Source organism: Squalius cephalus, assembly GCF_949319135.1.
Source record: "Squalius cephalus genome assembly, chromosome: 9".
In the NCBI taxonomy this organism is placed as follows: Eukaryota; Metazoa; Chordata; class Actinopteri; order Cypriniformes; family Leuciscidae; genus Squalius; species Squalius cephalus.
The window spans coordinates 23,007,675-23,151,853 of NC_137130.1; the positions used below are offsets into that span (position 1 = coordinate 23,007,675).

General features: G+C 37.0%; 7 protein-coding genes across 11 annotated transcripts; 2 read left to right on the forward strand and 5 right to left on the reverse strand.

The window, feature by feature from the left end:
- Nucleotides 1-28,843: 28,843 nt before the first annotated feature.
- Nucleotides 28,844-31,560, forward strand: cdk5r2b (cyclin dependent kinase 5, regulatory subunit 2b (p39)). The gene has a single exon (XM_079882399.1). The coding sequence runs from the start codon at nt 29,060-29,062 to the stop codon at nt 29,972-29,974; it is 915 nt and encodes a 304-aa protein (XP_079738525.1). The 5' UTR covers nt 28,844-29,059; the 3' UTR covers nt 29,975-31,560.
- A 10,346-nt stretch (nt 31,561-41,906) lies between these two features.
- fev (FEV transcription factor, ETS family member) lies at nt 41,907-46,637 on the reverse strand. Of its 3 annotated transcripts, none has more exons than XM_079881816.1 (3): nt 44,603-44,669; nt 43,844-43,915; nt 41,907-43,217 (listed from the first exon to the last, which is right to left on the reverse strand). In XM_079881816.1, exon 3 carries the CDS (start codon nt 43,156-43,158, stop codon nt 42,670-42,672), a length of 489 nt encoding a protein of 162 aa, XP_079737942.1. In that variant the 5' UTR covers nt 43,159-43,217; nt 43,844-43,915; nt 44,603-44,669; the 3' UTR covers nt 41,907-42,669. The 3 variants fall into 3 exon arrangements, with proteins under 3 accessions (XP_079737942.1, XP_079737943.1, XP_079737944.1); XM_079881817.1 differs by lacking the exon at nt 44,603-44,669 and adding an exon at nt 46,574-46,637 and having other exon boundaries at nt 41,908-43,217; XM_079881818.1 differs by lacking the exon at nt 44,603-44,669 and adding an exon at nt 45,305-45,327 and having other exon boundaries at nt 41,908-43,217.
- Nucleotides 46,638-48,077: 1,440 nt separating this feature from the next.
- On the reverse strand, nt 48,078-52,182 carry cryba2b (crystallin, beta A2b). Its single transcript, XM_079881155.1, has 6 exons — nt 52,054-52,182; nt 51,026-51,416; nt 50,579-50,763; nt 49,260-49,401; nt 48,959-49,101; nt 48,078-48,227 (listed from the first exon to the last, which is right to left on the reverse strand). Exons 3-6 carry the CDS (start codon nt 50,737-50,739, stop codon nt 48,080-48,082), a joined length of 594 nt encoding a protein of 197 aa, XP_079737281.1. The 5' UTR covers nt 50,740-50,763; nt 51,026-51,416; nt 52,054-52,182; the 3' UTR covers nt 48,078-48,079.
- Nucleotides 52,183-56,860: 4,678 nt separating this feature from the next.
- Nucleotides 56,861-62,782, reverse strand: umps (uridine monophosphate synthetase). The gene is made up of 6 exons (XM_079882087.1): nt 62,496-62,782; nt 62,151-62,304; nt 60,319-60,990; nt 58,335-58,510; nt 57,470-57,584; nt 56,861-57,303 (listed from the first exon to the last, which is right to left on the reverse strand). Exons 1-6 carry the CDS (start codon nt 62,661-62,663, stop codon nt 57,128-57,130), a joined length of 1,461 nt encoding a protein of 486 aa, XP_079738213.1. The 5' UTR covers nt 62,664-62,782; the 3' UTR covers nt 56,861-57,127.
- LOC307164885 (alpha-aspartyl dipeptidase) lies at nt 62,175-67,012 on the forward strand. 2 transcript variants are annotated; one of them, XM_079882095.1, is made up of 9 exons: nt 62,175-62,393; nt 63,718-63,834; nt 64,147-64,235; nt 64,342-64,416; nt 65,609-65,688; nt 65,766-65,939; nt 66,042-66,101; nt 66,686-66,768; nt 66,870-67,012. In XM_079882095.1, the coding sequence occupies exons 2-9, from the start codon at nt 63,740-63,742 to the stop codon at nt 66,934-66,936; spliced, it is 723 nt and encodes a 240-aa protein (XP_079738221.1). In that variant the 5' UTR covers nt 62,175-62,393; nt 63,718-63,739; the 3' UTR covers nt 66,937-67,012. The 2 variants fall into 2 exon arrangements, with proteins under 2 accessions (XP_079738221.1, XP_079738220.1); XM_079882094.1 differs by lacking the exon at nt 62,175-62,393 and adding an exon at nt 63,320-63,603.
- A 248-nt stretch (nt 67,013-67,260) lies between these two features.
- itgav (integrin, alpha V) lies at nt 67,261-95,224 on the reverse strand. Of its 2 annotated transcripts, none has more exons than XM_079882082.1 (30): nt 94,760-95,224; nt 94,263-94,399; nt 91,590-91,681; nt 88,047-88,161; nt 87,650-87,711; nt 87,257-87,299; nt 84,560-84,682; nt 84,289-84,333; nt 83,890-83,933; nt 83,734-83,790; nt 83,248-83,300; nt 81,606-81,811; nt 81,141-81,332; nt 80,946-80,991; nt 80,005-80,112; nt 79,558-79,613; nt 76,651-76,805; nt 75,919-76,056; nt 74,651-74,718; nt 74,400-74,547; nt 73,308-73,400; nt 73,096-73,175; nt 72,514-72,594; nt 72,151-72,256; nt 71,883-72,041; nt 71,286-71,411; nt 70,395-70,508; nt 70,176-70,283; nt 69,977-70,096; nt 67,261-68,823 (listed from the first exon to the last, which is right to left on the reverse strand). In XM_079882082.1, the coding sequence occupies exons 1-30, from the start codon at nt 94,924-94,926 to the stop codon at nt 68,725-68,727; spliced, it is 3,141 nt and encodes a 1,046-aa protein (XP_079738208.1). In that variant the 5' UTR covers nt 94,927-95,224; the 3' UTR covers nt 67,261-68,724. The 2 variants fall into 2 exon arrangements, with proteins under 2 accessions (XP_079738208.1, XP_079738207.1); XM_079882081.1 differs by having other exon boundaries at nt 87,257-87,302.
- A 10,860-nt stretch (nt 95,225-106,084) lies between these two features.
- zc3h15 (zinc finger CCCH-type containing 15) lies at nt 106,085-116,849 on the reverse strand. The gene is made up of 10 exons (XM_079881617.1): nt 116,574-116,849; nt 115,841-115,942; nt 115,640-115,748; nt 110,247-110,399; nt 109,857-109,948; nt 109,530-109,715; nt 109,256-109,402; nt 108,855-108,974; nt 108,524-108,656; nt 106,085-107,115 (listed from the first exon to the last, which is right to left on the reverse strand). The coding sequence occupies exons 1-10, from the start codon at nt 116,811-116,813 to the stop codon at nt 106,922-106,924; spliced, it is 1,476 nt and encodes a 491-aa protein (XP_079737743.1). The 5' UTR covers nt 116,814-116,849; the 3' UTR covers nt 106,085-106,921.
- Nucleotides 116,850-144,179: the final 27,330 nt, after the last annotated feature.

Genomic DNA, 144,179 nt, shown 5'->3' on the forward strand with positions numbered 1-144,179 from the left:
CAGAAACAGTGTCTGCCATGTGCGTTCTTATACTGTCTGGCATCTGTTGGAGAAGTTTCACTAAAGAGGTCCGTTTAAACTTCTAAACCACTGAGAATCTTTTGTTCCTGAGGTCAAAGGTCATTTGAAACTTTATAGTATTCATCTGTCGCTTTTCAGTATGGCTAATACAATATTGGACCTGTGCAGTAATTTTAATACATTTCAGTGTTTAATTCTAGATAATTTTGTTTACTTGTATGAAACATCAATTTTGGTTTACACAAACCAGGGAGTGCTGATAATGCACGTAGCAGTTTTTTTGGTTTCACAATTGTTCTCCTAAACAAAGCGCTCAGCATGTTTATGTGTTATGACTCTCTCTCTCTCTCTCTCTCTCTCTCTCTCTCTCTCTCTCTCTCTCTCTCTCTCTCTCTCTCTCTCTCTCTCTCTCTCTCTCTCTCTCTCTCTCTCTCTCTCTCTCTCTCTCTCTCTCTCTCTCTCTCTCTCTCTCTCTCTCTCTCTCTCTCTCTCTCTCTCTCTCTCTCTCTCTCTCTCTCTCTCTCTCTCTCTCTCTCTGTTAGATTCTTATCAATATGGCTCGAGGTGGTTGGTGACTCAAGGATGTCCCCATCTGACCAAGTGCAGACATCTGTGTGGTTACGACAATGGCTTAAAGTAAAAGTGACTTATGGCCAAGATTTAATTTATGACTTTCAGTGCTGGGTAGATTACTTACAAATTGTAATCGGTTACTGATTCCAAATTACATGACTAAAAATTGTAGTTACTAATCCATTGCATTACACATTTAAGATAATACAATCTAAGGTAATTAGATTACTTTATCACATTGATTTGAACAGGATACTATTGTACCATATTGATATAAAATTAAGAGAAAGAAAATATGTTCCATTCTTTGTTATCAACAACATGAAGTGCAATAGATACATTATGTCAAGGTTTCTCTAGGATTTGTGATGGAATAGCAGAGGATTAATAAATTAAAATAAACCATTTTAAAATAAACAAAATAATCATAATTAAAACCTTTAATTAGAAAAAATATTAAATATTTTATTTGGTTACCTGCATGTCATGTGACCATTAAAGGACAAGTTCGGTATTTTACACTTAAAGCCCTGTTTACAGATCGTTTCTGATGAAATAGAACGGTTAAGATTAAAATTTGGACAAATGCTGCTGTCCCGAGAATTTTAGGTTTCTTTCGCTTCTCCCTAAAATTCTCGGGACAGCAGCATGTGTCCAGATTTTAATCTTAACCGTTCTATTTCATCAGACACGATCTGTAAACAGGCCTTTAAGTGTAAAATACCGAACTTGTCCTTTAACTGACACAAGAGAACTGTGAATTTGTATTTATTTATTTATTTATTATTAGTAGTAGTAGTATTAATAAAAGTTATAGTTAATAATTAATAAAAAAGCATTATAGGTCAAAGAGGTTTAGCTGACAAAAAAAGTTGGGGAATCCCTGCATGTAAATATGAAATTACATGAATTTGTACATTTTAATGTGTTTGAAAGACAAAAGCCTTCCAAAGACATGGTTAAATGATTCACTGAGTGTTAATTCAAATAATAATTAACGTGTTCAACAGGAGTTGATTAGATATGCAATGTTGAGAAAACACATCTTACACAAAGTGAAATGATTTGTGTAGTCTCAGTTTTCAGTGACAGGCACATGACTATGCCGGTCTGTGTGTGCAATTACAAAAAACTGAAAGACCTTCTAAACGTATATAAACTGTAGGCTTTTTTAGAAAGGAAAACTTACAAAAGATTATGAATAATTTACTGCCGTTGTGAGAATAACATGTAATCGTGTAATCAATAGAAGAGTAACTGCAGTCTGATTACAAGTATTTTAAAATGTAATATAATCTAATTACAAGTTCTTCATTTTTGGAATTTGATTACGTAATCCAGATTACTACCCAGCACTGCGTACATTACACATTAAAATGTGATCACTCAATGCTTCCAGTTCCACTAATCATAAGTGTCCACTAAACTCACGTTAACTGATATTTTCAGGAAACTGAAATCACACTTAGATGAGTTGCTTGATAAAGTTTTTTTTATTATTTTTTTATTATTATTATTTGAATCTTACGATTTTCAAAGAAATGTGACATTTGGCAAATACTTAAAAACTTTAGCAAAAATACTAAGAAGATTGATGTCTACCTAAAACATGAATGAGGGAGAGGGGAGTGAATGACATCCCGGGTCGGAAAAGACCCGAGGTATGCGGGCAGTTAGTATAGACTTTGCTGACAAGATTATTTGCACAATGTAAATAGACACTTTGTTAATTCTATGTCCCAATTACTTTGATGTTTACTAGACAGGTTTTCACTGTTCGATTGGCTAGCTTGCTACATTAGTCAGTTCACTTTATCAGCTATCTCATCACTTTCAACACACTTTTCAACAAGTAAAAAAAGGAATCATTGGTGAAGTTAGGTTTGCTTGGTTTATGACTTTGACATATGGCTATGACATCATAACATTATGTAGTTCATTTATAATGTGTGAACAAAGATTACATACGATTTGACTCCAAAAGTTTGGACATGAGACTTTTTCACATCTTGAAGCCATGTCTAACCATCATCGATCTTAAAGCATGCGCCAAATCATGTGATCAGGTTCAGGATGTATGCAGACTCAGTAGCTACTGTATCCTAGATTCACACAGGTCTAAATAAAGCAATAAAAGCCTGGTTACAGATGCTCTCATCAATATGGGTGACCACAGCTGGGCTGCCGGCACATCTGCTCTTGAGGTCACCCATCCCTCCACATTATGAGAGTGCATGATGATGAATGTACAGGCCTCTGAGAGAGCGCTGTGGTCCCTATGTGGTCTTACTCACATTCAGCCAGGTTTAGACTCACTCCGCTCAGAGCCAATTAGCGAGCAGCACATGTTCTGATGTGCATTTGAAGATATGGTTGAGGTAAATGCTAATTTAAAAGTTAAAATGACACAATTAATGACTTGTCGAGCGATCTCTCAGTGCTATTAACCTGTGAAGATCATACGGATTAATATCTGAATGCATATGGTTCATATGTTTTAAATGGTACAGGAACAGTGTGTGATCCTTTGTCTAAATCCAAATGTAAACTTTAGAATCTCTTCTTATAGACTTTTTATGTAAATCTAATATCCTAACGTACTATGCTGAAGTCAGGCCAGTGTTATCCGATATGATGTGTTTTAGCCTGATGTGGCAAAAACAAACCAATTCAACACAGTTAGTAAGTTGCAACAGAATAAAGACTTATTGATGTAAACTTTATGGGTGCTTTCACACTAGAGTTTGTGGTGCAGATCCAGTCCATCTGACGTCAGAGTTTGGTTCATTTGGTTGGTGTGAAAGCTGTTTTCCGAACTCGGGTGCACACACCAGCGAACCACACCCATCAGCTTGAAAAGGTGGTCTAGGGTTCGGTTCATGTGAATTCTGGTACATTAGGGATGTGTCCGAAGCCAAATACCTCTTTGGGAAATCCCCAAATAATGAGTTCAAAATGAATAACATTTTCAGTAATAGTATAATAGATATTTGTTACATTACACATATTTAGCAAGGACGCATTAAATTGATCAAAAGTGACAGTAAAGACATTGCTATTTCAAATAAATGCTGTTCTTTTGAACTTTATATTCATTAAAACATCCTGAAAAAATATGTATCATAGTTTTCATAAAAATACATTGATACTTGTTACTTGTGCACCAAATCAGCATATTAGAATGAGTTCTGAAGGATCATGTGACACTGAAGACTGGAGTAATGATGCTGAAAATGCAGTTTGCCATCACAGGAATAAATCACATTTTAAAATATATTAAAATAGCGTTATTTTAAATTGTAGAAATAATTCTAAATATTACCGCTTTTACTGTATTTTTTGATCAAATAAATGCATCCTTGGTGAGAATAAGAGATTTTAAAAAATGTTTCCTATGTTAATGTTTTAAACCTTTAGAGCAAGATATACCATAACATGCTACTGCGGTTGTCATATTTATGATTCAATCTTAACCTTTTTTAATCTCTTTGTGCTTTATTTTACATAAAATGTTGTAAATGAAAAGGATTTCTGACAGACTTTCAGTTTTAGCCCCGCCTATTTCTGATAAACCAGGTCCAGACCAAGTAGAACCATGTGTGAAATCTGTGTTCTGAAGTTGGGTGGAAATGGTACTTTTTCATATCTTGAAACACTCAAAAATGAAAGCTCTGTCATCATTTACTCGCCCTCATGTCAATACAAAGCTGTATGCCTTTCATTTTTCTGTAGAACATAAAAGAAGATATTTTGAAAAATGTCTGAAAAGTGTCCATAATCAATGGGGTCCAATGTTGTTTTGAGAATATAGATGACAGTTTTTGTTTTTGAGTGAACTATCCCTTTAATTATAATTATATTTTACTGAAGTATACTGTAAAGATTAGATTATGCTATCAATAAGGTTGTGTTGCATAGTTGGTAAAGATATTCAAAATGACCAATTCCCGCATGGGTAACACTTTGTGCAATGTAAATATCTTTGTATAAAGGCACTGATCATCACAAATGCAAATGCGTGGCACATTAAGGGACAAAAAAAAAATTGTTGTTGAGTTTGTTTACAGCAGAATTATACAGGTCTGTCCACATAAAATATCTCCACCCTGAAGAAAAGTCATGGTCTGACTGCAGTTACAAAGACATAATCTTTATATGAGCAAGCACAGGTCAGTAGACAGTGAGAGACAATCAGACCACACAATCTGAACAATCATCGTCTCACTAAGCTTTAATGGGCCTGCGTCTATCACATGCTTCCTCTAAAATTTCTGACCTGAATTAAAAGAGTGCTTTGAGAGAAATAAACTGAAAAGGCTGAAAATTACTAGTCTGAGACTTCCAGAGGTAAGATGTCAAACACTTGACTAAAGAGGATCAATTGTTCGCAATAGCCTAAGCCTTTGATTATAAAGCGAGACGATTACCACAACCCTCATTAGATAAAACAGAGGTTGGGTTTCGAGAGAGCCAATTTGCTTGTCTAAATGTCTGGGTACAAGTGAATAAATAGTTTTCAAACTAGCGTAGCAGGGGAAGATGAGTGGCTAAATGACTCATGTTGGTGGAGGTCATGATGAAAAAATCTGCGTTCTGACTCTGAGATGAAGTCATGCCTACAAAAACTTGAGCTCAGGTGAGACTCTGAACCACAGGACAGCAAAGAGTGATGCTATATGATTACATGATATTTAACTGAAATCTCTCCAAGCAAAATAAAAATGAAACAGATTATTTCGGATTTGTCAAGTCATTAAAGATTGAAATAACAGGGTGGTTCTTACTGTAGCACATTTGGTTTGAAAAGTTATTATTATTGTTGTAATTTTTTTTTTAAATTGATGACGAGTCAGAGTTTCTCAGAAAGTAACCATTTCTCAGCTAAACTAAACAAAGGCGTTTAACCAGATCAAAAGGGAATTAAATATTCAATAAATTTAACAAACTCAATTCATTTGATGACATGCCCAAAGGAATATCCCAGGTTCAGTACAAATTAAGTCTATTTAACAGTGCTTGTGGCATAATGTTGTTTACCAACCCAAATTAAAAAAAAATAAATAAATAAATAAAATAATGTGTGTGAGTGCTTCATCTTAATCTTGATTTTTAAAGTAAAAAAAATCAGGGGACATGGAACTATCTGTAATTTTTCTAGTAATCAATATTATGCCACACCTGCTATGAACAAGCCTACATTTTCATCTTTTTTTTACAGCAGCATATCGGTCCTTTCGCTGTCTTATAGATTTGTCATATATTTGTAAATATTATCTTCCGTAATTGTGTGATTCCAGCTGCCATCCGTCTGCAGCTCAGCTTTCAATCACTGTCCAAACATAATTAGAGCTGAATGACTTCCCTCTTTTCAATTATCTGGAGTGGATTTTACGGTAACCGCCCGTGTGAATTATTTAGTCATTTCGCGACCGACCAACAGGCGAACCGGAGGTCAGGAGGGGTCGCGTCACAGGCTCACGCTGCAGACCCGTTTTCCCACTGAACCGCATCTTGTGTGGCTTCGCAATCTCGCCCTCTCGTGTGCACGGGTGGACGAGGGCCATTCTCCAACCGTTATCAGCTGGATGTTTAGCTGTGCCCACACTCACAGACAGCAGAAAGCTGTAATGACAGAATTGTATCCAGATGATAAGCCGAGGTCTTTTATAACTCATCAGCCAGCGCCACGCTCCACGTGTGCTTCGGTGCCAATTTATGAGGCCGGCATGTGAACCTGCTGTTGTTGCTGCCGCTTTGGACCACATCACTTAGATCTGAATCACTAAAGCCAGCCTTTCATCTGAGCTCCTGGACGGCAGCTGGGGTGGAGGGAGAGAGCGAGGGAGGTGTGTCCTCTCCTCCTCACACTAATTACAACCATACAGCTCCTTTGTCATGTCTGAAGTGGAGAAAGATCAAATGAAGGCAGCGCTTTGTGCTAGGAGCAGGACATTAAGGGCAGACCTGTTCGCATGGGGGAAAGTCTCAGATCAAGAAGGGACGGGAGCATACAATGGCAGCGCCTCAGCTTTACGTCTGAGGTTTTCTTCTATTTAACTTATCGACGGTCCCGTTAACGTTAATTAAATTTTAATTTACAGTTAGGTTTCCTGTCTCATCGCTGGCAGCTCGCCACGCAGAAGGAGAGTTGAGAAGTTTCTGGAGAGTCATTGTGTCTGACTACACAGAGCACACCTGTGTGTTATTGTCTCATAAAATACCTATTAACACTTAGCTGGACTGAGCTGGTAATATTTTACTTTAATTATTAGCTACAAATCTGCCACAACTGTTTTAAAAACAATGATATTGTTCTTATAGAGTTCAAGAGAGGTTCATCATTCTTCTGCAGTTCATTTAACTGACACACACACACACACACACACACACACACACACACACACACACACACACACACACACACACACACACACACACACACACACACACACACACACACACACACATTGTGTTTTATGGGGACTTTCCATTGACATAATGATTTTTACTGTACAATCTTTATATTATATCCACTTACACTAAACCTACTCATCACAGAAAACCTTCTTCATTTTTACTTTTTCAAAAAACATAATTTTGTCTTATTTAGAAGTTGTTTTGCTCATGGGGATCAAAAAATGTTTTGACATTTTGTCCCATTTTTGTGAATCCGTAGGATTTACGTCCATAGTTCATTGATATTATGTTGTATATAATAATATATTACAAATGGCATTATATATATATATATATATATATATAGGCTATATATATATATATATATATATTTATTTATTTTTTATTTTTATTTTTTTTACATTTCTTTCACTTGATAAACTGTTAATTAATTAATAAATGAATAATAATAATAATAATAATAACACTAGCCTATTATATTTAAAAAATCATTATTTTAATTATCATCAAATATTTGGACATTTCACACTTGATTAAAGATTATTGTGAATACACGTTAGGGCAAGTGCAAATGCATGTAAGTAAGCTAAATAAACTAAGGTTTCAGGTTAATTTGGTATGAATAGTATACAATGCTATTGTACATAAGCTAACTAATAAAAACATTCAAAAAGCATTTATCATAAAATGCTTTTGTAGGAATTGTAATCCGGCGCTAAAGAGAGTACCTAAGTCAGGGATGGGCAACTTCGGTCCTGGAGGGCCACTGTCCTACAGAGTTTAGCTTCAACCCTAATCAAACACACCTGAACAAGCTAATCAAGGTCCTCAGGATTACTAGAAAATTACAGGTAGGTGATTTTTTCAGGGTTGGAGCTAAACTCTGTAGGACAGTGGCCCTCCAGGACCGAAGTTGCCCATCCCTGACCTAAGTAATTTGAGCCAATGGGATCACTTGGGGTCCTAAAAGAGACCCGATTTCGAGGAGAACCTGGGGCACGTTCAAGTTCAAAACGGTGCGCAATGTTTTGCTACAGTTTCCGGGTTGAACGTCATGTTTTCTGGAAACGGCGTGCACCGGTGTGCAACGGGGTTTGAGATACGTTTTCTCTTGTTTGGTGGGTGTGTCAGAACTGCAGTCCAATCAGCATCAACATGTATATAAAGCACGCGGTATTAAAGTGAACTCGCACAATGGGTTCAAGGAAAGTAATTTACAAATGTGTTCGATGCAGCTCGGTATGCGCAACAACTGAGGATATTAGAAGACATGTTTATCGTAGGTTTTATTGTAAAAATATAGGATATCAACATAATGATGTAGTTGTTTATATTTTTAGCTTCATTGCAAGTGTATGACATTTGATATAGAAATAAACAATGGTAATTAAGTGCTTTTCCTAAAAATGAGAAAGAAAATACAGGGTATTAAAACAGTATGAACTACAAATAAAGTCAGTATGTGAGGCTAAATAGATGTGTTTTAGTGTGAATTAGGTAAGATGTGTGCTTACATTTCAGTTTCAGCAATCCCTTCACTCGACTGGGATGTTCTCTTTTGTTCTGGGCGGCAAGTGCAGTAACTGTAACATCGGGCATATTTTGTAGTATTAAAAACATATTTATACCGACTTCATCAGGCTCAGATAATTCTTCACAAAGAACACAAAGAATGGCCTTCTCAGCTGCCATAGTTGCAACTCTTGCATCATCAGAACAGTGTGTTCAACGCATCACCATTTCTGTTTAAAAAACGTTGTGCAACGTTTTGTCGGGGCTGAACGCAGCCCTGATTTGTCAACAAACCGGAGCAACTTTTCTCTATTTACGGATATGACGAGACACATAAAGGCGATTGACGTATGTGTGCAATTTCCCATGAAAACCATCCCACCTGGTCTAATATAAACACTTATAATAGGCTTTAGCAGTAAACACACTGTTAAGATAATGCTGTCTCATTTCTTCCCCTTATATATTTTAATATAAAATTTCAGTTTTCACCCTTTATTTAGCCTTGCTGAGACAAACCTTTGGTTATACCTGTAGGCATAAAGGTTGCTCCACTTTGCTGCTTATTCTGGCTCAGTACCCAGACTACCTATTATACTGATAAGAGGCCCACAGTCTATTTCTAAGATTGCATAGTCCTAAAAGTATGGGATAATGTGCGGTCAACTGGACATTATCGCAAAACAAACCCAGGCAGACCGGAGCGTTTAGGACCCCAATTGTGGGGGGTCTTTCATCACTCTCTTGTGATACATTGCTTTAGATTCTTTAATTAATAGACAGTTCAAAAGAACAGCATTTTTTTTTTAAAACATAGATATACTTTGAAACAAATGTCTTTACTGTAACTTTTTATCATTTAATATATCCTTGATGAATAAAAGTACTAAATTCTTAAAAGAAACACACAAAAAAAAACAGTTGAAAAAAACTATTTGACTGCCTCAACTGACCAATCAGAGTCAAGCATTCTACTATCAAGCCACGCAATAAGCAAAAGTATCATCAGATTGCTGAATGCCTTTCAGATCTGCTGTTCTGAAGATGTGCGCTCTCTCACATCATAACACTTCTAAACATAGTGATTCAGGATCTGTCTTTTACTATCACCCGTGGAATTTGGCGACAAGATGGAGGTCTACTCTCCCATACTGTGGTGGCTCTTCCTAACTCAGTGCTAGACGGCATCTCAGTTTGTTGCCATGCTTTCACCGACTGAGTAGACTGCATGCTAGTGCAGCTCTACGCACGCAACTTCCTACGACAGCAGGTTGTAGTTCTGTTTGGGTCTGAATACTGCCTCTGGTCTTTAGCTGGGTGGGGCATCCAGCATTCAGATGTGTGTGTGTCAGGGGAATGTAGGCAGGCTGTACTGGGCCAGGACTGATGTGGTAACACAATGCTTCACACACACGTCCTTGGGCAGAGAGTGTGTGTGAATGACTCGGTGGGAACGCGAGGGGCCGGTGCACACACTCATCAGTGTGAGATGCTCTGTGGTCTGTAGGCAATGATTCACTTCCCACTCAGCCTGTGTGCAGACGACCAAGCTTCCTTCACTAACCTCTTCATTTACAGAGTTATTATAGTAACAAGTGGGTCAGTGACAAATGAGAGTGTCCATGATAAAGAGACAAAAAAGGAAAAATCTTTTAAAAATCTAGCACTTTTTTTTTTTTTTTCAAAAGCACATGTGCCAAGTTCTTAGAAATGTACTCTTTGTATTGATGTAGGTTTGTTGGAAGTGTAAATGAAAAAAAAAAAAGAGTAATGTGGTGCGACCATCAATTTTAAAACATGTAAAAATGAAACAAAATTAAATTTTAATTCAAAAATTTAAAACGGTGTATTTAAGTCCCTGGATGTATGAACTACATGTTTAATGTTTTATTTTTATTTTTTATAAATTAATAGATCCAGACTTAAACAAACGAGCATTGATTTAATATAGAAATATAATTATTTCTTGCTATTTACGATCGGCTGTAGCTCTATTATATTGCCGTCAAACGTAGCTTTTCTCAAAATAATTTAAGCCTACTTTTGTTTCCTAAATCTCTTTAATTCATTCCATAGTTGTTTTGCTTCTTGTGCAGGCTGTCTTAATTTCAGTGGAGCATTGTGTGCCGTTTTCTTTTTTTTCCAGTGTGTCACACACATTTCATTATTAAAAAAGGACCCTGTGTTTGTCATCTGGATAATTAGAGCAAATTTCAAATATGATAAAGACAAACTGAAATACTGTTTGTTGTTGATAAAGAAAGCTGAAAGGAAAAACAGGAAAATGGATCAAATCCAATCATGTGTTTGCTTGAGGCTAATAGGGAGATGGCGAGAAAAGCATTTTGTTTGTCCCGCAGGGCAGAAAACATCAGCAATCCAATCAGCCTCTGTGGATCTTTGGGCTTCCCATAGATGTGATGTTCCTAATTGCTGCTGGCAAGAGACTGACCATGTTAAAAATAACTGTATAAGTACTGTGGTATCATATATCTGTTACACAACACTGCTCTCAGTAAATTGTGGCTATGACACATGTCGAGAATCTGGCGTGGTTCTGGCAGCGGTGGCCCGCGAGCAGCTGGGCCGTTCCGCTGCTGCTGACGGAACCGTAACGTTTCCAGCAGGCGACCCGGAGCATTTGAACTCGGAAGGCAGAGGGAAGTTCAGCTTTACCAGGGATCAAACGGCCTATAGGCTCCAGCCACCACAGCTGGCCACCGATCCGGGGGGAACACCCTCGCTGTGGCTTTCTCGACAAATATTAAAGACCGTTCCTTTCGTAGGGACAGGGCTGCTCTTTCTAGCCCTGCCAGTTTGTGGTTGTGTAAATAAAAACTGCCATGGACTCATTCATTTAAGCGTTTAATATCTGAGAATCTAGTGAAATCTCAAAATACACAAGAAAACATGCACGTGTTCTGTTTACCAGCTGCAGAAATACTTTCGCTGGCCACACTCTGCTTTGCTTTTCCATTTTTCCCTTCTTTTGACTCACAACAAAAATGTGTATTAGCATACTTGTTCATATGGTGTGTAAAACGGATGTGCTAAAAGTATGCCATGCTGACTAACGTATCTCAATACCGATATGCTCGGCACAAAAAACAAAAAAACATGGAACATGTTTGTGTAACCAATTCATGTATTGATGTACCATCTCTGTTGTGAATCAGGAAGAATTATACTTGGCTCCCTTGATTTTGGCTTCCAAATTGTAAGTGAGTTACAGGACGCTAATACAGAAAGTTAAGCGAACTTTAAGTGACTTCATAAAACAGGTAATCAACTTAGTATTATGTTTGGCATTTTTCCTTGACAGTAAGCAAGCAATTATAGTCTAGTGTAAACGCTCTGAGGATTACTCTGCCTCTTTTCCAAGTCGCTGTACTGCGTGCTGCTTCCATTCCATCCAGGACAATTACTCTGAGCCTGTGCTTATACTTCAACCAGCTACAACAAAACAGTTTTTCACCTGTACAAGCCAGACAGTAGCTGGGGTTTCCGCTGTCCTACATATTCTGGCATCACCTCTTAAAGGTGCACTCACTATTTTTTCCTCATTAAAAAGAAAAAAAGAAACTTTACACATAATGAACATAACTTTCAAAATGATGTACACTCACATGAGATGAAGAATCTAGTCATTTCCGTAGTCTAGTAAAAGCTGTTTTACTTTACATGGAGCTGGTTGCCTCATGGGGGCAGCCATTTTGAAATCACATGACCTGCTGAATACTGATCGCTTTATTTTAGTAATCCACCTGTTTTGGAATATTTTCACTAGTGGAATAAATAATGAATTGGCTGATTGCAAAAAGTACATTTTCTACGTAACAAAAAATTTGCTTTAACGTGATGCTGCATCCACACAAGAAGGGTGTCAGTATAAGCCTAAGACAACCACCATATCAGCCAACAACTTAAAGAGATAGTTCACCTTTTATTCACCTTCATGTCATTCAAAATCAATGCACATACATATGCGCATCAAATATGGCAAATGGAAGCTCACACGTGTGTATGTAACGCATAATAACCCATGAGGTTTGTTATCGCACATCTTGCACATACATTTGCACTTCCATTGACCATATTTGATGTGCTTTAGGTATGCGCGCTGATGAATGTTTATTATATGTTTATCATATAAAGAAGTCTTTCTTCAGAAGATGCTTGATGAAAGGAATAAAAAACACTCAATAAATGAAAGTCTTTAAACTTATGGAACGTTGTGAGGATGAGAAATTTATGAGAAAATACTGATTAAAAAAAGTGCATATTTAAGAAAATAATATTAATATCTGGACCACCTCCAAATTAATGTGAGGTATGATTTTAAACAAAGCGACTTAAAAATCCAACAGAAATATATTGCAGATATTATACACACCTGGATCTCCATGACAACCACAATAATCACAGCATACAGCTAGTCATAAGTATGTGCCAAAAGATATATAAGTGTCCTTATAACTTTTAGGTGTGTGAATGTAAGTGTGGAGAGTTTTATATACCATAACCATGTAACCTCAGCAAGGTGACGTATTCGGGATTCCCCAAAGCCGTCCTGTCATCAGGTGTAATTTCCCTCACCTCACCTCGCCTCACCTTCTTCAAGGTTAATACACTATTGTAAACATATACCAGGGTAAGAGAAATACCATCAGCGGTTAGGGCAGAAAGAGAATACAAAAACATAAGTTCTATGAATCACGGAGGACAAGCACAATGACATCTGGCAGGCAGGTGGGTTTCAGCATCACTGGAGGGCTCTCACAGCAGAGCTTTAGGATGTGCTCCCTCTACAGGACATAATGAACATTACATCTCTAAAACTTTTCCTTATCTGTGCACTGGAAACAGTTGGCCTAGTAGAAGAAACTGCATCTCTAGCTGACTGTCCATAAATAGTGGAGTAAAAATGAACATATTAAGCAGTCTGAATGTTACGTGCTCTACCTACGTTACACATAAACTAATACATAAACTATACACAATTTGTATTTTGCACAATAACAAGAGCTTCACAGAAACCCTAGAGGCACAAAGCATGCTACTGATATCGTGCCAAAGATTGGCAACGTTTTTGCATTCTGGTGCCTTAAGAAACCGCAAAAACAAACTATTTAAGCTCATCACCTCTGATTGGTCCAATTTTCTGCAGCAGAATCTAATGATATGCGTGTCTCTGTGCTATTTTATGCAGCTGTATTTTCCCTCTCGGCATCTCCAATTATTGCTGCTTCATAATGATAGTATTGGCTGCCAACCAAGCATGGCATAAGATGGCATGGAGTTTTGAAAATACGGAAAACACTCAAATAATGTGAAAGAGTCAAGTAATTCTCAGTGGGGCAAAATGCTGCATTACCCTTGACCCATTTTTCATAGCTCAGTCCAGCACAAAAATAATCAACATCTGGAGCATCTGCGTGTATTTTAACGACATGTATCATTCCAAATTTTTGGTCTGGAACAGATAGGCTTGGTAACTCATTGGAAAGTTTAATGTAAGCATAAACACATGAAACCATATGGCCCAACGAGGTACCTAACCCTCTCCGTAGTCCAAAAGGTTACCTTTGTTCCCGTCAGCAACGGCAACCATCCCAACGGCAACACTCTCCCAAATAAATGTCCATTTTCCCAGTGCCCACCAGAGAGCATGTCCTCTGCTTGGTTCTCCCAGGACAGATTTATGTTCTCCTACAGTGCTCTCAGCAGCTGTGGGAGTGTAGCACTCTTGGCTAAAGCAGGTTGTGTTAATGATTAGTATGTTTATGGGGCTATAGGCAGACTCTCCCAGAGACGGTGACACCAGATGCAGCTCCAGCCAGCAGGCAGACAATGCTGCCGGACAGAGATGGATGAGTCTAGCAGACTCTCGCTGAGATGCTCTTATTGCCTTACAGCGACCAGAGGCCTCACTGGTAGCCATTTTATGGGCTAACACTGGCACATACTGCTGCCCTCCAAAGACTGCAACAATGTCTTATAGAGTCGTTTCGGTGTCATCGTAATCACAGGAATGTCGACTTTAAGGAGCTGACAGAACATGGCCAAAAGTAAAGGCATTGACAATTTTTGTGTTTCGCAAAGTTTGCTGCTTTAGTTTTTGTGCCGTTGATTCACATAGTTTCTAGATTATTGAGCAGAGTGCTCAGATGCACTTTTAATAAATGCAAAAAGCTTTATTGGCCAAAAAATTAACCCAAATGGCCCTGACACAAACATCTTTTCACTAATCATATCATCAGCACATGTGTGAACTAGTACTGTGAAATCACTCGATCATTCTGATGGGATTATAAGAGCAGACCAACTGCTATAAAAGGAGGAAAGAAGTGCTTTCAGTCATTATGTTTTTGTGTTAGCAATGGTTACCTCCAAAGAAAGATGTGCAGCCATCATGGCATTGCATCAAAATGGCCTCACATGCAAGGAAATGGCTGCAAAGAATATTGCACCTAATAACCATTTACCGGATCATCAAGAACTTCAAGGAAAGAGGTTCAACTGCAGTGAAGAAAGCTTCAGGACAGCCCAGTGTCCAGCAAGCACCAGAACCATCATTGTTTTCCACTATACTATAGAAACATTGTGAAATGCTTATCATTGTTTTTCAATATACCACACATGGGACAATCAGTTTGGATTGATGTAATTTATACATTTTTAACAGTGGTTATAATTTTTGAGACACTTTATTTATCTTAATTTGCCCTTAATTTAGGGCTTTTTCAGAAGTGTATGATACAGATCTAAATCCTGCTCCTTGCTTAACAATTCTTGACAAGCCACACGTGTTGCAGCGCATACTGGACAACTTTAGCAAAAAAGTTTACTTTAAAGTTGTCAGGCCTTATACAGGACTCCTTGCTGCATTTCTGTCTAGTCCAGACACAATTAAGTAGCCGAAGAACAGCTCCTGTCTAATATTTGTAATGAGCTTAGGCAACGTTTGGCCCAAAGATGAACCAGGATCATCCCCCCATGACAATTTGGCTTTTGACATTTCTGTCTCTCAATATCAAGTGGTTGAGTCCACAGAGACATCTGCCCACCACCGAGGAGAGCACGTCTGACCACAGGGAAATCTGTTTCATATGACTGAGATAAAGCCTCTTGGGCCGCATTTACATTACATGGTTCAAGTGACCCAATTCCATTTTCTCCAATATGGCACAGATCGGATATGACACACAGACATATAAGCAGGGGAAAAAAAACACATGTATTCCGATATTCTCAGATCGGTTTCAGGCCTCATTGATTTGTAAAAATAAATCTGATATGAATCGGATATGCCATGTAAACGGACAGATCGGATATTCCCCTGTCAATGGGAATCATACATCATTGAAAAAGCAGCGGTGGCGAATCAACTCAGGTGGACACCAACCATGATCACATGACTCTTTTCAATGTCCAGGCTGCAACCAAGGGCTCTCTTCTTTTTTTCTTCACCTTAAGAGACCAATGCTTAAGAGAGCTTTAATGATAGTATGGAAAGCAAAAGCTTGTATCATTTCGCCTGCGTCCACTGCAAATCACACCGTTTTTACTTCCTTTTCAGCCTAAGCTTTTCCGGGTCACTACATCTTGGGTTGTTTCGACAAGTGTATGGTGTAAATGCCAATGTAAGATATGGGTCACTTTTAAAAGAAGATGTAAGCTGGTCGTTTTTATTTTAATTTGAGTAATTTTGTCAGGTGCTTTTGGCATTTTTATTAATTTAATTTTATTTTCAGTTTTAGTTCAACTTAAACTTCTTTTATTTCAGTTAGTTGCCAAAGCAACACTTCTATTTTTTTTGTCTTCTGTTTTTTTTTATTTAACTTTTTTCCATCTAATTTTGTTATTTTATTTTATTTCAGCTTTATTTAAATTAACCAAAATTATTTTTAATACTCTATAGTTGTAGTTTTGGTTAACAATGATTAAATCATGTTTTTGTCATCTATAGAAATCACAAGGCAGTCTTCTCTTTCAAATTTGACATTTCTGAGGAAAGATGGGGCTGTTTTTCAACTACTGCCAAGATACAAAAGGTTAAAGGTTTTAGAACACATCTCCATTAATGATGTTTTGCTTTGAAATGCGTGTGGAGACATTTCACGATCACTTTGTTCTTGCCCTTTTTTTCTGATTTAATAATAAACCTTCCCTAATTACATTATCATACATTCGAATAAGCACCTCAATATGGACCAAAACGCATCAAAGAAAGAGTATAAGTCTTTTGCAGCGCTTCATCAGCAAACACACATATTATTTATCTCACAAAACCATCATTAGATGTTATTATGCTCTCAGCCAAAGCATTTTTAGACTTCAGCATGAGAAGCAGTGAACCAAACAATGCTAAGTCAAGACTGTTTACTATCTCTTTGCGTGTTGGAATTATAACTATGCATTTTCAAGTTAAATTGGCTTGATTGCAGTTTCTGATAGCAATCAGGTCTGCCATACCACTTGCTGCATGTCTGGTATTTGTTTTATTGTGTTTGAAGTCTGATGAGCTCCCAAATAGAGAGAAAACGACCAGCGAAGGGCTCGAACTGGACACACACTCACGCCCGTTGCACACTGAGACCCATCCCAGGTGTGGATGCTGGGACCGCTCTCAAACATTCAAACCAGTGTCAAAAACCAGACCTTTATTTATCCATAGAAGCTCCCAGCTGGAACAGTCACTGTGTTTTTTCTCTAAACAAATATATTTGGAAATGTTCTGTCACTGTTTATGGGAATGTGTGCGCGAGGCGAATGTTTGAACCGATACCGTGGAAACAGGCGATGTTTAGAGCTGATAGTCTCTCCCCTTTAATTGCGGGAAATTGGTTTCAGATGTGCGTCGCCCGCTGATCACTTTCGGCCCGGGCTCCCTCGTCATGTCTTATAAAACCACTTCAAGGAGTGCCTGATGGGGGGATGATACCAGGGCTGGGACGGAGGCCTCAGCAGCTGCCTAAATACTCCTCTGGGTCCCACAGAAATAACAACAGCCACATTAGCAGTAGCTGAGAGCTCCATCACCACATTTTTCAAATTTGAAAACAATTACTCTTCATTTACACATAATGAGAACAGATGCTGACATTATTGGCTTTATTCGATATTGTACACTTGACATGGATTAAATTTTGGCATATTGAGCTGCTATTCATGCAACTTGTATGAATCAATCTTGTGGGCAGAAGAGTGATGGCTAAATTAAGAAATGTCATTTTATGTGAGTACAGAGACTCAATTATAGGGTTATGAAGCAGGTTTATGCCCGTGTTGTATGTACATCCTTTTGATATGGGAGCCTGTGTTGCCCTCTGTTGGAGAATCAAGAATGCTAACTATGCTAATAGCCGCAACAGTGCTAAGAGCGAGTGTTTTTTGTCAATACACAAGCTGTTTTTAGTATTTACTTTTCAGAGCCTTATTTCATACACTATACAGACTGTTTTATGACCATATTGTGTAGCTGCTCCGTCGTGAAAGTTTATTCTAATTCTAGCTGCTTTAAGGATGCTTAATGAAAATGTTTACAAGGTTGCAATTTCTCTGCTTTAGTGCACTTTATAAATTGTAAAACGATACATAAACAGTACAAAGAGCCTCTATTCTTAGCTTTTAGAGAGGAGAGCGTTTGCCTCTTTCTCGTAAACCGAAGTCGCATGCGAGTTAGGGGCTGTTTTTAATGCTCTCTAACGATTTCTCTTTGTTTATCACGCCATTAAAGCTTGGCAGCAGGTGGATTCTGGAAACTGGCCTCCTGACACACAATCTCCATTTCCCAGAAGGAAAGCAGAAAAAGGTCTAGTCGCTTCCAAGGGGTACACATCTCTGTGGTTTTCTCTCTTTAATTTGACAAGTCATAGTGTTGCAGTATGGCAGGCTCAGGTGACATCATCACCCAGCGTGCAACAGGCCGCTGTTAGTGCTTTTCAACATGTGCTGTTGATTTTGGACCAGGTGTATGAAGTACTTTGCAGTCCAGGGAACGAGCCTGCCCTCTGTGGCAGTGAGAGAGCCCAGCGTGAGGCCAGAAGCGAATCAGGGGTCGGTTCCCCCACCTGACTACAGGAATGCAGGGATCTTGTTGATCTGAAGAAATGATAAGTGGTGTACTCACTGTATTTTAAGACTGGACTGGTGTCTTGATGGGTAACACTTTACAGTAAGATTCATTTTGTAAATTTTGGAATAATTTACTCACACTCATGTTGTCCCAGACCTGTACTACTTTCGTTCTTCTGTAGAAAAGATATTGCGAAAAACATTTAAACTGTTTGAGTCTATGGGGTCCAAAACAGCACTGGGGTCTAATGGGGTCCAAAATAGCACTGGACTGTATAATGTAAATTATTTAGTATATGTATAAATTAACATTAACCTAAATGCAATTTAAAAAAATTATTATAGTTTACATTTATATTAAATGCAATTAGCCTAACTTTAGAGTGCTGTTTTGATTTACTTACATAGGACTTAATAACATATGTAAATTCATAATTACTTCTATATTGTCTTTGCTGCTGAATATACTGACAAGCATTTATGGAAAACCAAACTATACTTTAATGTGATTTCTATTTAAACTTTTATGTTATGTATTTGAATGTTACATTGAATAACACACTACAGTTACAATTATAATCAAGTACTTTAAAGAATACATTAATTTTGATGTGCTGACTAACATGAAGTACCTGTAAAGCATGACAAAAGATTATTGAAACAATAATCTAAACTGTTCTTTAAAGTAAATAATTTGACATTACAAAGTGCACTTTTTAAAAATGCACTTACATGTAAGAAACAGTCATAAAACTCTACTTTCTTTATGTACACTTAAGGTGCCTATTATTTCATTGATAATATATCTGCAAGTTCAATTATTTAAAAAAAATAGGATTTGACGTACACTATAAGTGCACATTCAATACAATTAAGCACACAGGCAAAAAGAGAAAGTCTTTACTGACTAGTTATTTCATTGATGCTTATATCCAAAGCAATTTGCAGGATACAGATTACACACACAGTCCCTTTGGAGTAACTTGGGGTCAAGTGTTTTACTCTAAGGGATTATAGGTTTATGGATGGGGTTTGAATTTGCAACCATCCAGTTAGCAGCCCCTGTATTTTACCAATAGGCTGCACCACCCACTATTGTACTACTTTAAATTGGGTGTGCTTTCAATAAAATGTTTACATTTCCTTTATGTTAAATTAGAGTTGTATCAGAATGCTATCACAATTCCTTGCTGAAGACTCACTTCTGGACACACGTGGTTGTGCTTCATGTGCGTTCCATGTCAATCTGGTACTTCAAACGTGCTGATAAATGGGCCTGGGGCGCAGGAATCTGCTCACTGTGTCTCTCACCCTCACTTTGTCATTCATTGGTGTCATAAAAGACCACAGGACACCAAGTGATGATCTTATAAACGTATTTATACATTTGCCCTGAAATGAAGCGTTGAACATTTCTCCGGCTGATCGGACGTCCGAGTGAGTTTCCCAGCCCTGGGAGAGGAAGATTTTAGAGTTTATTTTGGGAGGCCAGTGAGAGGTGGGACAATGACAACAGGAGTTGTGTGTAATGGATTTATCACAGGGGTTTGGCCTTTCATGAGCCGCATTACTTAGATGAAATCAAGAATCCATCTGTTGATTCTGGCACTGGCACAGCATTCAGCATGACCCTGTCCCCAAACACATGGCCCGTGCTGTCTAGTGATTTATAGCACTCAACGCTCACCATAAACAGACAATGATGCCATCTGCTGGTGAAACTCAATTTTACTCCAGTAAGAGTAAACTTACTGCAAATGTGTCTGCAGACAATGAAGACACAACTCTTGCATTTGCTTGTCTGATATTACAAATATTAATATAAGGGAGATTCTTCTTCAAGGACACTTCTGACTACTTGGAACAACTAATTGTTTCAACCTTGTACAGAGGGTTACAAAAACAGAATATGGAAACATCCTTGTCAAAATAATTATGCAAAAACTTTAAAACTTAAAAACTTAACTATTAGTTTGAGGATTTCTAAGCTGTTCTGGCCTCACTCTACGGAGTAGATATCAGTGCAGATCAGAAATAAGTGATGGAAGGAAAGACCACTGTTTATATTTTAACACCCCTCTATAACCCTCTAACATCTGTTCTTGAGCTTCTTGAACTTGTCCATCCTGTACAGCTGATATAGAGACCTTTAGGAAGAATCAAGTGAAAAATATGACTATGCTATGGTTCAAGTTTCCATTGTTGGTGGTTAGACTATGAGACATGAGCTTCAATACAGCACCAGCTGGGGGGTATCACTCTGCATCACCTGCACCCAATCACCCAAAAGACCATCAGCAAGAACTCATCAGTGGGACATTGAGGCAGTTTGTTAATGTGTACTTCAACCCATTTGCACCGAGCATATGAAAGATATATTGATTTACTGTGAGTTTAAAAACACAAAATTCCACGTTATATCTCCAGAAATATTTAAGCGGTTTGTTTGGATTTCTGGAACTGTTTTTTGTAAAGTTACATTCATCAACATACTTTCTATTCCACTAGCGGCACCATTTGGTCATGTGCCAAATGAGCGAGTTGTGACCAATGGCAAATAATATCAAAAAAGTAAATTTCACTCTTAAAAGTCTAAAAAATATATTCGTGTTTTACATGTTACCTAAACTAATATTTAAAAATAAATGCACAAAATATGGCTACTTTGATTATAAATGGAGAAAGATTTTTTTTTACGATGGTGTAGTTGTGGCATCTACCATCATCTTGTAATCTAAGAATCTAATCTAAGAATTCCAACCAATTACAAGGGTATCGTAAATAAATAGCTGCTTACCTCATTCCTTCTGGCGGCCCTCCTCCACTTATTAATAAACTGAATAAGATAAGTCTAGTGGGATCATTAGAGATCAGTTTGAGTATCAATATCGAGCTCCCCACCCAGAAGCACATGATTGTAAACAACAAAATTAGAGATGGCCTTTTGAAAAAAAATCCTTTGACAGGACAATCAAGCAATATCACACGAGCAAGTGCAATACTGAGTAACATTTCCCAGTTACTCTTTGCCTGTTTTTGCTTTGCCAACAAAAATAACTTAAAATAAAAGCCACAGTAGATTAACCATTTCACGTCTCCAAGCAACACAGTAATTGTTCGGTTCAAAAACACTGATCCCAATTCAGTGAATGATTCAATGACTCACTCAAACATACAGTCACATGTTTCGCTTCTTTTTGGTTTTGGTCAATTATTTTAAGCATAAATGCAGATTTTTAAACATAAATGCAGAGCTTCCCATCCTCTCGCATTACAGAAGAAATGTATATCTTTATCCTTATGTTTAATAGACTAGTAGTTATGTTTTTGCTATTTGGATTTATTGGAATCAAGTTTGGTGCTTATTGAGGCATGTTTTGTATTATGATGATGATGATGATGAATTTTAATTATCCTAAATGAATCTGTGTGTTTGAACAAATCGGTTGAATAAATGATTCAATGATTCACTCATAAAGACAGTCACTTGTCGCCACCTACTGACATAAAGATGTAACCTATAGAAAGTCCGCAAACAAACGGAAACAAAACCAATCAAATTTGAGGGCTGGAACTAACTACTGAATAAATGAACAGCGCTGATAATTATAAGTTCTAATTTCGTCAAATTGCGTTGCTCGCTTTCAGTGTAAAGGTCCTTGCACACTGAGTCCGAAATTTTCGCATGCGTTTTTTCGTATTTGTGAATATTCGTGATTCGGTGGCTCTAAATTGTCAAAACACCACTCAAAATGCTTGCTACGGATGCGAAAAACGCAGAAAATCGAACCTGATCCGATTTTTTTTTTTTTTGACGGACGAAAGTTTCGGATGCGAATTTCGGACTCAGAGTGCAAGGGCCTTAAAACCGATTTCCTCCCCTTATTTTCCTGAGGCAGCAGATGCCGTCTGATGTCTTTCAGCTTTAGATAAAAACAAGCAGGCCTTTCAAGTGATAGCTGCCCAGTTGAATTTAGCATCAGGTTTGTTTGCATGACAGGACTGTGTCGCGTCGCACTGTGCATGGCTTTCAAGCAGAGGGCTTTGATCAAAGGCAGGTGTGTCTGTGTTCAAGAGAGCCCGGCCAGTCATATTGAGCCTTTATTAGTATTAACCAGTGTTTGATCTTCATTCAGACCGGTAAGGTTAAACAAAGCTGGCAGCTTTTGTTTATTTGTTGTTTTTTTTCTCCATAAGAACTACACTTCTTATGTTCTAGTTTTGTTCTTTCTAATAACTATTCAGCATTTTACAGACCTCAGGTGTGGCATTTGGGACAGGGCCAGTGTGGTAAACTTTAGTCTTATAACTGTGTAAGACTATAGTGCTTATTTACAATTTTTACCTTGTGTTTTCATTCTATAGAATATGTATACTTTTTAAGAACATGTATATTCTTAAAAATAAAGGTTACAAAAAGTGATGCCATAGAAGAACAATTTTGGGTTCCCCAAAGAACCATTCAGTAAATATTTCATTTTTGTTTCTAAGTGTGAAGAGCATTTTATCAATCTAAAGAAAAAAAATTGACTATAAACAACCAGCAATGGAAAGATTACATGGATGTTAAAGTCAACATTAAACGGAAGTTGCAATAATTTTTTTCTTCCCTATTGTGTCATATATCTTAGTGAAACGTCTTCTCGTACAAGAAAAAATGTAGGGTGGGACTTGATTTTGTCCATTGGGAATTGATTAGATGGTTGTGGCTTGCTATAATGTGATAAGTGATAGGTTGTCCGACCCTCGTGCCAGTAAACATATCAGAGAAGAGAAGAGATATTGTGGGGAAGTCATTTTGATTAAAGATTACGAGGACACATGAAATAACAAAAATAATGATGTGCACCTACAAATCATTTATAATATTCCATTAAAAAAAGCATGGTGACTAAAGGTTCTTCATGGAACCATCGAGGCTAATAAAGAATCTTTATTTTTTAAGAGTGTATCTGTTTGAAAATGAGCACTTTTTTCATGCTCTGTACTGTTTCTGTTTAGTATCTGTCTTATCATCTCAGTGTTGTCCAGCTGCAGTATCAGTGATGTGTTGTGCCGCCCACCTGCCCCTGGCTGTGCCGCTAAGCCCTTTCTGGAGTCCTGATAGACAACCCTGTGATAAGAGCAGCAACATGATCTCTGTGTTTGCTTTTGATGTGACCCACAACAAAGAGCTGGACAGATTCTTGTGCTTTACAGGGCAAGAGAGAAATGAAACAGGCCACAGCCTATTGTGCACAATGACATAGTTGAGTTCATTGAGTTTTTCTCTTTATTAACATTGGCATGGATTGCTCATATAGTTCTTTCCCATAAATCATGTTTGATAACTAACTGCAGTAAGATTGTATTTATAATCCACACATTTAGTTGTGCGAGCATTGAGAACATTTCTAAAATCTCTATTACATAATTCCATAAACTGCCATGTATTTAACACCTTCATTGTGCTATTTCCAAGAATTTCCACCTAAATGTGCACAAATTGAATAAACGGTTGTCCTTCATATGAAGAGCTTTTTCCTCTGCTAACAGCTGGGGAGGTATAGTCAGCATTTGTTCAGAGATTTGACTGTTGGCAGCAGTGCCTCGGCTGAAAGCAGGATTCTGTCATGAGTGAGAATATTAGACAGATAGGGACCCGAGGGTGTATAATTTCGCTAGCTCTTGCCTGGGGTTATTAAATATTAGCCTGAGGTGCTGAAGGGCGTTGCTGACAGGGGCTATCATCAGTTCTCCCTATCATCAGGATTTTGCGCTTCTCCCAAATGCTTGCACCCCTGACACTTAGTAGATGGTGCCCTCTTCTGTCCTTATATAATACAGTGATTAAATTCAAACTGAAATGTGCATTTCTGAAACTTTGTGAAAGACAGGGTGCATATTTTATAATTAAGAATTCATGATGTTTCCGTATCATATTCTTATGGGCCGACATTAGAATTGTTTTATTTATTGGTATCGGCCAATATTGGATATTCAATTGTGCATGTTCATTTCCCCTATTTTGACATTTAGATTACCTTTTCTGTCATCTCACACTCAAAGTTATTATTTTTAAAAACACTGATAATATAATAATAACACTGTTAAATGTAATCCTAAGCAAATCTCAAAATGAATATTATTTTTATTTATTCTATAGTATGTTATAAAATGTTGTGATGCCTAAATTCACTTGTATAGCATTAAAAACAATGGATTTTAGTTAGTGTTTTTTTTGTTTGTTTTTGTATTGTTTATTTAGATAAATTAATATAATATAAAATTGAGATATTGGTGCATCCCATTATATATATGTATCAGAGAGATTGGAAAGTTAGTAATATATATAGTGACTGGTCTGTGTGTGCAATTCCACAAGCCTGGAAGACATTCATACTTTTTATTTTTAAGAAAGGAAAACTTAAAAGATAATAAGTAGCCACCTTGGTCTCTGTGTCCCCCTACCTCTGCTCTATTAATCCCTAACCTCTCCTCTTTACCGTTTGAAAAACAAAAAAACACACAAAACTATGCCAAAATTACAGTTTTGTCGAGTACCCTTGTATGCAAATGAACGTAAAGAAAATACGTGTCAGATCCGCGTCATGTGCATCAAGTCTTGAAGTGACAGCAGCCAAATAAACCCTCTGCTGTGTCATTAACGTAAATCGAAGAACAAAAGACAAAGAGAACAACACATTTTTGTGCATTTTGGCAGGGCAAGGAAAAATATGAACCGGCCCAACTGGGCCAATAGAAAAAAATCCTTAGCGTTGTGGGTTTATGTTAAAGTGCCCCTATTATGCTATTTTAAAGTTTCCTAATGTTGTTTTGGAGTCTCCTACAACAGGTAACATATGCATCAAAGGTAAAAAATAAAATAAAATAAAAAACTCTTTAATTTTCTCATAATACATTTGCACATCACCATATTTTCAATTATTCTCAAACGACTTGTCAGATGATTGAGTCTCTCTAAATCCCTCCTTTCCGCGATATACTCTGCTCTGATTGGCCAGACAGGTCCGTCTGTTGTGACCGGTTTAACGCGTACAGCGCGCGTCGAAAACAAAAACACCCATTGCCATAACAAAGTCAGCTGTGCTTGTCCTGAGGCTTCCTACACCGTAAACTAAACACAGTAACGAATAATGACGCCGATTTTACCATATCAATCCGAGAGCGAGTCCGATGATGAAACATTGGAGAACTATTCATTCAACCAGAATCTCCATCGCAAGGACGACTCGAGCAGGACATTCTCAGTGATACACTACTCAGTTTGAGGTAGCCTACATTATGAGATGTTGCAACTGTAATTCCTCACCATAAGCATTAACAAGTACATGTCCATCAACAAACTGATTATTTTACTTGTACTTATTTATTTACCGAGTATTTTTCCAATTTATTGCAGTGAATATGTGGAAACTGTAACAGACTGCATACATTAGCCGAGCTCTAGCGTGAATGACTGATGTAACATAAAGGTTGGTAAAACAAATCTTGCTCCATGCTTAATCTTTACTCAAAGTAGAGAGAACGACTGATCAGCAGAAGTATTTCAGTAAGACAGAAATAATGTGAGTTAACCAATTAGCAGTAGACCTAGGCTACACAATATAAAACTCAAAACGAAGTATTTTGAACACCATCTTTCAAGAGCAAATAGCGGTTTGCGAATCCTGCATTGAACTGGTAAAGATGAATTTTAACCACTGATTCTTCACATCTCATCCTTGGGCAGTGACAAAAAAAAAAACTCTGGCTCTACCTTCACATTGTAGAGCACAGCGTCTTCTCGACATGATGCTATCCAGTATCCACAGGAATCAGCTGCAGGTTTGAGGTTCAAGTTTTCCCTTCTGTCTGCGCAATATGCTAATGTTTCGTCTTGACGTCACAACGAAATGATGACTCATTTGAAAAACGATTCATTTCATTTACTCAGAGTAGACTCTTGCTTTTGAAAGACAATAACTTTATATACGTTGAACTGGCAGATTTAAAAATTTGCAGGATGTTTTCATTCACTTAGAGCTATACACACTACATGAAAGGTCATTTTCAAAAATCCATAATAGTGGCAATTTAAGTTCACTTAAATTAAAAGTTAATATTTTTTAAAGCCTAATAAATGTTAAGACTGATATCTTGCAATTATACTGTAATGTTGAATGGCTAATTAATAGCTAAAATTGAGGAAAAAATATATTTCATATAGACATCAGCAGTATTGGTAACGGTGATACTGGCCTTCATTCATAAAAAGATGCCATTAAACAAATATCATAAACTGTCTTTATTTATTTTTTTCTACACTAATTTGGAGATTAAATGTAAAATTATTATCAATATAAAATATATAAAAAACTTAAATGTAATGTGCAATTAATTACAGGTTTTTTTTTTAAATTGATCGATAGCATACACGCACACTCACACACACACAAACACACATATTTAAACAATTTTGCTTTATTACATTTGTAGACTGCTTTTTTATGACTGACCACAAGGTGGAGAGAGAGTGCAGGGAGTGACAGTGGCAGTAAACAACCTTGATTTAACTGCTATTGCTATATGTAGTCATCTGGCTTCATTAAAGAATGTTCTGATTTTGGCATAAGAATATGACCTAATTCACATATCCTTGACTCATAAAGTAGGTTACTTCCTACAACAGTTGCCTCACAACTGTTGCCATACAATAATGCAGATTCGTAATATTGACAAACTTGTCAACTGCCGCTTCAGGCTTTGAGAAGTTATTAAAACTAAATAGATGCTTAAAGATTTAAAACAGAGAGGTGCTACATTTATACAGATGTTTTTTTTATTATTATTAAAAGCAGATAACATCATTGTCCTTGAGTAGAAAATTACTGGATTCACAGACAAGAGAAGTAAAGAGAAGGTTCGGAGTCTTTCTGTTCAGTGTCTTTCTGTTCAGACACTGCTTTTCACAGTAACAGTGTGAGGCATATATGCTGCAAGAGGTTAATATTCATAACCCTCTTCCTGCATATTCATTAGAGAGACATGCGGCTCTGACTGCAGTACTGTCAGTTCTACCACTGTGATGCTGCATTGTGGGCAATTCCTCTGGGTTTCACAGATTCCCTGTGTTCTATTATGGAACATGCAGGATTTTCAAAGACAATACAGTGCTGTAGTGATAATTGTATTGTTTGTTTTTGTGCAAGACTTTGAATTCATATTTTTAGGGTACTTCAGAGTGTAGTAAAGTCTATCTGTCCTGCCAGCTGTTATGATCAGACAGGCCTTTTTGTCATTCGGCAAAGAGCCACAGATGGGAGACCAGCATGGGGTCAGCAGCTAGAAGACAAAAAACACTATCATGTAACTTGCACAGGAACACATAAACAGGGTTTGGGAATTAATAAATTTCAAATTTGGATTGCATTCAGTGTGTTGCATCACATTATGATGTAAAATTTCTGTATTGCACCTGTGCCTGGCATATATATTCTGACAAATATTAGTATAGATGAAGATTAGTTATAGCTAGGCCAACCATAAAGCAAATGTTAATGTAGACGGCTTTAATCCAGATTTAAGATGGATGAGCAGCTTGGATGAATTTGGGTTTCTTTTCCCAATCTCATGGAAACTTAAAGGATTACTCATATAACCTATTTATGCCAAGAAAGAGTAATCAGCTTTCAATACACTGTTTCAAACATAAAAACGTGCAGTGGGTTAGGAAAATTGTCATTTATTTATACAATTTAAAAAAAATAAAAATACTAGAAAACCCTCTAGGCCAAAGATTATTAAATAAAATAAAAATGTAAAAAAAAATAAAAATAATAATAATAAAAAAAAAAAAAAAAAAAAAATATATATATATATATATATTGTTGTTGTTGTTGTTGTTGTTTATGCATTTATCAATACAATAATACAATTATCTTGGTTGATCTCATGTCATTGTTTAATAATTTGATATAACACATGATGTATTTCAGTGCTAAGTGAAATGGAGTAGCTAAGGAGATAATTGTACCCTGTCTGGGAATAGCAGAACTATACTTGACTCATGCAGTCTAAAAATTCACCCTTCTGAAGTGATAATGTGGACATGTTTGTTTCTATTGGTGCTTTAGACTGTCATTCGTCTTCTAGCCCTGAGGTTGGCTAATTATACAGACACGATGGGATAATCCCGGTTAACAGAAGCTGATGTCAGATTGGTTAGGCTTACCACAAATCCCCCCTGGTTGAGGTAGGCGATGCGGGGCTGGCTTGTAGTCAGTACTGCAGAAGAAGTGGAGAGAGTGTCTGACTGCTCTGGAATTTCCTTTATGATGGTCTCTCAGTCCACCTGCTAACCTGCCTGTTTTACACACCAAATGGATCTGCACTTGTGATCTGATACGCTCAAGCTCTATTGCGACGTCTCCGCGCGCGCAGGGCCGTATCATAACATTTTTGTCGTGCGCTCTGCAATATGGGTACCGTGTTATCTGTATCCCCTATAGTAACTAGAGGGACCATTCTAGAAGATGGAGAAGACGAAGCCAATGGGAATATAGAAAAAAGCATTAAAAAGCAGTCAATAGTCGTGTCCATGCTCACATTTAAGCGGCTAGTGACTGCATCGGGTAAGAAAAAATGTGCCAAGAAAGTAAATCCGAATCTTGCTCCGCTGCCAGAGAGCAGCGATTGTCAGGTCGAGCATCTGAACCAGGAGAACTTCAGGAAATCGCAACAATCGACCGAGCGGAAAACGAAAAATGGACCTCTTGCGGTGCCCATCCCCACGGTTCCTCCCCATCTGGATCAGAATCAGGACCCGCTCAATCCAGCGCCGAAGCAACTGGTGTCGGTTCAGAAGCAGCCCAGCAACCGGTCGCTCCTCTCGCCACGGCGCGTGATCGTCCAGGCCTCCACCGGGGAGCTGCTCCGTTGCCTGGGTGAATTCCTGTGCAAACGGTGCTGCAAAGTCAAGGAACTAACCTCAAATGAGGTCATCCTTTGGTTCCGCAACGTGGACAGGACTCTGCTGTTGCAGGGCTGGCAGGACCACGGGTTCATAACGCCGGCCAACCTCGTGTTCGTCTATCTGCTCGTTAGGGAAACTGTAACGGATGATGTTGACAATCCACGTGAACTCCACGGGACCTTTTTGACCTGCCTCTATCTGGCGTATTCCTACATCGGAAACGAGATCTCGTATCCTCTCAAGCCCTTCATGGTCGACACCAATGCGGACGCGTTCTTTGAACGTTCGTTAGATGTCATCGATAAACTGAGCGGGAAAATGCTGCAGATTAACATGGATCCGCACTTTTTCACAGAGGTTTTCCAAGACTTAAAAAACGAAGGAGATTGTAAGAAGGACGGAAGCGAACTGGACCGCTGACTGTGATCGAAATCTGAGCAGAGATCAATTACTACTGATTTATTGGATGTAATTGTAATCAGCTCTGCTTGAGTGACTGTTGCGTTGCGCCACGAGCCGATTTATCAATATAATAGCCTATTTATGACACTGTTTTGTTGGCTTTGTTTTAACAGTATTAAGTGGTGATTTATAATAGCCAACATGGCTTCACCGGTAAATAGCCAATGCATGTCATATAGATTTGTATCTGTTGCTTCACAGTCTTACATAAAAGGGGAAAGTACAAATGAACGTTTTTTCTATAATTGTCGCTCTCAGCTGTCATTACTAAGGTTATCTGGGTCACTATCCTCCTGAGACCCAAAGAAAAGGTTGTTTTTTTTTAGTTATAGGCTATGTAAGTGTTTGGTGTATAATCTGACCACGGGTTCATAACGCCGGCCAACCTCGTGTTCGTCTATCTGCTCGTTAGGGAAACTGTAACAGATGATGTTGACAATCCACTCCACGGGACCTAATATTCTATGCTTAGTTATTATGTACAATTTATATTATTATTAAAGATTGGACGTTGCTATCAAGGCTTAATGTATCTCTCAAAACATTACAGTGGACAAGTGAGTGGGTCTCAGGAGGATAAAGCTACATTTGAAGAGATGTGAATGGAACTATCCAAGGTGCTGACCTGACTTACATGTGCTCATGTTGCTCTGTTGACAGACGCCATTCTGGATGTGAAACTTGAAAGCGTTTTCTCTTTACTGTGATGTTCTATGTGCCAATTCATGTGTGATGTTATAGGAAACTACGGGTTTATTATTATTATTATATTCACAATGATTTGAGAAAAAAAAAGGGCAGATCTTGCTTGGAGATTATTTTATATTTTGACATGATTCTTCAGTGCTCTTGCTTGAATTAAATAAAACACAGTCTGACTGGTTTTGTTGATCGATAATGCATGAATCGAGTTTATTAATGCACTGCACGTGCCATTTGACGAAATAGGCCTATAAGCTAATTTAGCATCCATTTAAGCTTTACACTTTGGGACCAGGCATCTATCCACCATGTCTACACTAAAGTATTATTTTCATGATTTATTCTTTTGTCAAATCAACTTAGATAATTAATGTGGTTCAGACAATATAATGTGGTCCAGATAACATAATATTTTGAGCTTTTGTTGATTAAACCAATCTCCATTCTATTAACTCAAAATTTGTATACACTCTCAGAAATAAAGGTACAAAAGCTGTCACTGTGGCGGTACCTTTTCAAAAGGTACGCTTTTGTACCTAAAGAGTGCATATTAGTCCCTCAAAGGTACATATTAGTACCTTTTTGAAGGGTACTGTCCCAGTGACAGTTTTTGTACCTTTTTCTCTGAGAGTGTAGCAGGGAACTCAATTTTAAAGCAACCATGTAACGGAATAGTGAATAAAACACTTGACATGAATGATCTTCGAGTTCATTGGCCGGAATTTGCTGCAGTCTGTGAGATGTGTTTCTCTGGGTCAGCGGAATACATGTGAACTGGGGCTTCATCTCTCCAGTCGGTCTCTATAGTAACCGCAGGATCGCTCATTCACAGCACTGCAGAACCTCACGTGCTTTGTCTTCAAGCAGCGCGTGGCCACATGAACATTATGAATACCGGTACGTCAAGAACGCTATGTCCTCAAGTAGTTTTCGAGTAGGAAATTAGCTCGCAATCAACACATGTCCTAGTTTTGGAACTATTTTTAAAGCTTCTGTTGTAAGCAACATGAGGCTACCTCTAGCTTCCAGCTCCCAGGCCTTCACTGTAAAAATAAAAGGTGCCTGGAGGAACCTTTTGGGGTTCTTCACTTTGTCACACCGGCGGAACCGTCTGTAGATCCTCTAGGCACCCTTTAAAAAGGGGTGGTTCTCTGAGGAACCACAGGTTTCCTGAGGAACTCTTATAGGCACTGTGTGGAACCGTTTTGGGTGCCTCAAGGAACCATTTTTTAAAAACATTTTTTTTTTATTAATTTCATGTTGTTAACCATTAACTTCAATTATAATAAACAAACTGAACCAAATACAAAATAAGAATTGTTTATTACATATTTTAGATCCATTTTAATACATACACTTCCATGCACTTGGGAAAAAAATCTAGTAATAGATTAATATCAATGAATAGAATACACAAAAAAAATTGTATTATAAATAAGCAACATGAATAATCAACCATGTATTTACACAATAGGCTATACAAGAAGAGACATCTCAACAAAATGCATGGAAACACATATGTTCCATGTAATAAATCAATGTAAAAAAAAAAATTCTTTACTTTTTGACTACCCTAATTAAAAATGTGCATCTTCACTGAACTTGTTAAGCTTGTTAAGCCTGACGTCACCATTTCCAAATCCAAAAGCTCTATCAGATGCCAAAAACAAACAACAAACGGTGCTAATATACACTCATTGTGCAGTAGGCTAATATTCCTGAAAATGATGATCCTAACTTTTATCTCTATACCGAAATCTCAGATGGTTTGTTATTCAGCTATTTGAATAATAAAATGGTGAAGTCTGGGATGCCGTGAGACTGGAGACTGTAATGTACACTAGGCTTTTGAAAAGCTTAAATGTGTGACTTGAATCAACAGTGCTCATAAATGGTTGTTGAGTATTCTCACTAGAAACATGATAGAGGAAGTAGAGGCTTCGACCCGGAAACAGTATTCCTTATGCCACAACAAGCAGAAAACATTTTCCGAGTAAAGGTGCAGTAAAATTAGCTGTTGTTCTGTGAATTTTCACTGGTGAATTTCAGTCATTTCCATAAGAATCCACACGATCTGCAATTTCGTGTGTGGTCAAAAATGTAACTATATGGGACCAAGTTGGTCACTGGAATTCACTGGATTTGACCAACAGAAAGCTGTGTGAAAGTGACTCCTGTGTGAGCTGTGCTTCATACATTACATCACTACACTGCTGACAATGGTCAATAGACCTTTTGTGTAATTTCATGAAATTCACAAATGTGACCGCACCTTTACTCGCTGCAACATAAAATGCAATCAGTAACAAAATCTTCACAAGGGACATGTGAGGTACTTAACGAGTTAGAAAAGTGAAAAGATGCAGCAGATTCGTTTTCCGTGTGTTTTTCCTCTTTTCTGGTGGATGGTCCAGGCACTTCAGTGATTTTCAGCTCTACAGGAGAATTTTTATTCTTGTTCAAACTTGTATTTCAGCTTACCGAGATCCCTGCAAAGTAAAAAATTTACTGTTAGTAAGGTTATTAAAGTGATAGTTGTGAAATTAAAATAATTTGTGACTTGTGACATTCCAAACCTGTTTGACTTTCTGTGGAACCCAAAAGCAGATCTCAGGCATAATGCAACCCCAGTCACCGTCCGCTTTCACTGCATGAAACAAGCAGAAAAAAAAATGTGTAAATCATTCATTAAATCATTCTAACTTGTCTAGTTCAATTCAATGCAACAATTTATGTAAAAATGGATAAATATTCTGTTAAGCTCCAAAAATGTCCCAGAAAAGATCCTAAAAATAATCAAATGAGTCCACAACTCATGTGTTATGGGTTGTGTTGTAAGTCCTCTGAAGCCATTTAATATTATATATATATATATATATATATATATATATATATATATATATATATATATATATATATATATATATATATATATATATATATATATAATTTTTTTTTTTCTTTTTCTTTTTTTCCTAAAAAGACTAAGCTTGAAGTTATAATTCAGAGTTCAAATGTCTTATATTCAAATGCAAATGATTATAAGAAAAAATGCATAGCATTATTGGAGCCAAACCTGTGATATTATTTTACATGTACAAATAACATGAATGTGATTTGAGAGCATGAGGGAAAATTTTCAGAGAATAACTAAGTACACAGTCAAACAATACAATTTCACACAGAAAATTCATAGTAATAAAGTACTTGTGGTGCTGGTAACTCACTGTAATTCAATGTTGCCTCTGAAATGTTCAGATTATTTTAGAAATGTAGGCCTACTGGTTGAACAAAGCTGATTATACCCATTCACAACATAATATTTATTGGCCAGTAAAGGGCTTTAAAGGGGTATTTGAGAGAATGAGGGGCACCTAAATAAACAAAAACAGACCAAACTATATTAACCACTTGTGTTATTCATAATAAACGTCAAATGATGACAGCAGGAATCAACTAAATTAGTTATATCAGCAATTTGAAGACACAGTTGTACACAACACGTTGAATTGAATGACTAAAAAAAATCTAAGACAATAAGTCAATGATTTCCATTTGTGGCATAAAGTTAATTGCTGTGCAATAAACGAGTGGTAAACACTGTAAAGACGTATAGTAATAATACATTTTGTTTATGTATGTGTTTGAATATATAGTGAGTAGAAACTGTATTTATATTTCTTTGGCGAGTTTACAAACCTTGTAATGGAGAGCCGAACAAACGGCGGAAGCTTTGATGAGAGGAGCTGTTACTTTCAAACCCAATGATGATCAGCTGAGCTTTGTTGATGATTTTGTTTGATGATTTGCTGTCTCATGTCACTGAGGTCAGATAAATCCCATCACATAGAGACTCTTTCACCTAGATATCATCACATTGACACTGTGTCTGTTCCCCGAACTAGGAAATACAAAACACTCTCAAACCCATTTAAGGGTAAAATTATTGATGTTCAACAAATAAAAAACAAATATAATGCAGATGAACAAATGATAAAGCTTGGGTTGCTGAATATTCAATCCCTTTCTTCAAAAGCACTTAATGTTAATAATATGATAAGACCATAACCTATATGTACTGTGTTTGACAGAAACTTGAGTAAAACCAGACAGTTACATTAGGCTACTTTAAATGAGTCCAGCCCGCAAGATTACTGCTATAAACACAAGGCTCGTTTAAAAGGAAAAGGGGGAGTTATTGCTGTAATTTATAGCAATATCTTCAGTATTACTTAGTTTCAAATATAATTCTTTTGAAGTGTTGGTGCTTTCTGTAACGTTATCTAGCGCAAGTGATAAATCATTTGTGCTGGCTACTGTATACAGGCCACCAGGTTACCATACAGATTTTATCAAAGAATTTGCTGATTTTCTATCAGAGTTAGTACTGGCTGCAGATAAAGTCCTAATTGTTGGTGATTTTAATATCCATGTAGATAATGAAAAAGACGCATTGGGATTAGCATTTACAGACATTCTAAACTCTATTGGAGTTAGACAACACGTGTCAGGACCTACTCAATGTCGTAATCATGCTTTAGTTCTAATATTGTCACATGGAATCAATGTTGATGCCGTTGAAATTCTGCAGCAGAGCGATGACATCTCAGATCATTATTTAATCTCATGTATACTTAATTTAACCAAGGTTGCAAAGCCGACTCCGTGTTATAAATATGGTAGAACTACCACTTCTGCCACTAAAGATTGCTTTACAAATAATCTTCCTGATCAGTTTCATCCCAGAAAGCCTAGAAGATCTCGATGTTGCAACAGAAATGATTGATTCTCTATTTTCCAGCACTTTAGACACAGTTGCTCCATTGCGCTTAAAGAATATTAAAAGAAAATAGTCCAACATCGTGGTACAACGAGCACACTCGGGCCCTTAAGAGAGCAGCCAGAAAAATGGAGGGTAGCTGGAAGAAAACAAAATTAGAAGTTTTTCACACTTCGTGGAGAGAGAGAGCACGATTGCGTATACAGAAAGGCCTTAAAAACAGATAGATCTGCTTATTTTTCAACACTTTTAGAAGAAAACAAACACAACCCTTGGTATTTATTCGAAACAGTGGCTAAATTAACAAAAAATAAAGCTTCAACACCGGACGTTTCCAAACAGCACAGCAGTAATGACTTTATGAACTTCTTTACTTACAAGATTGATAATATTAGAGAGAAAATTATAACTATGCAACCGTCTACTACAGTATCGCATCAGACGAAAAATTTAATTCATTCATTGCTATAGGAGAGGAAGAATTGTCTAAAATCGTTAAATCATCTAAATCAACAACATGTATGTTAGACTACCGACTAGAAAGAGATGCTTCCAGAAGTCATAGATCCTCTTCTTAATATCATTAATTCATCTTTGTCACTAGGATATGTACCGAAAACTTTTAAGCTGGCTAATATTAAACTTCTAATAAAAAAAAATGCAACTTGATCCTAGAGAATTAGCCAATTACAGGCCGATCTCGAATTTACCTTTTCTGTCAATACTAGAAAAGGCAGTATCCTCACAACTATGTTCCTATTTTAGAAAGAAATGGTATCTGCGAGGATTTCCAGTCAGGATTTAGACCATATCATAGTACTGAGACAGCTCTCATTAGAGTCACAAATGATTTGCTCCTATCATCCGATCGTGGTTGTATCTCTCTATTAGTGTTACTCGATCTAAGTGCTGCATTTAATACCGTCGACCACAACATTCTTTTGAATAGACCCGAAAATTATGTTGGCATTAGTGGAATTGCACTAGCATGGTTTAAATCATACTTATCTGACCGTTATCAATTTGTAGTAGTAAATGAAGAGATGTCATATCGATCAAAATTTCAATATGGAGTACCACAAGGCTCAGTACTAGGACCGTTGCTGTTCACTCTGTACATGCTGCCCTTGGGAGATATCATTAGGAAGCATGGCATTAGTTTTCACTTATGCTGATGATACGCAGCTCTATATTTCTGCGCGCCCCGACGAAACGCACCAATTCACAAAATTAACACAATACATAGCTGATATAAAAGTTTGGATGACTAGTAATTTCCTACTACTTAATTCTGAAAAAACAGAGTTTCTAATTATTGGGCAAAAAACCTCAACATGTATTAACCCAGAATACTGTCTAACAATTGATGGCTGCTCTGTCAAGTCTTCGTTCTCGGTTAGGAACCTGGGTGTGCTCTTTGATACCAATCTTTCATTTGAAAGCCATGTTTCTAGCATCTGTAAAACGGCATTCTTCCATCTTAAAAAATATATCTAAATTACGATATATGCTTTCAATGAAAAATGTGGAACAGTTAGTTCATGCGTTCATGACCTCAAGGCTAGATTATTGTAATGCTCTACTGGGTGGTTGCCCTGCACGCATAATAAACAAAGTCCAGTTGGTCCAAAACGCAGCAGCTCGAGTTCTTACCAGAACCAGGAAGGATGATATTAGCCCCGTTCTGTCAACATTGCATAGGCTCCCTATTAAACATCGTATACATTTTAAAATATTGCTGACTACTTACAATAGCACTAAATGGTTTAGCTCCGCAGTACTTGAGTGAGCTCTTAACGCATTATACTCCTTCACGTCTACTGCGATCTCAAAATTCCGGCCAGTTGATAATACCTAGAATATCAAAATCGACTGCTGGCGGTAGATCATCAGTCCTGTGAACGCCTCATCGACACGACAGCCATCGACACTGATCCACAACAAACTCGTCTCCATACCAGTGTGATGACTCCGACTTCCAACCAGATGGAACTGGATAATATTCTGAATGTTCTGATCCTGTAATGCTGCCTTAATCAATCATACACTGTTCGTTCATTGGCCAGAGGAGAACCCATGGGTTTTTTTTCTCTATTCTGTCACCTGATGGAGTTTCTGTTCCTTGCCACTGTTGCCTTGGCTTTTGGCTTACTTAGCTGAGGACATTTAATATTCAACAATATTATTGATCTGCCTTACTTAAGGTGGACGATGACGCAATTTTTCTTCTAGAAACAAACTTTGTTGTATTATTTTCATGTTATCAATGTGAAGCTGCTTTGATACAATCTGTATTGTAAAAAGTGCTATATAAATAAAGGTGACTTGACTTGTTGCGCGCAAGGATCACTGAAGCGATGACAGCAGAGGAATAGCAGCAGTTTTGTGACAGAATAAAACTATTCTTCTCCTTCTCCTCCTCCTCCTCCTCCTCTTCTTCAAGGTTTAATTACTCAAAATATACTAAATAAATGTATGCGTATACTGAATCAAACTTAAATATAAACACTGGATCCATTAATACTAACGCTTTCTTTTCTCTTAAGTAAAATCAATCAATCTATCTATCTATCTATCTATCTATCTATCTATCTATCTATCTATCTATCTATCTATCTATCTATCTATCTATCTATCTATCTATCTATCATCTGCTTGTCTTGACAAACTTTCCTTTTCTGGTTTCAAATCACATCATTGCATTTGTATAAATTTCAGTTAGTTTTAGTTCTACTTTAAATTTAATTAAATGCTCATTAAAATTATGGAATTCTCCATTCAATTCTGAATGGTGGACAAGTGATACAAACATAACAATCCAAAGCAATATCACTGGACACTAATATGTTCTGTCTGCTGTATGAATGTTTCTTATTAGTTGCACCCATGAAAACTCCTGAATCCTTATTAAATAAGCGTTTACCCCAAGAAACCCCAACCAAAGTGCCAAACATAGAATGATTACTTCTAATTTGTACTTGTTATGGTTCCTTAATCTGTCAGGAGGCTTTCTTCTGTAGTCACCGTCAATTTGACCGTATGACACTGTGCCCTGGCTATATATACTGTATAAGATATCTTACCTAAGGCTTTCCACCAGCTAATCCCAGATTAGTTGACATAGGTTATATCGGGTTGGAAATCAAAGTGTCAGTAGTAATACTCTGTTGACGGGTCAGTGAATAAACATCTTTCCCAAAAGCTCTCCCTTTCAAACAGATGACTTAGTGAACTTAAAGTTATACTACTTTTTTGTGAAGAATATATTTATTTTGCTTTAAGAAATAGTTCACCCAATTTTTTTTTTAAAAAGTGATCATTTACTCACCCTCAGTTCTAAAATAATATGATTCTCTTTTAGAACACAAAAGGAAAAATTCTAAAGAATGTTCAAGCTGCTCTTCATTATACAATAAAAGAATGTGACCAGTGACTGTTAAGCTCCAAATAAAATAAAGAAACAGTCCATATGATTCATACAGGATTGGGATGACATGAAGGAGAATAAATCACAACAGAAATACATAGTAAAACCTATAACAGATGATTATTTTGACATGAATAATATAGAATGTTGCAAAAAAAAAAGTTTTACTTGTATAATGAGTAACGTGTAACGTGTTTCAGTCTCTCCGTGGGAGAGCGAGATGGAGGATGTTGACTATATATAGAGTCAGAGTGGGTGTTCCGTGACTGACTTGAATGGATGATACATTCAGAGCCACCCACTGGCTGGGAGTTAGTCACTAGATCACACAGACAGATTCAAAGCAGTACTGCTCATTAAGCTTTCTCTAGAGGCCACCAGCCAACTCTCCTCTCCTGTCACAGAGGCTTGTGTTTACCAGAAAGACTGCCTCGCAATGATTTCAGCAGCCATTTAGAGGGCTATTAACAAACTTGACTTAGATTGATCGCTTTTCACGTTCCTTCAATTATAGCATTTATCCTTGACCCACCCAATGTGACAACAGTGATTTTTTTTTTTTAGATTGGCACCATGCTTGTAAACACAGGTTAGGCTATAAGAAACTAAAGCATTGGGGATGTTTAAGTGCCTTAAAACATTAACACAAAGTGTGCGATTGAGTTTACAAGGAAGGCAAAAGCTTGATTTCATACTTGTTTAGGACAAAAGAGATTGGAAATGTTCTCCTCCCATCTGTGTGTTATGCAAAAGCTGTTGCACTGGACTAAGCACACATCATGTCCAGATTAACTCTAGTACATTCACTCAGTGACACCCTGCTGCTGAAAAGAGCTTATTATAAGAGTGATTCAGCTCAGAGTACTGAGGAAGACCTACGCAAATATAGATTAGACACTCTTTGTTGTTATTGGCTTACATTTTTACTTTCACTACTTCTCTAATTAAAAAAAAGATTACTATTGTTAAGTAATAAGAATTGTGCATCTAGTTACTACTTTAATTGAATTATATCTATAGGGTTACATATAAGCTGATCAACGGTTTTAAAAATCATAGGTCACAAAAAGTTAAAACCATATTAAGAACATCTGCTATGGTACCTTCATATTATTGACAAATGCACCGATGCGTATTGATTATTTTAGAGAACAAAATCATTATGTAGCCTAATTTTAATATAGGGGAGGCTACGGTTGGTGGTCAAAAAGTGCTTCAAGTGTTTCATAATTGTTGTACTATTTAAATTAAAGCTTATACGGTAATAGGTTCTATTGTGACAACTTACCCCATAAATCCATATTATGTCTTGTTAAGCTGTATTCTTATCTGGGCAATAACAACAAGGTCTGTGTCTACACGAAAACTAAAAAAATAAGCAGAGCAAGAGAAATATTGGAGCAAAAAGTGTAACTTCCATCTCCCCTACAGTGAGAGACTCCTTAAGCTACACTCACATACAGATATAGCTTTGCTTGTCCTTGCACAAACCCTTTCACTAAGCTGGAATCTTGGCCAGACTAGAGTCTATTTAAAATAAGTCCAGTGTGTCAGTGCAAACAAATCTTGCCATAAATGGCGGACACCAGTAGAGCTGCCATTGACATGCAGATCACACTGATGGGACTTATGGGTCTCCTCCTTGCTTTTTATTTTGTGCTTATTTTCTATGCAAAGCACTTTGAATTGCCATAGTGTGATATTTTAATTCCTTTCTATGTAAAGCATTTTGAATAACTGTTTTAATTTCCCTTGCTTTTATTTTGTGATTTTTTATTCCTTTCTATGTAAAGCATTTTGAATTGCCATAGTGTAAATAAACTCGCCTTGCCTCACAATACACAGCAATGCTGGAGAAATTCCTCATCATGACATCAAATAAGCAACTAATTAGCCTACAAGAAAGCCATTTGTCACAAATTAGCCAACTGAACTGCATTGCCATGCGGATATATATTTTAGTTAGTCACGATACATTACAGGAAAAGGTTGGGATTTCTTTCTTATTTCCCTCAGTTTGCATATTTTAGTATTTTTGGACACGTGAAGCTGAAAGAATGTCCTGCGGCGCAGTTGTGGTGGAATATAGCTACATGGCGCTCTCTTGTGTCTTGATTGCGTATTGTAGAACGAAGCGTTCTGCAAAATGTACAGTGTTGGGGGGCCCCCGGGAATGTGGTTAGGAACTAGAGGCTTTACACACTCGACCGTTTTATAACACTGTGACAATATTTTCCATTCTCTAAACTTTTGTTAACGTTTATTATGCTGTTTTCTTAGTGCGTACCGATGGCTGGCAGCCATAGCCAATTTTTAAGCTTTTGCTTGTGGGGACATTTAGTCAGATAAATAGCGTACGGCTAATTTATAATTATTACATTTTTTAAATGACTGAGTTTTACTATTTTAGTTAGTGACTAATCATATCCACAAAATAGAACTTTGTATTAAATAGCATTTCCCCCTTGGTTCACCCCCCAAAAAATTTAATTCTGTCATTATTTACTCACCCTCAAGTTGTTCCAAACGTATGAATTTCTTTCTTCTGCCGAACACAAAGGAATATATTCTGAAGAATGTCGGCAAGTTGTGAGGCACCATTATGGGAAAAGAATGACTATGGACAATAGTGCACCACAAATTTGGTTACTAACATTCTTCAAAATAATTTCTTATGTCCAAGTCAAGTCAAGTCACCTTCATTTTTAGCGCTTTTTACAATTGTTTCAAAGCAACTTTACAGCGATAATTGTTCCACGTAACAAAGAAATTCATACAGGAACAACTCGTGGGTGAGTAGCTAAATGACAGAATTAAAATTTGTGGGGCTTTATAGCAAAGATTTCTACCCTCATACAAAATCAATTTAATGAAATGTAGCATTTTGCTGAATTAATTCAATCAAATAACTCCCAAATACCACCCCAAAATGACTTTAGCCAGGTTAGAAACACACACAAAGAATAGCCCTATAACAGATCAGACTTTTTAACAATTTTAATGTTTTATCACACGCAAAATACATTATAACCAAATTATCAACAGAGCAAAAAGAAGGGAAGTACACAGACTGGTGATCAGTCCTCTCGTGTTTAAGTGGACCATCTAGGCTACGGAAAAAAAATCATAGTTATTCTTTACGATTTATTAGGACATAGCCTATACCTACGCTTTTGAAAATGTATGGCTAATTTTCAGACCCACACCGTCCACCCTATGCCCAATGTTTTAACCAACACCCAAAGTCACTATCGTAAATAAATAACGAAATATCAAAGCGCTTTATATGGGCTAAGTGAGAACTATATGCTCGATTGCACACGTTTTTGCTTCTTACCATTTGTTCTCGTACCATGTAGTACTTTTCTCCAACATTACGTTAATTTCGCCTTCTCTTTTGTTGACTTCAGAGGTTTGGGAGGTAAGGCAAAACCGAGTTTAACTGATCAACAGCTGATATTGATGATGCATTAGCCATGTTATTTGTTATCCATAAGATGGCGCTAAATTGTTTTCTTATCTTAAAGTGGTCAGCATGAACAGTCCTCCAAATGTTAAGCCGAAATTATCATTTTCAATCGAGTAAAGAATTTATTAAGGCCTATTCAATGCCTATTGTAAATTATTAGGCTACGGTCTTATGTGGAGTGATTGCGCTAGTTGGCTACCGAAATCAGTTTGCGCTTTTGAATAGGCTATAGCCTATCGGCGCGCACTCCTGAGGCAAAAATAAATGTAAAAAAATCAGTTATAGTGAGTATTGATATTATTCAGGTTGTTTAAAGTATTGATATTGTTTACGCAACTTAAATGTGACGCAGACACAGCACCGAAGGGTCCTGGCGTTTGCAGGTTGTGGCTGTGGTAGAGGGTGGGAGGAGATCCGGGCCAGTAGGAGAACCCCGACGGACCAACACCTGGAGCAACCAGATTGAGTTTGGAAATGCCTGAAAACTGGATGGGAGCGAAGTTGCTCTGGAACTTATAAATAGCTTGTTCAGTTGAAGAGGGCTGGCACACTTGCGCCAGGCCGTTAAAGTCAAATTTGTACGCGTAGCGCTTTCCGTGCACCTTGGTCATGATGTTTTTGTCGTAGTAATAGCGCAGAGCGCGGCTCAATTTGTCATAGTTCATGTTCGGTTTACTCTTGCGTTCCCCCCACCGTCGGGCCACCTCGTCCGGGTCTATGAGTTTAAACTCTCCATTGGTCCCCTCCCAGGCGATGCATGTCATATTGGCGCTGTCAGACAGCAGCTCCAGGAGAAACTGCCATAGCTGGATTTGTCCACTTCCTATAAAATGGAAGGAAAGTAGGCTTACATGTAGCCTATGTAGGGCAAACAAGGAGACCGACTTTTTTTTTAATCAATATTCTGTGAAGACAGAATAAACAGAGAACAGAGAAATAGAAATAGAAAATAAAAGTTCTTTCAAGTTAAAATCACTATTCTTTAAACAGTTTTACTATAGAGTTCTTGAGTTGGTTAAATGGTCGTTTGGAGATTAAAAAAGCATTTGATAATTTATTATAGATTATTGGTTTCTTGGTTCAGCAGTCTTAAAAATAAAAGTTCTTTATTGGCATGATTTTATGAAGAACCTTTAAACATCCATTGAATCTTTCTATTGGAGGTTCTTTGTAGAATAAAAAGGTTCTTTAGAATATTTAAATGTTATTCAGAAAAACTGAAATGAAAGGTTATTTTGGCAGCACAAAATTGTTCTTGACAGCCCATATATTAGGCTATCTTATATAGCCTTCTAATTGTGTACTTTATTTTTATTAAATGATTTATTTTTTAGGTATAATCATAATAAAAGTGTGTATACAATTTTGCGTAATTCACACAATAGTTAATTTAAAAATGATGTAAGAACCTTTCATTTTTTTGCGCAAACAATTCATCGCAGCACTCACCTTTCTGCACGCCTGTGTTGATGGGGGTCCAAGAAGAGCTTTTGCTTTCCTTCAGAAGATTTTCTGTGGGGTCTGGAAGAAAACGTTTAAAAAATACGTCTGACAATTAGAATTCATATTCTATATGTACTTTGAAAAGGAGTAAAAAGCAAAATATGCATGTAACATATTTCCCCTTGTTTGTTTATAGGCCTATTTGTAATAATTTTCGAGGAAAAACACGTAATGTCATCCATCTATAAATAAGAATTCGCAATAAAAGAGGTTAAATAGCATGAGTATCGTCGTGTTGCTCGATGTATTTTTCCCAGACTTCAGCGCTGAGGTCAGGAAACGCGTCCAGGAAAAAGGATATCCGATTTCCGACAAAAGAGGACATGCGTTCCAAATGGAGAAGTCAGAGACACCGGCGGTGGTGCGCAGCGTGCACCCGCAGACCCCTAGCATCGCCCTATTCTTTTCACTCATTTCAGCAGTTTTTCTCATTTTACGCACAAAAAGACTATGTACCTGAGAGATACATGTTAAACATAAGGCTTCCTCCGCAGTTCTGTCGCATTGTGGTGGTGGTGGTGGACGTGAAAGGGTAGGCTTTCATTGGCGCAAAGATTTTTATTAAACTTTATCTCAAAACTGTGATCTGGAATAAATGTGAGACAGATTGAAGTTTCCAGGCAACTGTCACAAGCCCCATCTCTGAGACAATATTCAGACAGCAATTTCCTTCGGTGCATTGGTTTAATTAAAAGAGCAATTTACCTCTGCCATCCCTCCCCGTCTCCACAATAAAAAGGAACCGATAGAAATTCGGCCTTATCAATCCACCATCAAGGTTTAATAAAGTTTCTGCGTTAAGATCAGAGTTTCTATGGAGAATTGAAGTGTTTGACATGGAAACCGGTTCAGATCCTCTTTCTTTTCCGCCTTTTTACCTCTTTGCAAACAGAAAGGCCTGTTCCATGTTGGTTGAGAATATTTACCTTTTAACCATGCCTCAGTGCATAATGGTAAACAAGAACATTTTATCCCAAACGTATGTTGCTTTAATGCGCAATAGATGGTATTGTAAACCCCGTGCCCTGCTTTATGATCGGTTCAATTATACTTTTACATAACACATTGGTTGTCATTAAACAAAACATTTTTTTTTAAACTGAGTCAAGAAACCAAGTGTTCTACATAGAACTCAAAATAACATTTTTCTTTCTTTATAAATAACTCCAGCAGTACATATAGGGTAAACATTTTATTTTGACACCTTTTTATTATTTTATAGTCCTTGCATGTACCTTTTTACAAAACCAAATCTTAAAAAAAGAAAATACTATGATAAATGTGGACGACAACAAAGCAGTTTAGATTCACCATATATTGTACAGTAATCCCATTCGACACTCGTGGACCAATGAAGTGACAAAAAACAAAAAAAAAAAAAAAAAAAAAAGGTAAATGCTTTATTACTTTATTTTGTGCCGAGCAAACATATTAATGCTGTCCATCTGTACAGGGGTGTGTGTTTTTGATTCAAACCTGAAAGAGGTAATACATATTTGTTTATAACAAATAAACATTTAATATTTGGATAGAAGTCAATAGTGCTGGTGTGTGATTACACTAGTCTGCTTATTCTGTATATTTAACCTTTATTAATCGCACAAAAATAAAGAACCCCCAGCAGCTTCAACTGTGAGAGTAGCATCATTAACACAAACACACATTAATGTCAGATGAAACAGGCGAGTTATCTTGTCGTTGTTTTTGTCGTGTTGTCTCAGGCGTCCCAGACTTGCTTTAGCTGCCTGAGTCATTAAAGAGATCGCAGGCAACTTAAACAAGCCTCGGATGCAAGGCAATGCTTGAGTTTGTCCATGCACTCGACATATTTCATGCTGGCCTTGGACCTTCTGAAGAATAAATTCAAAACACGTGCAATAGCAATCAAAGAAGAAATCTGGAATATAAAAATGCAAAGAGAATGATTAAATCTGGAATAAGTCTTTGTGTTTCTAATGATAGCTGTAGTTGGCCTGCACGATTATACACTACATGTAACTAAATCCATAGATTCTCTTGTTTAATTTTAGCTAGATCTAGATCTAGATACATGTAAAAAAAAAAAAAAAAAAAAAAAAAAAAAAATTGTAGCCTACTTTGTTTATCATTTTTAGTTAAAATGATTAAAATGAAATCGGGCGGTGATTGGGAGATAAAAGTACATTTAACAGTAAATTCGATTACCACCATAAAATCAAATGTCCACGTTTCATTTGGCGTTCATTTACAACTCTTCCCGGTAGGGGGGAGGCTACGTTGTAAAAGATCCACTCTTTGTTTTTGACAATAATTTCAGGTCAGGGATCGGTAATAGCAGGCAAACTTGGAATAGCCAATTATAGCAAAGTTTGATAAAGTACACAGCACAAAGATTGTTTTACAAAGAACAGAATGTTTTACGCGGGTCTCACCTTCTGTTGTTGATGTTGTAGTTAGTAGTTAGGTTGATTCAGTCCTATTAGCCTAAATACGAATTTTACTTGTGTAAATATTTTAAAATTGTTTAACTAATGTTATAATTTTAGGTAGGCTATACGTTAAGTTTAATTAATAAAACATTTTTACAATGCAGTTTTATAAGGTTGAATTAGTGATTCGTATCTGCCATTTCCTTCTAAATACTAACTTATAGTGCTGGTCTCTGTCCTGATTTGCTCCCTTAATAAGTTCACTTACCCCGTCCTGTTATGTCTGTCCCAGATCCAGCTGCTTTCAGGACTCTTGGCTGTCTTATGACCACTGCACTAAGAACCAGTACTACACTTTTAATCAGCTCGTAGGGAAATGTGTATTTGATAAAGGTGTATACAGTTGAACATTTTATTAGGAGATCCTGGACTGGGTGTGGGAGCAAGTTTTCAAACAGCAACTACTCATCTGATTCTGGAAGTGGGTGTGTGCAGCCAAATACTGCTAGAGTCCTGAACGGCTACGGTTACACACAACAAACATAAGAGACGGAATCACACCCGGATCCCAGTGTTACAAACGATTTGATTGGACGAAAAAAAAAACGTGTACTTCCTTTACCGCTTCATCAATAAAAGGATCCGTCCATTGCGTTAGACCTCGGCTGTTTTCATCAACGAAAAACGTTATAGGCCTATTCAAACAAGAATATGTACGACAATTATTTGATCCACAAAGGTCAGGACCTCGGACAGCTCCACACAAAACCCAACTGGTGACAACACGTGAGAACTTGCACCCATGGAGAATAAAAAAAAGAGGCTAATTTTGCAAGTAGCCTATAAACTAAAAAAAAACAACCTTTTTTACTAATACTAATGGGATATAGATGATTTAAATAAATATGTAAAATAAAATAGTTGTTAAAATAGAAAGATGTTTTTATTACATTTTTATACACATTAAAGATTAAACATTTATTAACAGCACTAAAAAAAATATTTTCATGATTTATCACAACTTTTTTTCTTTTGTCAACTCAACTTTGATAATTAATGTGGTTTAGATAATAGTTTTGGTTTCTATTCTGTTGATTAAACCAATCTCTTTCATTATATTAACTTACATTTTTAATTTCAGTGAACTCAAAATTTTAAGGCAACCAGGTAACTTCTTTTTTTTTAAGTTAAACCAACAATATTTTTTTCCAGTGTAATTTATAGGAAATTGAATAGGCCTATATATACATATATGAATATGTTTATTTTATTTTGTATAAATGTATATGTAAATGTAGCTAAAATCCCCCAAAAACAGGCACACAAAGAAAAAATAACATGACACTAACATGAATGTACTCATGCTCTTGTTTATTAGAAATATCACAGTCTCACATCCCCCAGATGGTGTAGGGTGGTGTTCATCTGGTGTAAAACATCCTAATTGTTAAATGTAACGAAGTGGCCTATTCCTCCATTGAAAGTGTGGTCTATCTCAGAAAAAAATCTAGCCAAAATTTCTGCATGATTACATTTCTTTAAAATGTGGGAGGCCTGCTCTAATTACATATAGCTTTAAAAAGCATCCGACCTGCTTGTTTTTTACATCAAGAATTACCACTAAGCAGATCCATGATTTGAGCAGAGAAGTTGTTTTATTTAAAAAAAAAAAAACCAAGGCAAAAAGCACTCTTTTACCATAGTTTAAATAATGTCTTTATTGCCTATAGTAATGACATGGCATGACATGATGTGTACATAATGGTGTGGGGTCTTATTGCTGAATTCTGCGCATAGACTGGATCTGATTGGTGTGTGCCTGGGTGCCGAACTCGTTGTAGCATCTGTATTCTCCTTGGCGTCTGTCTCTCTCAAAGATGTACTGATATCCACGGTAACCAGGAAACTGATAGCCTACCCAGCTGCCAGAGAAAAGGGCAAATCTCATTTATTGCACCGCACACTAATAAGACTGTGTGCAGGGAGGTGCTACATTACGTAAGTGATGCACTATTTGTAACAAAGAATAGGAGATCCACAAAGGACACACTCTGTAAGAAATGTGTTTGGAAGACATTTACTGATATATATATATATATATATATATATATATATATATATATATATATATATACACACACTGTTAAAAAGTTGAAGTACAATCAACTTGGATGTTTAAGCCATTTCAACTAAAATTACATTAAACTGACTTTAAATAATGAGTTGAATCTTGTATAACTTATATATATGTGTTTGTGTATATATATATATATATATATATATATATATATATATATATGCAGTATGTATGTACATATCTTATTACAAACATTTAAAAACAAAATTATTAAATATAGTTATATTAATAAGGTTCAGTCAGGTGGGGATCATTTTAGGGACTTAGTTTTAATTCATTAATTTTGTTTTAATTCATTATAGAATTTTTATGAATACTTTATGACTAGAAATAAAATAGAAAAAACCTGTTAAACATGAAAGTATTTGCAATCATGTAATACATTTCTTCTTATATACTGTAGAACCTTGTTGGCTTAAGTGGTTGTTTACAACTGAGTAACTCTAGGGTTCTATATAGAATTTTTTTTTTTTTTTCCCTAAGAGTGATGTTGTTAAGAGTGATGAGGTGACTTACGCTCCTGAGTTGACTTTGATTGAGGGAACTTCCTTGCTGCACCAACCCATGGCTTGAAGGGAGGGATAGTCCTCACACATCTCAAATTTACGTCCCATGAATTCTTCACACTCATAGAGGGTAATCTTACTGTCACTGTGGTTCTGTCGGGGGGAAAGGGTGAGTATGGGAAATGAGATCACGCCAGGATGATTAGGAGAACATTTTGTTAATGTGCCGTTTTAACAAAGAGATTGCTGAGATGATGAAAGAACCCGTATGAGAAAGTCTTTGTAGATTTGGCATAATGGGATCAACTTACAGCACATTTAATAGGTCTGAAAGAGAGCATGTGCTCTGTTCTGTAACTGCTGTTGCCACTCCAGGCCTGGTAACAGGGATAGTCTCCTTTCTCTAGGATAAACTGCTGGCCCTGGAACTCAGGATACTCGTACCCCACCCAGCTGAGAGACAGAATGTCATAGTCAACACAAACCATGAAGCAACATCGTTTTACATGGCAATGATCGCTGCTGATCAGGACACAAAGGCAAAGGCAAACACGATGGTGAGGGCTGAATGAGCGGCTCTGTGTTCTTTTATCAGCTCATCTGTCAACACCACAGACAGCCACAACACAGCCGCCAGCTGCCAGCCGCACACACCATCTCTGCTATCTCTCTGTCGTTGTTCCAGTTCGTATAAATATACATATAAATATATTATAAAAAAAACATTCAGACTATAGTTACAGATGGAAATGCTGTTTATGACAATTAAATTGCTGTTGTGGGACATTGTACAGATGGCATATGTTTGGCTATCAAGTATAATGTTGCTAAATGTATGTTATGACATAAATATATAAATACATATATACATATATATATATATATATATATATATATATATATATATATATATACATAAACATAGAAAAAGCTTACAGAAAAAAATGGTTGATTTATGTTTTGTTGGTTCTCTCTTGTTTTTGCTTGTGTTCATGATTTATTTGTATGACAGCTTGGCTAAAAATAATGTTGCACAATTTTACACAAATAAAATTTGTTATCACAAAAACCAATTCACTCTAAGCACAATTATACAATATGCTTACAAAATCTTTAACAAATATTTAACAATAGTTGAATAAAGGGTAAAGATGTCCATTTTCCTATCGACTGGACATCACTTTTGGCCACTATTGTATGAATATATATATATATATATATATATATATATATATATATATATATGCTGATTTGGTCCTCAAGAAACATTTCTTATTATTATCAATGTTGAAAACTGTTGTGCTGTTAAATATTTTTGTGTTTTCAGGATATCAGGAAATAGAATAGAAAAAGCATTTGTTTGGTATATAAATATTTTGTAACATTCTAAATGTCTTTACTGCTACTTTTGATCATTTTAATGCATCCTTGCTGAACAAAATAAAAAAATATTTTGAACAGTTGTGTATATATATATTATATATCTGAGCACATATTACTTCTAATTTTACAAATATCTCACTATATTAATCAATCAAAATATATCTCCAATATTAAACGTGGCAGTCATATATCCTCCCTGCTTCACCCTTTGCACAATGAACTCTAAACATCCAGAGGTTACACTTACGGGCCGTTCTCCACCTTAATGGAGCGAATCTTTCTGAAGTCTCTGTCCAGAATGTTCTGGCACTCAAACGAGAATTCACAGCTCTTTCCCTGGAAGAACTCCTCCTCGAACACAGTCATCCTAAACTTCCCCCTCTGCTCCAACTGCTCCTGCGGATTCATGGCTGCTGTCGATCACCGCGCTCTCTATACCGGGAAAACAAGGAGAGGAGAGGGTCATAACCGAGACCACAGCGTGAATTCATGCACCATTGTGAAACATTCCCGGGTAGATTAAGTGAAAACTGATTCCTGGATAAAGTTTCGACAGTATTTGTGTCCTGCTAGCAGGATCTCTTTTTTTTTTTTTTTTTGCTCAATAAGATCACTTTCTCTCTGTCTGTGCTCTTTATCATTGTACAGGAATCCGATGTTTCACTTTGAAGGGCTGAGACAGTGGCATACTCACGTACTGAGGTGGGACAGATCCAGTATAATCAATGTGGTGGCCAAGCCCTTGTCCAGTGTTTTTATAGCACAGGGCCCCTCATTTAGTGCAGAATGCGCATCAGGCCTGCACACTCAGCAGCAGCCAACAGAAAAACCGCATTAGCCTTCACTATTGTGGAGCCCTGTGCGGCCTATTGTGGAGGTCTTAGACCCACTGACTCATCAAAACGCCACTCTCTGCCCCCACGCTGGACCCTTGGCTATTCACAATGGTGATGCTTTGACACTAGACTTTGATTGGATAGGGCAGATAATAGCAGAATTGTTGGAGATTAGGCTGAGCCGTCCGTGGTCACTCTCTTGTGCCTGCTTGTGGATGCTCTCCCTGGGCAGAACTGGCTGTTGTTGACCTATAGTAATGATGCTGAACATTAATCATATCAGAATACATAATACACACAAAACAGAACACAAATCTTCTCTTTTTGTTTCTGAGATCATTTGAACAATAATATATGCATCTAATGGGGGAAAATCACTACATTTGAGAGAGTATAATTCCCATTGCCAAATTCACATCAGATAATAATATACATCTTTTTTTTTTTTTTTAATCTATAATGATTGCAGCTGTTCAAATAAATAGGGCATACAGCTGTTTTAGTACAATAAATAACAACTTTAATAATACATCATAAAAGTAACTTTTGAAATGTGATAAGCATAGTCAGATTTATCATATCAAGCAAGTGTCATGTAATTTAGAACATGGTCATATCAATAGAAAACAGACATTACTTTTATACTTAAACTGATTGTTCATTGGTCAGCCCTTTTGATGACATCTTGTGGTGTGATGCTTTATTGCATGACCAGTAGCTCTGGATTTAAGTACATTTTTATGACCTTTATCACTACAGCATTAGGTTTTATTATTCATGGACAAGACATAGACAATTATGTTGGAATCCAAACCCTATAAAATATTCTAATAAGCCAAGGCATGAATAATATGTGTGTCGTGCATGCATATGTGATTGTTCTCACCTGTTAGGCGTTGTTTGCGTGCAGAACAGGTGCTGTAGAGATGCAGGGCGCACTGCTGTTGTCCTGTTATCCTGATTTGGCAGATCTGAGCTCACACTCATTTTCTCAGGATAGCCAGTTACATCCCACACACCCTGATACAAAAAAAAGAGGAATAATATAATTTTAACTCTAGAACTAGAATGTAGTGGTGCTTGCAGTGGCAAAACTTGCCACTCGGTTGCTAGGGTGTTTCTAGTGGGTTGCTCTGGTGTTGCTATGCGGTTGCTTGGGTGATGCTAGGCGGTTGCTAGGGTATTCTGGGTGGTTGCTAGGGTGTTGCTAGGCAGTTGCTAGGGTGTTCTGGGTGGTTTCTATGATGTTGCTAAGGTGTTCTGGGTGGTTGCTATGGTGTTGCTAGGTGGTTGCTTGGGTATTCTTGCTGGTTGCTAGGGCTTTGCTAGGTGGTTGCTAGTGTGTTCTGGGTGGTTGCTATGGTGTTTCTAGGCAGTTGCTAGGGTATTCTGGGTGGTTGCTAGGGCGTTGCTAGGCAGTTGCTAGGGTGTTCTGGGTGGTTAATATGGTGTTGCCTGGCGGTTGCTAGGGCGTTGCTAGGTGGTTGCTAGGGCGTTGCTAGGCAGCTGCACTAAACCATTCTGGGTGGTTGCTATGGCTACACATCCATACTGTAATTATGACATTAATTCAGGCAACATATATATGGCAACACACTGTATATATATATATACACATAAATATATACATACACAGATATATATACATAAAATCTGAATTTGTCATCATTTCTCTGTGCTATAGTTTATATACACACATACATATACATACATAGGCTACACAGATATACATATAATCTGAATTTATGTCATAATTTATATGTGCTACTAGTATATGCATGTGTGTATATATATATATATATATATATATATATATATATATATATATATATATATATATATATATATATATATATATATATAGATACATATATAGATATATATAAATTTTTAATATCCCTTTGATCAATTTAACACATTCTTTAATGCATCATCTCTCCCCCTCTCATATATTGAGAGAGAGAGAGAGAGAGAGAGAGAGAGAGAGGTGATGCATTACAATGATGAAAAGAAAGATATCATTGTTTCCACAAAAGCATTAAGCAGCACAGCTGTGTTCGACACTGATGATAATAAGAAATGTTTCTTGAGCAACAAATCAGCATATAACATAATATATTAGAATGATTTCTGAAGTAAATCATGTGACACTGAAGACTGGAGTAATGATGCTGAAAATTCAGCTTTACCACAGGAATAAATTACAACCCTATATTAAAACAGAATACACATATTTTTAATCATATTTTATAATATTACTGTTTTTACTGTACTTTTTTTTTTTATATAGGCTAAATGCAGCTTTAATGAGCATAAGAGATGAGGAAATGATGACATCATCAGATGATGATGCACTGTAAGTGTGTGTGTTCAAGGTAAAGATCCCACATGCAAAACCCAGTGTAACTGTCAGAGTGATTTGACATGCAAATCAATCCGTTGCAAATCAGAAAGTGTGATGCTTCCTTGTCACTCCAGGAGTATGGTGTCATTGTTCAGAAAAGCAGGATTTCACATATCATATTACATTTCATTTGAGCACGAATCGAACTGTAATCGAACCACATTTTATTACGATGCGAAGATAGACTTCATGAAATACATTTTTTAAATGTTCATTATTGTTGTGTGCTGGGCACGGCACCATCAAACCATAGGTGTGCATATTGTTTTTCCTGATTCTCATTCATTTACTTTGCCAGTTTACAAACAGGTGTGAAGGTGCAGTGAAACTGGTCGGTGCTATTTGAATAGTTAGTGCTGGATGATGTTTTCTTTAGGGTGCCATGGAAACTAATCCTTCTAAGGGCAAACGTGGACAGGTCCAGACAGCTAAGTGCAGGTGACATCTGCTCTGATAATGTCCTTTATGTGTTTGAGCACACAAGGACGGGTGCTTCTGCAGAACATGGCCATGGTAGACAGAGACAGACATTTCCATCTAATCTACTGCCAAGGGCAAGAAAAAAAAAAAAAAAAAAAAAACATAATTTGCATTTTCAACAGTAACCCTTTTAACTGCCACATAGCCAACAGGCAACTCCTGTCCAGCAGGTAGGCTATCTGTTTGCCAAGTACTTTATGGAATAATGCAATAGCCTATATGCTTAATTCAGAAACAACTGTATTGTCTGTTGCAACATAAGTAGAGCGGTAAATGTATCAAATAACAATAAAAATACAAATTGAGAAAGCACTTTTTGTTTTTTAAAATTTATTTCTGTTTTATTAAGATAATAACAATTCAGAATAACGTTGCACACCTCCATTATGAAAAGGAAGACAATAACATATTTAGTTAAGATATTTTCACGTTGGTTCTTCAAAGATCTGACTAGATAGTTCTGGAAATGTTTTAATTTAATTCATAAACTAGCCCAGCAAGCAATAGCCGCCATTTCACCGTAGGTTAACTAAAGACCCGGTATAGTCCAGCTATGAGTAACCCACTTCTAACCAAAATAACCTTGAATTTGGTCGTTTTTGCCAAAATAACTTGCGAGATGTTTGATAATCATGTAAGCAAAGTAAACAATGTGTTTGGTTTCATTTCTTCACTCATTTCATTTCTTTGTTTTCTATTTGATGACTAGTTTATTCTTGGGCTATTTAGATGTTAAATTTTCACTGACAGTCCAAATTTTGCCTTGTTTTAGCCTAGACGTCTGAGCTGTGTTTGGACGGCTATTAGACGTCTTTTAAACGCAAAATTGCTTGCTGGGAGCCTGATGGCCTCACAGTATCACAAGAGGTAGAAATAGCAAAAACAAGGCAAAATTTGGGATGTCAGTGAAAATTTAATAGACGTCTAAACCATAGCCCAATAATAGACTAAGCCTATTTTTAACAAGCAGAGTTTTCCTTTTGTCTAAATACCAAATCAATAACATGAAAATAAGACATTATATCGACATAGCTATTTATTCATTATAGTTACTCAGCAAATTATTCGCGTTTTATTCATTGTTTTAACACGGTTAAGTTTCGTTGAACAGACTGTGACAGCAGTGAAGATGCCAGTGTCTGCGTGGATCCCGCTGCGCTGCTCTGGTGTTTTACTGACGCGTGTCTGCATCTGCGTAACGCGAGCCGAACGAACAAAACCATTTCATCTGCAGGTATTGTGCGTGTGGCTCAACGTGATACAAGTACAGAAAGCACATACAACATCCATTTTGACGTCCATTAACTCATTCGGTTTCTGATGATGACTTGTCCTCTTTCCTGAAAATCAGAAGCCTAAAGAAGAACAATAGATCGTGTGAACAATTATTTTCTCAGGTAACTTTCATTAACAATATAAACATTATACATCATGTTCTTGAACATGAAAATATGAATATGCTACAGTTCATGACATTTTAAAGTAGTCTACTTCAATGTGCATTTACTAAAATGTTACAAAAAACTTACCGTGTCATTCGGCGTATCAGAAGCGTTATAATATAGCGACTGTTAATGCACACAGATCTGCTGAGGCCTTTCGCTTTATATAGCCTAGTGTGCACGCGAGTAAATGCATTGATCTGCTCTCTGTCTTGAGCGCGCGGAACTCTGTCCTGGACACCTGTCACACGGCACTTTCCTCTCATCCAATATTGACACAGGGAGTCAAATGGGAGGTCCACAGTAGATTACTTCTCTCTATTATGTCAATCATGTCGCTCTATGCAAACCCACTTCGCGTTTCGTCGAGATACAACGCGTTGAGACATCTGGAGCGGATGGGCGCGTGAGGTCAGGCGAGGACGTACAAAGATGACCTCTTAAACTTAAAAAAAAAAAAAAAAAACTATCTTCCGAGCAAAATATGCTACTGAATATTGTTCAGTTCATGTTATTTTTTTGTACATGTGTCCGCTCTTTACGGCAAGCCTTAAGGCAAGGCAAGGCAAGGCAAGGCAAAAAAAAAAAAAAAAAAAAAAAAATCTTCTAAATAAACTGATGTAATTATTTGTCAAATGAATTTTCTAAATGCATACCATATTCTACTTAATTTTTTATTATTATTATAGAAATAAGATAAAAGCTTTTGCAAATTTTAGAATGGGTAGCATGTATAACTGCTGTTAATGTCATTAAACCGTAGCCTACACAATTATCAATGAAAATAGCCAACATTTTCTTTTTTACAGTCTATGGGCAATAGCCTACGGCTAATCTAAATAAAAATGAAAGGCCATATTTTCAATGATGCGGGCGACTTGTCATCCAATTATAATATTATTGTCCAATCATTTTTCTTATTTAGGCTATCAAAACACTTGACTGATATAAAACAACTGGTGTGCTTCTGCCCCCTACTGGATTTGACGAGAGATGAGAAGATTAGAGATCCTTTCAAAATGGGTAATTTTTTACAGTAGCTTTGACAATGGTGGAAAATGCCTTGCGTGTATAAGGCAGAAGAGAAAGGCAAGTTGTCACACTTTTAACTTGTCATTATTCGGGGTTTATTTTTTTAGTAAAATTTTGTATAGGTACCCTGCCATTGCAATTTGAGGTCAGTAATTATTTTTATTAATACTAAATAAAATATAAAATACTTAATATACTTAAAATTAATACTTTTATTCAGCTAGGATGCAGTGAGTAAAAACATTTGTAATATCACAAAATATTTCTATCTCAAATAAATGGTTTCCATTCATCCAAGAATCCATTCATCCAAGAATTTTTTTTTTTTTTTTTTTACAAAACTATTCAGCAGCAAAACCGATTTCAACATGGATAAGAAATGTTTCCTGAGCAATAAATCAGCATTTTAGAATAATTTCAGAAAGATCATGTGACAATGAAGACTGGAGTAATGATGCTGAACATTCAGCTTTGCAACATTTTATTACCAAGTGAACAAAAACAAGGAGGGAGTAATCTGAATCATGTTAGTATTAAAGTGGAGGGAATGATTGAGCTATAAAGACCAGACATGATTTAACAGGTCCCAAATTTTTCTTTCATTAGCTGGCCTGTGAGAGTCTTTTCAGATATGCCTCCCAGCCTGCCGTTCTGTATTCTTCTGCTGCTCGGAGCCGATCTGGGCTGGCAAGAATACCTCGTCCCACAATGATGATATCAGAGCCTTTAGTGCAGATCACATCTTCTGGACTTGAATACTGCTGTCCAAGTCCATCCCCTGGAGAACAAAAGATGACTACATTAAAAACAACACAGGTATCTGATCGCTAAAAACAGGCAAATATTACTAGACAATATTTCTGAGCGTCACCTTTCTCTATCCAAACACTTGGAGATACAGGAAAGCTAATGTCAAAAAATGTGTATTCAGTAGTAAAATGTACCTCCTGTCTGCATTTGCACTCCTGGAGTCATGTGAACCAGACCAGGCTTGTCACTGATCTTCGATCCACTTATAAATCCAAACACAAAATCAGAATGGTCTTCAGCCATCTTGACCTAAAACACATTTCAATCAACTCAAATAAGTGGCTTAAATAATAAGTGAGACAGAAGGTCTTTAAAGTCACCATGTAATCAAAATTGACTTTTTTTTATATAATTTTGAAATTATATTTAAAGGTGCATTGCGCAACATTTCATGTTAAAAATACCCGTTTTTCTAACCCATACATGCTTGAACAATTGCCTTCTCTGATCACTGCGATTGCCTCTATAATCCTGTACAGTAAAATAAATAAGAGGGATTCGGGTCGGAATTTGAGACTGGGCCTATTAAATTGCCTATATTGCAGTTTCGCTTGCCGCCAGAGGGGGCATAGTTCTGCAAAAACTCAGAGACTTGCGCAATGCACCTTTAAAAATTACACGTGAAAATTAACTTCCTTTCCCCTCTTGCAGCAACATCTCTTCTCTGATGACATGTCTACTGGCGAGAGGGCGGGGCAACCTGTCACTCACATGACGTCACAGCAATAGCGAACCACAATGATCCAATCAATTCCCAATGGACAAAATCAAGTCCCGCCCTATATTATTTTCTTGTTCGAGAACCCATTTCACTTAGATATACGTCACAATAGGGAAGAAACGAACATACATTTCATGTCGACTTTAAAGGACTAAGCTAGGACAAAAATTAAGGACACCACCTTGATCCTACAATACTGAAACATTTAAAGGAGAAAAAAAGAATATTATTGCTGGAAGTGTTCGCATCTAGTTCTTCACAGAGAGTAGAAGACGTACCACTGCTCGAGTGTAATCCCCTGTTGCAAGGGAACCCTGGGAGCTCATCTGAGCAATGAGCAGACAGCCGTGACCCAGAGGTTTGCCGACGGCACCGAGACCCTGCAGCACACCCGGACCCGGCAATGCGTGGGCATTAATGATGTGCGCCCATGAGGAGATCCGATAGAGACCACCTTTAAAAACAACAATATTTTATGTGAACAACATTTGTGCAGAAATTTAGATAATATTTAGAGAAATTGTTCACTCAAAAAAGACATTTCTGCCATTTACTCACCCTGATGTCATTCCAGAACTATATGACTATTTTTCCTGTGAAACACAATTAAAGGAATCTGAATCTTTTTTTTATGCTTTTTTTGGACTCTCTAAAATGTCCTTGCATGGTGAACTTCTGCATGAAGATTGCTCCACAGAAGAAATAAAGTCATACAGGTTTGGAATGAAATGAAGGAGAGCAAATGATGACAGAGCTTTAACTTTTGGGTGAACAATCCCTTTAAAGGGGGGGTGAAATGCTATTTCATGCATGCTGAGTTTTTTTACACTGTTAAAGAGTTGGATTCCCATGCTAAACATGGACAAAGTTTCAAAAATTAAATTGTACGTTTGAAGGAGTATTTCTGTGCCAAAAATTGTCCTTCCGGTTTGTCACAAGTTTCGGAAAGTTTTTTTTCGAGTATGGGTCTTCGTGACGTCAGCTGGGGCGGAATTTCCTTATATGGGTCCTAAGGGCACTTCTCCATGAATAGCGCGGGCGCGCGCGCACTCGTAGACCAGAGCGAGAGAGCGAAAGCAGTACCTCATCAAAGCGCTCTGCTCGGCTTTAGGAAAGTCAATGCCACCAAAGAAGTGGGTTTTTGGTTGCCAGGGCAAGACAACCCTGCACAGATTCCCAAAGATTCCCAGCATTAAGGGACCAGTGGATGGAGTTTGTTTTTTCAGAGCATCAAGGGAGTTGTGTAAAGACTGTTTGTTCCCTGCATTTCGACGATGATTGTTTTATAAACAAAGCCCAGATCGACGGATTTGCAGATCGTCTAATGCTTAAGGATGGAGCAGTCCCAACGATAAAGGTTCGCGGTCGTGCGTTGGAACCGCAGGCGGTGAGTAAAACTGCTTCTATTGTCTCTGTGTGTTGTTAGCTCGGCGCGTTAGCACAGCTTTAGCTTTGCCCACACGGCCCGCCCCCAGCCGCTCGGTTTTTTCCGGAAAGACTCGGTACAGCCTATCTTTCTTTTATAAATATAATAAAACTAAAGACTTTTTGGAGATATGAAGGATGCAATACTACTCTATAGGTACTCAAGATTAACAGGAGATTGAGTGAAAATGAGCATTTCACCCCCCCTTTAAGAAAAACAAAACAAAAAAAAAAACACTTGAAACCAAGATATTTATTATTTTAATTCACCCCCTCAACCACTTAACAGTTCCCACAGTCTTGGGAAAACTCGGATATGAGCCTGATTTAAATTAAGGGAACAGAATGTCAATGTTCTCTAAATGTAGGATAAATGTCTAGGGAGAAACACAATGAGTTGCATTATAAAGTTTGGAAATATTCAACAGATATCAATTACTTTAATTCATTTTAATTCATTGAATCTGCTCCCAACTACTAGAATATGAAAATAACTTTTACTGTAACTTCTGATCACACTGCAAAAATCAAGATGCATTTACTGGAGATACAAAATGACAAAATATGAAGTCTTGTTTTCTGTGAAACTGACCAAAATGAAGTGACTATGATTAAAACAAGACGACTTTCTGCTCTGATTTAAGACCTTTTTATGGCCTCGATTTTTGGGCGAATGAAGACCTTTATAGACCCCCATAATCCTTGTTTCTTAAACCTTGTCCAGTAAATCACAAACACTTTGGTCTATGAATATATAGCGCAGACTATACAAGATAAATTTAAGACTAGTCAATTCCAAGAGCTCCACATCCACCACCATGTGAAACAAACACCTACCATCATACTGATGCTTGACTGTGTTCCCAATGTCTGCAAACTTGCGGTCCTCAAAAATCAGGAAGTTGTGCTTTATAGCCAACTCTTTCAGATTGCTGGCGACGTCTGCGGTGAAGTCCTGCAGGATGTCCACATGAGTCTTCAACACGCAAATCAGCGGCCCCAACGTCACAGCGATCTCCAGCAGCTCCTCAGAACGAGTCACGTCTGCAGACACGCACAGGTTGCTCTTCTTGTCCTCCATGATCTTCAGCAGGCGGGCAGCGAGAGGGTGAGTGTCTGGCAACCCGGCACGAGCCCCGTAGCCGAGATCATCACAGCCCTTTTTAGGAGCGGAGCAGCCATTCTTCTTTGCTGACACGTAGGTGTTATTTTCTCGAACAAATCTCTCAGCGTTCTGAGAAGTGGCCGTGTCTATTCGGCCAGATTTAAGTAACACATCCAGAAGTCTGGAGACAGAAATGACTGAATGTAGAGTGATGCCACTGTCAGCTAGCCTGGCACTGCCTCCCTGCTCTCTGTCCATTAACACCACAGCATCTGTGATCTTCAGGCCTTCGTTCTCTAGTACCTCAGCGGTTTCTAGAACACTGCTGCCACTGGTCACTACGTCCTCTACTATTAGGCATCGGTCACCAGGGTGGATGGTTCCCTCGATGAGACGCTTCGTTCCTGGGGAATTTCAAAACACAAGTCAATTCAGATTAGTGTTATTTTAGTATCATTAAGATTCAACTATTCAACAGAGCTTTATTGTCAGACTGGTATTATACAAGTATACACAGAGGGGGTGAAATGCCATTTCATGGTGCAACATTCAAATCGACAACTAACATAGAGAGACGGTGTAAAAGTCAAGATAACAAGAAAAAAACCAAATGGTAAACCACAACAAACATACAGAAGCAAAAAGGACAACAGAAGTGTGTTGACTGCAGTACGTGTAAAATGTACCAGAGGACATAAACATATTGTCTTCATGTAAACTCTGAACATCATACATAAAATAATGAGCAGAAACAGTTTAATGTGTCAATGCATATCCAAAATATATTACTATTATATTATTTATATAATATTTGTTGTGTCATTCATATTAGTTTTTTATTTATTTTAGTACCTCAATTTAAACTAAATGGAAATGCGGCCTCTGCAACAAGCTGAAATAAAATCATTTTTAATGTTTTATATCCATTTAATATATAAATGCATATATATAGATGATAAATAGAATAACTGTTTATTTCAAGTAACGAAAATGCTTTATGATTTTAGTTTTAGTAAACTATAATAATACAGATTCACACTGCAAATCGCACAATGAAATATATAAATAAACTATTCTTAAATCCAAATGATTAATATAGCAACTCAAGAACTATTTGGACACTAAAGGCACAAATAAACCACATGCCACTCCATGTTGTCAATCAGAAAAGCAATTTTGCATTCATTTTACATTTACGCATTTGGCACATGGATTTATTCAAAGCGACTAAAATGGTAGAAATATATATATACCATTTTAGTCGCTTTGAATAAATCCATGTGCCAAATGCGTAAATGTAAAATGAATACAAAATTGCTTTTCTGATTGACAACATGGAGTGGCATGTGGTTTATTTGTGCCTTTAGTTTAGTAGTATCATTATGATTTAATGACTTTTTTTGATGATTTAGTTTTTTGATGAATTCTGCTTGGTTTGATATGTTACTACCTAACACAATTTTAAAGTGTCTTCAATGTCCTAATATTTTTTGGTTTAGGGAAATTTAAACAGTAAACAGATTACAGATGGAGTGGAGTTAATTAATAATTTGCACTATTATACCATAGTCCTTCGCCTCCTTTCGTCGAATAAGCATGGGGTATTGCTTGGTAGAGCAGATGATTGTGGCCAGAGGAAGAGCTGTGTAAGGGACACCACACACACTCTCAAACTGAACCCCTGCATCCTCAGCACGCTTGTGAAGAAGGCTTGCCACCTATTCACAAACAAAATATGATTTTATGATCAACGAATGACATCCAATTAAAGAAGGATCTGAAGGACTTGTTTTCTAAAACATTCTTGGTAGGAAAATGCTCAGGATATAATGTACGATTACACACTTTTGGAATAACAGTAACTTATATAATCATATCATTACTCAAAGTGAGCACGTGTTTAACGTACCTGGTTCATCAACGCTGGATGGGACACTATTACTCTAAGATCAAAATAGATAGGCGAAGTGAGTCCACTTTTAAGCTTAAAAGTTCCGAACTTGACGGCTTGGATGTCGTGTAGTTTCAGGATTAAACTATTTATAATTGTGTCATCCATTTCAGTTTGATCAGTCATGTTCAGCTAAACAGTGTAGACTAAAGTGCGTATAGAAGTGATTCTTTCGCGCGAGACTCATGCCGCTTCAATGACGCAAGCCACACACACACACGTGATACACCAACTTGCGCATGTCTGAGATTACTCGTCGACAAAATAAAAGCATTTAAAGATGTTTGTAGGGAGAAAAACATCCCATACGCACAATAAAATTATATTTACACACGTTTTGGACTATTTGACAAAATTGCAGCTTGGTTGTAAATCATGTAAATGTATTTTGTTCACAAATTATATTGACCGTGACACTATTGTCGTTTTGATAACAACAGTTTGATAAAACTTCATTAAATTGTAACGTTTGTTATGGTGACACAATTATGGGACTGTGTTTTTTAAAGATATAAAACACTTGTGTTTTCACACAATAATTACTTAAAGGGTTTATGTGTTATTTACTTTAATTTATTCAGACCAATCGTATTTGAGAAGTAACAAAAATAAATCATTATAATAATAAATTATTACGTTTTCATCTGTAAAATCAATAAAGTTATCTTAGTGAATTAACATATGCCATAATTTTAACAAGATGATTAATATATAGAAGATATATAATAAATCACTAATATTATTTTTTACAGTCTATGGTTTATTGGCGCGCTCTTGTCCGAGGGCAGCTTTAGGGCTTTTATTTTGAAAACAATGCCTGCGAGTAACTACAAAAAATAAATACAAATAAAAAGGTTAAACACTAAAACATAGGTTTAATGTGTTTTAAAGGTTCTGTAATTGTGATAAGTAAAATCTCTTTAGTTTCTGACCTGCCTCTGCTGTTTCATGAAAGTCATGTTTTGCTTTAATATCACATGATTCCAGAGACGTTTCTTATCATGGCTTGTTCCTGTGAATGTTTATCATCTGTGGAATAATCAGAGTGATAATACTCTGTCCAAAGGTAATGTATTGAAGATTACGACCACACTGATCTGAGAATATGTGGTGTAAGCAGAAAAAGGCGCTGGTCATATGCTGAGCTGTCTGTCCTCTGATCAACTTCTACATTTCTTAGGCTGCAACAGTTGAGGAAGATCATGAAGAGAAGACTTCTACTGGTATCTAACTCCACACTTCATGGAGGAGGATATCTTCAACACTGTGAGCAGCAGATCCAAGACTTTTTTGGAAAGTAAGTTGCCTGCAACTTAACCAGGAATGTTGGAATAAAAACTTCGGAATGCTACAGTCGCAATATTGTTGCAATACAGTCATAATAAAGTCCTTTATATTAATATTCTGATATCTGTTTTTATATCTGTATGCAGGCTTGTTACTGGATAAATGTAAAGTACAAGTCCATTCTTTGAACATAAACACCAGTTATGGCATTTTTAAATGTGTTTGTATTGAGCAAAATAGGGCAGTTTGTGTTTTTGGAATCAAATGAATCTGACCTACATTGAACCCATTTATAAAATTGAATAACTTCTTTGTTTAACAGAGGAGTAAAGAGGATCCTTTTTGTCCCATATGCACTGCATGATCGAGATGGCTATGCCAAGACTGCCAGAGACAAGTTCAAGACATTGGGTTTGAGTCTTTCTTGATTTGAAAACACACGTATATTGATCTCACAAGACAGTCACTGCCACATTGCCCTTCATCTCGGCTGTACTCTTCTTTTCTCTGTCTTCAGGCTATGAGCTGGACAGTGTCCATGAGACACCAGACCCTGTGGATGCTGTTAGGAAAGCTGAAGGAATATTCATTGGTATGAAGGTTATATGCACAAAAAAATAGTAAAAAAAAAAATTACCTAATAATAATAATTACATTTTTTTTTTTGACAGACCCAATTTTGTGGGGCATACATGACATACCCAAAATAAAAAGGTTGCTGCTCATAAATCATTCTGAATAGACACATAACCAACATATATTTAGAAAGCCAACCCTTGAGAGTTTACAATTCAAGACTCAGAATTAATCAGACTGTTATTAATATTAAGATATATAAACTCAAACATAAAAACAAAAATATATTAAGAATATATTTATTAAATGTATACAAATATTATGTAATATAACAACCTATAACCACAACTATAACTTGTAGCCACAAGTGTGGTCATGCTTCATTTAAAATCTGAGGATGATATCTCCAAAATTATCCATACTGTGAAGACTTAAGTAAGAGTATGTCAGGGGAGGATTTTTAAAAAAAAAGCTGATAAGATTCTTATCATATATTTTATTGCCCATGTAAACACCCATTTACAGTCTTTGACTAATGTCTGGCGAGGAGAACTGGCCCATTCATGCTTATTGTAGTCAATCGACGAACCTTTCACACCTCTGCCGTATGAGACTTAATCTTCATTATTCTTTTATCCTTATTCTTTTGTTTGAATTCAGCCATAGCCTTTATTCTGGCATTATGGAATATATATAGAATCATTTTTTATAGACGTGAATGACTGCTTTATGAATGATGATTTCTATTCAAAATTACGACCATTACAGATGAATTATTTTGCACTCCTGGCATAAATTAAGAAATTAATGTCACTGCAAACCAGTTTTATCATAAACTGGTCAAATTTCAAAGCTGGAGTCTTAAATCTTTCTAATAATGCTCAGTTTGTCCAGATCAAGTAAGAGTGTGATGTTTTAACGAGTAATGAATGTTGAACAACAATAATCTGGGGCCGTCTACGATCTTTGCCGTGAAAGGGGTTAAATGACTTCACATTGTTACAAATTTGCTTACATTTAATCAGTCACCCAGAAATCAACATTTGTTAGTATACATTTGTCAAAATCCTAAAGCTTTAAATTTGCAGATTTTCAGTGTGGTCTCTACTATACTGTTTGTACTCATTTCTGTGAATGCTTTGCCATTATTTACTTATAATGTATTCAGAAAGACATCTCAATCTGATGTCTATTTTTGTGTCCATTAGGTGGCGGCAACACGTTCCGCCTGCTGAAAGCTCTCTATGACAACAATGTGGTCACTGAGATTAGGAAGAGAGTTTTACAGGTGAATTAGTGTTTTGTTTAACCAAAATCTGAAATATACTGCAATTGCCTGTAACAGGTGTGGATTTTATCTCATAGGATGGAATACCTTACATGGGATCAAGTGCAGGCACCAACGTCTCCACCATCAGCATCAACACCACCAATGACATGCCCATCGTCTATCCACCCACTTTTGCTGCCATTGGTTTAGTGCCCTTCAACATTAACCCTCACTTTCTGGATCCTGATCCCAACAGCAGACACATGGGTGTACGTACTGGTGCTGTAGAGACTTGATAAGAATATGAGACTTATAAAAATCCAAAAAAATATGCATTGCTGTATGCGTAGATTTGATTGTGCATTTTACAGGAAACACGTGAACAGAGAATCACCCAGTACCATGAGGAGTCGGACACACCATGTGTGCTGGTATGTCAAGTTAACATGCATTACTCACTACTGTTGAAAAGTTTGGGATCAGTTCTATATATATATATATATATATATATATATATATATATATATATATATATATATATGCGCTCACCAAGGCTACATTAATTTAATATTATGAAATATAAAAAAAAAATGTTTTCTATGTCAATATATTTAAAAATGTAAATTATACCTGTAATGTAAAGCTGAATTTTCAGCATTTATTACTCCAGTCTTCAGTGTCACATGATCCTTCAGAAATCATTCTATAATGCTGATTTGCTGCTCAAGAAACATTTATTATTATCAATGTTCAAAACAGTTTTGCTGTTGATATTTTTGTGGAACCCTTAATACTTTTTTTTTTTTTCAGGATTCTGCAATGAATAAAGTTCAAAACACCCTTTTTTAAATTAGAAATCTTTCACTTTTGATCAATTTAATAAAATAATACAAATATGAATTTCATTCATTCATATATATCAAATCTTACTGTTGTTCTGTTGTTAATGTCATTAATTTTTTATTAGTCTAGCATCAGTTGAGCACTAACACACACCCTATGCTGTTGATGGCAGGGTCTTCGGGAAGGCTCAATGCTTTTAGTGGAAGGAAACAAAGCCACCTTACTTGGAAGCACAAACGCACGACTATTCCACAGGTAATGTAGAGACTCCTGCTCATGCAAATGGAACATATAACAGAAAAAAATAATAATGCCAAATAGGCACAGCAAGTGAAATGATTGTTTTTCTTTCTCAGAGGGAAGCAAACCACAGAGTATGAACCAGGAAGTGATCTCAGCTTCTTACTGACAGATGTACAATGAGTTGCGACATCATGCACAATGCACAATGCAAACATTTTACAATAAATACTGTTAAAAATTGTTTCTTCATCTTTCAACTTATTTACAGCTGTTTATTTTGCTTTGAGTTACAAAAGCTATTGAAGCACTGTAGATTCTAAAGATGATTATTCTTGAATTTAAAATCTGCAATTGGTTATTCATCAACCAGATAAGTGTTACCGGTTACAGAAATCCTGTTACGATAACATGAACTTTAGACACTAAAAAATAGGTACTACATTCAAGTCAAAGACAAAGTATGGACACCTGGTATATTCATAAATAAGGCAAAACCAAAAAAAATCCATCTACATCAGTATATGTGTTTATTTGAATTACAGAAGCATTAACAACATATTGCTGAACAAAATCAAGGGGAAAAAGAAAAAGGAAAGTAAAAATAAAGTCAAGAGTCAGTAATCTGTTTTTAAACATGGTGGATTCTCAAAAATACATATGTTTGTTGCTATGATGATTATGTCCTATTATTATTATTGTTTATTTTTTTTTACAAACTTTACAAAACAAAAGAGAATATACTCTGGATCATTTTAAAATGCATAATTTTGATTGAAGTACACAAATTTTTCATTTAGACAACATACTTATGGCAACCCAATATGGGTAAATTCATATGGGCAGCAGCATTACTATAATACAGCAACATAAGAAATCCATGGGGTGTTTTCAGTGTTATGGGTTGTGTTTTTCAGACCAAAACTATGAACCGCAACCTTTAAACCACAAAATCAAGTTAACATCAGTCAAATAACTGTTTTTAATATATAAAAATTTTTTTCCCCAAAAGGCCAATATTGCTCCTAAGGATTCCAGTCTCATTTTTCCAAATTGTACAATTAAGTCCCCTCCCCTCCTTCCTCCTCACACTAAATGCATTTTTTCCTATTCTAATCAACATGTACCTTTAAAAAACAGACTAGTGTTTAATCTATAAAAATACTGCTGCATCTTAAAACTAAAGGTAAATTAATACATTATAAAGGTGCTCTGTAAGTGGTAGTTTTCAAAATACAAAAATGCTACCGTTTATTGCTCTATTGTGCAAAGACTTTGATTATTTTCACTTTTTATAATACAAATTCGACCAAATGCAGAAACATAACCCTACTCTAAAATTACGTGTTTACAGTAGACAATCATAAGAATATTTTCTCAAAATAATACACCTTACACCCAAATAAGAAACCAGAGTCCAAATCCCAACAGCTGAAAAAAAACCCCATATAAGAACTAAAAGTCCTGCAGAAAAGCCTCCAAACAGCAGAAACTGATCACCACTAAATAAAGTAACATGAAAGTTTCTCCAACAGAAGCAATCTAATGATGTACCAAACTACGTCATGTCTTTCCTCAAAATAAACAATGTAAAAATCATGATCACATTTTGTATTATTCAAGGTTCATCACCTTTATTATTGTTACTTGTAAACCATTTGAAATGTGTTACGATTTAAATGGTTGATCTCTATACCCAACTGAAAATCAAACCTTGTTTTAAGACTCAGTGCAGTTAAAGAAGGATAGGAGCACGGGGGAAAAGGATTGGGACGGGGCTTTAGTCTTGTTACCAGAACATCATGGTTGAGTACCATTCAAATGACAACAGTCATCTCACTGATCTGGGCTGTCTGGATGAACACTCTGATGCTGCTGGTAAAGATGAGAGAGTTGTGAAGGATGTGTTGCTGTGAATCAGGCACACTCCTGTGGATGTGGCACTGTGAGAGACCGGTGAAGGTAAAGATCTCAGGCTTCTGTGTTTCTGTCTCCGTTCTCCTGTGGCTGAAGCTGCTCTTTCTCGATACTATCGTCCTGTGGCGGCCGCACGCGTTTAAAGAAGCCCAGCTGAGGGGGTGAGAAATCAAGATGAGACATCTAATCAATCAATCAATCAATCAATCAATCAATCAAATCTAATCTAATCTAATCTAATCTAATCGATTTATCTATCTATCTATCTATCTATCTATCTATCTATCTATCTATCTATCTATCTATCTATCTATCTATCTATCTATCTATCTATCTATCTATCTATCTATCATTTTTTTGTAATAGGCTACTTGTTACTTGCAATTCCTATTAAAACAATGTTATATAGATGGATGGATAATATAATAAATATATATTAACTTATTTTAGAAATATTAAGTTATTTAGCCCATAGTGAATGAGAGCTTAACTTAGGCTACTTGCAATTCTGTGACCTATCATTCACTAGCTGAATAAATGTATTATTTATTTTTATTAATATATATTAGGGCTGTCAAACGATTAATCGCGATTAATCGCATCCAAAATAAAAGTTTGTGTTTACATAATATATGTGTGTGTATGGAGTATAATTATTTTCTATATATAAATACACACACACATGCATATATATATTTAAGAAAAATGTGTTATTTATATGTAAAATATTTATATATAATATAAATTATATATAATATAAATATATATACACAGTATATACATGCAAATATTTCTTAAATATATACATGCATGTGTGTGTATTTATATATATAAAATAATTATACTCCATACACACACATATATTATGTAAACACAAACTTTTATTTTGGATGCGATTAATCGCGATTAATCGTTTGACAGCCCTAATATTTATATATATATATATTTTTTTATATATACAAATATTTAATGACATTTTATTGATTACAGTAAGGACTTAAAACCACTACTACTTCTGACATTTATATTTGTTTGTCATCCCTATAGAGATATATATATATTTAATGCCCGGTTTCACAGACAAGGCTTAAGCCTAGTCCCAGACTAAAATGCATGTTTGAGCTGTTTTAAATGAAAGCAACTTTCACTGATATTACTTAAAAATATATCAGTGCCACTGTTTTGTCTCAAGATGCACACCAGTAATTTTTTTTTCACATTTATAAAAGCTGCTTGAATGTCCTGATTTAACTAAGGCCTACAAGCTTAATCTAAGCCCTGTTAACTAAAGTTTACAGTTGTTTACCTTATACATGATAAAGATGAGCAGAGCCAGTAGCAGCAGTCCAGCCAGGACAGCCAGAGCCACCACCCATCCTGGGACAGGCGGAGAGTTCTCTGAATTCCAGATCACCTTCAGAGAAGCCTGCAGGTCAGAGACACAGGGTCAGTGCCGTCAGTAACAAACACCATACATTCAGTGCACAAATGTGATAGGAACTTACCGATGTTGTACTGGTTGGTAACTCAGAATTTATATTTTTATATGGCATCTCTATGACACTGAAGGAGGCTGAGGATCGAACATTGTACGATTTGTTTTGACTTTCAGCCTGAAAGGAAAGAAAACCACCACTGTGTTTTAATGTATTAGCATTTGTGCAGTGAAAACAGGATGTTTTAGATCTTTAAGACTCGCAGTGGGGGAAGGAATAGGAATTTACCTTGAGAAACGTGCTCACGGTGAGTCTGGAGTAAATAAATAGAATAGCACTCTGGCCTTTCTCCAGGCGGCCAACCCAACACTTAATCTCCTGACACTCTGCTTTCCCACAATCCTGTTGGGTACACACGTACAATTGGACTTGAATCCATGCATAATGATGAGATGGACAGTTCAATGCCTGGCATGTCTGACAGTGCGGTGAAATGGTTCCCATAAATAAAATTGGTTTGATAGTATAACAACCATGATAACAGTTGAACAATAATTTATAACACATAATTACATTTAAAACACTACCATTCAAAAGTTTGGGGTCGGTAAGATTTAAAAAAATGAAAAAAAAAAAACCTCTCACCCAGTCTGCATTTGAGTAAAAAAAAGAAAGAAAAGAAAACAGTAAAAAAAGTAATATTGTGAAATATTATTACAATTTAAAATCTAAAAAAATATTTTTATTTGAATATATTTTAAAATGTAATTCATTCCTGTGATGGCAAGAGGATGAAATTTCATCAACATTACTCCAGTCTTCCGAGTCACATGATCCTTCAGAAATCATTATATATGATGATTTGCTGATCAAGAAACATTTCTTATTATTATCAGTGTTGAAAATAGTTGTGCTGCTGCTTAATATTTTTGTGGATATTGTGATAATCCTTTAAGGACACTTTGAAAAGAAAGTTCAAAAGAACAGTATTTATTTGAAACAGAAATACTTTGTAACATTATTAATGCCTTTACTGTCATTTAAACGCATCCTTGCTGAGAAAAAAAAATTACTGACCGATGATATATGTATGATATACTGTATATGATATAGTAATGCAGTGTAAAACTGCAGCAAACACTTCACAGACAGTGACAACTGTTAACGGTGTGACAATACCAGAATCTCCAGGTCTTCTTCCTCTTTTTTGTCCTCCAGGTCTCTGCGGTGGACGTTGTGTCTGTTCCCCCCCTCTGCTCTGTCTCCACTGGCAGAGGTCTCATTTTTGTCAGTTAATCTGGGATTCTAGGTAAAAGCAAAAGCATAATTTTATCCCTGGAATATTATACAAGATCCTAAGTACAATCCAACTGTGAACAAGCAAAGTTGTGTCTCTGCACACTATTAAAATACTGTATAATTAAAGGGATGGTTCACTCAAAAATGAAAATTCTGTCATCAATTACTCACCCTCAAGTTGTTCCAAACCTGTATGAATTTCTTTCTTCTGCTGAACAAAAAAGAAAATTATTCTGAAGATTGTTAGTAACCCAAACAATTGATGGGACCCATTGACTTCCATAGTAAAAATCAACTGTTTGGTTACTGACATTCTTCAAAATATCTTCTTTTGTGTTCAGCGGAGAAACTTGGATGAGTACATGACAGAATTTTCATTTTTGGGTGAACTATCCCTTTTAAATTTTAGATCCTGTTAATTAACCACAGTATTACATATAAAAAATGACTTTCATGAATCGATTGTGGGATACTTACAGTGACATTAAGAGGGTTGAGTTCCCTGTTTGAGCTGCAATTCATGTTTCCGTCCACTTCAAACTTGGTGATGTAGAGCAGAGAGCCGTTTTTGTATCTGTAGGGCCAATGCACATCCAAAATGGCCTTACTGAATGTACTGGGTCCTCTGTTCCTTAGCTGGGACGATCAGTGATTACAGAAGATAGGAACAAAATCGTAAACAATGCACCACAGAAGCTTAAAAGATGTATGTCTTTGACAATGATAGTCACAGCATTTTTTTTACCTCATAGATGTGCTGTACAAGAGGTCCAATGTCATCCTCCAGAACAGGACTGTCTTTTGGCTGCCAGTTAGCGATGGGTAAAAACACCTGCTCTGGTGCAGACACCCTGCACATAATAGAGTCGATAAATACACAATGAGAAAGTCTATTAAGTCAGTTTTTTCCATATACCACGTCATTCTAAATAACAAGTTCGCCTTTTTAAACTTTGATCTAAATTTAATAACTTAATGCAACTGCAAAGTAAAATGTGTGCTGAATGGCATTTTGTGTTGATTTTAAAATTGAGATAATAATAAAAAAAAGAGTTCACATAATATGTGCCACATAAATGTAACAGAGTTAAGATATAAAGCATCATACCCTCTTAATTCCACTCTGGCCAACACAGCAAGCTTTGTGACAACAGAGACCAGATTGCTGGTCTGGTTGAACTGATTTGAGCTGAAAACAAAGGTGAATTAATTACTTTCACAATCGAGCAGAAGGTGGTGCTGTTGTTTCAAATACTGACAGACATTTCATTCATTCAGAGACAAAAATCCATGAAATAATACCATGGACTAGTCTTTAAGCTATAAATATACAGTATATATCATTAAGGTTCAGATGGATGTGAGGGTGTGAAGAAAGAGTGAGAGACAGGAAACAAAGCAGGATGTTCTCACAGAGAGAAAAATACAGCTGTTCCCTGTAATTAACATGTTAAAAGTCACTGGCAGTCAGCAGGGAACAGTAGGATTAGAAGAGGGAACTGCTTGAAGTTTTATTGATTTAAATAAAAAAAGACAGGAAGTGGAAATACTTGTATGTTTAGAAAACCTTTGCCTTACATTTGTTTCTAATGGCCCTTGTTGGGTTACAGACGACTTTTAATTAGTATTGCACAAAGCAAAGATTCTCAATCAACTGTACTATTGTAATAGCAAGCATTAATTAAAATACCTCTTTATCTGCAAATCAAACTTGACTTCTGTGTCCTGTTCGGAGAGCTGGTGGACGCTGAAGCGCAAGCCTGCTGTTATCTAAACAACACAATTTTACAGAAAAACTTCAAATGAAACGGCTAATTTATGTGTTACAGTATGCAACAAAATAAATAACGTTTGGTACAGGTAAATATGCAGATAATTTAGCTCGGAAAGTCTGTTGGTCACCTTAGTTCCTCCTTTCATTGGGTTCCCAAGATCACACACCACCACTCTGGTCTGATTCTCTTTCTTGAATGCACAGGACAGTCTAGACAATGTCTGAGATACATAAATAACAGATGAAACCTAAAATCTTTGACGACTTCACTATATATATATACACACACACACACACACACTCAAAAGTTTGTGGGGCGGCACATTTTTTTAAATGTTTTTGAAAGAAATCTCTCACCCTGGCTACATTTGATTAAAAAACAAAAACAATAATAAAACAGTAATATTGTAGAGATATTATTACAATTTTAAATAACTGTTTAAATAAATGCAAAGCTGTATTTTCAGCATCATTACTCCAGTCTTCAGTGTCACACGGTCCTTCAGAAATCATTCTAATATGCTGATTTTGGTGAAACTTTTATGATGATCAATGCTGAAAACGTGTGGAAATGTTTTTGTGGAAACTGTGATGCACTTTTTTGTTTTTCAGGATTGTTCTATGAATAGAAAGTTCTAAAGAATACCATTTATTTGAAACAAACAACTTTTGTCTTTACTGTCACTTTTGATCAATTTAATGCACCCTTACTGAATAAAATTATTAATCTTACTGACCCCAAACTATTCTCTGCATTGACATTCAAAGAAATGCTTTGAAGTTAAAATGACACTAAATGGTCTTAATGGGGAAAAGCTTTCTGTATTTTGGTTAAAGCACTCATAGATCTTCCTTTAACTCTTTCCCCATCAGCATTTTTGATAATTTTCACAAAAATGTCATGGCCCCCAAAATATTTAGTTGTATGAATATCTAAACATGCAATACATCAAAAGAAAGAACAGAGCCTCTGGTTTCAATCAAAAAAAAAAAAAAAAAGTAAAAAAAGTAAAAAATAAATAAAAAAAAGATTTATTTTTTCAATGACTACAACATTATCGCTTGTTTCTGCTCCTTTTTGTCTGTGTGTTGACCAGGAGATTCTCTACTTTTTCAGAAGATGCGTAATAGCGCCCCCTACCGTATAACAGTGAAAACACAGAAAGCCGGAAAATTCCGTCAATGGCAGGGAAAGAGTTAAGTGATCTGACTCTGCTCACCTCAACGTTACGCACGACCCCAATGAAATCTGCTTGAGATGGTAGGGTGACGATAAGGTCGGCCTCATAAGCCCCCTCTCCTCCATTCTCTGCTATGACGTCTAGGGTCAGGGGGTTATCGTCACCTATGTAGATCTCTTTCTGGTCACTGGAGCACAAAACAACAATCAGACACGCACAGAGTTAATCTCCAGCTCTACGCCGCCAGACAACACAGTGGAATTTAAGGCTCAGATGAACCAATGACTCACCTCACAACAGACAGTTTTAAGTCTGGCTTGCAAATATTGTCTTCGCCACAATCCAGGAGTATGTGGGCCTGGAAAATCACAAGGGATTATGGAATATTTAAGACCGTTTCTATTTTTATCCAACGCTATTTAATGGTGATTGTTTGAAGAGTCAGCATGCAAGTCTTTGGTTAGAGGCAGATTTAATCTTTTGAGTGGCTGCTGCACAAAATATAGTCTAGTTTTTACCCAATGAATTCCATGGTTTTCCAGTCGTTAATGATAAATGGATTAAAAAAATAAAAAATAAAATAACACAAATCAATTCACTAGGGTTCTTTGGACTTGGGTCATTTAGATCAATTTGCAAATTGCTTCTATCAATTCCTTGAAAAGAAGTGATTCAATGCATACAAAACTTTAAAAAAAAAATAATAATAAAAAAAAAAGATTTTCATGATTTTTTCCAAACCTAGAAAACACCATTTTAAAATTCCCTGTTTGCCCATGCCTGTGGGAACACTACGCTAGTATGAAATAAATATAAAAACGTTGTTAAAAGCCTGAAAGACATTAATCATTAATTCAATCATGGCAGCCATATACAGTATAAGAACCTCACTCATCTTTTCTACTGTCATCCTTTCCAACAGACACTGAGATCATTCTGGAGTATATGAAACATGCATCTCCCCCACCACCCCACCCATTGAGCAAACATCATTCAAAAAAGTCAGTAAGATAAAAAAAAAGAGAAATTTATACTTTTATTCAGCAAGGATGCATTACATTGATCAAAAGTAATAGATTTAAAGATATAAAATAATTTATAATGTTACAATAAGATTTCTATTTCAAATAGACACGGTTCGTTTGAACATTCCAGTCACCAGAGAATCCTAAAAATCTAGTTTCCACAAAAATATTAACGATTTTCAACATTGATAATAATAATTAGAAATGTTTCTTGAGCACCAAATTAGCACACAATAACAATGATTTCTGAATGATCATGTGACACTGAAGACTGGAGTAATGATGCTGAAAATTCAGCTTTGCCATCACAGGGATAATATATTTAAATAAAAAGCCGTTATTTTAAATTGTAATAATATTTCTCAGTATTACTGTAATTCTAGTATTTTTGATCAAATAAATGCAGCCTTGGTGAGCATAAGAGAGTTCTTTCAAAACCTAAAAAAAAAAATCTTACTGACCATAAACTTTTGAAAGATAGTGTATATGCAGTGCCCCTGTAACCAGAGGTCTAGTATGGGAAACTGTTGTACCTGCTTGGTGATATTTGTAGGTGTTGATTGGTCAAGGATAGGCAACAGGCCGGTCTTATCTGCTGCAGTTTTGTAATCCAAGTTGTACTCAATAAAAACAGAGATGGGTGTGATCTTATCCCTGAATTCTGAGTCATCCTGTTAAGAGAGAGAGAGAGAGAGAGAGAGAGAGAGAGAGAGAGAGAGAGAGAGAGAGAGAGAGAGAGAGAGAGAGAGAGAGAGAGAGAGAGAGAGAGAGAGAATGGGGCCTCTATATCAATGAGCTCAAGGCTGGGGAATTTCAGTCCAGCTTACAAGCTCTACAACATGCTCTTTTATGTCCAGAAAAGAGAGCTTTGGCTTTCCAGGTCAAATCCTTCTTTAGCTCTGTAACACACTGTTCCTTTTTGAAAACAAAATAACGGCATATTCCAGTGCCAAACATCTGGGCTATCTGCCACCACAGCTTTAAATGCAGCGCAAACACATATTTGATGACATAAAGGCCTCAGCACTTCTTCAGCTGGCCAAGAAAAACAAAACTACACTAAACTTTTCACAGCCCAGTACCAGCAAAAGTGAGGAAAGAGTCACACAGGAAATCTCTGTGTTCCTGTATCTCAACTGGTAGAACATGACGTTAGGAACACCATGGGTTTGATTTCCTATAAAACATACTGTATACCTCGCCTGCACTGCAAGATGCTTTGGATAAAAACATGTCAAATGCATAAATGTGAATGATTCACTCACTATTAAATAAGCCTGAAGCTCCTCACAGGCCGGCCCCTGGTTGTTGGAGACGGTCATGTTCTTTGAATATTGAGACATCTTGTTGTGGAGGAACAGCACCCGTTTGGTGGCTCCCTTGTGTTTGAGGCGGTCCAGGGTCAGATCCACTTGGAAACCTGTGAATGAAAGGGTTTTCCAGGTCAGTCAGTACCCTTTTTCATTTCAATCCAAATGTGAGTTAGAGAAACACAAATACTAATAAAAAAAGCAATAAATTCAGAAGGAATGCAGGAGTTAAGGCTCAATCACACCAAGGATGATAACTATTACAATAACGACAAAGTAACAATTTCGTTGTAATTACTTTCAGAATGATTTTTTTCCAGCTGATGAACAATAAAACCAATGACAGCCAATCAGAATCCATCCAGCTTTAGAGAGCTCAAGTATATAAAGTACCAGACAACAGAACTGCAGCGCGCTCATAATAAACAATGTTATCGTCCGCTGGTGTTGATGCTAATATACTTACAGTTATAGTTATCTTTATAGTTATAGTTCTTGGTGTGAACAAGGCTTTATTTACATTCTTCACATAACAGAGCTTCTCTTTTAAAACAAAGAGGCAATTTAAAGGTACCCAACCTTTAAAACCTGAAACCTTTAAACGCTGAGATACCCTTGAATCTCTGAAAGCATTCAGCTGTTTTAAACTCCGGTTCGGTTTGCCTGAAATAACCTGGGGTTAACGGTCTTGCTCAAAAGACACAAGAGTTATGGCTCTTGGATCAACCCTTATGGAGTTTAATTAGGGACTTTTGAGATACAAGCACATTTACATAAACATGTCTGAACTTAAAAGCAACATATGAGCATTTGGCTTTGAAAAAATACTTTTAAAACTCAAAACATCCTTCTTTGAAGAGTGTCATCCAAAAATAAAAAACATCTTTCTTCTGAAGATATTTTAAAGAACCTTGGAAACCAAACAATATTGGACCCTACTGATTGCACTGTATGAAAAACCCTGAGACATTTCTCAGAATCTCTTCTTTTATGTTCCACAAAATAAATAAAGTTATACCGTTTTGGAACATCATGAGGATGAGTAAATGATGACAATTTTCATTTGGGTGAACCATACCCCTTTAATGACATAAGACAGATAACCCACACTAGCATGTCAACAACGCTTATTCAGCATTCAGAAACTTTGTCTGCCTAGTCATGGTGAGGTCATCAAAATAGGACAGAACAAGTGACTATCTATTACTATACAATATTGCACAACACAGCTATTCCACATCCTGTGTATAAGCATGTAAAATCACTGATACTCATTTCAAATACAGGAGTTTACATACTGTAGGTGGTTTTTGCGACTTTGCCTTTATGACATGAAATATTATTACAAATTAAAATAATTGTTTTTGGGCTGTCACTAATGATTATTTTGGTAATCGAGTAATCTGTCAATTATTTTGACGAATAATCAAGTAGCCTAATTGGATATGTTTTTGAGCTGGCACCAACGATTATTTAGTACTCGAGTAATCGGTCGACTATTTTGACGAATAATCGAGTAATCAGATGTGTTTTTGGGAGGGCACCAATGATTATTTTGGTAATTGAGTAATTGGGTGATTATTTTAATGAATTATCGAGTAATCGGATATGTTTTTGTGGTAATAAAAATGAAAATAATTGTTTTTGGGCTGGCACCAATGATTATTTCGGTAAACGAGTAATCGGTCGATTATTTTGACGATTAATCAGATCCTTTTTTGTGGCAATAAAAATAGACCTAGACTTAAAATATGTATAATAACAATAAAGCAATAATAATAATACGTTCAAATAAAAAAAAATCAAAAGCAAGTAACCATATGGTTTTATTGAACAACACTGTTAAAATACATCTTGTAATATATCTTGTAAAAATCAACTTATGTATGTTACGTATTAACAAATGCCTGCAGAGAGCACCAATGGTCTGGTGATTGTAGTTGCGCTCGCATTCCGGTCAATTCCGGTATTTTACCGGTTAATTGTAAGTGGGTAAACTAATTTTTTAAAAATAGAGTACTCGAATTTAATTGAGGAATCATGTGACAACCATATTTGAATATATTTTAAAATGCAATATGTTCCTGTGATGGCAAAGCTGAATTTTCAGCATCCATTACACCATTTCTTATAATTATCAATGTTGAAAACAGTTGTGCTGCTTAAAATTGTTGTGGAAAGTTATTTATTGTTTGATGAATAGAAAGTTCTAAAAGAACAGCATTTAGTTGAAATAGAAATATTTAGAAGTGTTTTGAACATTATAAATGTCTTTACTGTCTCTTTTGATCAATTTAATGTGTCCTTGCTGAATAATAATAAAAAAAAACCTGACCTCAAACTTTTGAACAGTAGTGCATTTACCTACTCTCAAATCAAAACAACTGACACACAGTTTGTGATTTTCAACTGTAAGCAGAAGATTCATTTATAGCAAGCCTAGCACCGAACACATCCGCACCTAAACTTGCATAACGGCAGCCATTAGCTCAACCAGAGCATAGGAGAACTTCAAAGCACACAGAGAAATAATGAATTGGAATCATGGTCTGTGGTCTCTGAACAGTGGGCTGCAGGTCTGGTAGCCATTACACCCCAGACTGTGAGATCCATGTGAAGGCTTTGTGAGCACCGGACGCTGGGCTTTTAATGGCTCTGTACCGTATGTCCGGCTCCAAACACACTGATGCCTGACACTTCGAGCTCTAGTTTCCCCCCCACAGCGATGCTCATAACACACACCGCAACAGCAGGACTCTGTTTACAGCTGCCATGTGCTTATGCTACTTGCAATAATAGGTTCCATTGCCCTGAATATTATATGTTTCTATAATTTGCATATATGAAAATATAAGTACTTACGAAGGGAAGACTCCGCCCCTTTTCCATTTGCCTTCAGACAGTATTTCACAGTGAAGCTAAGGGAAAGATTTAGAGTAGAATTGTGTTAATGCACATTGTTTTCATGATATTCTCAATGCATAATAGTCAAGGCATATAACTTGAAGATTTGAATAACTATACATTTCTATTTAAGAAATCATTTCTTTAAACAGCTGCATCTACAAGAACATTCTAACTACGTGTTTAGAAAAAACAGGAAAAAGGTTGAGTTTAGTGATATATTAGGGATATTTAAAATATTTTTACTATGATTTTGCAGGTGATGTGATACGATTTGCATACGAAGATGATTTTAATGCACTTTTATTTGGGCATTATGTTTACATCATTCACAAAATATTTTGCATCTAAATGGCTACGATGGCTGTTTGGTTGAAATTGTTTGATGAAAAATTCTTGACCCACCAGGAAACTGTGGTGGTTGTTCCAGGCAGGGTGCAGCTTTTGTCTTCAGGGTTCAGGATCTGTGGGCTGATATCCAGTGTGGTGTTCACACTGATGACGGGACGAGCCCTAACAACACAAAACAAGCAGGTATCATCAGTCTGCCATTTTAGACTGGCTCCTTATAGTGTAAGATGGCAGACAATCACAGACAAATCATGAAAACATTGCAGTTTAGTTTTAAAGGATAATTTTAGTTTAGCTTTACATGACTCCCTGAGAATTAAACAGACTATTTTTGTTGCTGTATCTTTAAGAGTTCTATAGGTAAAATACCTAAAAAATGTAATGATTGGCTATCCACCCTGCATATAAATTACTGTCTAATTCACAAACCCATTCATGAGGGCGGGTTACGCTTCAAAATACTAAAGCAGCATTTATATTAAAATGTGGGTGGTAATATTACTATGTTTGTTCATGTTTGTGACATTAATACTGTAATTCTGAATCACCCATTTTTGGAGCTTAGTATGCATTAATGGCCTAGGTGGATTGGGAAGGGAGTTTTGTCAATGTAAATATCAGAGTATGACTCCGCTATCCTTTTGACCGCTGTTTATCGTTATTCAGAGTTTATTTTGCAACAGTGACCAGCTGACTGTACATAATGCCTTATACAGGCTTATTATGTATATGCATATACAGTATATATGGCTTATTATGTGTAGTATGGTGCCAATCAATGTCTGGTGGTCTCCCATGTACAAATATAGATAATGTGAAATGCTCCACTGTTATTTTCTTTTAATTCAGGCCGTAATTGCCTTCACTACTTGCACATAAACCAAATTAAATGCTGCTGAATTAAATGAGACCACCTGCAATAGCTTATCCGTCCTGATCATAAAATTCTATCAAACGCACATGTGATTTCAAAGTGCAGAATAAGCATACTGTACCTGTACAGAACAGCTTTGTCAGCTCCAAACACCCCCACAATCAGGTCTACAAAAGGACAGAGAGTGGGAGAAAGAGAATGAGAAGAGTAAACAAGAGGAAGTAACTTTGAATTTAGGTGACATGATCGTATCAGTTGTGAAACACTACAGAAGATTAGTGAATGTGTAAAACAGCAATGAGTGTTGAAATCTAACCAGGGTATCCGTTCTGATCAACATCTGTGCCTCCGTGCATGGCGTAACCAAAGCTAGAAGGCATGGAAGCAGACGCCCATGTTCCTTCTAGAACTTGAGAGGCCACAGGATTCGGCCCTGTGGGACGCCCGTTATGGATGTACACCAGGCCGCGCTGGAATTGCCCACCATATGGGGCAGCAATAGCCACATCTGAGAAAATACAGAAGGATTAAATATAAAACCGGTCTGGTTATTGAGTAAATTCCGACCAGTATTGGTTTTATATATGCTAGTACAGCCATTGCTCAAAAAGCTCATGAGTCATGATAACTGTTGCACGATGAGGCAAGGAAGACAATGTCGACATCTTATGACCATGACCACATCTTATGACCATGACTATGTATGTTCTGTCTTGTCTGATGTTGCACACAACATAGCACACAAATACAAAGAATAAAATGAGAAGAGTCAAAAAAGTACCATTATATCCATCCATATTGAGGTCTCCCACACTGCAGATTGAGCTTCCATATCGAGCATAGATCTCAGAGCCCGTGAGTTTGATGACACTGTTGAAGGTGAAGCCACCTTTTCCTAGGTAGACATAGACCTGACCAACCTCCCTCAGTTTCCCATCTGAGCCACGGTCCATGAACAGAGGAGCCCCCACCAACAAATCCATCTTCCTGCAGGGGAACATAAAAAGGTTTATCCTATTGGAAAAGATCACAGCTAGTTCACCAGCGGGGAAATTCATGTTGAAATATGTCACAGAAGTGATCGTAATAAGCGCACAGTACTGAAACAGATAAGCTGATCAAAATCAATCTTTTTGCTCACTATAAAAACAGGGCCATTCTGAACACAAAAATGGTCAAGTTCAGTCACAGAGCAACTTATCAGGAAACTTTATCTTCACTGTTGCACAATGTTCAGATTTTATTTCATTTTTTGGGAGATATTGCCAGAGAAATGACATGTAACAAATTCAATTCACTCATGAATCTCTGTTCATTCAATGCCACTCCAAATCTCGTTCAGACTCAAAACACTGGCATAATTCAGAAAAGCATACTACTGCCATTTCTACTTTTTTATAAAAAGATATAGCAGAAATAGTAAGAATATTTGCCTACACTAAAGTCAGTCTTTGGAGACAGGGGAAAAAAGCCACCAAAAGCAGTTGTATGCTTCATTGGGAAGTAATTATATGAGTGCTAGAAAGTGAACAAGAATGGTATGTTCACTTGAAAGATTCATTCAAAAGCACAGTTTCTTTCATGAACCACTAACAGAGCAGATCCAAATAGTGACATCCTCCAAGTAAGAACGACTCAAACTGAATAAGGTAGCATAATGCATTAAGCATTTTATTTTATTATAAGTTATATTATATTTTTCAATTTAAAAAAAAAATCGAAACTTACGTTTAAGTCAATTATACTAAAATAAACTAAAATTAGTGCTGTCAGTTGATTAAATTACTTTAAAGATTTAATTATAATTAAAATAAATTTTATTTTTCACAGTTCATAAAAGATTCCTGAAATATGACTATTTCATTTCATGTCAAAATGCATTTTGTTTCTAAAGAAAAAGAAAACTAAATGGGAAGTTTGATGAAAATCAAGATTTAGGGGAAGATATTATTATCTTTACCCTTGAAGGGACAGAAATGGGCTGGTGTGTTTTGGTCTAATGTCTTTTAGACCTCACAGACTTTCATTGAATGGACACAAACAGTTGAAACATATCTTTTTTTTTTTTTGTTATACAGGTTTGGAACAACATAAGGGTGAGTAAATGAGGACATTTTAATTTTTTGAACGAACTGTCCCTTTAATGTCTGTGAGCCTGATTTCTCTAAGGCCAGGTTAAGAGTGCTTTTGACTCACACAAACTGAATTCAGCAGTCAGTTTTGAACACATTTTCATGGCCAAGACATACCAGTTGAAAAACACTTATTTAAAGTATCCATTAGTTCATGAATGGACTTTCTTGAAGGAATAGATTGTCAAAGAGCTTAAAAGAAGCTTGTGTATGTGTGTAGAAATCTTCAACCTCCCTTCAGTGAGGAAAACATTAAACAGCAGTTTTCAAACAGTTTATAGCATCACTTACCTGTCATTATTGATGTCAACGGCTGCTACAGAATAACCGAAGTAAGCAGCCATCTAATGTGGACAGAAAAAAAAAGGAAATAATTATTCTTAATTATTATTATGGCTGGTTTTGGTGGTGCCGCCTACAGTATAAAGATAAATTTTTTGAGCTTGGACTCATAAATCTCTGTTAAACCATGTTTTGACTCTTGCTTGATTAACTGTTGATGTATCACAACTGCAGCAATCACAATCAGCCAAAAACCCGGGCCTGTCGATGCCACACCTCATGCTCTTTTCTTCTCTCGCTCTTGAGTGCTGGCGACACTGCTGTCAATAGCTTCCAGATGTGGGAGTGGATTTAGGACATGAACTCTCCGCTCGTAAACAAATGTTGAACATAACTGTGCCATGACCACAAGATTGGGCATGTCATGTGACCTGCAGGCTGCTCACAGGCAAGACTGCTCATATAAGAGGTGTCAACATTTTTTGTAACACTCACCTGTGTGCCCGTGAAATTATACATAGACTCCATGTTCTTGCCATTGAAAATGTTGACCTAACAAGACAAAACCAGACAAAGAGCTGCTTCAAGCAGGGTTGCATCACTTTTATAGGTTTTTGTCAGATTCCTGACCAAAAATAGTATTAAACTCACATAACCGAGAGCCTTCTCCCCTCTAGGAACTCCTGTGACATAATCTAGGGAGGCAGGAAGAATTAAAAATGAGTTGAACACAACAATGCTTTCATTCAGCAATGAAGCTTCTTGATCCATTTACATAGAAAAATCAGATTTAAGCCATTCCCATAATGCACTACTTCAGTTTGCAATGCAACGGGGCTGGTATTTAGAGCAGGTCAGAACAGCTCAATCAAGACAGACAACTCATGGCTGTGGGCTGCTTAAAACTGCACTACCATTCAAATGTTTGCCGTCAATAAGATTTTTTTAATGTTTTTGAAAAATCTCTTATGCTCACTAAGGCTCAAATTTGATTTAAAAAAAAAAAACAGTAAAATATTGAAAAAAAAAAATGAAATATCAAAATCTTACCATCTTCACCATCCTCATTAAAATCACCAACAGCCACAGAGTAACCTAAGACAGAATTAAACGATGACATAAATATCTGCGCTGCATTTCTGCTTGTTTGCTTTGTACATTCTGATCACTGCAACTCAAAGCACACAAACATTCATTACATGTGCAACCCAAAATTACATTGAGCTCCTGATTTACAGGTAACAGAGCAAACATAAATCACCACGAGAAAATAATTACAACTTCGAAAAGACAATAAAACAAAAGATGCAAAAAGGCTTACCCAAATAACTGTCATCATACTGAGCCCCGGCTGACTTGGTTGATAACTGGTTACTGTAAGGAGTAAAAAACTCCTTATTGTATCTACTGATGACCTCAGTGACGTCATCTGAGATCAGCTGACCTGGAAAAAGAAGGGGGAAAAAAACAGTTAGGAGAACACAAGAAGCAAAAGTTTTTTTTTATCCCAATAGGAAATGAAGTGTGCAAGCAATAGATGCCTGCACGTGATGTTAAAGGAGAACTCGGCAACTCTAGCGAACTCTAGTCACTTCTTCGCTGATTTTCCCTTTTGTTGTCGCATGTTTTCCCCACGAGCTCCCCCTGCTGTGGGGGGGCGTATATTTCACAACACGGACGTAAAAAACTCACTTGCGGCAGCCTCCTCCCCCTCTCTACCGCTGCTCATGTGCGTTTGTTATGATCGGAGCAAGCCAACTGTATCGTGTGGAGCTATGTCTACCGAGGTGGGTAATCTGGTAATACATCATACATGCGTGTGTGTTTATGTCGAATTGCCGTAAAGCAATTCGTATTTCGCGCTCGCGCTCGTTCTCGTTCTCGCTTCTCACGAGACTTCCAATTTCTGTCTTACCGGGACGGCAGTCCCCAAGTTGCAAGGTTGGTTTTCCACCTGGGAACGCTGGGGGGAGCAGGGAAAGTCATCAATATCACCAGAATAGGTTGTTTAACCATCCAAATGATTTCTGGACAGTTTTATTAAGTTAAAAAAGTTACCAAGTTCTCCTTTAAGCAAAACAGAAAGAAGCAGTGCTAATATATGCATACATGTAAACGTTAAAAGTAAAAACATTCAACAAAAAGTAAAATCATGTAATATTATTTTTAATATGGTTGTATGTGCATTTTGTTGGTCTTTTTATGGTCTGTAATCTTTACAGACTTTCACTGTTAGGGAATAACTAACTACAAGTCATGATGCTACTTTCAAGGTGTGTTGTTCACACACTAGCTCGGTTCTCTTGTTCTAGTTCAGTTCTAGTTCATTTTTACGTATGAACCTAAAGATACAAAAAAAAGAATTTTGCGATGGAACTTACCAAACATCCAAAACAAGGCTGTGTAGGCCTACTGGGCTAAACGCCCTCGTTGTATGTGCGTACGTACATATGATGGCATTTTGACCAGCTGAGAACTTGTGAAGAGCTTAAAAGATGTGTAAAGGAGTCACATAAACGAAGATATGCTGCAAGAAGAGGGCGTTTCTGATGCCTGTACCGAACTGTAATCGACAACGAAACTCCTATGACGAGAAAAACCATGCCTTTGCATTCGGTCCTTTTTAGGGTCACATTTGGTGTCATCACATTCAGTTTTTGGTTCGTTTAGATGTCTTCAAATGTGATGGTCCGTGTTGCATTCATATTTCTGTCGAACCACACCAGAGTTCGACATTCTCGGTCCGCTTGTTTGGTGCACACCAGGGTTCGATTGGCAGAGTTCTCACTTTCGAATGAAACGCACTAACAGAGCGAGAGCGTTCGTTTTAATCAAACCAAACCTGCCAAGTGTGAACACACCATCAGTAGTGGAATAGGAGCTCAGTTTGTTCAAACAATGTAGCCTAGCTTTTTTAAGCAACTGTCCATCTTTTTAACAAGACCAGATTTAACAAAACAGCATGTCAATCAAAAAAATTTCATCACATTATACTACTCACACAGCCTTACAACCGAGCGAGCTGATGCAATAAAGAGTGACGCAAACACACTTCCCTCAAATGGCCTCTCAAGTTCATTTCAGTGAATCAGTTCCTTCAATCCATTCATTTAAATGTACCACTAAAAATCTATGAATTATACATATAGCCTACATTTGAGTAAGCACTTCCCAAAAGTCCCCCACATAAGTTACTCTTTTCTTAGCAAAATAATTTAGTTTCTGCTTAAAACTACTTTTTAAATCTCCACAACTCACAAGTTATTGAATTAAAAAGTTATAATGATGTAGAAAGTAACTAACAATTCAGCTTACAGTTTCAATCACTTTCCTAACACTTAAGACTTACTTCAAGTCTAACCAAGGTTAGCTTAAGTTACTATCAATCACACCATCACATTCACATTTGTGAAAGCATTTTACTCTCAGCAGGGAGTATAATTATCATACCATTACAAAAGAGACACTCAGCAGAAAAACTAAACACCGTAACAAAAAAACAAAAAACACCTTTAAAATGAACTTTTAAAAACGATCACCGCAGGTCATGAAATTCATGAAAGATGTGTTTAAAGGCTTTTCTGGGCACGGTTCCTAAAATAACCCCACCCTATGAGGTCATAACAGATCTGCGACTCAGTAAACAAGCATTTCAACATCACATAGCACAACACAAAACATTTCAATGAAACCACAGACTCATCTCCCCTGCAGTAGACAGCATATGATTCTGCATTATTTATTGACTTCAAAACAGCTCCCTCTCTTCCGAGCAGCATTTCTCTCACAGGCGGGGACCCGAGACACATTTGTAAATTTTAACAAGTATTGTCGAGGTTGCTCAAACATTCCCTCGCCTATTTTGTGTCAATGCTATATCTGAACTTGCCCTTGGAAGCAAGACACAGCAGACATTCTCTGAGTCACCAAAAAGTCCTGACAGAGCACATTGTTGTTTCCCCTTTCAGTGCCTTTCAGTGTCAAATTCACAGAAGGATAATAAAATAAAACGGTTTACCTTGCCAATAAAAGCTTCCTGGTCCTCCAATAACAACACGGTTCTTCTGATGGAGACAAAAAAAAAGTGTTTTGGTACATTCGGCACAAGTTTGGCCAATAATGGGAAATACAATAAACAAACAGCAGGGTAAAAGCGGCATATCAAAATTTACATGTAAAAAATATTAAGTGGCAAGAAAAGCACCAGCACACTTTTTGAATAAAACACTTCAGAAAAATAAATGTTAGGTCAAAAATGGTAAAACATCAGATATAGTGGGGTTTGATATTAATTGTTTATTTATATATATATATATAAATATATATTATATATATATTATATATATATATTGTGCATAAAATGAATGCACAAATATATAAGGGAGCACATTTCTGTGGGGAAAAAAAATACCTTCACAAAATCAGCACTGAAACCTGCTTGACAAAATCCTTGTCCCTCAGGTGAGTTTGATTCTGATGAAAAAATAAATACTCAAAGTCATTAAGGTTTTCACAACTAGCAGATGTAGTTTTGAGGAAGTATCAACATGAAGGAAAGGTGAGAAAGAGGAAGACAAACTTCAGACAGCGGAACTGTCATGACCACATGATGACTGGCACATCAACTTTGAATAACGTGTTAACTCAGACATGTCTTAAAACCATATATGTGTAGGAAATGATACACAACACAAGTATGATATCCCATAAATCTAAGTCAAGACATTTCTGAGGGAGGATATTAGATATGACCCAATAAGGGCATGAGCAGCCTGAGGTGAGGTAAAGAGCTGTGTTCAAGTACATACTAGAGCGACAGGGCGAATATTCCACAATGCTATTGCCCTTCTTCAAGTAACATGTCCCAACAGGCTCTCTTTCTGAGAATCCATATGTGCTCCACTGGTAGAGAGGAGCACATGCCTGAAGAGAGAGAAAAATGTATGTGCAGATCAGTACATGAGTAGGAATTATGTTCTTCTAAACCATATGCTGAGAAATATCTGCTCACATATTACAGCAAGACTTAATTTAAACATTTATTTTTAGTGCCATATCAGCATTGAAAGTCTTGCTACACTAAGAATTTGATATCTGACTTGTTTGAATCTAGGATTTTCTTTAAAGGGGTCATATAATGGTACATGCACTTTTACAAGTTGATTGTACTGAAATGTGTGTTGGCAGTGCCTGTACACAACCATCATAAAATGATAAAAATCCATCCAGTGTTTTTTTTTAAATCTTCTTATATGTTTCCCCCTCTCCTGAATCAAGCTGGGGTGCGTTTCCCGAAAGCATCGTTGGCCAACTATGGTCGCAAGTTCATCGCAATGTCCATTGAACTCTATTGGTAACGACGGAACTTGCGACCATAGTTGGCCAACGATGCTTTCGGGAAACCCACCCCTGTTCGATTTTGTGATGTCACAAAATCGACGCCCCTCCCACAATGGTTGACTGACAGCAGCGTTTCAACACAGACCCGCCCTCGCGCCCTCGTGAGTGAGCTGTCAATCATAGCCCGCGCCAACCGGCGCGTTCATTGCTGATAGCTTGAGCACTGAGTAGAATGGCGTCTAAGCGATTGTGGTGTTCTTGGGTGTAATAACGAACACAGCAGTCATTTTGATGTTCCTAAATCCGAAGACGCAGTGGCTGAGTTTGTTTTCGAAGGAAATATTCCCCACAACGTCAATGCTTTCATGTTTGCGCGAATCATTTCACCAGGCTGCTTTACAAACGAGGATCAGTATAAAGCTGGTTTTACTAAGAAGCTGCTCCTGAAAAAAGGATCGGTAGGCTACCAACTATTCGTGTTCCTGCTGCACCTCCAGAAGTGAGTGAGTGTAACGTTTTATTAACCTTTATATTAATCTTTATATTAATCTTTGCAAATCGCTTGCTGCACGCTTCACGATGAATGCGGCTATTTTTACATTCAGGTTACATTACGGCATGTTTTCTATGTATGACGTTCTCAATATAATTCATAATCCCATGTTTATAAAACAACGCGTTATGGTTATTGTGTTACGTGTACGCACAGAACAGAGGGGCGGGGTGAGCAAAGCTCATTATCATTTAAAGACACATGCACTTAAACGGCGTGCTGAAAACAGAGCTGTTTTTGACCAGGTAAAATTAGTGTTTTCTTACAATACTAATGAGAATTTTTAATTAAAGTATATTACAAACTTTTAATTTAGACCCTAAAGAATCATATTAGCTTGTACAAAAATGACATTATATGACCCCTTTAATATAGAATCATGTTTATAATATACAACAGGGCTTAACAATAAGGACATCCCAGGGTCAATGTAAACAGGGTTCCTTCCTACACATTTTCAATTTCAAAATTACATACTTTTTTAGACTCAAATTTCCAAATCTCTGTAGATTTTCAGACCATACTTAACATAAATGGTTCATACAGCATTTAATTTGGTATATATAGTACAATCATCTGTAAATATTTTCTCAGGCTTTTTTTTATTGGTTTGACATGTGACAAGTGATGATATGCGCTTACATGATGAAAAGAAACCTAAAACGCTTTATAACCTGCATATATTCATCTGACACATCGCTTTGATACTGTAATCGTGGTTTGATACTGCACGATCAAAAAACTGTATCGTACAGTCTGATTTAGATGATCATTTGCTCTTTTATCTGCTCCTGTTTGAGTGGCACACGTACGTTCATGTAGGGGTGTGACGGTTAGTATATAACCGTGAGACCGACGGTTATAGTTGAACACCTTCATTAGAACTCTATAACCGCCAAAACCGTGTTATTAAAATATTTTTTACAAACATTTTTTATCATAGAGAATGTTTAAATACTAATTAAAAACAATTGTTAACAGTCTGTGTCATTAATGGTCTACGTCGTTTCCAACTGTATTTGATTCTTTGCCAAGTACCAACGCAAGTTTTGTTTTGTAAATCGTCAGACATGATTTTTACCACTTCATTAAGTTTTTCTTTGTAGAAAGCCTTTCTTTAAAGTGAATTTCGTTTTGTACAAATTGTATCTTAATTTTAATAAATGTTTCATCAACCAATTGCATGTATTTAATAAATAAAAAGCAGATATAGCAGACAATATAATAACCGGCGCTGGTGCGCCGCGTTCACTGGCATTGCATTGTGAACTAGAGCGCATCTCATCGTAAATGAATGAAACTCAGCGTAGGCCTATGCCTCATACATTACCATTAAATATCTTTGCTGCATCCTTTCTAGAACAGACAAGAGCTTTCTTGCGGCTCGCATCAGCAGAGCATTGCATCGTCCATAGACCGCAAAACAATCACATGGGCGGGTGCGGCTTTGAAATTTGGTAAAAAATAAAAACGGTGTGGATGATGAGTGCGGTTGCGGATGAAATAAAACCCCATCCGCGTATCTTTATCGATAACATTGATTATTATTATTTTTTAATTTAGGCGATCAAGTGTCTGCTCCTTTATTCAAACTAAGTTGTCCTATACAGACGAACGTCGCAACACCCCCCCTGACGGTTATGTTACGAACCGTCACATTTGACTCATGTCATAACCGTCATCACCAATTCTGAAACGGCACACCCCTACGTTCATGTGAAGTTCAAAACAGTTTTGCGTAATGGAAATGAACGCCTTGAAAAAAAAAGGTGTGATATTTTGCTGCGAATATAAATATGACAGACGAGTTTGTGTTACAATTGTGCAAATGACTTGAGATTCCTCCTGATTCCTGATTGATTATCCTGAGATTATGGAAGCATAAGTAAAAGTAGATTCAAATTTAACAAATAATTAAACAATTAAACAAACAAACAAATTAAATATTAGCATCGCTCTTTATAAATTTACAGCTATCATAAAGTTACCTAACAGCTTTCATTCAAATTTTGTATGTATAAATAGATTTTTATATATATAAAAATGTAAGCCTATATATATAGGCTTATATATATATACATATATATATATATATATATATATATATATATATATATATATATATATATATTAGTGCTGTCAAATCTATTAATATGTGTGTGCATATATAAATATATGACACAGAGACATATATAAAGTATATATTCAATAATATATATACACACACATATATTATGTAAACACAAACTTTTATGTTAGACGCGATCAATCGATTTGACAGCACTAAGAGATATATATATATATATATCTCTTATATAAGAGATATATATATCTCTTATATAAGAGATATATCTCTCTCTCTCTCTCTCTATATATATATATATATATATATATATATATATAATTGTTTTTTTTATCTTATTTCAGAACAAATTTCTACACGTGCACCCTGACTCACCAGAATATGGTCCCCAGAGGAACGCACAGTGGCCCCAAACCATTGATTCGACTTGAACTCCATTTGCTGTCCATCAGGATTCTTCCTGTCATCTGTGACGGGAACGACAGAGGAAGGGGCAATGGGGGAGGAAGAGATACGAAGGAGGGAGGAAAAATGAGTTAGTCAGTTAATTAGATTCATCAGACTGTCATCATGTCCTTTGTAGTAGACTACACTGCTCTTCCAATCACTACAATCTCATCCACTGGCGTGTTCATCTAATTCCAGCTGATTTCAAAAGGACTGATACGACAGAAGCATTTGAGTTCATAGATCAAAAAGTTGAGCTGATATGCAACGCCGCACTCTCTTATCCTCTTCATTACCAAACCATCTGAAGTTCAATCCAAGGTCATGAACATGGACAGCTGAATCTATTCATGACATAATCAAATTAGCAAAACAACTTCATAAACACACACAAGGCATTGGAATATTTGTAGAACATGGTGAATAAAAAAAGCTTCAGCAGAAAGGTCAGTGATTTACTGGTGTTCTTCGGTCACTTTCGACCGAAAAAGCACAAAAGCACAAAAAAATCCGAGAATTGTACAATCTACAAATCGGCCACGATGCAGAAAAAAAGTGCTCAGCAATGAAGGGGTGAAACTCTAAAACATCAAGAGGGCAAAACACACACACACTTATATGCACACACACACCAATGAATTGGTGTGACTGTAATAGAACAAATATGTAACATAAAATCAATAATTCAACCGCAATGCAGAAAAAAGTGGCCAGCGAGGAAGGGGTTACACTCTAGAACAGTGGTTCTCAACCTTTTTTTGGGCCAGCGCCCCCTCTCCATTATCCAGGTTGAATCTAAACCTACCCCTAAACCTACTCGTCACAGAAAACTTTCTGCATTTTTACATTCTCATAAAAAACATCACTTAGTATGATTTATAAGCTGTTATCCTCATGGGAACCAAAAATGTCCCCACAAGGACAAGGATTTCAGATATTGCCATCTTTGTGGGGACATTTTGTCCCCATAATGTAGGGTTTAGCAGGCCACACACACACATATATATATAGCCAAGAAAGATATGCCTTCCCTGCGGCCTTGGTTCATGTCAGCCACAGTCTCAGCCTCAGGAAGCCACAGCTGCTCATCAGTCTGTGCTACTGAGCTGGGAATTTCCCAGTGTTTCTCATGGTCAACACAGTCATACAGCTGGTCAACAACACCCAGGCTTTACTAGAATTAAGCACTTAATTATTGCCAAACAGCACAAACTGTTATTGACAGTACAAAGGCCCAGTGGAAACAGTTGTGTAACCATACAGTTCAGCATTAATGTTTTTACATCCACAAAGTGTTTTCCATCTCATCCTTCTGACATTTCTCTCCAATCTAGATTGTGCCTGCTCCACAAACAGCCAGCTCATCATTCACAGTAAAAACATGTCAGGACACAGTTATGCTTTGGCAGTTATTTAACAGAAGAATGTTGAAGCTTCTTGCATGCAGTACTAGTTATTGAGTAACAAATATAAACACTACGCTAGTGCAGGAAGTGCACAAAGGAGGTCAATGGAAAATATGGTGGCCCCAAAAAGTATTCAGACACTTATACTTACAGCTTGGCAGTAACAAAGGCCCTATAAGACTGTTATTCTATAGTCTTTGGCAGTAACCACAGTCCATTTAACTGTAGGCTATGTCTTAGTTTGGCATTTACTAAAACTTAAATATATATTTGTAAAATATTTTTACAAAAAAAAATTCCCCAAATCTATTTGGTTTGGCATTTAAATTGTATAAATACATATACTAAATCTACATTGTCATTTAAAAAAAAAAAAATTAATTCCATTTGGCTTGGTATTTAATACAATATCATATATTTTTTATTTATGATAAATATACATAAAATATATCACTAAATATTATTAGGCTATATACTCCAAACTTGTCTGCTTACTCTGCCATAGATGTTTAAAGCTACACTATACATGGTTCTTTTCCCAAGAACTTCTTTAAGGGTGAAAAGAGCACAGAGAGAAGTAGTTCAGTTGTTGGTGAGAACTCTAAACACACTGAGATAATCCAACTGAAGATCTTTTTGTTTGTCTGGTAGTTCCTCTTGAAGCAATCCAGCTTGGCTGGCAGGGTAAATCAGGCAAGACTAGTCTTTAACCGCCACTGAATGCCAATGAGATCTGGCACAAGAAACGGTGCCCATACTCAAGTACACATATACCCCTGAACAAAGTACGGTTAGTGTGAAGATTGTTTGTGTACATCTGCAATCTAGTTAGTAGGCCAGCACATGAATAGTAAATAAACTCCATTGTCTGTTGCAGGACACTGCAAAGCATGTGAATTCAAAACACTTTGTAATAAAAATCGCACAATCCTAGACGAGCCTTGAAACGACCCCAGGCTCCCTCTCCTGTTATTTTTCCTCCACCTATTGAAAATATTTAGAGCAAAGCTGATATATGACCCAATAAATCATTAAAGAGCCACAGGCTACTCAGAAGGTCCTATAATAACTCTGACAAACCCTACCTCTTTCACTAGCATGCAATGTGAATCAATACATAAAAAAAGTTTTAAATAACAGCATGGAGGAGCAAAGATTAAACTATGATGGCTGGAAACACAGTGCTGCGTCTTACCAGTGCTGTCAAATTCAATCTGTGTGCATGTGCCACTTTTTTGCCAAGGACAGCTGAAGACAGCGCCCCTCTCAGTGACTACTGATGGGGTTTGATCAGATGTGTTTGCCCTGGGTGCACCAACCAGTATGTTTAATCTGGAATCAGAGGGAAAATGTGTTTTTAATGATTTGTTTTGTTAAATACACTAAACCAGTTTTAAAATGTACATATGTATATTTTTTCTAATTAGCCTATATATAATAAATATTAATCATTACTATTAGCACACATACACACACATTATATATAGACTACACAATAGTCTACAATACAAATTAGCATTGTTATGTGTTAATACATGTTTCTTTCAGAATATCCATGCATCCTTGAGATTCATATCTTCCTCACAAAAATAAATATATAAAAAAACAATACAGTAGGCACCTATGATATCCAAACAAGTTTGTCTGTAGATCGCCAGCTCACTAGCTTTACACACAACTTCATCTACTCACTGTTTGTTATCAGGATTGAAGAAAGCCACAGAAAATCCAAAGTAACTTCCTGGAGGTCCAGAGAAAACTGAGGGTTTGCTAATGTCCAGATTAAAGGAAAGTGCTCGTTTGCAGTAAAAAAGAGCCACTAGAGCCCAAAGCCACCAGCAGATGAGATGTTTGCCCATGTTTTGTGTCTCTGTGGAGTATGAGAGTAGATGGAGATCTCGCTGTATGTGGGTGGGTGGGTGTCTAGATCAGCAGTTATGATCGCCACTGATTCCGCACTCCATAACAACACGAAACATTTAAACTAACAAGTCACGGAAATGTCCGTTACATTATTGCAGGCGGGCCGCTAGGAATAAAGCTCATTCGTTTCCAGCCTGTCCAGTAAAATGGACGCAAAAGTGTAAAGTAGGACACAGGGACACTGATGTATTCCAGCTCGGATGGAGCCGCGGGATGTCCCACTGAACAGGAAGTGAAAATAAACCAACCTACTGAAACGTCACGGTGACGTCACGAGAAACTTCCGCGCAGCGGGCATCGCCTGCATGACTTAAATGGGCATGAACTGGTAAACATTCAAAATGCCATAAAATCTTTGTGATTCCAGGCAAGAGTAATTCATTGTTTTAATAAAGGCTTGTGCTTTATTATGAACTAGTTAAACAGCGTCACCTTAAGAACGCACAACACAAATGTATAATTCAGTCAACAATAAACACATATATGTGTTTACTTATTTAGAGATAGGCCTACATTTTACGTAATGTAATAACTAAAATGTACATATCATTGCACTAATATACGCAATAAAATATAACAGATGCGAACAAAACCTGTCAGCTTTTTATCAGTAAGCCGAGTCCTTGAGCCACACTTTATCCACAAGGTCCAGATAACTGTTACAATTACAAATGACTATTCAGAGCCTGGGGATATTTTATTCATATATGGACGTGTCAGTGACTTTAAAGTTTAAATGCAGTGAAGTAGGTCTCCAAGAATGCAGTCTGTAAATCCCCCTGGGCTCCCTCATAGATTCTGTATGAAAAGGAAACATTGGGTGATTGTTATGTTTGCCTGGCTTGTCTTATAAGTAAAGACATAGGCCTACTATTTTAAACCCTTAACATACTGTAAACTCAAATGTATATGGAACAACTGTTCTTTTATGCAGTGTCAGAGTAAAAGGCTTGAAAAGATTGTGTTTCCTGAGGAAATAAAAGGCACCATTTGCAAATTGGAACACAAACAACATTCTCACTCTCTGGGGAACAAAGTCACTTTTGTTTTAGAGCTGATGGGTCATGCGTGTGGTCAAAGGGGCTTTTGGGACCATGTGATGCATGGCAGAGTGACAGAATAATTATGTTTGCCTGGTGAGCATCCAATAAACATACTAAATAACTTAAATAAAACATTGAACACTAACCCTTAAAAACATTCTTCACTTTTTGAATGATTTTTGTCATTTTCCAATTCCAAAGGTACTCTGGCGTTTGGTGCTTAAAATAACAGGAATGAGGGACTGAAGCAAATGTTTAAATGTTTAACAAAATGCCATGTAGGGCAAATGTATTGTAGCTTTAAAAGCCTTCAAATTATTTTCAACAGGAAACAGTCATGGTCTTATTTAGCAGAGAGCTGTGCATTTTCAGAATCACACTACCATTTAAATGTTGGGTAAGATTCTTTAAATGTTTTTGAAAAAAAGTCTCCTATGCTCACCAAGGCATAATTTATTTGATCAAAAATACAGAAAAAAATATAATTTTGTGAAATATTGTTAAAAAAACAACAACAAAAAAAACAACTTGAATGTAAAATGTAATTTATTGGCTGAATTATCAGCATCATTACTCCAGTCTTCAGTGTCACATGATCTTTCAGAAATGTTTCTATATGCTGATTTGGATCTCAAACAACATTTCTTATTATTATCAATGTTAAATACAGTTGTGCTGCTTTTTTTTTTTTTTTTTTTTTTTTTTGAATGAATAGAAAGTTAAAAAAAATCTAGTAACATAGTAAATGTTTTACTGTCACTTTGTTCTGATCAATTTAATGAGACCACAGAGCCCTAGCCAGCGCCCACCGGGGACCACGAGCTAGAGCTCCCTCCATCCCCGGAGCTAAAGCCAGTCAGCGCATCTGAGACAGCTTACTGTCAGGTCCCCCCAGGAGTCAGAGCAGTCCACCTCAGAGCCAGAATTGGAGCACTAGCTCACTGACATTGGGACTATGGAGCATGTCCCCACCCCCGAACTCTCTTCCCCTCAACCTGTCCATGGTAAATCCTGCCCGCCCCGTTGTTTCAGTTCTCCGCTGGCTCCACCTGTCCCTGACTCGCCTGCGCCCCTGAGCTCCTCGGTTCCGTCTTGGCTGCGGAGTCGCTCCAGCTCTCAGACTCCACCACAGGCTTCTCCACCACCAGCTCGGCCTTGTGAGACTGAACCCATGGCTTCTCTTCGAGCCTCCAAACCCATGACTCCACCTCGGCCTGTCAGCCCCGTCGGCTCTGCCTTGGCCTTACATCCCTCAGGCTCCCTCAATCCTCCGGCTCCCCCATAGTCCATCGCCATCCGGGTTCCACCGCAGACTTTCGGCCTTTTGGCTCCACCTTTCCTTCGGCTCCTCCTATGTCCTCGCTCCCTCCGGTGTCACACGAGCCCCCTTCTCCATCTTGGTCCCGCAAGCCAGTGGCTCCACCTTGGCCTCACAGTCTTTCGGTGTCACCCTGGACCATTGTCCTCTCGGCTCTGCCTGGGTCTCCACCTTTCCTGGCTCTGTCTCCGACGCCACCTGGATGTCCAACCAAGGCTCTACCCTGGCTCCTTCCTCCGTCGGCTCCAACGTGGTGTTGTCACTGGCCGGCTCCTACAGTTCCCTGCCCATTGCCAGCTCTGCGTCCACCTCCAAAACCCTCTCCCTCCTCTGTTGGACTATTTTCTATGGTGCTAGGTAGTGTCTTCCGAGAGGGGGGTGTAATGATAGGGTTATGTTTAGTTTCGTTGTCTTTTCATTCATGTGTTTATGTTTCTTGTGTTTCCTTTCAGTTTACTCTTGATTTACCCTTTTTGTTGCCTTGGTTAATGATTAGTTACTGTACACCCATGTCTTGTTCAGTTCCTGTACTTGTCCCAATCCCCTTATATATAATACTACCCGTTTGGTTCAGTTCATTGTCGGTTCTTGTCTGTGGGGTGTATTTATTCTCCTGCATTCCTGAGTTTTGTAATCTCTAAATGATCTTCTGTTCATATATACATTAAAGACTAGTATTCTAGTATTTTCCTGTTTGTGCATGTTGCTTACCATTCAGTGTAGTGTAGTGTTCTTCAGTATTTTCTCAGTGCAGGTCTGTCACAGGCTTGAGAAATCCCATCCATCTAATCCAAGTTCACAGGGTTGTTATTATACAAGACACACAATTTCTTTAATTTAAAACTCTACTTTCTAAAAACAACTATTAGAAAGAAGGATGCAGGATTTAAAATGTGTCGATTTGTAGAAATGGGACTGCTGTATTCCTTTACTAAAAGAGCTTTCTGAATATACTTTTCTGAAGAAACAGATTTTGTCAAAACTGCTTATCTTAGAACTGAAATGAATGCCTAGCATATCTTTCTTTTTTTTTCTTTTTTTGAGTAAGCGCAAGAGTCTAAGATTTCATACTCTCATAAAAGATTTTTGAAATAAACTACTCTGATATAAGTCAGGCACCAGGGTTTATCGGGGATTAATACGGGTTTATTATGTAATAATGACTGTACATGATCATTACACAGTTACTCACAAAACAACAACATGGAAATTAAATATTGAGAGTTAAAATTAGTCTTACCTGTGTATTATTTTAAAGCTTCCGCAAAGAAAAAATATACTACAACATACACAATGGAAGGCACTATTGACGAATCAGAATCAAGTATTCCTGTACATAAAGAGTGTTGGTCACCCTTGATTTGGAGATCATTTCAGTAAGAGACACTTGTTGTTGTTGATGTGTGTGATGTTCTTCCATGCAAACAAGTACTACAAGGTCATAGGTGATGGGGAAGGTATAGCCCACCCTCAGGTCAATGCCCTTATAAAAACCATGGAGTCATTCACTGCAGCCGCTGCAATAAATCCTGTCAGTCTATATTTGAAATGATTTTGTTATAGCTATCAGGACAGGGCTTTGTATGTGGTTTATCAACTTGCACAATTTTTGGGATTCTTTTGTTGAACCCTAATAGCACTGTAAGTGATTTATACATACACTGCAATACATTATTTATTCATGCTTTCTCAGGCAGATTATAGGAAATGCCAGTCCTCTGACCATGTTGGCCATCTCTCAACAGTCCAAGCCAAGCAATTAGTGGAGTAGTGCTATGTTAAGAATGTTTATGATCTGTTACTAAACATAATAGGTCTAATTCGTTTGATGCTTGGAACATTATATAGGCCTAAATATGATTTCAAATTAAACAGACGATTGCTTTGAGGTGACAAGCTCACTGAATTAAAAAGGGGACATTTACACATACAAGATTCTTCTTGAGTTTTTTTTTTTTAATTATTATTATTTGTTTATTATGTTTCATTTAAATTAGATTTCTTGAGAATTTCAAACAATTAGGCAATTTACAATTTCTTACAGTGTTAGCTTTACTTACCATTTGTTCACACTTCACAATTTTGAAAAAAGAGACTAAAGTGTCCAATTCAAACAGTTTCTCACCATCTGTGTCATTTTTGGGTGGAGCACTTGTACACTGACATCACATGATCATTTTCTTTAATGTATTAAAGTACCATCCGCCTCCTCATCGTCTTCACTAACAAGTTCAGGCCTGAACTCAAACACTTCCCTTCCACTGACCTGCAGGACATGAAACCATGAGATGAGTGTCATTCTACACAACAGACGACAGCTTCAGAACAGCATGAAAGAGTCTTGAAGAACCAGGACACAGTAAAACAGCAGCAAACGCAAGATCTGAGAGCTTTACTGCCACCCTCTGGTCAAACCACAGCATCACCGTCAAAATACAAATATAATTCAGAGCTAAACTGCCTTTTTAATGCACATAAGCTACATTTTAAGAACAAGTCCCTTTATTTCAGGAGACAATGTTGATGTCACAATTTTTAAAATCAGGCAAACTATGGAGGAATAGCAATGACATGATTTGTACTCTCTTACTATTCTCTCGCGCCTTACCTCTGTATATCAAATCCTCCAGCGAGATCTCCTCATAATCTTCTCCTTGTCTTTAGAACGAAACCCACTGGAAGAGAGTGGTTTTACCATATTTGCTGTTTTCAGCAGTTTCAAGGAAACAATTGCACATCTTAAAATGAATAAAGATTATATGTGCGGATCATGTCAAATTGAATATAACTATTTAAATTTTGACAGAACCTAGCCTACACTTTGTCTTTGCTTGCTTCTGTTGAGCCTCGCATGTTTCTAACAACCTCCTCAAGTCTCTTTTTATGTAAATTTTCCCATATTTTTACAAGAGAGATTGGTAGTTCATTTAAACCTGTTGACTTTAGCAATCTTTGTTGCATTAGCCTATGCTATAAGCACTTCTTGTGTTTTTTTGTTGTTGTTGTTTTTTTTACCCAAGTTTGCATGACTGTAACTCAAGAATTAAAGATACAGATATGTTAATATCCTTTTAGATAGGTTTTTAACAAACTTTTCTTTTGGTATCTTCATTATAAAGGCCCTATGGTTCGATCCCAGAGTTGTGGAGATCTTAATGAGTGTAAATTGTACACATTTTCAGTGGCCAAAAATCAAATGTGGGTCACTTTGCATATCTGATACTGTTTTCTTTTAAAGTGGAATATCTGAATAACAAATAATGCTGAAACTATGCATCTATTTTTTTCTCCCTGTTCAATTTGTTGAATTTTACCCATTTTCAATGGTTGCAATTATTTTCAATATGCAATTATTGTCATAGAGGGAAACAAGTTGCCTTTCTAGTTTCAGTATTATTTGTTCTCCAGACATTCTTCTTCAAATACAATAAGTGTCAGCTGTTTGCACCCACATTTGGTTTTTGACCATTGAAAATGGGTAAAATACAACAATTTGAACATGGAGTCGCATTGGTATGCCCATATATACGCGATCGAAACATATACAGCCTTAAAAATGAAGATTACAAAAGAATAATGTATTAAGAATGAGAATCTAGAAGGATATTAATATATTTTTTTCTTTGAGAGTTACAGGCACGCAAACTTTGGAAAAGTAATATTTATGCCACTCAGACAGGTGTTCTATGCAATTGTGCTGATAGAAAAAAACGAGACACATTTCTAGTTTCAACATTATTTTTTGTTCAGATATTCCTCTTTAAAAGAAAAAATTATCAGCTGTATGCAAAGTGACCCAGATTTGGTTTTTGATCACTGAAAATGTGTACAATATACCAATTTTCTCATGGAGCCACATTAAGATCTCCATATCTCTGAGATCAAACCAAATAAAATTTGTAGAATTTGTAGGAAAAAAAAATTGTAGAATCTAAAAGGATATCAAGATATTACTTCTTAAATTACAGTCATACAAACTTTTTAAACTTTCACTGTTGGCATATAATGCAAAAAAGATTGCTAAAGATTTAACTAATAGACCAACTAATCTCTGTACAAAATAAAATAATAATAGTCCCATCTTTCTAGCGTCATTTTAACCACCTGTAATTTGGCTCTAAATCCAATGTGAAAATTGTCATTCACCAGATTTTTTTACTATAAAAATCTAAATTTTTAGCCGGGAACCTCTGGTTGAGTTAACACGAAATGACCCTATAGTCAGTCTCTGGAAGCAAGAAAAGCCACCAAAGCAGTTTAAAGAAAGAGACTTCAGTGAACAAAAGATATGAGTCAGTGCATGAATGATTTGTTCAATTAAAAAAATTGTTGTAAAAAATTGAAATGATCCTCAACATTCTATGTTAGTCCAGTAGCTTGAGATGATTTTTGAAATCAACACAACTGTTTCTGAAGCCTTGAAGCCTGATCACACTTGCTGCAAGCTCTTCACAACTCTACAATTTGGTAAGTCTTAGTGATTTTTCCAGTCTTTGTAGTTCTTCTAGATTCATTATCATGGAGAAGCGTTGGTCAAGAAGAACCAGGGCTCTTCCCTCACACCTGAGGGGATTGGTGGAGGACGTCTCTTCCAGTCCGGACCCCTGTGAGCTTCCACAGCTGGCGGCTGTAACGTTAGTCAGGTTAGATCACACTTACAGCTGCATCTCTGCCAAAGCTCGAAGACCCACAGGTTTGGAGGAGCGCTACTTGAAGAACGCTGCTGTCCTTCCTGACATCCGTCCAGCAGTCTCAGTCTCTTCAGTGGATGTGCGTGAGCAGGATGAGCCTATCTCCATCCACAGCTACAGCGTACAGGCCTACCAGGACATCTACTGTGGTGGAGCCCATGATGAAGACGCGCAGTGGTCGGCCCTACATCCTTAAACTAGGACTGAAGATCAAGCAGCGACTGTGGGAGGCACTCAACCGCCCTTCACTGGAGCAGACGGAGCATCCTGATGGACGTGTCCGGATCACTGAGAGCTTCTCCACAACAAGCAGAAGCTTCGCTCCTCAAATCCACGTGGACATCAGTGAAGAGCCCCTGCCTGAGGAACCCTGAAGAAAGAAGCCCAGACACCGAGTCATCACTGTGTAACATGGAGCCCGGAGTATCACACAGCGGGACCTGTATGTAAATACTGTATATAGTTACAGAGTAAGTTTTATTTTGTAGAGTAAGTTTTGTGCACATTGTTTGGTGGTTGTTTTTGGTGATTGTCAAAGCATTGATATGCGTGGAAACTCCTAGGTTGTTCTGATTGTTTTTTGGTGCTTTTCCACATGGCTGTCAGGATGTTTTGGATGGTTTCCTTTGCTTGACATGAGTTATATGGTTTTCTGTGCGGTTGTTAACGTGTTGCTTTGCGGTTGCCGGACTCTTCTTATTGGTTTTTCGTGCCTTGATGTGGTTGTCAGGATCTTTAGAGTGGTTGGTTGATATGCGGTTGCTTTTAAGCAGTTACTGCAGGTTAGGGAAGGTTAGGGTCCCTCACACGGTTTGCAGCTTGACGTGCTGTGAGGGCTTGTGTGCATCAGTGATGCTGAGAGCTACGCCACTGGTACTTCACAACTACTGCTAGGGTCACCCATAGTGGACAGATCTCAGCTGAGATGCCAGACGAAGACAAACCACCTGATTCTGAATAAGAGCAGATTGACCTGATGTTTCTGGCAGAAGATCGCAGAAAAACAACATTACCAGGACGCAAGAAAGGCCTGGCCATTATGATCACATAAATATTGCAGATTACAGCAGTGAAAATTATTTAAATATAACAATTATAAATTATAACAGGTGCATCTTAATATCATAAACCGGAGCTTAATAAAACAGCACACTGTAATGCACTTATTTGTGCATCAGTAATCAAAATGTACATGTTAAAGTTAAACCTAAAAATTAGTGCTGTCAGTAAATCAAGATTTGCAGATTTCAAATGTGATGAAATCTGACTCAATATTTCTTTATTATTAGCATTTTTAAAGCAAAGTCTCATTAAAACTAAAATAAAAACTAGGCTAAATGTTGAAAAACTAAAACTATCTAAACAACACCGGAAGCTTAGAACTAATAACCCTGTGTTGTGGGTTTACAGACCGCTGTTATGTAGTTAATTGAAGTGAAAAAAAGAATACAAATATTTATACATTTCTTCCAAGTTGTCAATTTCATTTCTAATGTCTTACTGTTTGCCCTTAAAAGAAAAGTTCACCGAACACAAACAAAGTTATTTTGTAATGGCGTCCAATGTTGTGTTTAGCCACTGACTTTCATTGTATCACAACTGAAACATTCTTCAAAATATCTTATTTTGTTTTCTGCAGAGGATAGAAATTCATACAGGTTTGAACGACTTGAGGGTAAGTAAATGATGACAGAATTAGCATTTTGGGTGAACTATTTCTTTAATGTCTGTGAGCTTCATTTCTTGAAGACAAACTGGATTCAGAACATGACGCTGACCTACAACACATTTTCAGCGTCATGTTAAGAGTAGACCATCAAATGAATATGTTTTCAAAGAGTTTAGAAGAGGTAACTTGTATATGACTCTAGAAATCATCAGTGGGGGAACATCTAACAGCAGTGTACAGCATCACTAACCATTAGCTATACTGATTGTCTACGGCTGCTACAGAATAACCGCAATATATAGACATGAAAGACACTTTAGACATGACTAGCCTGTATATAAAGTCTGTAAAATGACTTTGCAGTTTAGTTTTTATAAAGTAATGTTTTAGGTTGACGGTTGACCACTTGCAGTTTCTGATATTTTTCAGAAACGTAGTAGTAATGAAAAACATTGTTTTGCAACAGGGAGAATCATAGGCTACCCATGTTCCCAGGGTCATATGTTCCCCAGATTATAATGAAAGTAGTGTATCTTTCTTGAATGTGGTTGCATAACACTCACCTGATGACACAGCCTTCATGACATCAGCAATCCGCAAAATACAAAAAAATGACTGGATTTGAAGCAATCATATTATTTATAGTTTTACTCATAAAACATGGTCATTGCATTTTATAATAGGCCTTTCTTGCTGTGTAATTTATATCAAGTTATATTTGCACCCTTTAAAACCGTCATGTTATCGTTGACAAAACCAAAATTCTTCAAAGAAATATTTTCGTTAATAATGTCGTTAACTATAACTGATGTAATGACTGATGTAGTCGCGGGTTGGGTCTGGACAGGAAGTGAAAATAAACCACCGACCTGCTGAAAAGTCACGGTGACGTCAAGAAGAATTTCCGCTGCTTTTCTTGACTTCATTGGGCATTATTTATCTCTTGCCAACTTTATTATATTGTATGCTAAATTGTTCATTCATAAACAAAAATAGTTACATTTCTATTGCCTCTACCACTGTCTAATTGAATTCTATTCTCTAATTTTATTCCTCAGACTTACAAACAATAGGAAAATTACCAAATCTTTAATGCTCTATTAAAATATATTAGGTGATTTAACTTTGCGCATATAAATAGAAGAAAAATATCAATGTCACGTGTTTATTCTATGTTGCTGTTATTTTATTATTTAAATGTAATTGTATCTTATGTTTTCCATATTCATGTACAGTACTGTGCAAAAGTCTTAGGCATGTTAATATCTCCTGATATTTCCTACTGACACACTACAGCAAAAGATATAAATAACTGACTTAAAACCATTTTTTTTTTTTTTTTTTTTTTGGTGGTGGGGGGTGGTATTAACATACCTAAGACTTTTGCACAGTACTGCATGTACTTTCAAGTTCTGCAAAATAATTAATAAAATAAATGGGCATGAAAATGTTACATTTTAAAATGTCATATTTTACGTAATGTACTAATCATTATCCGGTATAGCACAATACCGTCCATATCTAGACCAGAGAATCTGCAACTGAATCTGTCACTTTGCCTTAAACCCACTCAGTTTGCCCAAAAATGAAATTTAATAACTCACCCTCATGTCATTCCAAACCAGTAAGTCTTTCGTTCATCTTCAAAACACAAATGAAGATCTTTTGAGGAAATCTGAGAGCTTTCTGTCCCTCCACTGAAACTGACACTTTGACTCATCAAAAAGTTGCTTTCAAAAAGATTGTAAAACTAATCCATATCAATTGAGAGGTTTAATCCAAATTTTTCAGAAGAGACTCGATCACTTCATATGATGACCATATTTAATTTAAGCTTTTATTCACATAGATCAGCGAATAAAGCTCTTGTACTAACAAATTAGTTAAACTAATTGTGCTTGACGCACGAGAACAAACCTCATTGGTTCTTGCTGAAGCTCAAACGTGCAGCGTAACGGGAATAAACCTCATTGGTTCTTACATGTAAAGCGAACATTCTTGAGCTTCTGTTTACCACATCTGGTTATGATTTTTGATGAATGTTTATATGTGAATAAAAGCCTAAATTCAATCTGACATATCAAAGCAATTGAGTCTCTTCAGAAAATCAGACTAAACCGCTCAATTCATATGGATTAGTTTTACAATCTCTTTATTTACTTTTTGATTAGTCAAAGTGTCCGTTGCATAGCTGTCAATGGAGGGATAAAAAGCTCTCAGATTTCATCAAAAAGATCTTCATTTGTGTTCCGAAGATGAACGAAAGTCTTCCGGGTTTGGAAAGACACAAGAGTGAGTAATTAATGACAATTTTCATTTGGGGATGAACATTCCCTTTAATTAAGAGCTACAATAAGGCATCTTTACTCAAACTCTGTATCTGATATCCTTTTATTTACAATTTCTTGTGTTGTGTTGGTGGGAGGGCAGTTTAAAACAATTGAATACAAAAGGACAGACACATTACTAGTTCATCTCACAAGCTCATATCTGTTACTTTCCCACTTCCTGAAAACACTTTAAACATCAAATTTGACTAGTAATGATGTCGTTGTCCACATCTCCTTCTGTAAGGCCAAATGCCACATTTGCATCTGCGATTTCACATTCAACATCTGATCAACTGATTATTGAACACTTGAATGTCAGCACACTTATTCAGCATTTACATTCTGATCCTGATACAGGCATGCAGTTGGTTACATGTTAAAAACTGTAATGATACCGATCAACTAATCCTTTGTCTTCATTAAAGCAACATTTAATCAGCAGAAGAGGAAACCAGATTCCAATAGTGCTTGAACGTCTTAAAGAGGATTTATGCTGGATCATTTCATACGCATGACCTTACAAAGATGATCATTAAATCAAATCTTTCAAAAGAGAAGGCAGAAATATCAAATCAATAGCCTCATAAATATTTGGAGTATGTTCCCACTGTAGAACTAGACCCTCACCTAGACTGTGCTTTTGGGGTAGACTGCATTTAAAAAAAAAAAAAATTATTGGGCAAAAAGTTAAATCTTAGAGAGAACAAGAACACCTACTCCAGTCTCTCCTGTAGCGTCCCGGGACATCTCGAGTGATGAGGGTGCATATTGCAGGCAGAGCGGTTTCTGACATGGCAATACTGGTGGTAGTTATTAGTGAAAATATTGTCATTCACTTCAAGCCATGTGTAGTTCATGAATAATGCAACAGTCCCAGTCTTCATTCATCCAGGTCCAGTGTGTTGAGCTCCTCCTCCAGTTCATCTAGGTCCTCCCCAGTGAAGAGGTTTTCATCTACTGGCACAGCCTCTGCCTCCTCCTCCTCCTCATTGGTTTCACCGTCCTCCAGCGACTGGTCCTGGCTGTGTTCTCCGTTCTCCATGGCTCCGCCCGAGGCTTCGCTCAATTTATTGTCTTTAGAGACAAAACAGAGATCAGTGACATCAGAAAGCAGCATGTGGACATGAAGAAAAGAATCAGAATGACATTTATGGATAATAACCAGAGCTGATTGTGAGTTATTAGACTCGTTTAGGATGAAGAGGTCAGATACTCTAAAGGTGATGATACACAGGGCAACTTTTTGAGCAATGTTGCCGTCAACGGGCAACCAGATGAGAGACAGGGCCCACGACCAATCTAAATTATCCAGATAGAAATGTATTGCCCATTTTCAATGGGAAAGTGCCCAAGCAACAATCACTCAGCAAGATTGCCCAGCAACATTGCTCGAAAAATTGCCCTGTGTATCATCACCTTAAGGCTACGTTCACACTGCAAGCTTTAGATCTGACTTTTTTGTTTAGCTTTCACAATTTTTTTTTTTAAATGTGGCAAATATCAGATTCTACTGTAAAAGGATCACAGTCCTGAATTGACCCGAATGTGCAAAAGAACAATAAGACGCCGTGCAGCACGGGGTCATGCGGATGTAAACATGGAGGACACTGAAATCAGCATATAACGCTTTCATTTATAAGCTGATGTGCCACGGAGGCCTGCGAATTTGTGCGCAGGCAATAAGGAGGACGAAGACTAGGGTGATGAGAAAGAGAGCAAAGTTTTCCTAGTTCATTCTAGTTTTCCTAATAAAACTAGTAATAAAACCAATATACAATGTAATTGATACTTTACTTCTGATGGGTAGAGGACTGGGTTATGTTGGGGTTTTGACTGTATATACTGTACTGTTCAGGTTTTCTTGTCTTTTCTTGCATAAAAAAATCTTGAATAAACGAATCAAAACCATTGGTAGCAGCAGCAGCTCTCATTCTGAATAATCGGCTATCAGTATTGGTGGAGAAATTTAGTATTGGTGCATCTCTATTCAATATTTTTTCCATGTCTCTCTTTTTCTTATATTGTTATTCTATACTTCAGTGCTTATTGACACACAATTGTACAGACATTAACCTCACAAGTAAGCATTAGAAATGAAACAGGTCATATGAAGGTGTTAAAAGACACGCAAGAAAAAAACCTGAACTGAACTGAGCTGGATGATGACACTAGTACATTCTTTAGAGCTGCTTTACAGCTGAATTGACTTCGGTCATAAACTGATGAATTTTGAAACATCAACACTGCTATTGAACTGAATTGAATCAACATTGAACTGACTTGAGTTGAATAACACTATTGTCTTCTGTAGAGCTTTAGCTGAATGACACCATTGTCTTCTGTAGTGCTTTACAACAGAATTTGTCTCATGTTTAATAAAGTTTGCATCATTGGTCGTTATTTTCCTGTTTTTTTTTTTTTTCTACAGCTATAGAAATAAAGGTGAATTGACTAGAAAATAAGATATTCAGAAGCATCTCACCATCTGTATCATTTGTAGGAAGAGCTTTGGCAGAAAACCTGTCTGCTGATGCCATCGTTATACCCGCGTTATCCACCTCTTTAGGGATAAATCTAGCAATGTCAAGGTCCTGTACTTCATCTGGGTCCTCCACCTAGACAAACATTCATGTTAATAATGCTGAAAGACTCAAGAAGGAGAGAGTGAATCTAAATAAATCAAGAGTATTACATGCATGTGCAACAGACAATAAAATGTAACATCATATGACTGATTTGATAAAGTCCATTATTTGTATGTAAAATGTCTATATAGCTAAAGTCTATGAGCTAAATGGGTGGTGTTGCATCACCTCGTAAGAAACTTCAGAGTAACCATCATCATCATCTTTATTGTATTTTGTATCATCCGCCTCCTCATCGTCATCGTCAACAAGCTCAGGCCTGAACTCAAACACTTCCCTTCCACTGACCTGCAGGACATGAAACCATGAGATGAGTGTCATTCCACACAACAGACGACAGCTTCAGAACAGCATGAAAGAGTCTCGAAGAACCAGGACACAGTAAAACAGCAGCAAACGCAAGATCTGAGAGCTTTACAGCCATCCCTTCAAAAATTTCATTCAGAGCCAAAACAGCTTTTAATGCACACTGAGGAATAAGTTCCTTTTTCATTTCACTATATTGAGGTCAGTGTTTTAACTGATCAGGCAAACTGAGGAGGAATATTAGTGACAAGATTTTTACTCACTCCAAACGCTCTTCCAGCTTTGAAGTCGGCTTTCTTTTTCTCCATGTCCTGCTCTGCTTTAGCCATTTTCTCCTGCCTTTTCCTTTTCTTCCAGGCTAAGAATGTTTCGAGAGTAATTCGAGTGACGTTTGCTCCCAAGGCACATCGCTACAATCATAAAAGCGGATCATTACAACATGAACATTTTTGATAAATCACTAACAAATCCAGGGACACTGTTACTTCACAATCATGTTCTGCGATGCTCTTAATAATCTCTTTGCTTTCTTCTCACCTCAGTCTCTATCAAATCCTCCAACGAGATCTCCTCCTCAGTCTTCTCCTCTTTCTTCTTGTCTTTCTTCAGAACGAAGCCAACAGGAAGAGCGTGGCGGTACATACAGCTGTCAGCTCCACCGGGACAAACCCAAAACCAGCCGTATTTGTTGTTTTCAATAGCATCAAGGAAGTACTTGCACACCTAAAAAATGAATATTATTTGTTAATTTCCCTTTCTTGATTACAATTGAGAAAAAAAAAAAGAAAAAAAAACAGTCAAATCACATCAATGGTAATATCAAGATGATTTGAGTGTACAACTACACTTCCTGCCAGAACTTACAATTTGTGTCTTCGCTTTCTTCTTTTCAGCCTCTCCATGCTTCTTGTTCACAACCTCCTCAAGTTTCTTTTCGTCCCAATTATCCATGGTGTCTGCATTCATAAATGAACAAAAGAATTATTAACATGAAGGCAACCAATAGTTCAAAACCGTTTTAAGATTAACTGCATCAAAACAATAACAGACCCCTTGAAAAAAAAAGCAATAGTTCCACTTATATCAATTCCAAAATCCCAAAGAAAACTTGATAAAGTTGAAAGTCCTTGTCAAATGATTTCTAATAATTCAACGGCCCGGAGTCCATTATTCCGCTTATACTATGGTTATCACACCTTGAAACATTGTTCAGATGATGTATTTCAAGACCCATTAAAGTCCTATTGGACTCACCTTTCTCCAGATCTTCATCTCTGCCGTCCACATACAAGCTTCTTTTCTCACATTTCCTCTCCAAGGTGAGGTCATGAGAGAATTTACACTTATCACCTTTGGTACACTGGCCTTGCTTAAAGAAAGCACATAACACGGACTTGGGATCCACACCTGAAATTAAGTAGAATAACAGAAATAATTAATATGATCAGAGATAGAACAGAGAACAGAACAAAAGAACTAAATATACAAATGGCAATGATCAAAGCAGGACATGCATACATACACACATTTTAGAGGAAAATTAATTTACAATAGTGTTACTCCCTAAAAAAGTAACTAGCTGTGTTACTTAGTTACTTTTTATGGAAAGTAATGTGTAACTATACTTCTTTCTCAACTGGGCTGGGCTTGCTTGTTCGTTTTTAATTTAAAAATAAATAGATTTTTGGAAAATGTAAAGGCCCTTTCAGATCAAAAGTGAAATGAAAAAGCCTCAGGCTAAAATAAAGTTATGCCTGTACAGTAGTGGCCACAGATCAAACCCTTTCAGCTGTGCTGCCACTCTGGTTTGCAGAAGAAAGATTAAAACTCTTAAGAAATAAAAACCTAAAAATGAAACACAAATGTGACGTTTAACTGAAGTAATAATTGGGTCATCAAATGTCAGCAGGAAAGACATTTACTAAAGTGACATTAAATGTACAATGTATATTTGTATTATTTAGCATTTAATTATTGCAGAATCACGTAGTTTTCAGCGTTTGCATTTCAGTTTTTATTCATTTTGAGGAATACTGAATCTGTTTTTGTGCAAGTGAGATGAATAAATTCATGCTTACTTTTAGTCTAGAACTACAGTAACCATCATGTTTACACAGCGCGCACACAACGCCTCTGCACCTTACTCCTAATTTCTCTTAACATGGGAACAGAAGAGGTGTCAGTCAATAAATGGGAAAACAAAGTAACTTTTTGTTACTTATTTGAAAAAAGTAATAATGCATTACTTTACAATATACTTGACAAAAGTAATTTGATTATGTAAGTAGTGTGTGTGTGTATATATATATATACACACACACACAGTTCATGTAAGGAATAACTGACAACAGGCCATTGAATTATTAGAAAAATAATGCACCCCAGAGGTGGTAATGCAGTCACGACGCAAAGCGGCATTATTTTTCTAATAATTCAACGGCCCGGAGTCAATTATTCCGCTTATACTATGGTTACCACACCTCAAAACACTGTTCAGATGATGTATTTCAAGACATTTGTCAAGTTTTTGACGTTAAAACACTCTTTTGGGTGGGACTAATTTCTTACGCATCTAATACCAAACCTCCATTTCTACGTCATTTTAGAGTTCGTAACGGAGGTTCGAGCCACTGATAGCAGACTAATGCAGTTATTAGAGACAGAGAGAGAGAGAGAGAGACAAAGGTTGCAATAATGAGACAGAAAAGCATGTGCGTCAATATAATTTATTTACTTATTAATTCATTCTTTTTAATTAGCCTAATTCGTTAATTCTTTTTTTCTATTATTAACAGTAGGCTAGCCTAATAAATGAAAAAGCCCTTTTAACAAGTAGGCCTATCAATAGGCTATTTATTTACTTATTTGTTATATTATCTGCAATAGGCTAATAATGAAAAGCCATGCAGCAGGACTATCAATTTATGTATATTCAGTTTAATTTTCTATTGATTATAGATAGGACTATATACTTTATTTATTAAAATTAAACTGCACGTTTCCATTGATTGTGAAGTTAGACATTGACAATGGCAGATCAAGCGCATGGGGCTGCATGTTAGCAGAGGGTTTTTTTCTTGGTGATCCTTGGCTTGATTTTCGTTTGTACTTTTGTTTCCTCAGAGGATCAAGCTCCATTTCTTTCTTTTTTTAGCCGAAGGTGCCCAGTAGCTTCTCAGGCTTGTTTCACACTTGTGCCCTGTGACAGACATGATCTGCCTGCTCTCCAGCCCTGCCTCTGACAGCATTTGAACTGCAGTGCTTCTTAATGAATGGTTGGTGTATCTTTGAGATAACCCGACTGCCCCGCTGATGCGCGGAAGCATGTTTCCAAGATAGTTCACACCCATCGGTTCATGGGAATACCAGCAATCTCTCCTGTCAAGCTCCTCCTGTGGGGCTTTCAGTGGATAAAGATAGAAGGATGTGGCATCAGGTGGGCATTTGGTGATGTACTTTCTGAAACTTTTAACCAGGCAAAGGGGGTCCCCTGGATTGGCAAACATGAATCCTCGGTAGCAGTCTTTGTCGGGATTGGTGGGCTTTTTGTGTTTTTTTGTTTCTGCATTATAAGACAAGCAAATATATTCATCATCATTTTCGTCTTTTTTTTAAATGACAAATGAATGCTTTCTTAACTCTCGATTTCCTTCACTCCCCCTCCTTGCCAGGTTCAGCTGACTGTCAAACCAGACCTTGCGAACCAGCCCGGCTGGTGAGAGATACGGAGAGTTACGAATGCGCTCTATTCCAGCCTTGCAAAACTTTTTGAGGATGGCCCTGAATATGTTGTTGGATGATTTGAATTCTGACTGCCCAATGATGTTGTGTTTGGATATATAGCGGTTCAGTCCAGCTCGAACGGAAAGAAAACTTGACACTGAATACTCCGCGCCTGATGCGCTTCGGACAGTGGCATAGAAAACTCGCAGCTGGGTGTTTAAAGTGTCTGCCCTGTCTCTCTGTACTTTGTCCACAGACGTATTTTTGGCCTTAAGCCAGTTGTTAAGCCAGCCTATTTATTTATTTTTTTTGGTGTTTTCGTCATGTGTTTTCTGCTGTTCTTCGCTGGTTGTTTAATGTCTTTTGTTGTTGCCGGCTGCCTTTGATGTCCTCTTCCGTTTATTTGTTTTTTCATCTGGGCTATTCAATACTGCCGTCGCCCAGTTGTTGATTTTAATGTTCAGCAAAAATATTAAAATTTACTTCTGGAAAATCAAAATGGTCTGGAAAATCAACATTGTCCGTAATATTTTTTCTTGTTATGAATTGTCTCCTATTTTCCGTTATTACAGTTAACTATGCAAAGTGATATGGAATGGTAATGCGGTCAAGACCTGCCTGGAACTACTTTACCCGTGTGCTTCCCTGAAAATAATTGCACACCTTAAAATGTTCGTCAACCAATCAGATACAAGCATTCAACAGCTCCATAGTATAAATACATATCTATGAACTGAAGCAACGAAGAGTGAGCCAAACTTCCTCCAGAATGATGCAAGAGACTAATACTGTCATGCTGAAAATGATTCTTTCAACTTATTGCTGCTAAAAGTGTCTCTAGAAGCAACTGATTCATAGGGTGTACTTAGTCCCAGTTTTTGTTAAGGCGAGACACGGCAGGCAAAAACATCGATTTTTCATGCAGTGGTCAGTTTTGAGATTTTGGGCTAGTTTACGCCTTCAATATGTGTTCTTTCAAGCTGCTATAAAGAGAACGTTGAAAATATACATTAAGATGTTTATTTTATTACATTTTGTTTACTTGCGGCAGTAAGTTTCTCCTGAATTTACCAAGAAGTTAGCATTCCAGCGCGACACGCCGAGATCCGTCTGTTTACTGTTTTCTGTCATGACCGGTATCGTTGTAAAGCTCTGAGTCTCCTGCACAACGCTGTGTAACCCAAATATGGGCATTTCTTTTCTATCAGTAACCAATCGTGAATGTCCAAAGGGGGATTTAAAGCTAACGACGAAATCTCATTTAGAGCTATTTAAATCTTTAACTGCCGTTTTCTCAAAATGAGTTTTTTGTCATTCTCCAGTACAAACATCTTAGCCTATGTGGCACCCATGTACACCAAACTTTCCAGTTATACACTTAGCAGTATTCTGAAGATATTTTCAGAGGAATTTGTTAATAAATCACTCCTGGCCTGATTTATGTGACATTTAAATAAACAAAAAATATGGCGAAAATCGATTTTTTAAGGCTATGGACAGTATATTTTGATTTCCTAGGTAATGAAAGCATATATCCTGTAATCCCTCTGAATTTTTTTTTTTTTCATCTTGTGTGTAAACAAAATGAAAAAATAATTTTGCACCTGGCTTTATCATATATTCAGATCTATCTACCGAAAATATATGCAAAATCGTGCATATTTAACGAGATAATGCCTAATTTGCATAATTAAACATACAAATTTCTAAAACTCTACATTTTTTTTTTAAATACTTGTGTAAGTTTCATGGTGATATCTATTATTTTAAAATTTTACCCTATTCACCTGAACTGTCTCACCTTAAATAAATAATGACATGGTGTAATACGTCATGTGTTGTTCATCTGAGGTTGTATTTATCTAAATCTAAAGGGGTGGTATAATGCCTTTTTCACAAGGTGTAAAATAAGTCGTTAATGTCCCCGGAGTGTGCATGTTAAGTTTTAGCTCAAAATACCCGACAGATATTTTTATATAGCATGTTAAAGTTGTCATTTTTGAGGGTGAGCATTTTGTGTCTGTCCCTTTAAATGCAAATGAGCTGCTGCTACCGACATAGTGGGCGGAGCTTCAAGAACTCTTGTTCTTTTACCTCACACAGACATGCATTAAAAATTTCAAAAACATTAACCTTTTATGTTCAAACTGAAGTCAGAAAGATGGAGAGACTCAAAAAGAAGTGACAACATGTAGACAACATTTCTGAATGGTTAGTTGATGAATTTATGTAGCTTATGTGTAGTTATCTTCTAGTCATTGATTAGCATATTCTGTCATGATAATCTATAAATCGTGTTCCGGGGGCGGAGTTTGTCAATTTTAGGGTTGGTGATGTCACTAAGCTCGTATAGTCCCTACCAGCCGTTTGTTGTAGTCCTTAAACTATTTATTTAAAGGCAAATATCTCCCTTTGCTTTGAACTTTGATCATTGTAACTTTGCAGATGTTGTTTATGCTCAAACAGCAACATTACACTAACTAAAATTAAAGAAGTGAAATCATAATCAACCACCCCTTCAAGCCTTGTTAACGACCATATGATTTTTCTTATGTTCTTATACATAAAACCATAAAATTCTAAAGGGTGTCCTTTCTTTTTCACATGACTGCATAGGCTATGAGTTTATATAATAAAAGATATAGCTTTTACTGCATGTCAGCTTATTATTTTGCTCAAGAACACGATCAATTTTAAGTCTACATGTCATACTAACAAGAAACCATGTTTCTAACCACAGATCGAGATCTGTAGTTACAAACACACATATTTATGATGCTGTCTGCAATCGCTAAACTACATTGATTACAACCACAGATGACTTAAGATGATTTTGGGAAACACACCCCTGATTAGAATTAAGCTACAAGATTCAAAGAAAGGTTTAAAATAAGGTTGTGTCCCTCATTCAAATGACCAGTTACCTTTACTGACTTTCTGAGCTGCCACCACTGGCTTAAAGAGCTCGTTCAACTCAGACAACTCCTTTTTCTTGTCTTCCTTCTTTTTGTTCTTTTCAGACTCAGCAGCGACCTACAAATAAAACAAAATACACCAAAGATGTTCAAGAAACTGGCTTGGAAATGCAGACTTAAGCACACTACAATCAGCGTTATGATCATTACCTGCCGGGCATTTTGCTGTCCACACTTGACCTGCTGTGTCACAGCTTTAATGAACTTCTGTTGTTTAGCACCCTTTTTGTTTTTCAGTCCAAAGGTTTTATCCTGTCAGAAACGATTCAAATTCAGTGACAATTACATAGTTATATTAGAATAAGCCCATACTAAATCAAACAAGTTACATAATCAGATGATCAACACGTAACCAAAACAGCCATATTGTTTCAAGCAAGTCATTTCTTTCACAAAGAGTATGTATAATTGGTAATAAACACAAAGCATAAACGAGCGATTAACTTCTAATACTGAGTATTAACACATAATAATTTTCAGATCACTAAAGCGGCGTCTGGAAACCTAATGAGCACCCTAACTGTTAATCATTTAGTCACATTCAAATCAAACGTACAAACGACCCATATTGATTTATAGTGCTATCTAAATGAACAGCTCACTAGGTTGAGACAGCCTGAATGTGGCTTGTAACTAGCAGTAACGTTAGACTTTGATTCTGTTCACAGTCATTTCCTCTTTACTCACCGTTAAATTGACAATAACTGTTTGACAGCCTAGTCTAACCCTATTAAACATATAAATATAACTGTTTACCCCGTCATTCCATTCACTATAGAATTAAAATGTCATTAAAAGCTGCTGGAATTCGCTAGAAAGTGAATCAGAGCACAAGGCCCAGAGTTCAGCATGCTGTATGAATGCTAAACGCCGCAAATTTCACCTCAATGATCTTCTCTTTTTTCTTCTCTTGGGTTTTCTTATTGCCTGCTGTAGCTTGAGCTGGCTTTTTCGGAGGCATGTCGCTTAATGAAAACCGGTATAAAATTGAAGAAACCCAGAAGCCGTATGTGCAGTGCCGTATGCTCACAGGTACGTGTAGGCTAACCACATTAGCAGCCGCAATGAATTCTGGGAGGTGCGGGCGCGCATGCTGTGAGCGCACGTGGCATAACAGAGCCATCTAGCGGTCGCTGCTGAAACTTCTGTCCATGTTTTGTGGATCATTACTGGCACTCTTGACTACTTGACATCTTGTCAAAAGACAGTTCCTCATTCTATGTCTCATCTCATTTATACTGAAATGATGCTGCTTCACGTGCTATCGGAATGATCATAAATACTAGTTTCCAAGTTAAAAAACAGGACATTGAGCGGCCTCTCAAGTCTAAATTTAAATGCAATGAGCTCGTAGTCAGTCCTTCAGAAGTGGGAAGTAGGAAATTTCCGATAGCACGTGAAGGCAGCATAAGGATCTGATAGGCCTTCAAGTGAATTTTTTTACAATTTATTTATGGACGGTTTCATATTGTTTATAGAAAAAGTTAGTTAAGCCTTTCTAACACAATTACACACACACACACACACACACACACACACACACACACACACACACACACACACACACACACACACACATTCTTGTACATCTATCTTTATGAGGACATTCATTGACACAATGCAATCTATAGCCGCGTACCCTTACCTTACCCATCACAACTATGCATAACCCGAACCCTTACCCTAAACCTACCTTTAACCTAATTATAACCTTATCCCTAAAACCAAGTCTTGACCCTCAAACAGGCCTTTAAAGGGGTCTCAGGAAGTAAAGACCGGACAAAATGTCCTCACTTTACTCTCTTTGTCCTCACTCCAATGGTCTAAAACTCAAACTGGTCCTCACAAAGATCGTTGTACAAGTGTGCACACACACACACATACACACACACACACACACACACACACACACACACACACACACACACACACACACACACACACACACACACGTTCCTTAACATTTCAACCTTTAACCTTTCAACAAAAAAGTCATTAAAGAGACAGTATAAATACCTATTATGACCATGCAGTCTCATAGAACTAATTGACATGGCAGATTGTAGCAAAAATGAAATGACAGTTCTCTAACAACATTGTTAGCTGAATACATTAGTAACATTTGACACTGAACACGATATAGATGTAATGAAGACCACGTTCCAAGGAAATATTTTCACAATCCCCTATGATGACTTTACGTCCTTCATGTGTGTATTCTGAGTGGCAGTTTCTCTTTGCAGATGATGAGGTTCTGATATGTGACAGCATCTGAAATACACAACTGACTTTAGAGTTTACAGTGTGTCTCTTATAGGCATAAAGTCATAATTTAAAAATATCATAAATTCCATATCTCTGTTACTTAACGTTATTTTGTGGAGAAGAGAAGATGAGTATCCTTAACTGAACAGAGCTGCTCACACTTACATGTTCTGTTAAACTAAAAAGAGAAAAAGACATGATAGTTAGGAAATGATTGTTGCAATTTTTAAGTTATAATTTATAGACATTTTAAGAATTAAATAATTTACCTGTTGAGAGTATGTTGACAGTCGGTGTAGTAACTGTGGTTGTATAGCTAAGATCCAGAAAATCAGTATGAGGAGGCTTTGACAGTTACAGATTTGAAAAACAAAAAGGCGGGAATAAAGAACCCTAACCTCCAACACAAAGAACCATTTCAGCACATAAAGGGTTCTTCAGGACGATACGGTTCTAAGATGAACAGTATAAGAACCTTTAAAGCATCTTTTTTTAGAGTGCATATATTCAAGGACAGAGATCCAATTTAAACAGGTTCAGTGCATATCAACATTTATGTGAATACATTTAGGCCTAATCACTGACCAGAGCGTGATACTCGTATGCAACGTATGATTAAAAGTAATGTTATTTATAGGATGGAGAGAGGTTTCTGTGAGATTAACTAGATGATAAGCACACCTATAAATGAAGAGGAAGGCGCCTCGAGCTATATCATTAGGAGTTGATTTGATTTATCAACATCACACCAAATGTGTTCCCCTTGTCGGTGTGATGAATAGTGTCTAATCACAAATGGACACCCTGCTGTAAGTAGCCATCATTAACTCTGGCAGTTTTTACAAGAAATGCTCTTTCTCCTCCTGCTGCATATCCTCCTGTCCACAGCAAATAGAGAGGCAGATCTTCTGTTAGTTAACTTTGCCTCGGGTGCTTTAGAAGAATTTGTGGCTTATAGTCTCAAAAAATACCTCAGATACTCACACAGGCTCTATAACACTGAGCATTTTTATTTTAGATTTGTTGATTCTGTTTATCTCGGCATATTTTGTATAGTGTGCAGCCCGACAGTTTAATCAAAGCAGAAGTCTGGTGCTGAGCAGCTCATACTATATAGACTGTCACACCTTTTGCATTACATTACTATTCTGCCGATTCAGCAGATGGATGGTATGTTGCAACACTCTATACCCTGAGAGAAATCCAACAGGGAGAGGTGAGATAAACACACACACTTGAGTAACAATGAAAATCACTGCTACAGAAATAAATCTGCTCATTCATTATATTAAGTGGTGCTAAAATGTGCTGTGAAAAAATTGTGTTGATGTTATCTGGAATGTTTCTTTTTTAGTTTTAAAAATAAGTTTTATTTCTAATTTAAGCCTATAGTACAAACTTAAGCCTAATTTTTATGTTAGTACTGGCACACAATTTTAATTTTACACATCAGGCAGCATTCTGCTGTTATGAGGATGTCATCTTACTTTTATTTATGCTATATGATTTGTAATGTATTGCATTAATTATTAACTATTTTTTAGTGGCAATTTATTTAGAAATAATCCGGATGTTTCTTCATATTTTCATTTTCCAATTTACATGCCACCATTTTATATTTTATAATATATTGCATAAAATATTAACTCTTTTTGAAGTGGCAATTTACATTTCACCATATTTAAACTTTGAAATTTCCATGCCACCATTATAATTATGGAAAATTATATATAAGAAAAATATCATATGAATTACATTATACAATTGAATTATCTCACAAGAAAAATTCCATGTTTCTTTATAATTTAATTGTTCAATTTTCATGCCACCGTTATATTTTGAAATAATATTGTGCAAAATATTAACTCTTTTAGCACTTTCTATCCTGCAACTCATTTATAATCTCTTTTATAACAAAAGCCAGCTTATTGATAACATCATCTTCAGGAAGTGACAAGTGTTGTAAAAAATAACACAAACATTAATGGGTATTACTAGACTTTATGAAATCTGTGATGTTGTGTGGTGTTAGTTAACTTTACAACGAAGGGCCATTTAATATTGTTTGATAAAATCACATTTTCAGAAGATAGTTAAAACATTAAAAAAGCATCCGCCATATGTAAATCATCATGATAATTCAATTTAAGTGTCTGAGTTTGACATATTTGACAGTTCTGGTATATTCTATTATAGAAATATTTCCTTAACAGAAATAGAATAGAAATATTTATTATTAGATTTTGAACAGTTTAGGTATTAAATAACATTAATGTCCACTAGGGGGCGGTCAGGCTCTTTTATAAGTAATTCATCATTTTAGAACCAATGTATTAACATATTTATTAGCAAAAAAAAAAAAAAAATGCAATTAATTTATTTTTTCAAACCAACAGACTTGTCTCTGTACACTCCAGTTATTTTATCAACTTCATTATATTTTCTGTATTGATGTCCAACAGTGCTAACATCAACTTTACACACTAATATATAGCCGCACACTAACTATAACTGTCATTGCATTCTAAAATATAAAGAGGGCCTGTGTTGAAACATGGCATTACTAAATCAGCCAAAACATGTTGGGGTTGCATGTTTAATGGGGACTTTCCATAGACATAATGATTTTATACTGTACAAATGTATATTCTATCCCCTAACCCTAAACCTTCCCATCACCAAACACTTTCTGCATTTTTACATTTTTAAAAAACATAATTCTGTTAAATTGATGAACATAAATATGTTTTTTAACAAAAAAACATATAAGCTGTTTTCCTCATGGGAAAAACCATGAGATCAAAATGTCCCCACAAGGAAGAGGATTTCTGAGACATTTTTGACACACACACACACACACACACACACACACACACACACACACACACACACACACACACACACACACACACACACACACACACACAGCTGATAATAGAATAGGGTGAAAGAGGTGTCCCAATGAACTGTTTCGAAATAAGACCCAAACATGTAGTAAATAAGCAAATCAGAGTCTATTTTGATTTCACATTGCCCTTAATAGTAAAATTTTGTCGGTGTGTTATACATAACGTAAAACAAAAACTTGTAGAACTGCTTCTAGCCTTTTGCTACTTTGATAGTTATTGAAGAATTCCTAGTATTTAATGGCCAAGTGTCAGATGCTATATAGTACCCATCAAGACCATTTATATAAATGTCAAATAAATCACAAAGTGAACCAACTTAAAATCAAATAAATAAACAAACTCAACTTAATTTGATTTTCGCACATTAGCATAAAGCTATAAACTGAATGAAATGGTTTGGCAATTCATTGGGTGGGGGTAATAAATACTAGAGAAAATCACTCATGCTGCTTTTATGGCACAGTAAATTATCCAAAGCTTTCTGCAATGTCCTCCTGGCTCAGCACACTGCGCAATAACCCACAAAACCCTCTGCAATATTTATCAGCATACACTGCCGATGTGGCCAAGTAAAGTGCAGAGTATAGCAGAACACAAAAGAATGTCATTCCTTGCATGATTTAAGTTAAATGCTCATTTAACGTTTGTTTTTCAAAGTTGCAAGGAAAGTAAAATTACCAAGGGACTAAGAATTATATTTCATGAAATGAATTGAAGCTATTCATCAAGCTCTTATAAATGATTTGAGCCATTCAACATTCAAATAGTTTTAAGTCACCTGTTGAATCCATTGCAAAATATAGTTGAAGAGACACTGGAATGTTACACTGATGCTTTCTCACCAATAATATTCTTGCTGTAATGTGTTATAATGTTTTTATTGTAATCAATTATTAAGTTTACATTTATGCATTTGGCAGACGCTTGTATCCAAAGCGACTCACATTGCATTTCAAGGTACACATTAACATTCTTATCAGTTCTTGCTTTCCCTGGGAATCGAACCCAAGACCTTGGTGTTGCAAGCACCAACGCTCTACAGTTTGAGCTACAGGAAAGCCAAAAGAAAGTTTAATAAGATTATTAGCTTGAGGTATATTCTTATTCTGTTGAGAAATATGAAATCAAATAAGATACTGTGATATGAAAAATTAAAGTCCGGATGTGAGCCTTTAGGGTTTCTCTGGACATAAAGACAAATCAATACTTCCGTCTATCAGCACACACACACACACTCACACACACACACACGCATCAAACATGTTTGGCTACATACTCAATGTACATGCTCTTTACAACATTATTTATTTTATGTTTTATTTTATTATCTATTATATATATAAAAAAAAAGCATGTGAATTGCAAAGAGCATGAATATTAAAAATCTAATATCTTTAACACAGAATTGTGAATGCTTTGGGAAATTATAGTTTGGAAGTGTGCTCCAAACCACCAAAACTCACTATCATCTATAAAGCAATGTCTTCTGCTTACTTCACTCCTGAAACTGAACCTAATTTACAACCGTCCATCCAAGTTCTTATTGAACACCCTCTTAATATCTTTCCTTGTCACTGCACCCAGAAACATTAAAGAAGTGCCAAACAGATGTTATCATTATACTGTCAGCTTGTCATGAAATGGTGGCCATGACTCATCTTTTTTGCACTTTGATGTACTATGCTGGCATTTAAATGTTTTCTTAATGGAGGGTCTAGAGCACAAAAAAAGCTCCTCTTATGAGTCACCAGCCTGTTACTGACGGACAGGTACAAGAAAAGAGTTTTAAAACAGAACAGTGTAACATGAGCGGTCATTGCAAATACATTTGCATTGTTGTGATTATTTGTGGATAAATTGATAAGGAAAATAGTCTGTATTTGTTTATTGTAAAAGCCTATTTCTAGATTAAAATTCAATATATGATTGTAAACCTTTTTCATTATTATCACTGAGGAACACATGTAAAGGTTGTTTTGATACAATAAATAATTTACAAATATAAATGTACAGCTAAAGTGGAAATAGTGAACTGGCACTATGAACAAATAGCCTACTTTTAAAAGGGACCTATGCAAAATTCACATTTACATGGTGTTTAAACATAAATGTGTGTCGGCAGTGTGTATAATGGTAAAAATCCACCCACTCCTCTTTTTCAATCCCCATAAATCATAAGCAGCATCTCACAACAAGAGCAGTGAGTGATTTTTTGTTTTTATTTTGTTGTTTGATTCATATTAGCATATATAGAGGTTATATTACGCTCCTTTCACTTTAATACACCGATCTAATATACACACGATTTCTTTACCTGCTGTTTACGTTCACAGATATAACTGACTGTGTATTAAACAGTTTAACCACAATAAGACGTGAAAGTGAACTTAAGCCGGATGCACACTGTGCAATTTATAATAGTCCTTTACGATTGTTGCTTGTCAGACTGTATGAACATGATCATCGCTGTAAGCCATGTCACACTGTAAGATCTCAGTTGTCATTAATGTCAGACTGTACGGCATTCAAGACGTGTTAAAATGCAATAAAACTTGTCCGGAGTTTTACATCATCAATCAATGACACGTTCGGTGACAGTGAGCTGCATTACACGCGGGATTGAAATGGTGGCTACAAAGAAATCTCTAACGTTCATTTTGGTCATGGCTTGTCTTGAAAAATGAAGATGGTCGTCATAGGAGAAGTCACACTGCAGGACTGTGAATCAAATCTTCTGACACTGCCAGAATTTCGTCTGAGGTCAAATTTAATCGCAACGGTCATTAATCGTCTGTCGGTGAACATGTCAAAATAACGATCAAAGATTTCAGATTTTAGCCAAGGATCCGCGGAATCTTCTAGGATGTGCTAAATTTGTCTCAGACGGCCAAATCGTGGCCAAAATTGCATGGTGTGCACCCGGCTTTAGTTTAACACTCACGGGACGTGCCGTCTGACAGACAGCTTTCTGTGTGCTTTCTTCAGGTGTGTGCGCTAAGAAAGCAATATGTCAAATGTTTAGACTGATATGGCTTTGAAACGCATGCAGATAAACTTTCATGATAATGAAGAACTGCAGTGTCACGTGAGCGTGACCGAGATATAGCGATGATAATCAAAACCAAACAGATGTTTTGTTCGTTTTTGGCAGAGTATCTGAGGCACGAGCTGTAAAGGCGCTATTCTGGATAGGGGGTTGGAAAGCAGCAGTTCATTTGCATTTAAAGATACATGCACGAAAACAGCACGTTTTTCCTTCCACTCAAAAACCAAACAGGTGATGGACATTTTGTAAAAAGAGGCATAATAGGTCTTCTTTAAAGGGATAGTTCACCCAAAAATGAAAATTCTGTCATCATTTACTCACCCTCAAGTTGTTTCAAACCTGTAAGAATTTCTTTTTTCTGCTGAACACAAAAGAAGATATTTTGAAAAATGTCTGTAACCTACCAGTTGATGGACCCCATTGACTTCCATAGTATTTTTTTTCCTACTATGGAAGTCAATGGGGTCCATCAACTGGTAGGTTACAGACATTTTTCAAAATATCTTCTTTTGTGTTCGGCAGAAAAAAGAAATTCTTACAGGTTTGAAACAACTTGAGGGTGAGTAAATGATGACAGAATTTTCATTTTTGGGTGAACTCCCTTTAATATAGGAAGATATTGAACCATTTTTTGTTTATTAAGGTATTTCATAACTGTCAGCGTTACTGAAGAACAGGCAACAGGAAGTACGTTCTCAGGTATTTATTGAAGAGATTCAAAGAAACAGCACAAGTTAATATCACAGCGTGGTGAAAGGCACTTGAATGACTTAACTTGAAGATAACAGTTCTTTGTCTTTGCAGTCTGAAGATTATGATGATGATGATGACAACGACAAACAAACCGGCAGGGAGTCAGGTAAATCTTACACATTAGTAGGAGATGAGACCAGATAACTACATGTGGGTGAGTATGGGTATATGCAAGTCCCAGGTGATTAGTGACAAAACATGTCATATTGCACTGTATATTATATGAGGTGGAAAGATGGGTGTTTTTAGGGTTCAGGAAGCAGAGCGGGAGTGGAATCTGATGGGGATACTGGGAACAGAAGGAGAGGGAGGGCGGATAAGAATCACCAGGAAGGCACTATTTATTTCTTCAAGACACAGGGTTGATGAGTTGAGAACACTTTAAATGACATGATGTTACACACTCCTGTACAGTTAGGTGGCGGTATGCACCTAAAAGTTGTTTTGCAATACGCCATTAATCAAGAGAAGAAGAAGATTTGTGTCAGGTGCAGGGAATAAGGACTCGGTTGACTTTGGAGTTTCAGGGTCTGGCGCTGATGGAACGGCTGAATCTGTGACGATAACTCATTGTTTTATTAGATCTCCTGCATTACTCGGCTTTAAGTAGAGGCAGAGTGTACATTATCTTAGTACAGGCATATTTCACAAATTAATCTCCATTGTGACTGGATCAGTAAATGTTAGATCAAATGACCTGATAGTTTGCTGCTATTTAGTATAGAAGACAAAACAATTGAAAGAGCTTTTTACTACGTGCAGCTTGAACCACAATAGTAAAACTGTATAAAGGACCACAGACTGAGAGCACGAAAAGACTTTTCCAAGAATGAGTAAGTATCCACTTATTCTCAGCGTCCACTCTATAACAGCATGCTCATAGTCGCCACCACCCCTCCGTCTTTGAGAGATCTTTTTTTGGCTAAGGCAGTAATTAGGGATCCCTGCTGTGTATCTCGGTGGCCTTGCAGCTCTGTCGCTGCTCAACCGAGTGCGGACGTGAGAAAGCGTGGGAGGAAAGACGTAGCGCGGCCCCTCATATCTGAATCACTCGTGAGTCGTGTCTAATTTTCTCTCTGCCCAGAGATGCTGAGTCAAGACCCCTCAGCCATCAGACAAGTGTGTACAACAGTGTACAGTTTGTCAAAATTAGTTTTTTGTTAAAGCAAGAAAAAAATGTATGTGATGGATGGATGGATGGATGGATGGATGGATGGATGGATGGATGGATGGATGGATGGATGGATGGATGGATGGATGGATGGATGGATAGATGGATAGATAGATAGATAGATAGATAGATAGATAGATAGATAGATAGATAGATAGATCCATGTCTACAAAAAAGGGTTTCATAAACTATCTTAAATATAAATACCAGGCAACATACATTTCTTCTATCAAGTCCGACAAGGATGCGTATGTGTTTTTTTTTTTGTTTTTTTTTCATTGGCCAGCCTTGGGCAACAACCTGGTTCGGAGGGCAACAAAATTGCTTTCGTCCCTTTTTCGTAATGAACAGAATTGCACTTGAACACAGTCCCTCACACTTAAATAGTGCTGTTTACTCAAACGGAAGATGATCGGAGCTCAGAGGCCAATGATTGGAGTGTTCATGCACCCCTGTGATCCCGACACTATTACTCTAGCTTTGAGTGTAATGGGATATTTAATAACGGCGATCCCCCCACAGGCCGCCAATCACCCTCATCATTTGATTTTAAAATGTTTGCAATAACCTGCGGCCCGCAGGTGTAAACATGTTTGCAGGTGAGTGTGGATGCGCAGCTTCTGTGTCATTATCTTAATGGAATTCCTCAGAGGAGCAAAGAGAGAAGCCAACAAAAATAAACAGCCCAGAGCCATATATACGACAGGGGGAGGGATATGAAAGGATATAATCCAAATACCTGTAAGACCCAATAAGGGTTTGATGATGGGAGTACGGGCGGCAGACAGCACCGCTTAAAGTTTACCTACAGCCGTGGTGTTGTTTTGTTGTGAAGATTGCTGGACCGGAACAGTGTGTTGATGTTGGAGAAGCAGAAGATGAGAAAGACAGCCGTTCTGCTTTATCAGACAGGAATCCGTTATTACCCTCACAAACACTTAATGGAGTTTACAAGTCTGAGTCCCCTGGGTATGACAGATGTGCAGAACGCGCCAGCCGCTCCTGTTGCCTGAATCTCTAACCAAATCCTGTAATAGTAATATTTAGCAGCCACATGGCGCTCAGCTTGAACATGCTTTGATAGAAAGACCATCAGTCACATTGATACAGAAAGACCGTCTCCCCCGGAATGTGTCCCAACATGTTATTACAGCCATTACTAGGTTTATGTGTGTGCATTTATGTGAGTGTTAAGCTAATGGAGTGACAGGCCTTTTAATCAGCCCACAGAGAGCGTGTTCTCATTACCGGCTCCCCTGATAGCGGCGCTTACGCTTCTGCTGGGACACTGATATCCTTCTGCAGTGGTCCTGAATGGAATCTCTTCTTCCTCGCCTTCCACACTTAACGGAACTAACATGCCGATCACAAGTCCGGCTCCTTCTAGGGATTAGCATACACCAGAGGAGAGGCACACACACACACACATACAAAGAGCCATTAGTGTATTACGTCTGGCTCGTTCGTGCATAACAGTTGCCAATTACTTTCAGTGGGAACCGAATCCTCTTTAGGTGTATGTGCGACAACATTAGACAATCAGAGAGAAATGGATGGAATGGGATTCTAATGTAGCAGCAGGAAGCAGGTGAAATACTATTGCAACGGCTGAAATAACCACATGGGCTCATGCTGAACAAACCGTAATGATATATTTATATGGAAACGGATAGTTAGAGATCATTTATATATTCATTTATATATATGGGTACAAGATCAGTCATCTGCAGCATCTTTGATTTATGGTTAAAAACAATTGTGCATCAAAAAAAAAAAAAAAAAATTCTTACAATAGCTGATTCTCATCATGTTAATTTGAAACTAGGGTGATAGAAACATTTAGCTTATATGCAAAGTAAGTTACAATAAAATAGTTTCCACAATTGCTTTACCTTTTAAAGCCAGTTAGTAACTTTCACACAATATGTACAAGGATACCAGAAATATATCCCTAACTATCCTCAAAATAAAAACTAGATTCAGACAACTACAGCTGAAATATTATGTTTGTACTGAAGTATTAATATATTGGAGTTATGATCAATGAAGTGACTGTAAAATGTGTTATTTCAGCTGCAAAGCTGCTGCCATATCGCTGCATATTTATACAAGAATATGATAATATTTATATTGCCCTACATGGTGGTGCACCTCTTGACGTGGTGCCACTGGGCAAATGCCCAAATGGCCCTGTGCCACAGATGCTGTTGATAGGTACTTTTATTATTTGGCTCAACACAAATTAAGATATTTTGAAAAAATGTATAGAATGAAAGAATTCAAAATGTTTCTTTTGTGTTCCACAGAAGAAAGCTAGTTTGGAACAACATGAGGGTGAGTAAATGACTGCAGAATTTTCATTTTGGGGTGAACTATCCCTTTAAGTATGATCAGCATCTTAACTATGTTTTGTATTGAACAAACATTGAAAACATGGACATTCCTTTCTGCTTCCTTAACATTTCTTAAATATTAAAAGCAGTTGGCGATAATCACTAATATCCTGTATCTTCATATTGTCATTTACTTGGGTCACACAGCAAAAACCACGAAACAGATCCCCCAAAATGCATTCATACCATTCGTACACTTGTATGATTGCATGACAAATACACGTAAAGGTCAAATAGAATACATTACAGATATAGATTTTATATTTACATTTACATTTATGCATTCGGCAGACGCTTTTATCCAAAGCGACTTACATTGCATTTCAAGGTACACATTTACATTCTTATCAAATCTTATCAGATAGATAGATAGTACCTGTGTTCATACATCTGTGTTTTTTTATGAATGAGTGTGTGTGGCAGCTCTTTGTCTGTGATGAACTGATGGAGCCCTGCCAAGGCAAGATAGTCACCCATACCCCCACACGGATGCCACCTCGTCGCCCATCACCCGGATCACGCGCTGTCTGTATAGCGGTGGGTTTGAGAGGGCAGGAGAGGAGGAGTGCTGCCACAGCGTCTCTCTTTCTGCTTGCTGAGCATATTCAGCTAGACAGGCGTCCCTGGAGTGGGCCAAGAAGCAGATGGCTGGGGACTCGATCTCCCATCAGCGTGAAAACAGGAGCGCCACGGCCCATCCTCCAGAGCTTCATCAGCCGCCCTGTCTCTCTCACTCACACACACACACTCACACTCACACACACACACACACACACACACACACACACACACACACACACACACACACACACACACACACACACACACACACACACACACACACACACACACACACACACACACACACACACACACACACACACACACACACACACCTCTCTTACTCCACCCCTTTTAATTTGTTGTTTTAAAGATCTGCCTGAGGATATTCGGTGGCTCATTGATGTTCCTTCTCCCTGCGGCGATACAGGAGAGCTGTTAACAGGTGTTTCAGAGACACCCCTCTGTTACAGCTCAACTTACTTGATCAAATGCGGAAAACAATGATTTCCACAGCGTCTTATCCCACACCCATGCCTTTCAACATGTGTTGTAGCACCACTGTGAAAGAACAAAGGTAAAATGACAGGAAACAAAAGACTCTGCTTTTGAAGAGCTTGAGTTTTCATAGATTATTCTTCTCTGTCAGCACGTACAAAGTGTTAAAATGTTGCTTGGGAAACCATATGCATCAAATACAAATCGCGTCAGTGGATTTTATGGATTAATATGATTGTGACAACCATGCCCCTCAACCACAATAAACCTGACACAATAGGAAAATAGCACGGTATACATGTTTCTGATTAATGGAAATATGGTTTCATAATTCACCTGACATGCCTGATGGAAGATATGTTGCTTTTTATTTATTTATTTGCACAAAATGTTAGCTGCAGGCCATAGCTTAGAAATGATCTCGGCAAAATCATAAAACAGGACAGCAATAAAACAGAATGAAATAGATGGAGCCATGGTAACAGTTTTGGCCAAAGTAATAGTTACTAAAATTATTGTTACAATTGTGAAATTATAATAAATTTAAAAAAGGAGCTCAGAATATTTATTTTATTTATTTATTTTACATTTAAATGAATTACTTTTTTAAGTAACAGTGGAATCATTCCAGTCAATCAGTCAAAAATGTCATAATGAGAAAAAAAAAGTCTTAAAATATTTTTTATTACATCTTGGAAAAAAATATCTTAACAAAACAGCAGCTTCACTGCTAATAAATATTTGGAAATCCGGCCGTGTGGTGAGACCAACATAAAAATAAAAAAAAACTTCCAATTGGGAGTAGATATTGAGTCCCCAAAAATGTCAACAAACACACAGCGGGCCCTATACACCCGGTGCAATGCGGTGCCAGGCACGACGCAAGTGTTTTTTTGCTAGTTTCAGCCCGACGCAGTTATCATTTTCACGTCCTGCGTCACGTTGTTTAAACAGCAAATGCATTTGCACCCATTTTTGGCCCATGGGCAGGCTGGTCTGAAAACGAGGTGTGTTCTGGCGCATTGTTGGCACGTTGCTATTTTGAGGCAACTGAAATAGACTGCGCCATTGACAAACTGAAACCTGGTCTAAAGTCAATGGCGCAGTATTTGTTTTTGTTATTTAAAGGGCGCATTAGTAATATGCGCCTATAGGCGTGTCCACAACGCACGTACACTCTGCTTAATACACACACAGGAATGCCCAGCAGCAGACAAACTAGCCAAATATTAAAAATAAAAGGATTACAATGTAAAAGATTATTAATGTATACATAAAGATATGGTTGAATCCGACTTGTCCCGTAGATGGTCTGCTCGCGCGCTTTAACCTCGCGCACGAGCAGATCCGTTTTCCTCGCTAGAGGAGCGTTCAGTTTTTCCGCTTGCAAATTCCGCCATGTAAATAGCAATCCACCATGGCGCGAGCACAACTGGCTTTTAAAGGGATTGGGAGATGAGACTCTGGTTGGTTTATTGCATGTTACGCCCAAAACACACCCATTACTCATTAAGAGAAGGGACAACCCTTTTAGACAATACGCTGGATGCGTAAACAATTTTTCCCGTCATTAAACTAGCAAAAGTGGATTCAGACAAGCCCTAAGTGCACTTGAGACGTGCGCTTTAGACCATGCGCTTAGATCGTTAAAATAGGGCCCACACACTCACACACACACACCTGATTGTAAGCAACTTACTGGCAGAGATAAATATTGTTTGTTTGTGAAGATTTGATTTATGTGAAGGTTGTGTTGTTAAGAACTTGCCAGTGGACTGACATGTACTCTCTCCATCCTCTCACTATATCAGTGTGCCAAACTGATTCATAATACATTTGTTTTGTTCCAGATGCAAAAATAGGCCTTCTGTTCATTATATTTGAAGAAAAAAAATGTGCCAAGCAATATTTAATTCAGCACAGCTTCAAAAAAACAACCTCATCTTTGTTACAATAATTTGACTTCCAAAATAACCACAAAAATGAGCATGTTACACTGCATACCAACCACTGAGGAGCGGAGGATGTTTTCGCACCAAAATCATAATTTTGCCACAAAAGTCATGTTTCCTCCATTATTCATGCACACACTCATTCGAATGGCTGGTCAGCGTCATATACTGACAAGAAGATTCAACCATGCAGCCATCAGCCTTTATCGTCCATCCACGCTGGAACATTCTGTCAGTCATAGCATATATGCATACATATGCCCTGATTGCACATGATGCTATTTATTTGTGCGATTTCCACAAGTCCTTCCCAGAACTCCTCTAAACAAGACTGGCTTGTCCTAGTTCAGTCAAACATCATCTTTCAGTGGGGAATACATTTAAATATCAAAAAAGAGACCGTGTGACATGCTCCTCTTCTGCTAGAGGATTAAGCTTCAGAATTCTTCTTTGACTTGGCACCCGAAGTTTTCATCATTTAACATCAGGGCTACAGAAATGCTGAAGAGGCACATGCAGCCTGGCTGAGCAAATTAACCTTTAGCTGCTGGTGTGAGATTTGGGGAGGATGTGCAATTACATCACTGGAGCGGCTTTGAGAGAATGTTAACAGACATTTTTTTTTATATTAATTCTTAAATCCTGGACTATTTTCAGTTAGGAAAAGAAAAGCCTGCAAAGGGGTGACCAGTGGCGTATGGGGACGGGCATGCAGGGCATGTCTGCGGGGTAGTCCCGTTATAACCACATTCCACAACACACCCCAATCCACCGGAACGCAGTTTCTACCGAGGGGGTTACTGTGAATAATGTGTTCTTAGGCCTGTCACGATCATGAATTTCTGACTTGGCTTCTGATACTGACTCCATTTCTAGTTCTTCTGAACCAGAAATGAGCAAACTGTTCTCGTTCAACCCAGAAGAAGCTGCTAAGCAGGTTTCCGGGCCAGCGAGAGTCGCACAGCTATAGCAGGAGAAGCGAGGGAGACCCCTTCAAGCTCCTCTGCTAGCTCCATCTGAGATCCTCAGCGGACACAGGGCTGGAACCGTGGGGCTCATAGGCTTGTCTCCCATCACTCGTATAGAGCCAAGCAGGAGCGGAGCGGATTTCCCACAGAGAATGCATCACAGTGAGCTCATCCAGCCTGAACGTGCATGCTCAACTCCTAAACACATAACACACAACTAGTTTCCATAGCCGGGAGTAATAAAACGTAGACACGGGGGAACCAGCCTGATCTCATGAAATGCGTCTCTATAGCACGCATTGTATTTATTGTGCAATTTATATGCGAAAATTACTTTTTGCATACATATGATACACAGTTTTTGCGTGCATGATACACACTTTATGGTGTATAATATGCATGTACCCCACACCAGTAATCCTACCCAAGCGTATAATACAGTGCGTATCATATGCACGTGACAACTCCTTTTCGTGTATTAATTGCACGAAAAATACAATGCGTGTGGTAACACTTACAATAACAGGGCATGAATTATCATGTACTAACACCTGAATTAAATTATGGCTAATAAATTGTTTAAATGTGTTTCAAAGTCAAAAAATTTCATATTTATTCTTACAGAGCCTGATTGATTTAGTTTACCCCTAAACGTTAATTAAAGCATTAACTATCAAATATGTACTAACATGTTTAAGGCTGCTGTTATTCATGCATGACTCATTATGACTCCTGTCGTAGTTAAGGATCACTCTTCATTGGTTCATGATTTGTTCATATCTTCACTAATCATGAGTTCATGTTGAAATAACTATTAATTCAGCTATTAGTACATGATTTTTCATGCCCTGTTATTGTAAAGTGTTATGCGTGCTATAGAGACGCATTTCATGAGATCGGGTTGGGGGAACACATCTCTTAAATTGTTCTCTGCCATTTTTTCACACTACATAAAGACAAACCTTTTCTTGCCTCAGTGAACTAACTCCAAACAAAAACTCAAGACTTTTACAAACACAACCACACTGCTTTGTTACACAGCACACACACAAGTGGCTTCCTGAAGACAAAGAAGCTGATGACGTGTTTAGCACCCTATTTATACGGCACTGGATAGAGATGGAGCAGTGACCCCAACATATATTGTTTAAAACTGAGTGTATAATAATGTATTAATGCATTAACATACTTTCGATATTTCCACTGCAAAGCCATTAAAATAATGACTGTTGATGTATAGTCATATACTTATACTTTACAATCAAAGCTTAAGTTGTTGCATATTTTAATATGTCCAAAGTTCAACAAAAAAAAAAAAAGAAAAAAAAAAAATCTATATATATATCTGATCAGATTACATGAATATTGTTCCAGGATTAAGGCTGTTGATCCAGAAGAGTGTGTATGCAGCTGTAAAGCAGCAAAGATCAGGCAAATCCGATGCAAAATCTGTATGCTACTTCCAAACATGGATGCTGTAATATTATTAGCACAGCAAATTTACTATTTGCAGTTAATGAGTGACCAACATGACCTTTCATGATTAATGATGTAAATCATTATAGCTCTGCTCAAAAGAATCAATGAATAGGCATTCGAACAAGCGCTGTATTTAAATCTGTCACAATAAGGCTTTATAGACTAATCCTGATCCTTTTATCACATGAACCATGTGATCCCAATTAGAATTAGCTAATTATCAAGATTGAAAAGTAGTGTTTTGTTGAGAGAAAATCTCCAAAGAGCCTGCAAAATATTCTCTATAAGCTGCACATTTATATTAATTAATGACCAGGTCAGGAAGCCAAATAGAGACGAAGAAATAAAGATTTATATAGATTTATGTAAGTGAATGCATCCTAACATTTTGAAAAAAACAAACAGTTTTTTTAATCTCAATGAGTTTTTAACCCAAATGAATGAACAAACGAACGAACAAATGAACTAATGAATAGCCAGATATTGACAGAGATTTAGTCAGCTGAAAGACAAAGTTTTGACAAAATGGTTAACTATTAAAAATAAAAATTAGGGCTGTCAAACGATTAATCGTGATTAATCGCATCCAAAATAAAAGTTTGTGTTTACATAATATATGTGTGTGTATGGAGTATAATTATTTTCTATATATAAATACACACACATGCATGTATATATTTAAGAAAAATGTGTTATTTATATGTTAAATATTTATATATAATATAAATTATATATAATATAAATATATATACACAGTATATACATGCAAATATTTCTTAAATATATACATGCATGTGTGTGTATTTATATATAGAAAATAATTATGCACCGTACACACACATGTATTATGTAAAAACAAACTTTTATTTTGGATGCGATTAATCGCGATTAATCGTTTGACAGCCCTAATAAAAATGTAAAGTCATTTTAAAGGGATAGTTCACTCAAAAATGAAAATTCTGTCATCATTATTCACCCTCATGTCATTCCAGTGACTTTCTTTCTTCTGCAGAATATACAGCAAAATAAGTTATTTATACAACAAGATACAACGAAAGTCAAACAACATGAGTATGAGGATATGATAACAGAATTTTAATTTAAGGCTGAACTATCCCTTTAATACCATAAACTATAAAGAATGTGCATTATAGAATATATGTGACCCTGGACCACAAAACCAGTCATATGGGTCAATTTTTTTAAATTGAGATTTATACACCATCTGAAAGCTGAATAAATAAGCTTTCCATTGATATGGTTTGTTAGGTTAGGACAATATTTGGCTGAGATACAACTATTCTGGAATCTGGAATCTGAGGGTGCAAAAATATCGAAACATTGAGAAAATCGCCTTTAAAGTTGTACATTTATGTTCGCGATTGTGCTGCATTCACTCACTAAAATAAATGTTTTATATATTTACGGAAGGGAAATTTACAAAATATCTTCATGGAACATGATCTTTACTTAATATCCTAATGATTTTTGGCATAAAAGAAAAATCGATAATTTTGACCCATACGATGTATTGTTGGCTATTGCCACAAATATACCCGTGCGACTTATGACTGGTTTTGTGATCCAGGGTCACATATATGTGACAAATGGTTTTGTTGCACAGACATTTGTGCAAGTCTATTGTGACCATAACATATGCATTCTGAAAGAACATAGGCTACTTGTCAATAAATATCCTAACCTTTTATACTGCCCCATGTTCGTTGTTCATAAGAATCAGATATTCTGTAAGAGTGATACATAGCATAGCATGCATGGCCTGAAATTTGGGTTACAGATGACAGTGATCAAGCATGGGAATAGTTTGACAGCATGGGGACTGGGGCAGCGGAAACCAGCAGGAGAATCTTGTTTTCTCCTAATTAAAGTTTGTTCCTTTCTGTGCTGTAATCAGACCCTTTAATCTCCGTTTGAATCGCCTCTGACAGTGGCTGGCGGGCACACGTCAGCTGCGTTGGTTTAAGGCCTCTGATTTATCAAACAGACCTCTAGTGGCACTTCCGCAATTTCCCCCGAGGCAATCCTTCAGAGAAGTTGTCAGCTCCAATATTGCGGCTCGCTCCATGACATCTTACCGGTTTCAGCTTTCTTTGGATTTTTCAAACACTGCTGTAAATATGGAACGTTTTATCCACGTTCACGTTGTCTCTGGCTACAGCTATCACATGCCTTCCCAACCGCAACACAGTGTGTGAGTTTGGAGCGCAGCCATCGGATTCTCTCAGGCAGAAGTCGTAAACTCTACAAATGCCAGAGGTTTATTAACGTTTACGCACTATTTGTTGCAGCTATTTTTGTGCTTCTTGCAAGTAGCCTAGCAACAACAGAAAATAAAGAAATTATTGAAGTCGAGAGAACTGATCAGCAGCCATCAGTGTTTGATGCAGTTTTTTTTTTTTTTGTGCTAGCTTTCATACGAGTGAATTTCATTTCATTACGCATGAGTTGAGATTCAAATGAAAAGGGAATTACAGCCTGAGGAAGTGGCACTGTCTCATAAGCTTCAAACACAATCTTTGATATCCAATGAGTCTAAGGTGCTGTTTACACCTGGCCACTTTATGCGTTTTCTCAGATCGGATAGCTATCTGATTTATCAAAATGATTCCATTTACACCTGGTCACATAAATGTGTTTTTGCAAAACGGATTTAAATCCGCTCTTCAATTCCCGCGCTATATGCGGATTTAATGGAGTGCACACGTCACCAAAAGCAACAGATATGAGCTGCATTTTATTGATCATCAGCTAAAATTTCCAAATCAAAGACCGCAATAAGAGAGAGCGGCAACAGTATGGAGGCAAAGTCTCAAATATAATTCATGCAAAAAACATGATTCATACATGCATAGACAATTTCTTGTAAACAATGTCTTGTTAACATTAGTTAATGCACTGTGAACTAACAATGAACAGCTGTATTTTTAACTAACGTTAACAAAGATTAACAAACACAGCAACAAATGTATTGCTCATGGTTAGTTAATACATTAACTAATGTTAACTAATGAACCTTATTGTAAAGTGTTACCAATATATTCAACATTCATTTCCTTACATTTTGTGCTGTATTGTCATCTCAAGGTTTTTAGCGTCACAGGACAATGTTGTGAAGCATTCATTTTACTTTGCCTAGTAAAATAGGCATATCTGATTTTATGCTGATCAGACAAAGGTACTTATCATAGAGAGGCAATTAAGATTATGCAACTAAGATTACTCAGTAAACTCTATTCAAATACCATCACTTAATCTCCCACGTCCTCTGTCTGCATCTCTTGTACTATAGGATTTTACTATTTTAAATATCAGACCAAAATCTGATATGTCCTAACAGAGAGGTCTACTGATGACTGGATTGAACACAGTTCATTTGTTAACTTTTCACTCGATGTATTGCGCTTATATTTAAATACTTTAAAAGCAAAGAAGACTCTTGACTGGATCTCACAACTCTGGAAGAGACGTATATTTCTCTGTACTGAATGTTGCGCTTCATACTTAAGATTGTCAGTTCATGATCTTCATATGTAACAGGAATATTATTCATGATCAAGTCATTTTATATATATTTTATTCCCAAAGGATTCGGAAACTTTCAAATTAATAAAATATGTACATCAAATGTAACTATGTCTTTGAATCTTTTAATTTTGACAAGAACATTTGATAATGCTTGAATAGCAGGGCTTTAATCCTAAAGCGTGTACATATAGCCTGGTCCGCAGGAGACAAATTAATACAGTAACAATGCATCACTTTCAACCTCTTGTTGAAACAACTGTCAAAATGGATGGCTTGCAACATGACTGTCTTGAAAGAATTACAGTAGGAATGGTAAGATCACAGGTTGTCTGCAACTTCATACATCATCTGTCTCGGAAATCTGAAACAATAAAACTACATAATATGTGATCCAGGGTCACATGTCGCACGGGTATATCTGTGGCAATAGCCAACAATACATTATATGGGTCAAAATTATCGATTTTTCTTTTATGCCAAAAATCATTAGGATATTAAGTGAAGATCATGTTCCATGAAGATATTTTGTACATTTCCTACCGTAAATATATAAAACATTTATTTTAGTGAGTGAATGCTGCACAATCATGAACATAAATGAACAACTTTAAAGGAGATTTTCTCATTGTTTAGATTTTTTTGCATCCTCAGATTTAAGATTTTCAGTAGTTGTATCTTAGCCAAATATTGTCCTATCCCAACAAACCATACATCAATGGAAAGCTTATTTATCCAGCTTTCAGATGATATATAGATCTCTATGTCAAAAAATTGCCCCATGTGACTGGTTTTGTGGTCCAGGGTCACATACTGTATGCAGCTTAAAACAAAACAGATGTCTCCTATATGCATGTCATTACATATCATCAGTTGAATGTGTCATGGACAGGACAGGAAATATATTACGAATATATAATTTATTTTGCGCATGTGAATTGCTTTTTGTGAATATATATTTTTTTTCACGCACATACATTTTTTTGTGTGTGTACGTGAATTAGGTTTCATGCATGTGAAATTGTCTACGCATGTATGAATCTAGCCTGGCTAACGTCAGACCTCTTCTCATTGAGATGTGGTCTGGGAACCACATGTTCATTTTCTCGTATTTGAGGCGTGGTTTACGAATGCCCAGAGCCGTTTATTGGGCGCTACGAATGTACGTAGCTCATAGCCAATCGTTTCAATTATACCAGATGACGTATGTAGAGCGACAGAAATTCGACGAAGAAGAAGACGAAATAAACTTGCGTTCTAAACTATTTAGAACACTATCTAAGGCTGAATCGAAAGGTAACTTCGCGTCTGCTGCCATGTTGGATCCATAGATATAAACAAACTGCTTCGGTGTGACGCATAGAAGCCGTCATCGTCTTGCTGCTCCCTCCCCGTTCTGTGATTAGTCCCCTCGCTGAGGTGAAAATCTGGTCCATGGTGTCCAGGCTGCCTAGCAGCGTGAATAAAATCGCGCTGTGCTCAAGGCAGCATGGGGAAACCCAGGCTAGTATGAACCATGTTTTTTGCATGAATTATATCTGAGACTATTTTGCCTCCATACAACAGCCCTGTATGATCATTTTGTTTTTTTAATTTTAATGATGATGATTGTGTGTCAAGCGTCTGCGACTTTCACTTTGATTTGCGATAGTTTGGCTTAATGAATAGATGCTCAGCTTTTCATCTGCGGTGATGCGTGTTGCAGTAGTGTCGTCATATCTGGCTATAACATTACATATAGCCTATAACGCGCTCTCACACGTTAATTTTTTTAGCATTTTTGGGAGGAGTAAAATTTACATATGTGGTTTCAACAACCAGATGCATTTACACTTGTCCGCCTGGAATGCGGCCCAGACCACCTCCTGAAGTGGTTTGAGCGATCGGATTCAAATCCGTCTCGAATGCGTTTCGGAGGGCATTTACACCTGGTCTTTTCACAATCGGATAGCTATCCGATCACAGAAAACGCACGAAGTGGCCAGGTGTAAACAGCCCCTAAATGTCCACATGGAGGGAACAACGGAAAACCAAATAGTGCAGAGAAGAAATAAAAGACTACTAATATCGAGTTGAAACACGCAAACTATAAATTCAACATTTTGCTATACTGAGTAGCCTACTTCACACACTGACAGTGAAGGAATAGACACTACTTTTCAAAAGATTGGGGTCAGTAAGATTTTTTTTCTTATTCGGCAAGAATGCATTAAATCAGTGAAAAAGTGATGGTAGACTTCTGCATTGTAGCCAAAAAATCTAATTTATTCATCAAAAAATGTTTCATGGTTTTCACAAAAATATTAAGCTGCACAACTGTTTCCCACGTTGATAATAATAATAAATGTTTCTTGAGCATCAAACTATCATATTAGAATGATTTCTGAAGGATCGTGTGACACTGAAGACTGGAGTAATGATGCTAGTGTTATATTTAAGGGTTCACTCAAAAATGAACTCACAAATGTATTTATCTTTATGATGCTGCAAACCTGTATGACTTTCTTTCTTTCTTTCTTTCTTGAAACACTAAAGGGGAAGTTTGAGCTGCTCTTTTCAGTAGTAGATGGGGATGGGGAGGAAAATATTTTATTTTCACAAAAATTCTTGCTTGACAGCTGGGGTTATTTCAAAAGGCATGAGGGCAAAATTATGGCAGATTTTTTTTATTTTTGGGGGAACCATTCCCTGAAGTAAAATATTACAGACCAATGCTGCACACTGTCAAGAAAAAAAAAGGTACAAAAGCTGTCCCTGGGACGGTACCCTTTAAAAAGGATATTTACCATTTAGGTACTAATATGTACACTTTTGGTACCAATATGTACCTTTAAGGTATTGATAAGCACTCTTTTAGGTAAAAATTTTTACATTTTCAAAGGGTACCGCCCCAGTGACAACTTTTGTACCTTTTTTTCTGAGAGTGTGGAATAATAAGAATACCGTATATAAAAATACAGATCTGTCAATTGCAGAGCTTGAGAATGATGTTAAATGATTTATAAGCAGTGGAAATCTTGCCGCTAAAGGTGCTTCTGAGGTAAAAAAAAAAATAAAAAATACAGATTTTCTGCTGACAGAAACCAAGTGAACACTTTTAGCTGCGCTGGAGCTTAGAAGCGTGATTCAATGAGCCACTCAAGTCCAGCAGGAAGGATTATTTATGTATGCCATATATTTTTGTTGATTTGGGACATTTTGGGCTAAAGAAAAGGATTATGCATAATACAAAAACAAGCTAGATGTCACAGGAGAGGCTAGAACTGTCTTATTAAACAGGCTGTGTGATTTTAAATGCTAAACATTCTGGGAAAAGCAAGAGAGATCAAACTGACTCTTTGTGAGTGAAATTTCATCAATTGTCAGACGCAGGGTCTTGGACATATTTAATGCGAGCAGATCAATGAAAAGCTCTGTAACGCCATGGCGCGCAATGCCTAGTGGAGCTCCTTTACGACGAGCTCATAAATTAACAAGCTCAAAGTCCTGACAGTTTCGGAGACACCTCCAATTTCATAACACTCTTCAGAACCTCTAAATGCAAACTACAGACACTGCTGAGCCCTGTAGGATTCAGATCTCTGTAGCCCACACAGCTGTCAGCAACAGTGCTTTTTTACAGGAAAATTAGACCTCTTATGATTAATTTAATGCATAATGTCATGAAAAAACCTGGCATAGGCCTTGGCAAAAACTAAAACTGGATTGCTCATCTAAAGAAAGTTTCAAAAATGGCTCTACTGCTGCCTACGTTTCAAAATGCTTTCAAATTTTATAGACTCAATTTGTGGATTGAATAAATGGGGTCTGATAGTTAATATTTGATTATTCCTGTCAGTGACTAACACAATTTATGTCTCCGTGAACAAGAGAACAGGGAAAGAATTATAAAATCCTGGCATGGCATTTCCTAAATAAAAAAGATTTCACCCATGTGAGAGCCACAGAGTATGAGCCAAAAATCAACCTTTTTGTGTGTAAAAAATAGCCCCGATATAATAGCCCCTGATGGATAAATTTGGTTTACATTGTTAAACTCTCATATACATTGAAAATATACATTTCAGAAAACTTATGGTTAAACTGTGCTGATTTATTCATTTGTATGTAAATAATCTGCAGGATAGTATTTGATTGCCAGTAGCCTTTGGGTGTAATGGAGTTGGACAAATCCCATCTGTACAGATGTCAATTTAGACTTCAAATGCAACCATTTGGATATATATATATATATATATATATATATATATATATATATATATATATATATATATATATATATAATTTTATTTTTATTTTTGTAAGAAAATTGAGCTAGACAGCATGTTTCTGCTTATTTATTTATTTTCAATTTTATGTGAAGGAAACTCTCAGTGTTAGAAAAGAACAGCTTTCGGTAATGGCCCTTCCATCACACTCACTTCCTCTACGCAGATCTCTGTCAGACATTGTGTTTGATGATAAGGTGCGTTCATGCGCATCTCACAAATATTGGATCTGGAGAAATGACTACAAATTTTTTATGAAACTATCTGCCATGTTCAAACCACTCAGATAGACCTCTCCGCTCCCCGGGCTTTCAGCCTCTTTCCTGTGTTGTCATTCCATTGGGCTTTGATATCTCTAATTTGCTTTAACTGTGGTGCTGAGACGACGTCACTCAATCGTACGTAATCTCGCTGGACACCACGAACATTCGGACGGAATTGCCAAGAAAAGCATAGCAGAGTTGTCTTCAATTTATGAGACATGAATGTGTTATGAATCTATAACACCAGGAAAGAGGAAAGTCATAAGATCTAAAATACAATACATGCCTCAGTAGGGTTTCCAAAGAAGATAACACCCATATTAAATCTCCAATCTCCCTCCCAGGCCCTGTTAACGACAGAGGCAGTTTATTGATGAAGAACTGATGCCGCAAATGCGGGCCTGTCTGCCTATGATAATTTAACTGGTCTCGTTTTTATCACCCACCTCCTAGCAATTACTGTGACCTCTTTTAAGAGCTCTCTTTGCTGTGGGCTAATTGCTTGCAGAGGACAGAGGAAACACATTCAAATGAACCAGATCTTCTCGTTCCACATCAATTTAACTAAGGCCCTTATACCTGGTATTGAGATCTGTCTTGAGTGATTTGATCACAAGTGGTCAGTCGAGACACATCACTGTTTACATCTGGTATTAAAATGACTACTTGTGACTTGTGTTTTGAGGGAAGTATGTTGCTGCAACTGCAAGTGAAGGAAAAGCTCAACAATAGTCAAAAAAGGAAAAGAAAGTTAAAACCCAATGACATTCAAATGTGGTTCGCGTGAACGGATCACAAACGTTAGCTCTGTCCACTTATGATTGGATAATCTAAAACAAATCTTAAAATCAAGTTTAAATGGGGTCATAATGGTTCATTAAAACAGGTTGTCATGTTCTAGCAAACTTTTTGATGACAAAATAGAATTCGTTTTTAGGGAAACAATACCTTAATATATAAATATAAAATACTTTTATGTACAAAAACCATTATACACTATCATTAAAAGTTTGGGGTAGATAAGATTGTTTAAAATGCTCACCAAGACTACATTTATTTGATCAAAATACAGTAAACACAAATATTGTGAAATATTTTAAAAAAAATCTGTTTTCTATTCAAGTATATTTAAAAATGTATTTCTGTGATGGCTGAATTTTCAGCATCATTACACCAGTCTTCAGTGTCACATGAGTCCTCAGAAATCATTTTAATATGATGATTTTGCTGCTCAAGAAACATATTATCAATGTTGAAAACAATGCTGGCATCACACTTGGCTGTATACAAATGCACGATGATGAAGGAATCAGGTTCAAACAGTCCAAACAGAGGCAGGAAGGCAAACAACCACACAACGACGAGACCGGACATATGTGAACTGAAAACACAGGAACTTAAATACAAAGACAAATGAGGTGATTAATGACAACACAGCTGAACGTGATGCCAAATCATGAGTAACCAAGGTAACAAACTAATGGCGGGAAATAGGCAAACAAAGTCCAAACAACATAGAACCGTGACAGTATGCCCCCTTCCGAAGAGGTGCGACCTCGCACCATCAGAAGAAGTAGGAGAGGTGACGACTGATAAAACCAAGGTGGTGTAGATGGTGGGAGGAGCCATGGCGGAGCCCGAAGCAAGGGAGTCCAAGAGTCTAGCCAGGATGGAAACCCACAGCAGCGTCGAAGGAGTTAAGAGCCATGGCGGGGATCCCCTTGACCATGCAACAGAGCCAATGGTGGTGGAACCCTAGGTGTAGACAGAGAGGTACTGGGGTACCAGAGGGCTGAGGTGGAACCGGAGCGACTGAAGGATGGAGCACAGCAGACCGGGTAGATCCATAGCGTAGGCCGAGGAATCCCGGTGGAGCAGTAAGCCCAAAGGTCCCTGGTGGAGCTGAGGGGGGGAGGAGCGAAAGCGAAGGAGTCAGGGTGACTGGCCAAGGTGGAGTGACAAGATCAGTGGCCGGAGGCTGAGGAGGAACAGAGGGGCTGACAGGAGACAGTGGAGACAGGGTAGAAGGACTGGCTGAGGTTTTGAGAGAGCTGAGAGAGGGAGGCTGGACGGGATCCATATTTGAATATGAAGAGTCTGATTCGGGTGGGATCGGGGGGGCAGGGAATCATCCTCTCCAAAATCTAAACAGCACATAGAGCCCAACAACAACTCACTCACTGTGGCGGGAGTGTAGGATCAACTCCATTCCCTCAATCTCCACTAAAACTCCCATGGCGATGGTCTATGTGGCTGGCTCACACACCTGGTCAGACGTATACTCGGGCTCAGTCACTTCTACTGGTGCTTGCTCTTTGCCTGCGGTGGGCTCAGGTGTTGTGTCCATCTCAAGTGGTTCTGTCTGGCTGGACTGAGTCGGGAGTGGGGTTGGTGTGCTTTTATGGGCCGACGGTGAAATC

Excerpts from the sequence above, each read along its gene's own strand:
- cdk5r2b (XM_079882399.1), top strand. The coding sequence starts at position 29,060 with ATGGGTACCGTGTTATCTGTATCCCCTATAGTAACTAGAGGGACCATT.
- fev (XM_079881816.1), bottom strand. The coding sequence starts at position 43,158 with ATGACATGCATCGCCTGGGAGGGGACCAATGGAGAGTTTAAACTCATA.
- cryba2b (XM_079881155.1), bottom strand. The coding sequence starts at position 50,739 with ATGAATCCGCAGGAGCAGTTGGAGCAGAGGGGGAAGTTTAGGATGACT. Across the intron at positions 49,402-50,578 it reads ATTAAGGTGGAGAACGGCCC|CTGGGTGGGGTACGAGTATC; the intron begins GTAAGTGTAACC and ends TCTGTCTCTCAG. Across the intron at positions 48,228-48,958 it reads ATCAAAGTCAACTCAGGAGC|CTGGGTAGGCTATCAGTTTC; the intron begins GTAAGTCACCTC and ends TTTCTCTGGCAG.
- umps (XM_079882087.1), bottom strand. The coding sequence starts at position 62,663 with ATGACTGATCAAACTGAAATGGATGACACAATTATAAATAGTTTAATC. Across the intron at positions 58,511-60,318 it reads AGTCAAGCATCAGTATGATG|GTGGTCTCTATCGGATCTCC; the intron begins GTAGGTGTTTGT and ends TTGTTTTTAAAG. Across the intron at positions 57,304-57,469 it reads AGTGCAAATGCAGACAGGAG|GGGATGGACTTGGACAGCAG; the intron begins GTACATTTTACT and ends TTTGTTCTCCAG.
- LOC307164885 (XM_079882095.1), top strand. The coding sequence starts at position 63,740 with ATGAAGAGAAGACTTCTACTGGTATCTAACTCCACACTTCATGGAGGA. Across the intron at positions 65,940-66,041 it reads CCAACAGCAGACACATGGGT|GAAACACGTGAACAGAGAAT; the intron begins GTACGTACTGGT and ends TGCATTTTACAG. Across the intron at positions 66,769-66,869 it reads AACGCACGACTATTCCACAG|AGGGAAGCAAACCACAGAGT; the intron begins GTAATGTAGAGA and ends TTTCTTTCTCAG.
- itgav (XM_079882081.1), bottom strand. The coding sequence starts at position 94,926 with ATGGGCAAACATCTCATCTGCTGGTGGCTTTGGGCTCTAGTGGCTCTT. Across the intron at positions 80,992-81,140 it reads TGATCAGAACGGATACCCTG|ACCTGATTGTGGGGGTGTTT; the intron begins GTTAGATTTCAA and ends GTCCTTTTGTAG. Across the intron at positions 72,042-72,150 it reads TTGTACAGCACATCTATGAG|CTAAGGAACAGAGGACCCAG; the intron begins GTAAAAAAAATG and ends TGATCGTCCCAG.
- zc3h15 (XM_079881617.1), bottom strand. The coding sequence starts at position 116,813 with ATGGCTCTGTTATGCCACGTGCGCTCACAGCATGCGCGCCCGCACCTC. Across the intron at positions 115,943-116,573 it reads AAAAAGAGAAGATCATTGAG|GATAAAACCTTTGGACTGAA; the intron begins GTGAAATTTGCG and ends CGTTTCTGACAG. Across the intron at positions 109,716-109,856 it reads AGAAAGCGAAGACACAAATT|GTGTGCAAGTACTTCCTTGA; the intron begins GTAAGTTCTGGC and ends TTCATTTTTTAG.